Source organism: Typha angustifolia, chromosome 9 (assembly GCF_048772165.1).
Source record: "Typha angustifolia cultivar Huaian chromosome 9, ASM4877216v1, whole genome shotgun sequence".
In the NCBI taxonomy this organism is placed as follows: Eukaryota; Viridiplantae; Streptophyta; class Magnoliopsida; order Poales; family Typhaceae; genus Typha; species Typha angustifolia.
The window spans coordinates 11,707,771-11,847,826 of record NC_133247.1 but is presented as its reverse complement, the minus strand read 5'-3'; the positions used below and the strand labels follow the sequence as shown (position 1 = coordinate 11,847,826).

General features: G+C 36.4%; 17 protein-coding genes and 1 pseudogene across 31 annotated transcripts in view; 8 read left to right on the top strand and 10 right to left on the bottom strand.

The window, feature by feature from the left end:
• Positions 1 to 2,262, bottom strand: part of LOC140767816 (CBL-interacting serine/threonine-protein kinase 21) — a 5,138-nt gene extending 2,876 nt beyond the window's left edge. Inside the window, exon 1 of one of the 2 annotated variants that reach the window (XM_073107883.1) lies at positions 1 to 2,262. This exon is cut by the window's left edge and continues 173 nt beyond it. In XM_073107883.1, coding sequence (XP_072963984.1) covers positions 1 to 34 — 34 coding nt within the window. In that variant the 5' untranslated portion in view covers positions 35 to 2,262. The other variant, XM_073107884.1, reaches the window with a different exon arrangement.
• Positions 2,263 to 3,852: 1,590 nt separating this feature from the next.
• LOC140767818 (zinc finger protein CONSTANS-LIKE 4-like) lies at positions 3,853 to 5,094 on the top strand. The gene is made up of 2 exons (XM_073107886.1): positions 3,853 to 4,563; positions 4,652 to 5,094. Exons 1-2 carry the CDS (start codon positions 3,940 to 3,942, stop codon positions 4,949 to 4,951), a joined length of 924 nt encoding a protein of 307 aa, XP_072963987.1. The 5' UTR covers positions 3,853 to 3,939; the 3' UTR covers positions 4,952 to 5,094.
• Positions 4,857 to 9,870, bottom strand: LOC140767817 (BTB/POZ domain-containing protein At3g05675). The gene is made up of 2 exons (XM_073107885.1): positions 9,403 to 9,870; positions 4,857 to 8,242 (listed from the first exon to the last, which is right to left on the bottom strand). Exons 1-2 carry the CDS (start codon positions 9,472 to 9,474, stop codon positions 6,953 to 6,955), a joined length of 1,362 nt encoding a protein of 453 aa, XP_072963986.1. The 5' UTR covers positions 9,475 to 9,870; the 3' UTR covers positions 4,857 to 6,952.
• Positions 9,871 to 10,742: 872 nt separating this feature from the next.
• On the bottom strand, positions 10,743 to 12,256 carry LOC140767373 (protein GLUTAMINE DUMPER 3-like). Its single transcript, XM_073107249.1, has one exon. The coding sequence runs from the start codon at positions 12,187 to 12,189 to the stop codon at positions 11,719 to 11,721; it is 471 nt and encodes a 156-aa protein (XP_072963350.1). The 5' UTR covers positions 12,190 to 12,256; the 3' UTR covers positions 10,743 to 11,718.
• Positions 12,257 to 17,709: 5,453 nt separating this feature from the next.
• On the bottom strand, positions 17,710 to 39,293 carry LOC140766580 (probable histidine kinase 1). Of its 2 annotated transcripts, XM_073106002.1 has the most exons (14): positions 39,026 to 39,293; positions 37,206 to 38,162; positions 35,720 to 35,776; positions 34,207 to 34,434; positions 33,145 to 33,238; positions 32,843 to 33,049; positions 29,299 to 29,429; positions 28,012 to 28,061; positions 26,292 to 26,626; positions 26,112 to 26,215; positions 24,369 to 24,798; positions 24,019 to 24,299; positions 22,566 to 22,745; positions 17,710 to 18,071 (listed from the first exon to the last, which is right to left on the bottom strand). In XM_073106002.1, exons 2-14 carry the CDS (start codon positions 37,911 to 37,913, stop codon positions 17,937 to 17,939), a joined length of 2,940 nt encoding a protein of 979 aa, XP_072962103.1. In that variant the 5' UTR covers positions 37,914 to 38,162; positions 39,026 to 39,293; the 3' UTR covers positions 17,710 to 17,936. The 2 variants fall into 2 exon arrangements, with proteins under 2 accessions (XP_072962103.1, XP_072962102.1); XM_073106001.1 differs by having other exon boundaries at positions 24,019 to 24,798.
• Positions 39,294 to 46,689: 7,396 nt separating this feature from the next.
• Positions 46,690 to 56,659, top strand: LOC140767755 (ubiquitin carboxyl-terminal hydrolase 18-like). 2 transcript variants are annotated; one of them, XM_073107787.1, is made up of 12 exons: positions 47,216 to 47,272; positions 47,357 to 47,405; positions 50,339 to 50,510; positions 50,605 to 50,693; positions 50,783 to 50,868; positions 50,969 to 51,137; positions 51,284 to 51,407; positions 51,844 to 52,001; positions 53,250 to 53,334; positions 53,417 to 53,629; positions 53,708 to 53,769; positions 54,549 to 56,659. In XM_073107787.1, exons 3-12 carry the CDS (start codon positions 50,397 to 50,399, stop codon positions 56,032 to 56,034), a joined length of 2,586 nt encoding a protein of 861 aa, XP_072963888.1. In that variant the 5' UTR covers positions 47,216 to 47,272; positions 47,357 to 47,405; positions 50,339 to 50,396; the 3' UTR covers positions 56,035 to 56,659. The 2 variants fall into 2 exon arrangements, with proteins under 2 accessions (XP_072963887.1, XP_072963888.1); XM_073107786.1 differs by lacking the exon at positions 47,357 to 47,405 and having other exon boundaries at positions 46,690 to 47,272.
• Positions 56,660 to 61,852: 5,193 nt separating this feature from the next.
• Positions 61,853 to 65,924, bottom strand: LOC140767754 (protein SMAX1-like). 2 transcript variants are annotated; one of them, XM_073107785.1, is made up of 4 exons: positions 65,573 to 65,924; positions 64,356 to 65,486; positions 63,843 to 64,119; positions 61,853 to 63,752 (listed from the first exon to the last, which is right to left on the bottom strand). In XM_073107785.1, exons 2-4 carry the CDS (start codon positions 65,468 to 65,470, stop codon positions 62,127 to 62,129), a joined length of 3,018 nt encoding a protein of 1,005 aa, XP_072963886.1. In that variant the 5' UTR covers positions 65,471 to 65,486; positions 65,573 to 65,924; the 3' UTR covers positions 61,853 to 62,126. The 2 variants fall into 2 exon arrangements, with proteins under 2 accessions (XP_072963886.1, XP_072963885.1); XM_073107784.1 differs by having other exon boundaries at positions 64,356 to 65,924.
• Positions 65,925 to 75,040: 9,116 nt separating this feature from the next.
• Positions 75,041 to 78,648, top strand: LOC140766542 (probable xyloglucan glycosyltransferase 5). The gene is made up of 6 exons (XM_073105939.1): positions 75,041 to 75,153; positions 75,362 to 76,468; positions 76,626 to 76,934; positions 77,035 to 77,325; positions 77,416 to 77,529; positions 77,610 to 78,648. The coding sequence occupies exons 2-6, from the start codon at positions 75,728 to 75,730 to the stop codon at positions 78,249 to 78,251; spliced, it is 2,097 nt and encodes a 698-aa protein (XP_072962040.1). The 5' UTR covers positions 75,041 to 75,153; positions 75,362 to 75,727; the 3' UTR covers positions 78,252 to 78,648.
• An 829-nt stretch (positions 78,649 to 79,477) lies between these two features.
• Positions 79,478 to 86,652, bottom strand: LOC140766685 (cyclic nucleotide-gated ion channel 17-like). The gene is made up of 7 exons (XM_073106226.1): positions 86,236 to 86,652; positions 85,124 to 85,625; positions 83,703 to 83,915; positions 83,264 to 83,574; positions 82,890 to 83,001; positions 82,121 to 82,357; positions 79,478 to 80,702 (listed from the first exon to the last, which is right to left on the bottom strand). Exons 1-7 carry the CDS (start codon positions 86,286 to 86,288, stop codon positions 79,998 to 80,000), a joined length of 2,133 nt encoding a protein of 710 aa, XP_072962327.1. The 5' UTR covers positions 86,289 to 86,652; the 3' UTR covers positions 79,478 to 79,997.
• A 2,194-nt stretch (positions 86,653 to 88,846) lies between these two features.
• Positions 88,847 to 94,524, bottom strand: LOC140767663 (cyclic nucleotide-gated ion channel 17-like; annotated as a pseudogene).
• A 1,011-nt stretch (positions 94,525 to 95,535) lies between these two features.
• On the bottom strand, positions 95,536 to 101,235 carry LOC140766755 (serine/arginine-rich splicing factor RSZ22A-like). 4 transcript variants are annotated; one of them, XR_012105497.1, is made up of 8 exons: positions 101,089 to 101,228; positions 100,373 to 100,476; positions 99,182 to 99,270; positions 97,915 to 98,161; positions 97,089 to 97,208; positions 96,914 to 96,969; positions 96,404 to 96,670; positions 95,536 to 96,282 (listed from the first exon to the last, which is right to left on the bottom strand). XR_012105497.1 is itself a non-coding variant. In XM_073106373.1 (6 exons), the coding sequence occupies exons 2-6, from the start codon at positions 100,459 to 100,461 to the stop codon at positions 96,930 to 96,932; spliced, it is 576 nt and encodes a 191-aa protein (XP_072962474.1). In that variant the 5' UTR covers positions 100,462 to 100,476; positions 101,089 to 101,235; the 3' UTR covers positions 96,694 to 96,929. The 4 variants fall into 4 exon arrangements, 2 of the variants coding, with proteins under 2 accessions (XP_072962474.1, XP_072962472.1); XR_012105496.1 differs by having other exon boundaries at positions 95,544 to 96,282; positions 96,811 to 96,969; positions 101,089 to 101,226; XM_073106373.1 differs by lacking the exons at positions 95,536 to 96,282; positions 96,404 to 96,670 and having other exon boundaries at positions 96,694 to 96,969; positions 97,089 to 97,199; positions 101,089 to 101,235.
• An 82-nt stretch (positions 101,236 to 101,317) lies between these two features.
• LOC140766756 (protein transport protein Sec61 subunit gamma-like) lies at positions 101,318 to 104,472 on the top strand. The gene is made up of 3 exons (XM_073106374.1): positions 101,318 to 101,541; positions 101,640 to 101,755; positions 104,292 to 104,472. Exons 1-2 carry the CDS (start codon positions 101,448 to 101,450, stop codon positions 101,753 to 101,755), a joined length of 210 nt encoding a protein of 69 aa, XP_072962475.1. The 5' UTR covers positions 101,318 to 101,447; the 3' UTR covers positions 104,292 to 104,472.
• A 465-nt stretch (positions 104,473 to 104,937) lies between these two features.
• Positions 104,938 to 109,159, bottom strand: LOC140767420 (protein CYPRO4-like). Its single transcript, XM_073107320.1, has 2 exons — positions 107,358 to 109,159; positions 104,938 to 105,587 (listed from the first exon to the last, which is right to left on the bottom strand). The coding sequence occupies exons 1-2, from the start codon at positions 109,029 to 109,031 to the stop codon at positions 105,306 to 105,308; spliced, it is 1,956 nt and encodes a 651-aa protein (XP_072963421.1). The 5' UTR covers positions 109,032 to 109,159; the 3' UTR covers positions 104,938 to 105,305.
• A 3,530-nt stretch (positions 109,160 to 112,689) lies between these two features.
• On the bottom strand, positions 112,690 to 113,792 carry LOC140767123 (uncharacterized). Its single transcript, XM_073106915.1, has one exon. The coding sequence runs from the start codon at positions 113,718 to 113,720 to the stop codon at positions 112,761 to 112,763; it is 960 nt and encodes a 319-aa protein (XP_072963016.1). The 5' UTR covers positions 113,721 to 113,792; the 3' UTR covers positions 112,690 to 112,760.
• A 2,726-nt stretch (positions 113,793 to 116,518) lies between these two features.
• Positions 116,519 to 136,513, top strand: LOC140767848 (putative disease resistance protein RGA4). 3 transcript variants are annotated; one of them, XM_073107918.1, is made up of 5 exons: positions 116,519 to 119,776; positions 120,451 to 120,650; positions 120,891 to 120,998; positions 121,779 to 121,826; positions 121,949 to 122,230. In XM_073107918.1, exons 1-2 carry the CDS (start codon positions 116,572 to 116,574, stop codon positions 120,633 to 120,635), a joined length of 3,390 nt encoding a protein of 1,129 aa, XP_072964019.1. In that variant the 5' UTR covers positions 116,519 to 116,571; the 3' UTR covers positions 120,636 to 120,650; positions 120,891 to 120,998; positions 121,779 to 121,826; positions 121,949 to 122,230. The 3 variants fall into 3 exon arrangements, 2 of the variants coding, with proteins under 2 accessions (XP_072964019.1, XP_072964020.1); XM_073107919.1 differs by lacking the exons at positions 121,779 to 121,826; positions 121,949 to 122,230 and adding an exon at positions 136,384 to 136,513; XR_012105630.1 differs by lacking the exons at positions 116,519 to 119,776; positions 120,891 to 120,998; positions 121,779 to 121,826; positions 121,949 to 122,230 and adding an exon at positions 119,983 to 120,350 and having other exon boundaries at positions 120,451 to 120,592.
• On the top strand, positions 125,442 to 129,440 carry LOC140767381 (putative disease resistance protein RGA3). Of its 2 annotated transcripts, none has more exons than XM_073107261.1 (2): positions 125,442 to 128,652; positions 129,262 to 129,440. In XM_073107261.1, exons 1-2 carry the CDS (start codon positions 125,472 to 125,474, stop codon positions 129,291 to 129,293), a joined length of 3,213 nt encoding a protein of 1,070 aa, XP_072963362.1. In that variant the 5' UTR covers positions 125,442 to 125,471; the 3' UTR covers positions 129,294 to 129,440. The 2 variants fall into 2 exon arrangements, with proteins under 2 accessions (XP_072963362.1, XP_072963361.1); XM_073107260.1 differs by having other exon boundaries at positions 129,259 to 129,440.
• LOC140767662 (putative disease resistance protein RGA3) lies at positions 132,201 to 135,563 on the top strand. The gene is made up of 4 exons (XM_073107657.1): positions 132,201 to 132,206; positions 132,258 to 132,534; positions 133,351 to 134,879; positions 135,027 to 135,563. The coding sequence occupies exons 1-4, from the start codon at positions 132,201 to 132,203 to the stop codon at positions 135,561 to 135,563; spliced, it is 2,349 nt and encodes a 782-aa protein (XP_072963758.1).
• LOC140767850 (uncharacterized) lies at positions 135,551 to 139,030 on the top strand. Of its 5 annotated transcripts, none has more exons than XR_012105632.1 (3): positions 135,551 to 136,608; positions 137,369 to 137,658; positions 138,650 to 138,773. XR_012105632.1 is itself a non-coding variant. In XM_073107922.1 (3 exons), the coding sequence occupies exons 1-3, from the start codon at positions 135,762 to 135,764 to the stop codon at positions 138,940 to 138,942; spliced, it is 972 nt and encodes a 323-aa protein (XP_072964023.1). In that variant the 5' UTR covers positions 135,551 to 135,761; the 3' UTR covers positions 138,943 to 139,030. The 5 variants fall into 5 exon arrangements, 3 of the variants coding, with proteins under 3 accessions (XP_072964023.1, XP_072964022.1, XP_072964021.1); XR_012105631.1 differs by having other exon boundaries at positions 137,366 to 137,658; XM_073107922.1 differs by lacking the exon at positions 137,369 to 137,658 and adding an exon at positions 138,821 to 139,030 and having other exon boundaries at positions 135,551 to 136,514; positions 138,650 to 138,746.
• The last annotated feature ends 1,026 nt before the right edge of the window (positions 139,031 to 140,056 follow it).

Here is a 140,056-nt window from a genome sequence, read left to right as displayed (position 1 = left end):
TCACTAAACTAAGGTGGTAGTGACAATGAGACATTGGCTACGTGATCTCAGAGCCAGACGGATTGAATTGGTGCTAAATCTCATCGGAGATATCAACGCAGAGGACAACCTCTCTTTCATCTCCACCCCTCCAAGATAAGGGAGAAGATGGATGGTACTCCTCAACTGCTTCATAGAATTGGACTGAGGGATTATAAAGGAGGAAACCCATGAGAGCAAAGAGATGGGTGGTTCATGTTAAACAAGCTCAGCATTATGGAACGTGAGCAAGAAGAAAAAGAAGAGGTAAGTTGAGAACAGAGGAAATAGTGGAGGAGGAGAAAAGAGAGTTAGTTGAAAGCGGGGAGAGCTTTGAAACGTGATTTGAATGGAAGGTATCTCTACTCCTCGTTTGCTATTAGTACCCAGAAAAGTCCCCATAATTAGATAACCAAATGAATTGGGATTAACTCTATGCTTATTTAGTGCGGGTTAATCCTATCCCGGACGTCAGCTCTGAAATCGATACATTGACGAACACCCAATGGTACGCCGAATAGCTAAGCTCACACCGAACTCGGCCCATATAAATTTACTAATATTTTTACACCCTTTATGGAATGTAACTATTAATCATTAGATGAACTATGGTATAAATAGTAACATATGGCTGGAAGGTTTAATTCTATAAGATAAAAATGCCACATTTTTTTTGTTCAGAGGATGGTAGACACGTGAATTTAACCTAACACAAAGTGATTACTTCTCAACGGGAATATATATATATAAATTATTGTGGAGTGATCACTAGTAACTTAGTTTATTCTAAAATTGAGAAGAAAAGTAGTAGAAGAAGAAGAGCATAAGTAGATATAATATATATATAGTGGTACATTACACCTGTCACTAGCTTGAAACAATAATGGAAGTATGCGGTCAGCCGTATAAATCTTAGCCCCGTAAATATATACGTTGGAAAAGTACATGCATGCACGTTTAAGGCATCCAAATTAATTGATTTGCATGTTGGAATTTAGTTATTTCCATAATATTTGCTGCTATTTGACCCCCTTTTCTATAAATTAGTACAGGTATAATATTCTCTAACTCTTATGGTCCAGAGTGCTTGTGGTCTCGCTTGTGGTCTCTATTTGTAGTTGAATGGTAGTTCTCTGGATACACAATTTATATTTATGATAGTTTTAACACCGTCCAAGATATCAACTATCGGTTAGTATCACTTTCACTCTAAAAGAAAATAACGAGCTAATTAGATGGATGAAAAAGTTGACTACTAATTATTTTTCTTCTTAATTTATCGGGAAAGTTTAGCTCCAAAACAATTTATGACTCATGCATGAGTGATGTTATCCAGCTACAACCACTTCTACCTTTCACTCCCATGGTCGTAATCGTTGGTGGCGAGTTGGTACTTGAATGTTTGAAGGCAAATGAATCTTATCTCTAGTGTCACATGATCAGTATGAGCTTAATTAATCCTTATAGAACTCGTTTTATTCTTCTTAAAAATGTGGGTCGTAATCTTATAGCTCCGAACCTTCCTACTTTGTTTTGTATACTCTAAAATGACGTAAATGGCTCATTATTGCACAGCATCTGATAACTAAAGGTGAAAGTTCTATGTCCAACCCCATACAACACTCAATAATTGAGTCCATAAGATAAAATTATAGGGAGTGTATCAAAGGCAGAAGGGATAAAATCATGTTCAAATTGAAAGTTTAAAGACTATAAATATTCCTGAAGATTTTTCAAGTAAATATATAATGTGAAGGAGCAAGAGGAGAAGAGATGGTCAAATTGATTCCAAGTTTGTTGTACATAAAACACAGATTGGGTCTTCAGTTCAACCCTTTCCTTTCATGATAGTCCTTGGCATGTATTCTTCTTAGTATAAAGATTTTCTTTTCTAATTTTTCTAATTTCTAAATAACTCCTCCAAAATGAATGATTTAAATCTTAATTAATCACCTCATTTTGTTCATATATATCTTTTAAGATTTGCAAGTGTCTGTAGGCTAAGTGGGCCGGAGCTGGCTCTCCAAATTATGATGCCCAAGAGGCTAAGCCCATGAGCCCATGACCCACTTGTGCCTAGCCAGTCTTTGAGCACCAGTACTTAGGGAGTTAGGGCCTTGGGGGTGAAAGCAAGTTGGATTAAATTCAACTTGATCTGAATTTTGTTGGATATGGGTTGACATTTAATATCTGAATAAAAATATTATGCAAATAGTTACGTGGTGTACAATATTTTTTTTATATTTTTATATGAAACTCTAATTTAATTTCCATATATATATAATGATTTTTTAAAGAAAATATGTATATATATTAAGACTATAGATTTTAGTTATTACACTACAAGTTTTTATAGATTCAGATAATAAGAATAAATATATCGGATATGTTGTACTTAGTACATATATTTTTATCACTATCTGATTTGTATCTGATCTGTTTTCACCCGAAACCCCTACGCATGTAGTCATATTACATGAGAGTGAATCATCCGCATAACCTTCTTCAAATGCTACTGATGAATAGAATAATGTAAGTAATAAAGGTGAAAAAAAGTAATAGAAAAGAGGATGGTGAATATCAGAGGAAGTAAAATACTATACTAGCAAAATTGCCGGGTGCGACATTATACTCATTGATAGCATTTACCCGGATACATTTCGAAGGGAGAAGTTCTCTCTTCACAATGAACCTTGTTCTTGCCCATGGGCCATGGCTCATGGCCCATGGCTGAGTTTGGTTCGGATCTAAATCAGGGCTCACCCGACCCGCGGCGTCCTTTGCTTAGTACCAAGAGGCAAAAAGCCAACGCGCAACTCATTGCCAAAACGGTGGTCCCCACCGCACCACTTCTCGCGTCAATAGCTCCCAACTGTGCAACTCGCAGGGGGGCCCCACTCACATGGCGACTCCCGACCTCCACCTTTACGCCCTCCCTCGCAATTGCTACAATACGCATCGCTCCACACCAATCCAACCGTGAGTTCCTCCACTCACACGTTTCCAATACACGCGAGATATTGAAACGTGGCGAGGAACAAAGGCGGCGGAGGCTCGTCGAGCTCCATCTTTTAAGGGAAACGCAGTGGCCAGTGGGGGGGTGGGATGTGCTGACGGAAGCCGTGCCGTCAGACGGAGGGGATAAAATTCCCAACTCACCCCTCTACAAGGACGGATCGGAGGGACGACCGGTTGTCCTTATCCGAATGGTGCAGGGTCACGAAGGTCTCGATCGATTTGGGTCAAGATTCTCCGCGCGGGTAGAGCTCACACGCTAGGAGTCGATAAGATCACGGGCGACTTCGCTTTCCCTGAGACTAAAACCCAAAACGCGATAAGACCCTAATTAAATCCCGAAAGTTTTGCAAGAAAAGAGCACTCAAAAATTTACTTTTGCAAAGTTTTTAGGTTAAGTGGTAACGCTTAATTGGATGCCGTCAGGCATATAGATATAGAGAAAGCCGTTATTTGTCTGATCCTACTTAAACAAATTGTAGTTAAATTCTTCTGGTCGGATAAACTTAGAGACTTAGGACAACGCACGAAGGATAAATTTGTTTCATTCTGCTTACGGTTTCTTTTCCCACGCTTAAGCTTAACCATAATGTTAAAAAAAAAGTGTTACTTGGCTGCTTAGTTGGGAGGGGATCCGACGTGGGAAAAGACTATAGGACAGCCTATCCGATGGCAAATCTGCAAATTTCACTACTACGAATAATTTTCTAGCTTTCCGTGGCTGAGAACGGTCCACGTGTCCCGGCGTCTTCGTCACCAAAACCCCATTTGGTACTCCTCTCTCGTACTCAGTTCCTCTTCAATCCCCACTCGCCCACATCAGAGAAGAGAAAAGAAGAGAGAGAGAGAGAGAGAGAGAGAGAGAGAGAGAGAGAGAGAGAGAGAGAGAAGAGAGCGTGTATTGTAATGGCAAGCGAGACCATTCGTGGGAAGTATTGGGGGTTGGACGGGAGGCGGTGCGACTCGTGCCGGAGCGCACCGGCGCGCCTCTTTTGCCGGGCCGACGCCGCCTACCTCTGCGGCACGTGCGACGCACGCGTGCACGGGGCGAACAAGCTCGCGTCGCGCCACGACCGCGTGCCGCTGTGCGAGGTCTGCGAGCAAGCCCCCGCCGCCGTCACGTGCAAGGCGGACGCCGCGGCCCTCTGCACCACGTGCGACGCCGACATCCACGCGGCCAACCCCCTCGCTCGCCGCCACGAGCGGCTCCCCATCTCCCCAGTGCTCTCCGGCGGCCGAGCAGCTGACCTCCTCTTCGGCGACGACGAGGACGACGAGAAGGAGGAGAGCGAGGCGGAGGCGGCCTCCTGGCTCCTCCCGAACCCGAACCTGAACGCTAGTTGCTACAACAAGGGGATGCCGATGATGATGGAGGAGAAGTACCTGTTCCCAGAGGTGGATCCGTACCTGGATCTCGAGTACGCCTCCTCCATGGACGTCGGCGTAGTCCCACAGCCACCGCCGCAGCTCACCGCAAGCCAAATCGATCTCGAACTCGGCCGATCCAAGCCATCCTACAGCTCCTACAGCGTAAGCAATTCCCCCAAACTCTAGATCTACAATTCCTATCCCCAACTCCTCAACATCCTCACCTCATCTCGTATCACTTCTTGAGCAGATCTCGTCGTCGGAGGTCGGAGTCGTGCCGGATGCGGACGTGACGAACCCTTACGGATCCAGCGGCGTAACGAGGGCGGCGCCGGCAGCGGCGACGGATCGGGAGGCGAGGGTGATGAGGTACCGGGAGAAGAGGAAGAGCCGAAGGTTCGAGAAGACGATACGGTACGCGTCGCGGAAGGCGTACGCAGAGACGCGGCCAAGGATCAAGGGCCGGTTCGCGAAGCGGCCCGAGGCGGAGGCGGATCCGGAAGCGGATGCGGAGGTGGATCGGATCTACGGCGTCGTACCCATCTTCTGAGATCCGCTCCGCTCCGCTTGGGGAGCTCTCTTAATGTAGTACTCTCTCCCCTACCCCCTCGGCTTATGATGTATAGTAGTAGTTGCTACTTTATTAATAACCTTTTCTTTTGGGAATAAAAGGGGCATCTATCTTTTGGAATAGATTCTTGGGAATTATATATAGAGAGGATTCAAAGAGCAAGAAAACGTACAAACTAATGACAATAGGATTAGGTAATGAGCAAATTCATCCAAACCAGACAAACCCAAGAATACTAGATCATACTTAGGGTGATTTGCAAGGGATATATTAAGTAAATGCGTATTAAATCTGTTTATAGTGATATATTAAGTAAATAACTAATTATTGTAATACTAAAATAGTAATATCTTTGGGTGATTTGCTTTCTTTGGGCTTGATAGTTAAAATTGAATTTAAATGGAAATATAACTGTGTGTAGTAGTTTTATTACGGATTTCGCACTTATTGAATGCTTGTATTTTTGTTTCGCAATTTTATTTTTTATATCACAATTATTATGGTTTGTATCTTTTTATTTCTCAAAATTTTTTTACGTAAATTATATTTACAATTTTATGAAATTCACGGTTATTAAATAATCGTATTTTTGGTTTTATAGTTTTATTACGAAATTCTTCGTTATCGGTCACTAGTATATTTATAAGTTTCGTAGCTTAATTTTATAATTTGTAATTATTAAACACTTATATTTTCTATTCTGTGATTCTATAACAAAATTCGCTGCTTCATATTTACCACTTTTATCTTTTCTAGACAAATATAATATAAAAATATCAAAAAATTTAGATTGTATTAAATCAACATTATTTTCTCTTTTTTTCACCATGGGGGCAAAATTAAAAGAAAAAAAAAATTGATATGTAAAAGAAAATCAAAACAGACATGATCCATAAAAATAGAAATGCGCTGTGTTTTACTTCAAATCACTCCTTTTCTATTATTTAAGAGCTTGTAAGCTAATTGCTAGACAATTCTGTTGGCTTTCTCGGATGTAAGCCCTTGTAGGATCTCAACCATTTATGCTAATAGTTAGGCGTTGTTATAAGGTTCAGTGGCACTATAAATTTGAATGGACTTAGTTGCATTTTTTTTGGGGTGAAGCAAGCATCACCAGTACATAGAAGCCAGTTGTGTATACTATAGTTATTTGTGACAACAAGGAGATTAGATTCTTCAAAGTCCTAAGTAAACGACCACTCTTGAGCTCAATATAAGAAAGACAACATGAAGCATCTTATCTAGAACAATTTACTTTTTGTGAAGCAACAAAACATTGATATTACCAAAACATTGGCACTATCTTATCTATCATTTCCATGGTAAGAAGAAACCAAATTAGAGTTCCACAAAATTACAAAGAACACCTAAAACTTTCCAACAAAAGAACTCTAATTTCTAACTTTCCAATCCATCATGCAACTATAGTATGACTTGGTACATTAATCTCAGTCAATGTAGGGTATTCAAGCAACCTTAGAAAAATGTTACTTTCCTATGAATATTAGAGTTGGTATTCATAAGAATAGTACATAAAATTTGTTGTTATGATCTAAACTTGTCAAATCAAACTTCATTTTAACAATTTTTCTGGAGACTAGTTTTGAGTGGGATTATTACTCTTACAGATGTCATGGGCATTATAACCCTTGGAACCAGACTATATTTTCTTTTTTGGATGAAATATGGGACTTATTCAAGTTGAAGAACCCGAATCTACCCTGGGATAAAGCATACCACCAATTAGATTAGATAATTAAATGTGTATTCACTCTAGTTTAATTTTATAACAGTATATCATAATATCATTTGAAAAGGAATAGAGGTAAATTAAAGAACCTTTCCTGAGATAAGACTTGAAATGGCACTTATATGTACAAAGAACACTAATAACATATATTTACAAGGTTCTACATTACTATCATGGACAGCAGAATACAGCTACTATTAATGGAGATGATCAAGAAGGGGCTGAGGAAATTAAACAGTATTCATGCCACCTAACAATGCAAGCCTCCTTTTGGCTACCTTTGACCTATAACACCATACTTCAAATGCCTCTTTTAAGTCTGGATATCGGACGTGCTTTGATCTAAGCCATTCAGCCAAAATCTCTGCCTGACAACCCGAGGGCAATGTTAGCACAGTTGAAACAATTGCAGATTCCAGGCCCTGCCAGATCTCGCTATCTAACACAACATTTGAGGTTTCCTCAGCATCAAGATCGACTTGCTCAGCCAAATGTCTTGTTTCTTGTACAAAAGGAATCCAAATATTTACAGCACAAAGTCTCATTGCAGATGGAAGTATAACATTTCCAGATCCGATTGCCTCCAAGACCTTGGCCGTCACTTCAACCACTTTCAATCTGGTCTCGTGGTTGTCACCCAAAATCGCTTGCTCTGTAGCTCTAACAATGTTGGGAGAGGATCCCACCCAATAGTGAACAAGATCCTTCATCATTTCCATCTTATTTAAGATCTGACAAACCCATGAAATATCAGACAAAAAAGAATGAAAGTCATGCTTCATGTTCATGTCCAAAACTGTCACCGTGGATTTTCTTGATAAAGATTCTAAGAAGTTACTAAATCTAGTCAGTAGATCCGTAGCACAATTCTTCACTTCAGATTTTATGACATTGTTATCGAATGCCAAAAGTGGAGCATCATCATCCTCAGTTAGCATATACTCTAGCTGGTCCTGGGCAGAAGATTTCAGCTCTTGCATTGATGGAGGGGGAGATGATGTTGCAAAGTGAAGGGCTGAGATGAAAATTCCAATAACTGCTGTCGGATCGACTGGTTGGAGTCGAGCAAGGATATGCTCATAGTGTGACCCAAGGTGAGGGATGGTCCTCAGCATCTCTTCTTCATCTGCCTCCTCCCAGGGCACAGCCTCCAAGTATTCCACACAGTCGCAAGCCATCTGATGGCACCCTAAATGGACTGCAACCTGGAGGATACCAATTGTGTTTCTCACACCATGCCATGTGCATGGCTCTGTCACATAAAGAAGGCGGAGAGCACTGACATGAAAATTGAATTCTACTTCTTGGCAGTATACTTCCACGCAGTATCGTGAATCAAGGATCTGGCATGTCGGCCAGTCCTCAGAAAGTCGTTCTGCAAAGTACTTGCTCTTTGCAATGAGTATCTCAGAGTGACAGTAGAACCAATGGTCACGCCCTTCATGAGTTCTCAATCTGACAACTACGTCACTAGTTGTACGATCTCCCATCTTAATTAGAACCTTGGCCTTCTCTTTGACCTATAATGATAGAGAAAAGAAGACAAAAACAATGAAGTAATAAGCACATTCTGGAAGTCATTCTTAGTTCACTCGGACACAAGTATAGGATTTTAAAAAACACTTCTTGGACATGGTGATGCAATAACATAATCCAGGCAAATCTACTCTCTACATGCAACAACTATAAGCCATGTATACGACAAATGGGTGAGGTTCTGTCCTTGAGAAGATTCCCTTACTCTGAGATCACAAAATATGCTATTTCAACTGAATAGTTAGAGAAGCTTGCTGGATATGCTGATGTTCCTTATGTGTTTCAAATGGGTGATGTTTTGTCCTTGACATATCCAGCATAAAGAGCTAAAAGAAATGCATATACCATGTCAACCACCAACATCCCCATAAGCATAAAATTGGAGATCAGCGGCAGGAGGTCTTGAGGACAAGAACATTAGACAAATCTAGTTTGATTAAAAGCCTTCTTAAAACACCCACACATTTAATTTCAAGGTTGGCATTAAGGATATTGCCCATATATAAGAATCATGTAAGAATACATTAGAAGTACATACATTTACCCATACAACTTAAGATTTTGCAGGAACCACTCATCTGACCAGGTCACTGTCATTATCTTTTAAGCCCTCTCGCAGTGATATAGTCTGGCTAGAACATAGCTGTCTAAGGACACCAAACACAATAGTTCCTCATGGAATGTGAAATATATAAATTAAGTAGTCCACCACAGCATGAATACTTGTAAGCTACTTCTTCTAAGTATCTGGATATGGTTTCGATCACTTATAAGGAGATGTTGATGATTTTTTCTTTGCTGCCATTGTTCATTTGTGAATAATTTTACATGTGATAAAGAGTAGTTCATCCATTAAAATTTAAAATGGTTGGCATTACACCACTACACAATGCTACGTCCAGCTAACAATGTCAATTACATTTCACAAGTCTAGCTTTTCATGTCCGAAGAATGTTAAATTCTATTCCAACTACAATTCTCAAAGTAGTACTCCACTTAATGAAAATTGAAAAATAGATTAAGATGAATCCACAGTCATGAGGATACCCTTTGCGAAGCTTCCAAAGTTAAACTGTTTTACCATCCCAAGTTCATCAAACAACTAAAATATCGATGGTGCTAACCGAGGCGCAAGCCAAGTTACCTTATCCGCTTCGGAGGAGGAAGCAGTGGGAGAAATTGGTCGCTTCTGCTCCGACTCACCCGCATCCGCCATTGCGACGGGATAAGTTACGAAAGAGGAAGAGGAGGACAAATCCCTACTAATTTGATCAAAAGAGACATGGAGATGAAGAGGAGGAAGAGGAAATCACGCAGTGGAGAAGCCGAATAGGGATTTATCCTTACCCTAATCGGTAGATAAAATAGATTTTATTCGTCGATTTGAGAAGTCATCGGGAAGAGGGTGTGGTGAAGCTCAAGTACCTGAGAGACTGAGCAAGCGCTGCACGTGCTTTTGGAAAGTATGGGGCCCACTAGCCCAAAGCTTATTGGGCCTAATTGGGCCTACTTCTTTCTTACAAAACTTGAAGGCCACCCACCCACCCACCACCATCTAGGGGTGAAAACTATTGGATAATATTCAATATGATTCGGTCCGTCAATTTATCAACTGCTCTAAAAGTTTAAGCCGAGATTGTAACCCTGCATATTTGCGCACTGCGGGGGTTATAAACCTGCATACCTACATAATACGGAGAAATTTTTGAAATGTTATTTCCTGCCGGCTCAAGGGTATTTTCATTATTTGATTGAAAACATCACTAATTCTTAATATTTTTATATTAATTTTATATCACATCAAATATAATTATTACTTCTTATAGTAATATTAAACTAAATATTAGAATGGCTTATACTAGTATTAGCTTTCTCTTTTTGATATTAAAAATTAAAATAGATATCCCTATTTTACCCTTATTCCACAAGTAAACACAGCCTACAAAGTCTAAACTGATAGATAATGATGATTTTATTCTATTATAATAGAACACTTTATCTCTGGTTCAAAATATTTTTGAGAGGCCCAAGAAAAGAATAATAGGATTCAAAGTCAAGACCGCTATTTCTCTTCATTTTTAGGTTTGAAATATTTTAACGAGCACAACTTAAATGAGTAGAAGTTTTATATTTTTAAACGAAAGATTTGCACGGCGGGATTCTACCTCTACTATGATACCATGTTGACACTATTTATTTTAAAATTTTGAGCCGCTAAGAGATCGGTGGTTTTATATTGTGTATTCTAATGGTTCCATATCTGAGTTTGATTAGATATAGGTCAAAATTTTATCCATCTTGATATCTAAATTTGTATCGGTATCCAAATGACCTACGCAGGTACTAGTGTCAATAGTTGGCGATAATTTACTACACTATAACAGAGGTCATGAGTTTAATTCTCCTTATGAATATTAAGATTTATATTTTTAAGAAGATTTGTATCTCAGTGTTCGAATTAGTTTGACTTCTAGTAAAGGTCCTGGGTTTGCTTCTCCAGCTAATACAGATCATTTTTAAGAGTGTAATTATACTAACACTAAGGCAATGAATCCTATCTATCTACTCCATTTAGCCTATGAACTCATCCGTTTATATGCACAAAGTTATCCACTCAGTTGTTGGCGTGGATATCTAGATGTTGTATATGAGACCAATTTAACCGTCGAAAAGAATATTCATCACACAATCGAAAACTAATTAAAAAAAATATCTAAAATCAAATTTGAGTTTAATAGATCGCACTAGTTTAATAAAATCAATTCAGGGTGTTCCTATTGCTCCAGAGTAAAAATCAAAAATAACATGAGACACTATTAACACTAGTCTCAACAAAAATCCGAATATTCTCCTGCATCCCGATGTCAACTCGCCGCATCGCATGCCCGAATCTCCACCTGCCCGCCAATGAAACAGTGCCACGTGTCGAAATTATATTTTGCCTAACATTATATGACTCGTATTTACTCTATAATACTATTTTAACTTTCTCATTCGAATTTAAGAGCGATAATATTAATTTATTAAAAAAATTGGTAGACGAAACTTTACCACCGTGATGAATAAAATATCAGAATTACCCTTCTTCTTCTATTAAATTTACCCATTATATTCATCAAAACCTCATCTATTTTCTTATATATAATTACAAACCTCAAATCTTGGTTATATCTAATTATTACGGTGTGCGATTATATGATCATGGAATAAAAAATTAAAAATCAAGGTAGAAAATTTATTTTTAATTAAATAGTGAGATTATTAACATAATATAAATATTAATATTTCACATTAAGTCTAAATGGGGCAGGAAAATATAAATATAATCGTAGGGTAATTATAAATATATAACTAACTAATTCTCATTTTCAATCATCTACTAATAAAAAAAAACAATTTCCACCCAAAAAAAAAGATTAAAATTAAAAAAAAAGGGAAAGAAAGGAAGAGTTCTACACTTCTACTGCTCCTGGTTCCCTTGATCTCGGGTCTGCTCACCGTGCGGTAGCCTTGCCCCACTCTCCGCCGCTTTCTCCTCCTTGTCCTCCGCCGCGGCGGCAGCGGCGCGGCGGCAAATGGGGGTGCCGAGGAAGGTGGGCTTCTCGTCGCCGGCCATGATGACCACGATGCGCTCCTCGAACAGCGGCGGCGCCGCCGCCCCCTTGCAGCCTGAGGCCTTCCCTTCCGCGTCGCCATCCGCGGCGGAGCGCTCGTCCGCGCCCGCCTCCACGTCGGCGCCGCCGTCGTCGAGGAAGCCGGAGAGCTTCATGTAGGAGCAGGCGAGGACGAGGAGCGCGAAGGCGATGAGGCCAAGCATGGCCGCGAGCCCCCCGAAGAGGTACGGCACGGGCGAGTGCCACGTGGATTGCGGCGAAGCCGCCGCAGGCTTGTCGGCGCCGCCTATTGGACTAAAGCCGGTTCCAGGCCTCATGGGCGTCTTGGTCTCTGTCCGAATCCTCGCTGGTTGTTGTAGAACTTCTATAGAGAGGAAGGTTGAGTTGGTGTTTTTGCTTGGGAGATGGGAAAATAGGGGAGAGGTATTTATAAAGGTAGGTCTATATTGATGAAGGGCAAAATTGGTAATTTGGAAGAGCATTTAACTTTAGTTTAGGTTGATGTCTTGTTCACTATTACCATGACATTTATAGTAGATTGATTACTGATTGGCATCTCCCTTTCTTTTAATATAATTACAACACAATATATATATATATATATATATATATATATTATTCATCTTGAAAGCATTATAAATAAGTATATAAATTATAGATAGTTCTGTTGTTCTTTCTACTTTGGAATAGACCCAAGAATATTATCTCAGGTACAAGACTTAATTAATAAACAAAGTTTAAACTTAATTTATGACAACATGTAAACAAATGCATGAAGATTTTTAATATATCAAAGCACGTGAGAGAGAACTTCATTTTTGTTCTCATAGTAATTCTCATGCAGCAGCCATAGAATCTAATACTTCTAATATATATTACAATGTCTATTATTTTAATCAAAACATATATTCCCCTTTGTTCTCATCTCTTTATCTATCTATCTATCTATCTATATGTATATATAAGAAATCTACTCCATTACTCTGAAATGAGCTCCTCACCAATATAGTGCACCTAGAGAGAGAGAGAGATCTCCACAGATGTGTGTGAGTGGTGGGCTTTCAATAATTAAATAACTTGCCCTTTCTCATGTGGATTATAGTTAATAATTGGTGACAATATCTGAAGGGGATGAGTACGGCATAAACTTGACTCCATCTTCATATTATAATAATAGTCCACTAACAAAGTGTAGGGTTGGATTAATCTTCTAGAGGGCAGCATCTATTCATCTATTCACATGCATGCAGGCCACCTTTTCTCTTATCTGGTGATCATCAATTAGGGTTATTCCTCTCCTTGTTTGCTCCCTTTGGTGTCATGATGAATTAAGAGAGATATAATCCACTCTTAGTTGATCTAATTGCTTTGCTAATCACAAGCCCACAAGTCCATGGTTTTGATGCTTTCTAGGGTTTTATGTTTTTGGAGCAAGACTTGGCTATTTATTGTTGGAATTCACATGTTTCCTTCTTTAAGTTGGTTTGGTTCACATGCCACTGCTACTCTTATTTTAGGTGGTTATATGCTTTTGTCACAAAGAGGATGCTTGGTTGAGAATATATATACATAAATTAGATAGAAAATAATAATTATATATTAGATATTTATAACAAGAAAAGTAATGCTAACAATGAGTATGATATCATATGTAGCACTTAACTTGTAATTAAGAGGTTGCGTATTCAAATTCTCTTACAGTGGTTTTATATGTATGGAGGGCAGTTAATGTAGTAATTATGTAAAGCAATTAATGAGAAACTTACTCAGCATGTTATTATCATGGTGAGATAGCATCAACATAATTAATGACTTAGTAGAGAAGCCAAATTGCTCAATTCTTCTTCTTCCTTTACTATGTAGCTTAATTAGTTCCCTTCTATGTCCTCTTTTCATATTTGGATTTTAGAAAAGTGCTTATAATTAAATATGATTAGATTTATAAGTTAATTATATTTGATGTGATATAAAATAAATAAAAATATTATTTTTTATAAAATTAGGATAGATATTAAGTGTAATTAGTAATTATGTTAGTATATGATATAAGCTATAATTTTGATAAATAATGTTTGTATTCGAGAATAAAGTTATTACGATGTTTAGCTGTTATTCTAGAATATAAAAAAATAATTATTTCTAAAATGAACGGACACTAAATAATATAATTTATTAATAAATACATAGCGGCAGGGCCACGGGGCGGAGATGAAAATAAAATATATAAAGGAAAAAAGAAAAGGAAAATATTGTATGGGAGGAAACAAAGGTGACAATGACAAGCGAGAGATACTCCCGGAAAACACGGTAACCTAACCGGAACGGAGCACCTGATTCCGCTTTCCGCGACGTGACGCCACTACTACTACTCCTCCTTCGCCGTCCGCCGCCCGGTCGCCGTCGTTCCGGTGTTCCTCGAGATCCGTTGCGCTGCCACCATGCGGACAGCCGGATCCAGATCGGACGGCCGGGGATCGGCCTACGGATCTAGCCGTGCATCGATCGTGCAATCAGTCCAGCGTGGGGCCGCACTAATTTTAAAGTTTTGCCTGCCACTCAGTTAAGCGGGCCCCAGTGAATGTATGTGTATACATGCATGCATGGAGCCAAGGGCGGGTCCCATGTCGAGGGTGGGGCCCATGCTTGCGTCATAGGTTGGGGGTGGGGGTGGGGGTGGGGATGAGGACAAAACGGTCAGCTTCTCCGTAACGGAACGAGAGACAAAAGGCTTGTGTACTGGATCCTCTACGTCCCTAGCTGCATGGATTCTTATATGAGATACTATATAACCGTCTTTCTAAATAGCCCTCCTTTAATTTATTTTTACCGAAATAGACTGCTCCTCAAATTGATTACCAAATATGATCTAATTTACTGTAGCTCTAATAAAAGCACTAAACTAATTAGTATTTTATCTCTAAGTAAAAATATTAATTAGTTAAGCGTTTTTGTCTGATCCTAAAACATTGAACTGGTTACCGTTATATATATATAAATTCCTTTAATTTAATATTTCAGCAGTTAAGGAAAAAAAATTATCTGGCGACAAAAATGCTGAACTGATTAGTATTTTTAAAAATACTGATTAGTTTAACGTTTTTTATTAGAGCTATCGTGAATTAGACTCTATTTAATAATAAGTTCGACTGATAGTCTATTTCGATAAAAATAAAAATAAAAAGAGGTTAGTTTGGTCAAAAACTCTCTTTCATTTGAGTCTTAATATAATTATCATGAAATAATATTCTGAGGTACTTCTTAGTACTTATTTCTTTTATTCTCACTTAATATTTTATACCCAGACGTCATAAACTATTGTCTATTTTCACATAGATCATCTTATTTATTTTTTTATAACACTTGCAATCAATAATATCAATAAAAAATATATGACAGTCACATAACATTTTTAATTAAAAAAAATAAAATAAAAGAATAATAATAAAAAAAGTCACTTGAAAGATTTTATATATTTGAGAGAATCAATAAGCTACAATAGAATATATAAGTGAGTCTAGTTACTTGCTATCAGGCTTATTATAAAAGAACAAATGTACTACTGTATAGCATAGTCACATTAATTATTACTATAGAATTAAAGTGACATTTTATTAGGTTATTCTCTCTCTTACTTGCCCAATCATAATCCAAAACATATGGGCCCATGCACTAATTAAAGTGCTACATGATTAATAATCCTCCCAACAACCAATCCATCTTGGATGTCACATCCACCAGAATGTGCATCCAATAATTCATAAAACATTTCTCTCTCTATGTATATATATATATATATATTTGTCTTACTATCACCATCAAAGAGGATAAGTAACTAAGGAAATATACCTAGAGTTTAAGATTAAATATATATATGTATACACACACATAGAAGTTTTCCTAAAGATTAGGTGCTAACAACAAGGGATTCCATCGTGAGGAATCCACACTCATAGTGTTTAATGGCATGGCATGAGATAGAAACTATATGTTTGCATTGTGGAGAGAATCTAATGTTCTCTCCCCCCTTCCTTGTCCATGACTGTTTGGCTGCTTGCAGTTTCTTCTTTTATGTTCTTTGGAATAATTCTCCCAGTGTAGGCCACCATCACTAGTGATTCATTTAGACTGTGCTCCAACTTTAATTGCTTAGGGAGTTGCATGCATACATGCATCTTCCTAAGAATGAAAGATATTTATAGTTTATAGCATATATAAATATATATAACCCCTTGTATATATAATCTATTTCACTTTAAGGAGTACCTCAGCTTGTGATATCTAGAACAAAGGAAGAATATATATATATGTTGAGGTTAGTCTTTGAGGAATAATCCCACAAGATAGTAGGAAATAGCTAAGAAAAGCTTAAGAAATTCTGGAATAAATTTAGCTTAAATATGTGTATAAAACCATGGGCTTGAATACCATATTACCATATCCCCTCCTTGCAAAAAGTTAAGAAATAATTGAAGTGTTAGGTTGGAGATCATCATTACATGCTAGGATTTTATAACTAGAAGGAGGAATCATTAGGATTATGTTCTAATTGTGTCTATATTCTGCCCTACCTTCTGTTCTGGATAAGAACTAGCATAAAGGTTCAAGTAAACATGTCCTTATCCAAGAAAAAGCAATGCATTATCCCCTAATTGCTTTACCATTTGAGGTGATGTATATTTATTTAATTTATTCTTGAATAATTTTATGCTCACTCTCTTAGTGTTAGAATTCTCTCATGTAAACAATTGGAGTTGTTGAAAGCATTACCATTCTTCCACAAGTTGTCCAACTTTATTAATACATGGTCATGCACATATATGTAGAATATTAGGGAGACATGAACCCTAATCCAAGAGAAACATGACATGATGTGTAAACCCTTAAACCTAATGATATATATATTTTTGGAGGATATTTTATGTCACTTGTGTTTTCTTTTCTCCTTCAATGTAATCTCGAGCTCGAATCCCGCAAGATCTACTTTGTTAATTAAATAAGAAAAAAGGTATTCATCTGTTTAAGTTAAATCCACTTTCTGGGTCTATAAACAAATATCTCGAGCGCAAAATAAATATAAAATTTTTAGAACTTTTTCTCATTAATCTATGTGGGCCTAAACCTTATGCATGGAAATGAAAATGTCTTCTTCACTTTACGTGGTCATCATCAAAGCCATGTCGTCTCCTTTCAGCATGTATGATGTGATGGGGACTCTAAAGTTACATGGGATATCCATCCATCCATCCATCCCTAGGGTAAGAATGTTGATGATGTTTGAAAGAAGAAGTAAAGCAGTGATGCAACTTGGTAGTCTTTATAACTAGAAAGAGAATTCTGTTACTCAACTAGGTTTCTAACTTTCTACTCTACTACTTTTGGAGAAGAAGTAAGCATAAAGATTTGATAGTTCTAGTGACCTAATCTTTATCTCCACTTTTCTTTTTCGTCGAGAAAAGTGGAAACTTTATAGTGTCGCAGTTAAACCAATTTCGCTAGAATTTGAATACTTGAACAATATGAGTCACTTTAATCATCTTAGCCATCTTTTGGATACATCTACTTGGCATAAACCTGTGAATCAATGCATTACTTGATAAGAGTATCTCCACAAAGCTTGTAAGGTATCAACTTATTCATGAAAGATATAATAGATCACCAGAAAGAAAGTTTAGAACAGAGTGGGGGAGGGCCAGAACTTTCTAACAATTTCATCCATCAATCTTTCTCATTGAAAAAGGTATCGATTGGAGGTCGATTTCATGAAACTGTTACATATTACATCTGAAGAGAGAGTCATCAATCCAAAAACAAAAGAAGTGATAACAGTTTACTGTCCAGAAGATAAATCCTAATCATTCTGAGTTAGCTTCATGAAGTTCACAATATTCTTTGGGGAACAAAAAAAGGGACCATTCATCTCAATTCTAGATGCTGTAAATGATCCCTTATCGTTACATGAGAAAAAAAAAATCATTACGAGGGAATTTCCAAGCGAGGAGAAGACATAACCTCTACAAAATAATATTTCTCAGCTACATTCTCTTTTCAATTTACAAGGATCAGTTTATAGTGTTTGACATGGCAAATACTGCTGGAGGCATTGTTTCAAGTTTTGGAAGGTGACAGGCTTACATAGATATGAATCCATACCGTTGGCAAGGCACTCCGCAGCACTCTCTGCAAACGTGTTTGCCGTCATCTGCACAGTGCAAATAGATAATGTTCATATTTCTTTCCCCATTATAATTGCACATACATAAGACCTAAAGATGAAGAAAAGAAAATACAGAGGTGTTTGTTAAAATAAGAGACAGAAAGAGTATAACTAATTCACAAGCATCAAATGCATAAAATGAAGGTTGGGCAAAAGTTTCAAGCTAGATAGATAAGGCATGAAAACGGGCGTCCTAGCGCATAAGGCTCACGCCTATGTGAAGGTTGGGAAGATTTGATATACACAGCCTTACTCTTATTGGTGAGGGGATTGTTTCCATTAGTTGAAACCCCGACCACTTGGAAGCAAGAGACAAGCCTGACTGCTAAGTGATGCCATCGGCTAAAATAGATAAGGCATGAATATGAACATTAAAAACTTTATAACAACCAGACTAAAGGAAGTGAATGATACTTTAATATAGAAGTTTAGAAAAGTTATGGAACCTAATGGTATCCTTATAGAGGCCTAGAGGTGAATAAGAGATGAAATAACTTGATCGACTAGTGTAAATTAAAGTATGAGAAATAAAAATTATGCTGAATGAGTGGAGAAAGAATACTTCGATGCCTATATAAGAACAAAACATGTCATTGAGAAAAACTCATGAGGTCTACTAGTAAAGCTTTGGAGGGGAATATTTGACAATGTTGAGAAGTGAAGCAGGTGTATCTTAATATCAATTTGGTCTCCAAGTAAACCAAACCAAATATGGAAGCAATTTAGTTGCTAAGAGGATTGAAGGAGATTATAGTAGAGAAAAATAGCCTCACATCTGGCATTAGTGAGATAGAGAACTTGTTGTATGGTTCCAGGGAACTAACATAGTTGGTTTAAACTTTAAAGAAGTGCTTACTTGATCAAATCATGCTTTGATGTGGAGAATGGTTTATCATACAGGTATGCAGGTGTAAATTTCCTCACTCACCAAGATTTATAGTACTCTTTTTGATTGCATTGGTCATAGATGACCTCACTAAGATATTCAATTGGAATATTTATGGTGTATGTTATTGATGATTTTAGTTCAATAGATCAATTTAACACATGAACAATCAGGTAGAAGTTCAAGAAGCTTAGAATCTAAAAAGTTTCAGAACAAGGGGGCCTACAACTAAATATACGATGAAAGTAAATTTGATCATCATTGAATGATGAGGTACTGAAGATGAAGAAATTTTACGACCTATTGTCTATGTTTCATAAAGAAGAGATGATTGATGAGGACATTTGACAAATATATCTCCAGTATATTGTTTGATTTTCATAATAGGAGATTCCGTAGGACGGCTATAACTCAAACCAATATGACGTGCCTACATGAATAAGTTGTCTTAAAAAATATCTGGAAAGCCTTAAAATCATATAGAGGAGTCATTTCATTCAAGAAGATGTCTTGATAGGAGAATACTGAAACTAATGTGAGATGAAAATAGTAGGAATTTATAGCAGATATTTTGAGAAAGAATCTCCCCAAACATCATTGAATGATTGAAAAATGACAATATAGTCAACCTCATATAATTGGAACTAAATGTTTAGTTCTTCATGAATCAATTCTGTTGTGAAAGGAGACATGCTTGTACAACATTTCAGATGCACATCTTTCAGTATTCTTCAATTGGAATAAATAGTTATAAAGAAATAGAGGGGCATTTTCATTTTGGTTGTAAGGAGAAAATCATTTTTTACTTAGCTAACTCCTATAATATACAACAGTGATATTAACTACCACACAAGAAAATTATGCTTGGTTTGCTTCTGGAACAAAGAGGTTAATATTATAGGGTTAGTTGGCTGAGATAATAGTAACTGATCTTTAAAAAGGTGCACTATGTAGAAACAATGGCCGTGCCAGTGGCACACTCCTGCATGTCACTAGCATGCATTTATAATATTTATAATAAATTTTTTAGGATATTTAAAAATAATTTTGGATCTTTGATATATTAATTTTTTATTTTTGGTTTAAATATATATATATATCAAAAGTTCAAAACCTACATTTAATACTTTATCTTTAGATTATTTTTGTAAATAATATATTTTAGAAAAAAAAAATCGGAGGTTATTTGTATTCCTCGAAAACCCCCACCCACATCACCGTTCAATATTTCTTGACCTACTATTAGCTAAATTATCTAAGCACCAGGTCCAATGTGAGTAAGATTAGAGGTAGATCTTTGCTTGCTAGACAAGAGAATAGCACGTTACAAATTCTATCTCAGTAGGATATGTATTTCTATTACTATAAAATTAATAAATAAATTAATAAATGAAAATGAACTAGTTAATGCCTTAATGGTAGGGTTAACATTGTTCTTAAAGATAAAGTAACAGTTAAATAAAAAATATTGTTTAATAGACACTATGATTGAACACATTCATTAAGACTAATATTAATAATTGAACACTTTATAATATAATTGAATACTTCATAAAATAATTAAAAATAATTTAATAATTAAAACTAATATCTAGTTGAACGTAAATAACAAAGAGGATCAAAGACTTCATTTGTCAGCACAAGAATAGCATTAGAATGTTACATTAAATACTATCGATATTCTTCAAAACTCATTCATCGATAATATGCTCGTTGTACCGTCTCACATAATCTTCATACGAATAAAAATTTTATAATTCTCCTATAAAATAATATGTATATTAAACATACATGGGAATAAACGACACTAAATAGGCACAAACATATCATAAGTATATGTAGATTGTGAATATAGAGTATATTAAGGTGCTTCAACTATGGTGGATGTGATTGATATGATAATAATTATGACGAACTCATATTATTCCGTGGGTGCACCTCTCCTAAAATTTTACTACTTACAGACTCAAGTCCTTTGCAAAAACAATACCTATCTAAGAAAGTTGTGTAATAGGAATGTATGTCTCATCTTCATCATCACTATCACTAGACTGAGTCTCGTTATTATCACCATCATTATCATCATCATTCATCTCTAGTCTCATTATCATCAATTTTATCTAAGTCTTCTAAATAATCAACTAATCAGTTCATTTAATAATAATTAATAAAAATAAAAAAATTATAAAAAAGACCGCACATGGCACAATGACCGACACGCGGCCGTGTCAGACAGGCACGGGTCGACACGGCACGACCGTCCATGCTACGTAGCCACATATGCACCACATAGGCGGTGGTAGTATGTAAAGTTCCCCACATATGCATATGCACCAATAACATAGGACCCGACCTCCGACCACATATGTACATGTGGAGGGTGTCACACCTCCCTCCCGTCTTGTATGGTTGATCCACTTGAAGAGGATCAAAACCGCTCGCCATTAATAACCTCTTAAGGCTCTTAAGGCATCATTGTGCCTTCCAGCTCCAGCTAGAGGGGGAGGCGGGGTGTAAATGAGTTAAGCTTGAGCTAGTTGAGCTACGGTTAGCTCAGTTCCAGAAAGAATCTAAAAATTCCTATTCAAAATTGTAAACAAATGGAACACAATATTCAGCAACCAGCCTGAGGCATTTCTTGTGTGTGCAAGGTGGGAAATTGTCAATAAAGAATAGATATAAAAAAAGCTTGCCCTATACAAGACTTAATGCTTTTGTGCAGTGGAAAAAAGGAATATTTGCTTATGCCAAGAATCAAACCAATGACCAGCTATGCGATTACTCCTCGTAACAGGGCTTACTGGTTGGGCTAGGAAATGATTGTCAAAACTAAAAAATTGAATACTATATAGATATCATTGTTAAACCCCTGAATTTAACCAACCAAGTTTGTTTTGACCAAATTAGTCTTCCACTAGACTTAATATAAAAAGGGTCTTATTTTAGCCAACCAGATATGTCATTAATTTGATAGTAAAATACTAAATTTATTAGTATTTTATTTTTTAAATAAAATACTAATAAGTTCAACGTAGTCTTCTTATCATACCGCTGATCTTGTATGCTTGTTATATCATTATATGCAGCAAACTAATACCATATGAGATTACTCCTCGTAACAGGGCTTACTGGTTGGGCTAGGAAATGATTGTCAAAACTAAAAAATTGAATACTATATAGAAATTCCATAGGTATAAATTTTGAATTTTGAGCAAGCCAAAGCAAGCCAAGACCAGCTCAAGCTTGGTTTTTTCAGCAAACAAACTGCGCCCAAGCGGCTTACCAGCCTTCAAATTAAGGCACCCCTAGTTGAGACACTATCTGTGCCAAGAAGCTCACAAGCCTTGAAATTAATTTGATACCCCTAGTTGGAACACTAGCTGCGACAACTGACAACCAGCACAGCAACCCTTGTATGTTAGAAATAATTTATTGGGTTACTTGGGCAGTGATATAACTACAAAGTATAATCCTACTTGTAAATAACAGAGAGAGCGGATGTCACTTGAATGGTAAGGCACCATATTAAGATGATACATGCATGAATGAAGGAAGCTGTGAAATAACAAGAACAATTTGCTGAAAAACTTAACTGCAACTATTGGAATCCTCTTCCTCTTTTGTCCAGCATCTGTGCCACCAGCAGCAAAATTTGAGCAGGTGAGGACCTGCTCATCTCCACACAATACTGAAGCATCCCAGTAGCCAATCTCTTCAAAGGAGCGAATCAATCTTGTAGCTTGCATGCCATCCATTACTGGCATGTGAACATCCTGTAGACCATGAACACCTACATTTAAACTAGGAATTTAAACAATAATTTCATAGCCGCAGTGCAGTTTGTATTTAATGGGTAATCTGATCAAAAGAAAAAGGTTTTACTGTATATTATATGGGTCTGCGGCCAGCAATGCTTTAGGAATAAATATTTGTCTTGCTGATTAAAAGAAAAAGGTTTTACTGTATATTATATGGGTCCGTGGCCAGCAATGATTTAGGAATAAATATTTGTCTTGTTACTCACAAACTAATCTTCTATAAGAGTATTGAGGAAAAAAAAACCATCTTGATGCCTAATATCACTAATCCTTAAGAAACTCTGATTTTATCCCAAATCATGTCAATGGGTACACAACTTGCTTGAGTAAGATTGCTATATATACATATCTATATAAAGTAATAAACTCTCCAACTACAACATTCAGTTTATGTTTTGAATAACTACTTAGTTCTGTTGGTTCTTGTGGCACCTTTTGTGTATTCAAACAATGCAATATCAAGTTGCCCTGAAATCAAACAAAGATGCAAGACTTTATGATTCTCAACATATTAAAAAAGATTGTTATCATTTGATTAGAGAAAAGAGAAAATAATTTATTTGCACTAAAGGTTTTTGAACTTCTCTTTTCTGAACTCTAACAACTCCTATTTAGAGGGAAAGAAACATGCTGAAGAAGCAGAAGAAACTACGAGAGCTAGGGCCTGTTCTTACAATATTAAGTTGTGACTAAAGAATATATGGTAGACAAACTTTAGAGTGCTCAAAAGACGATCAGCTGTAACCCCTTTGCATTAACATCAGCATTGCAATTTGGGAGTCTACCAACAGCAGTATGAATATGCTACCATTTCTTTCTAGTGTTTTTTCAGTGATTAATAGTAGGAAGAGACATGCTAAGTAATATAGAAAGTAGACAGTTAATTGACATTGTTTTAACTACATTTCAGGTTCCAATAATGTTTCTCTATTCTGAGAACAGGGAATTGTTAAAACCCCAAAAGAAAAATACAGGTCACATGGTTGATGATTCTAACAAAATAGAGAATAATATGCCCTCCATATACAGTAAAACCTGAAGTAGCAGCAAATGTTAATGAAAATTATAATTGCAAATTCCATAGATCAATGGTTCTTTCTTGGGAAGGTTAACGTGGAAAAACTTATCCATTAAATGGCTGCTTTGTAATGAAAATAGAAGTAAAGAAACACTAAGAATTAATCTTTTCCCAGCTGCCAGATAATGAAATGAAAATATGGTATCTTACCATTAAAATAAGATCATACTGACAACGCTGGAGTGCACGAATAGCTCCTAAGCCATTATTCACAATATCTACTCTATGACCCAACTTCTTCAACATTGAATATGCCACCATAATGTTGATCTTATTATCATCGACAAGAAGAATTTTGTGGGAACTGCTAGATGGTATGTGCTGAGAGCTATTATCTATTAACTCATGCTCTAAGGCTTGACTTGTAAGCCTTGACTTTTTGCCATCAGACACACAGTCTCCTTTAGATGAAAAGGACTCGCATTGTGAACCTGAAATGATTTGGGCTTTGTTGGAGTCCAACATGAAACTGCTATGCATAACAAACCCATTTGTTGTACCTTGAAATTCATGATTTCTTTTCTTCACACTTCCAGGACAATCTGCAGCATCACAAATTGGTGAAGCACTATCAGCCAAAGCCCCTTGCCTTGATGTCAAATCATTGGAGGAAAATGAATTTGACTCCTCTGACAAACCACAAGCACCAAAGGCATCAAATTTGCTACTGTCCAGGAATTCTGCACTGCAATCAGTGAACCCACCTGAAGTTATAAGAGCACATTGCTTCTCTGGCTTAAAAGGAAAAGATCCATTGAGATCACTAGCACTTGCATCAGCTATAGTTTCAGTATCAGGAATGGCTGAGACTTCACCATGATCACTGAGGGGATCCTGCTTTAGAGGAACCTTACAAGGTAATGTAAATGTAAATCTTGACCCACAATGCTCTTGGCTAACCACAGAAAGTTTACCTCCCATCAGCTCAACCTAATTGGTATGCATTCACAAAGTTAGTGCCATAAATATGTTTTTTCTTTTCTTTTCTCAAGTAATCTTTTCAAGGCAAGGGAAAACATTCAGATGTTTTTAGAACATGCTAAACGATGTTGCAACTCGCAAATGATTTCATACATTTAGATGTTTTAAATTTTGATGTCTGAAAGTATAGAATATATGGAGACTCGCAGAACATCATGGTTACAGATCTAGGCATCTTGCATTAGCAAGATGAGTCAGATGGTTTCGTAAAACAATAATATCACTCAGACTTGCATAGATATGTAGCTATGAGCCTATGTCAATCGAATTTACAGTAAGATCCTCATAGGTAGCTGCCTTGTAACCTTTCTTTGGGTAAGATAGGAAACCTGTCTTAAAAACTTATTCTATAGGTAGCTGACCTAGAATGTAAAATATGCCCTAATTGCCTCCCCAGTGTGTGGCCCCTTCATATTGCAAATGGACAAATGATAGATAACAGAGACAACTAAAAGACAACACGGCCCCTCTGTGACTCTTCTGGACACACAATTAGGGATTAACATCTAATAAGATTCAAACAAGAGAAAATCAAAGTCTTATATGACATTTATGTTACCAAGTCATCTAAAAGCTAATCCTAATTGGAATTTAACCGATAAATGTTAATAAGATTAAAAGTTGAGTTCAAAAATAAATGAACTTGTTCTAGCTTAATCCACAGGAACTCGTGCAGAAGCATTAACATTAATAAGGCAAAATTATTGGCCTCTTGGCCACACTGCTTAACATGCCATAAAGTTCTATTGCTGCTGTGTTGCATTATGTGTTTGGTGTAATGGTAAGGCTTGTGCATTACATCCAAGAGGTCATAGGTTCAAATCTCATAAACAACCTCCTTAGAACTAAGAGTAAGAATACATACATCTCCCTTCTCCACACCCTGCATAGGCTAGGGTCATGTGTATTAGGATGACTTCTTTTATGAAATCTTTCATGAGCGTGCATAAACATTTATTTCCTAGTTATCCTGAGGTCTTATCAGTAGCCAGAATATCCGTATCCTATTCAACAATAATCTCCGCTAAAATCTCATAGTTACCTACTGATATTGGAGTTGCACAGAACATTCAATAATAATAGAATTTGCAATCGATGATACACAAAACAACAACGGGCGTAAACCATGATCAAGCATGAAGAGAAGTACTGACTCAGTTGTGCTACAAGTTAAATCCTTCTTTCCAAGAAAATGCTATAGTGGGAACAAGCTTAGGACTCTGTAAGGTGAAATATATAGGAAAATTCTTATTTTGTCTTACCAATTGTTTGCAAATTGCAAGACCAAGCCCTGTTCCACCATATTTCCGTGCATGATCATCACTTGCTTGCATATACTCTTTAAACAGCAAGGGTAAAGCCTTTTCTGTTACATCAAAAAGAGACATGTCAGGAACCGTTAGAGTAGGTTTCACAGGGTATGCACAAAGAACTAACTCAACCTGGTATTCCAATCCCAGTGTCATATACGCTACAGCACAGCCACACAATTGTCTGATGCTGCTTATGATGCTTCTCAATACCTTCATCAGGCAAACATTCCTTCCCAATAGTACTCTTTTGCTCAAGATCTTCTTCACATTGTGGACAATATGAAGTGTCCCTGTCACTAGAACTTTGAGTTGTTGAACTTTTGAATAATAATCTTGTGGATGGAAAATCAGAAATTTCAACTGTAAGTTTTTCATGGAATTCCGTTTGACATCCAGGACACTGTTCAGATACCACGTGAAGATTTATCCCAACTTTTCCTTTATGTGTGAATTTAACCGCATTGCTGCAAAGTTAGTTCCCACATAAATTTTGCTATTCACTTGCTAATATTATCAAATCGAAATTTGAATATCCAGAAGAAAGATTCATTACAAATTCCACCCATCAACAAACATACTGTGATTGTTGGTGTAGGATTACATATCAGTCCTTGTGCAAGGAAAGAACAATCCATCCTGTTGTTGTATATTTGCATTTCTCAATTAAATATTTGCTGAATAACCATCTTGTTTAAAGAAATGTCAGTTAACTCAGACAAGATATAACATTTTTTTTTAGGTAATCACACTATAACAGTTCTCCAAGAAGAATTACATAAATCAAGAATAAACAAGAAATCTACATTCACCATGACCAAAATCACTGGCATCCATATTGGCTTCCTTATAGAATGTAGAAAGAGATGAGCAAAAGACTTCTTACTGATTTGTTTAGTTCCAAATTCATAGAAATATATCTCTTAATTCAGATAGGACATTATTTTTACTTCAAATATGTTTACCAAACGTTCCACATAAAATATTTTTATTCCTCTAGAAAGCTAGAACTTCATCTTCCCTAGTCCTAAAAACAGGTCAGCAGCTTGGGCTTCAAATTCTTAACTTATTTGAAGTTTTGAACTGCAAATGATGTTAGGCAATAACTGTGCAAGTACTACTGGTTAATGGTTATATTGTCATATATTTCATTTGTAAATTTTTAAGAGGCTATCTTCTCACATATTTCATTTGAAGTTTTCCTAAAATCTTCACGATGTACTATATATGTGTTTTTGAATGTATGAACTTATACAAACAAACTCAATGTCACACAAATGCTTTCCACAGGTTTGAATTATCATCCATCACTAATGAAAACTAGGAAGAATTAAGCTTAAGCTTAAGATATGAATTGAACACTTAAATATGACTTTCAGATGAATCAATCCTACAAGTTCAATTTGATTCCAAGAACAATGGAAAATTCAAAGAGCAACAAATGTACAGAATGATGACAATAAGTCTAGAAATATAAGCAAATCCATCAAAACTAGACAAACCCAAGAATACTAGATCATATTGGGGCTCAGAGAGTAATTTTAAAAAAGTGGGAACTTTCTGGGTTTTCATATGATATACTAAATTTCAATTTTAATTTAACTGAAACACCCATATGAACAATTCCTTTTATCATTGGAGTGAATATAGATGAACCATGGGGTTCCTAATTGCAGAGTTATGTGCAAACATCTTCCAATGATAAACAACCAAACCAGGTCTCATTAGGAAGCATTAGTTCAGCGGCAAGATTATATCATTATATAACAGAATTATCTTGAAGAATACATTTCTTCATGCATAACAAATACCAAGAAGGTAAGATTAGTTACATGTCTTGCTTAACTCTTACCTGATCAAGTTGGTCAGAATCTGCCGAATCCTTAGGACATCGCCTACGACCTATAAGAAAGTTAAATAATTACAACAGTTACTCAATATAACAGATTAATGCTAGAAATATGAATTAAGTCATTGCTATTTTCTCTATATAGCAAGCATCAGCTCCTAGAAGTTAGTTGTGTGTACTGTGTAGTTATTAGTGACAACGACGAGATTCTTCAAGGTCCTAAACAAACAGCTTCTCTTGAACTTAACATAAAGCAGACAACAGGAAGTACCTTATCTAGGCACATATACAGCATTAAAGTCAGTCAATGGCATCCAAGAAAGTCTTCTTTTATACATTAAAGCAAGATAACCTGTATCATTACTGAGACAACTAAAGGACAATCAGAAGTCATACCATTAAACAAACTCAGTTCTTGTAATCAGCCTAACACAGATACCTTATCTACAAAAGATTTCCACCATTTGTGTTTCCGCAGACCACAGTAGGATGTACGCACCAATGTAATGAAGAGAGCTTTCTTAGAGCAGGAGGAAGTTTATTACAAGAATACAAGTAATATAAGCTCTAATCTTCCAGATAGTAGAGATCACCATAGATTGGATGGATGAACCACCCCTACTGCTTGTGCATTGATGTAAAACATATCAGAGCTTGGATATGAATTGAGATCAGAAGTTCCAGCAAAGGACAAAAACATATCTTTACCAAGTTGGACTAAATAAGAGAAGGAACAAGTAACTACTGATTTACATTTCAGCAACAGAATTTTAAAAAACTGCAAGACAAACAGAATTTTAAAAAACCGCATGACTTTTGTACTAAAGTCATATAACCAAAACATTAACCCAATCTTACTATGGTAAGATTTAGTTGCCTTCAACTCTATGATTTGCAAGAAAAAGAAAAATTGGAATTCCAAAAAAAATCAAAGAACACCTAATACTTTCTAAAAAAAGAATTCTAAATTCAAATGGAAATAAAAAAAAATTTCCAGTCCATAATGCAACTAAACTAGGACTTGGCACATTAACCTTAAAACCAACAGCAGAAAATAGCTAAAAAACTACCAATAATAGTACATAAAATTTGTTGTTTTGACTCACTAGAACTCTACACTAATACACTTCCTACTATTATAGACATCTATTAAATGTGTCTATAAGGTTTGATTATTGATCCAAACGTTGGCACTTCCAAATAGGCTACTAAATGTAGGGGAAAAATGGTCATTCAACTGCTTCTAAGACATAGAAACTCTCCTGGTGTTCAGATAAGTAGATCACTTACCTCAATGGGCACATCATTGTCTACATGCCCTAACAAGGTCAATTCCTTCTTCAGTGATGCAGCAGCAGTTTGAAGTACATGTTTAACTACCTCTCTAGGTCTAAACTTCACAGCCTCCAACTTCATGGCTCCTACACAAACAAGGAAAGTACTATCAGATGAGAGTTCACACTACACCATAGTCTAAATCCTATAAGGGAAGCAGAAAAGGAGAGAAATGTGAAGAATAGTATGAATAACATTCAGCTTTTGAATTTTTTGTTCCCAAATGGTAAAATGCGTGGCCTGGTTAATGTGGTCTGCATACTCGTTAAGTTTGTGTTTTGAAATTGCAATGTTCTGAGCATAATGATTACTTACACTCATCTTGAGAAACTCCAATTTATGGATAACGAAGAAGCCATTTAAAATACATTCATGACATGAATACAACTTCATATAGTTGCAAATAAATGGATGAATTAATAAGTAGGAACTCCTCATATAATCAAGTCTGTCGCTTCTGACCACTTGGCCACTCTCCCCTTCCTGGGCCGACTTCACAAGCTGAAGCTAGTTCAAGACTCCATTTGCAAGTTTCACAGAGCCTTCCAGAAGAATTTCTTTTATTAACAAGGTGTTTTATGCTTAAATCCAATCCTTGGTATAGGGACATTCTAGCAATTTCACTTTAAGTGATGTGAAGTGCATGGAAATTCCAGCAATCAAACATAGTGATTCCTTAATATTTAATATGCCAAACTTTCACTAAATTTCCTCAAGTGGAGCTTGATCTGACCTTCATAGCGGGGATAATAGTTCATATCAACAGCATCACAGAACCAAATTCTTTCACTAGAGAGACACCCTAAAATTCTGAATCAGATCTGCATACAAGAAGTCAGGAAACTCCAATTCTCAGAATCTGACTACATTTCTTCCGCTCTTGTTTTCAGTTGTTTCCAATCTGAGGGATGAATATTTACCAGATTTATGACAAGGGATAGCCTATAGGGTTGAGTGCAACTTTAAGTTCTACAAGTACTTTTACCGACAGGAGTATTGTGGAAGGTCCAAGAAATAACACGAAAGCACAAAAAGAATTCAGATCAATGATGGTCGTACCAGTAGCACGTGCCGTGCACGCCTCGGCACACTCCATCATGCCAGTGACACATCCTTACGTGTCATTGGCATGCATTTATAATATTTTTAATAAACGTTTTAGAATATTTAACTATGTTTTGGGGTCTTCAATATATCAATCTTTGATTTTTGGTTTAAATGTATATATATTAAAAGTTTAAAACCTATGTTATAATGCTTTTTTCATATTATTTTTGTAAATAATTTATTTTATTAAAGATAAAGTAATAGTTAAATATAAATATTATTCAATACATATTATGATTGAAGATATTCATTAAAACTAATATTAATGTTTGAACATTTCATAATATAATTGAATATTCCATAATATAATGGAACACATCATATTAATTGATAATAGTTTAACAATTAAAATTCATATCGAGTTGAATGTAAAGTGACGAGGAGGATCAAAGACTTCATTTGCCGGCATAAGAATAACACGAGAATGTTATATTAAATATTGTCGATATTTTTTAAAACTCATTCACTGATAGTATTGCTTGTTGTAACGTTTCTAATAACCTTCATATAGATAGAAATTTTATAATTCTCCTATGATATGATGTAGATATTGAACATGTACGATAATGAACGGGCACCGGCACAGACATAGACACACAATAGTATATACAGATTCTGGCTCTAGTGGGTGTGATTAATATGGTGGTAATTATAATGAACTCATATCATTTTGTGAATGCACCTCTCCTGATGTCTAGCTACCTATAGACTCAAGTCCTCTATAAAAATAATACCTCTTTAAGAAGGTTGTGTAACAAAAACACATGTCTCATCTCCATCATCACCGTCACCAGACTGAGTCTCGTTACCGTCACTATCACCATCACCATCATTATCATCAAATTTATTTAAGCTTTATAAATTATCAATTGATCAGTTGGTTTGATAATGATTGTGAAAATAAGAAAATTAAAAATATATATATCTCCACATGACACAATGACCAGCATGGGTCGGCAAAGGTGTGTGCCATTGGCACACCCCGTGCCAAATGCCGTGCTAGTAAATGATCCAGATACACTGACAGGTGACTGTGTGCCCGAGAGATATGGACCATCATTATATTTATAGGAAGCAACAACTCCTAAGGAAAAATCTCCCCCTGATAGCTATTTAAAGTCAAAGAGGCTCAAGTAATTCTCTAATATGAAGATCGACATATCCTAAATTTATCAATAGAATCCCACAATGGTTTGGTGATCGAGTCTGACATCAGTAAAAACTCTCTCAACCAATAGATACTCTGGATCCTCAATGAAACAGAGCTGTGATAATGGAAATCCAGTAAAGAACTAGCATTATCCAGAGCTTAGGCTCTTATATAGTCACAGATCTGAAAGTAGGTTATCTTGATATTTGGCTAGCCAAGTGTCTTAGATTACTAAAAAACAAGCTAAAAGCAAAAGCAGCCCCAGAAAGATAGAAGGGATCAAAGGATTCTGGACAGGGGGGTTGACTTGAATGACAATTAAACAGCAAATGTTAAAATATAATACTGTGTTCCTGGAATGGAAAATATAGTGAAGATGCTACTGTATACAAAAGCGATAGGAATGCTGGCAGCATGCCTAGTGTTGTTACTAAAATTTAAAAACTCGAGCCCTTCTTTCTATATAGCTTCTTTCTGCCTCTCATTCATCTTCAGTGCTGTGAAGACCAAGCAGGAAGTTGCCATCAACAGCTCACCAACTTGTTCTGACACAGGAACTATATGTCCACTGTTAGTAACTTAAAGGACCTTTAACTTCACCTTTCTCTCGGTGGTCAGAAATTTACCAGGTTAGGTGCCCGTATATAGTTCCAAATTGACTACAATGCCAGTACGTGAAAATACATGAGGCCAGTTTCATTTCATTCACAGGGCAGGCTTAGGATCCCATCCAACAAATATAAGTCCCTTTCTTGGACTAATCTTATAGATATTAAGGGCATAAAGAAAGGCCCGGGTAAAATAATGTACTCCTGAATAAGCAACATGTTTCCTGATCTATAAGTCTCTTAGTTTGCTTGCATGGACCAACTAAATATCAAAAACTGCCTCTCTAAGAAATCAGTGCATGCAACAACGTACTCCTGAACCAGCAATAGCACTTATTTAACAAAAACTAGCGATAATCAATTAAAAGTCAACCAAATCATATGTCCTGTCAGCCAAATCATATGCTTATCCCAGTATGATCAGCATGTGCACCTAACCTGTATTCTCTACTCTAGAAAGTTAATTCGTTACCTAACTGGCCAAGTTTTAAAGTTCACCATATTTCGTCACCTTGGATGTAATGTTTAGCTGAAGCCAAAGACAATTATCCTAGCAAGAAATATGCATTAGGCATACCAAACCTTGTTGATTTCAGTACAATAGCTTTCCAAAAATCAGCATATCCAACAATACCTGACTCAACCTTGGAAAGGTCAAGTATATCGTTGATCAATTGCAAAACAAGATCTCCAGAGGATAACATAACATTCAGCAACTCATGTTGCTCTTTATCCAAATTAGTGGACGCTAAAACTTGAGCCATGCTAAGCACCCCTGAGAGAGGAGATCTGATCTCATGAGACATAGTTGCCAGCATTTGTTTTGCACGCATAGTTTCCTCTACAGGTATTGAAACAGGTGAGTATCATTAGGACCAAGGTAACCAACATATTAAAAGCACCATTACTCACACATCTTAACTGTTATTTTATAACCTTGTATATGCATTGTCTTATTGAGTTCACTTTCTTTAGCTTTCTGGACTGCTATCTCCTCCCGTAGCTTTGCCATTTTCTCCCTTTTTTCCACCTGTAGTATAGGCAAACTGGAATAAAGTTTCTCTCCACGAATCAAAAAAGATGAAATAGAGAAAGAAAGGTGGTAATGGAAAAGAGAGAAAGAGAAAAAATATTGAAGTCTCGGTCTCCTATCACTTGATATAGTGGCATACAACCTCATGTAGCATGACATATAAGTGACTAAAAAATCAACTGCTCTAGGGAGAAAAATTACAAAGAAGGAACTTAAACGTAGTAAATGATGAGTAATTATAGAAAATAAGACAACACACAGGAACTAACTAAAAACCTCACTAGGTTCCTGGGTCCCAGTATATAGAAACAAACAAGTGCACAAACGCATGATTATAGCAGCATCTTATTAATCTCTTAATTCATAAAATCTCAATATCTATAATAAGAGTTAATTCTCAACTTTATAAGGCAAATCGTAAAATAAGGATAATTATACCATTGGCAAGGAAATCCTCGTTCACTCTCACAATCAAAAGCCAAAATGGTATTAAATCAAACTGAACAAAAGTGATGTAAAACGCATATCAACTTCCGTGAAATGGAAGAAGCAGGACTTTTACTCACTCACTCTCAGGTCAAAAGGGATGTCTCAGGAAAAAAAGGACTGCTAGACCCATTAGAAAGGCAGATGTTAGGGAGATATAACTTATAAATAAAAAGACAAGGAAGTCAAATCCCATGAGAGGGAAGAATCAGACCACTTGTTTTCCATGAAATACCAGTTTTCTAGTGGTAAGTGGCGACAGCATTATTTTCAGTACAGATGAGAACAGAATAATCATTTAAAGTTCTCAACCAGGAATGAGCACTACAATTGATTATGACATAGAAAATTCAGTTTGAGAACAAGTGTAATAGAAGAATAATGGCAATTCAACTATGTCCTTTTAAATGATTTTCTCAACATATTGCAAAATAGAAGAATAAGACAGTAGAACTGTAAAAGTATAATAGCATCTATACCTGATCAGTTACATCCATTCCCATATAATTCACACCGATGGTATCTCCTGCCTTGCTAAACACCGGTTCAACATATATCAAGAAAGTCTTTGCTCCAAACAATGGGGTATCAAATGTCAATTCCCGCTTAGCAGGTAAACCTCGGTCTAGGACTTCTTTCTTGAAATCCTGAATCTCCTTTACACCAATTCCACTGAATATTTCAATATCTGTTTTACCTATAATATCCTGAAAAATCAGTTACAACTGCATCAAAATTTGAGAGAAAAAAATTTACTGTACAGAAACAGCTCTTTCACAAAAAGAATATCCCAGCTGCCCAGCATACAACAACAGCTGGATTAAACCATAGTTTTAAGTTCTCTCTTTAGGTATTAAACATGGCTGAGTCCAACTTAGCATAAACCAAACAATGTGAGCAAACATACATTATATACGAAGAACTTATTCTTGACAATCTTGTCTTCAGATATCTATAGGCATTTAAACTACAATCAGAAAATTATATGTGTAGTCACAAAATTATCCCATTCAACTTAGCTAATTGAAAACTTATATACTAAAATCTCACCATCCTCCTAATTGGCAAGTCTGAGCATGATTATTCCAATAATTCTCACTCAGCATTTATTTCTACATATTATAAGACCGAGTAACAGGCGTTTCATGGTTCAGATGTTTAAGCAATAAGAAAAACGATTCTTAGAGAATCAGAGCAGCTGCAATGAGAATGCTGAGATGGATGGGAGCATCTCTAGAAAATAGTAATATAAGGACCGTTGCATCCAAGACAGATTTGCAGCAGTGGTAAAATGGATTAGGTTCAAGAAGTATCTTCAAAGTTTGTTCAGACAGGAAATTGGCATACAACAGATGGAAAGAGTATGGAGAAGAGGAAGTCAAGTGAAAGGATATATCATCTATAAATAGTAAGATTACAGAGGAGAAAGCTGATTCAAGTGAAAGGTTCCACGAGGGGCAAAGGAAGGCCAATGGGAACTTGCTAGATCGAGAGAGAAAAAAATATGATGTCTTCTAGTTGACTGAGGTCAATGGTCATAGCCAAAGATTAAAGTTCAATAGTGCAAGAGATTCATCTAACTGTTCCTAACAAAGTGGCATATGAGGTACTAATGTTGCTTGACTTGCTTCACCATTCTGAATAATATATACATATATATATGCACACTCAGCTTCTTTCTCACTTTTCAACACAAGTTCTTTCAACTGTCATCGAAGTTGTTCTAGAAAATGTGTTCTTTACTTTCATAGTGAAAGCATTTATTCGTTGTGAGAATGGCACAATTAGATGTGTTGGCAAGGGCATTCCCAAAGATATGCAAGTTGCACAGATAGGTTAAATTTATTAGCTTCATGCATTGAGAGGTAGACGCAAGGTCATGATATATGAATATGAAGGACAGTGCACTACCTGTGTCATCATAACTTAATAATAGTGTCCATAAAATCCAGACCTACTGTAAACTCAATTAACTAAAGAGAAAATATATACCTCCTCTGCAAGTGATGGAAAGTGATTATATATGAAACGATACCGCAATTCTTTGTCCTGAAATAAAAGACCAGATTGTAAGATGGACTTGCTATACAGTGGATAAGATACCATCTATTCCTTTATTAAGAAAGTCTAAATGTGCACACTAAGCACTTCCATAAGCGCTGCAAGTCACCCAATATATATATAAATTATCAGGTACATTCCAAGATAGATAGAAGTTATTGTTGAAACCAGTAACCCAATTATATAATCCAATAAGGACATCAGTGTCAGATCATAAATATTTGGAGAAAAAAATATTTTCACACTGTTATATAATTGTCAAATATATGGAGATAAAACATCATGCTTTCATTGCCATTTAGTTTTACATGAAGCAACAGAAATAATGTGAAATTTGACTTTAAGTTTTTCTGGTAATGGTGAATCATCAAATAACCTAATATTTAATTTCTTAAGTTTACATTCCGAGAAGCAATACTAACAATGGTGATTTCTACGTAAGAAACCTTTGCTCATTCCAAAATTGAATTTACCATGAACATTCATCTTTTAAGAATGACACTTACCTTAAGCATTCTTCTTTTTTCCTCCTCTATTTAGAAAACATCTCTTAGGCTGTAAGGTTCACCATCATGCACAATGGTGGTTGATTTACCACTCAAGTAAGAAAAACCTTCACAATGGAAAAAGATTTCACCTTTCCTTCACCCATATTGCATGAGCCTCGTGCAATAGGAAACTCTTTCCTCCTTTTGTTGGATAATGGAGTGATTCATGGTTTGGTAAATTTTTTTTTATTCATGATTAGGCATAATTAATCAAAGTAATCCATTCAAAAGGAGGAATGCAAGAGAGAAACGTTAGCCAATATGAAAGCCAAAGAAAAATCTTTTTCAGTGAATAATTTTCTACACTTGACAACCAACAAAAGGGTGGCAACTTTTGACCAAACATGCCAACCCAACACAAACCCACCAACCGATAGAAGGGTTCGGGTTTAATAAAAACAAGTACATGTCTGTCATAAGAGGATATTAGTTATTAGGTGAGTTGCTTTCATGTTTGCCTATTTTGCAAAAATTAAGGAGCAAACTCTTTTGCAAAACCAAAGATGGAGTGTGCAAATATTTGCAAAATTTCAGAAAGTTTTGTTAGTGTAAATCAACTTTACTGATATGAAACTTTTGGATAATCTTCTCTCACTGATATTGATCAGGAGTGACTGAGGTTGTAATCCTACTAAATAAGAGTATCAATGTAGCTCAAATGGAGTTAGTATTACTGTACGAGAACATCCATATTTCCCTCTGCTTCTTTTCATGTTTCTCTCTCCATAAGAATCCTACTTAACAAAAGAAAAGTATAGAAAAAAAAAATCATATAACTGCACAGACACCACCATGATATCCTGCACAAGATATATGAAATCTAAAATTTATCTAACATATCTACTGCAAAACAGTTTAGCATAGGGCACCTGATGACCAATAACAATAGGTGCAGTCTGAAGAATGAAGTGCAAGAAGTTGTCAGCTCTTTTTAAGATCTGAGATAATTCTTCCACTGGTGAGGACTGCGTTTCGAGATTTTTAATTTTCTCCTCCAATTTTTGCTGTAGTGCCTCTGCTCTGTGGATACTTGACTGAAGCAATTTATCTAGTTGCAATGCCCGTTGTTTCCAGTATGTAACAGTATTATACTGTGCATCTATGTCAAGTTTTTGGTTGTACAAAAGAACATCATCCTTCCTACTAGGAAGTGCTTCCCAGATGTCACAAACTTCATCTAAAATAGAAATTTGTCGTTTCACACCAACATACTTTTCTTCCTCAAAGCGATGTTCCTCTAGGACCTGTAGTTTCTTGAGTTCAACTTCTATTCTCTGTTTGCGTAGGATGTCAAGCTCTTCACTTAGAAGGCGAGCAGCATTAGCCTGCTTATATTCCCAATGTTTTATAAGGTATGCCAACTGCGAAGAACCCTTTTCACTGTAATTAGTGAGTTCCCAGAGGCAGTCAAAATCTACAGCAGTAGACTCTTCTTTGATAATAACTTCCCCCAGCATATCTTGGTCTGTTCCAGGCTTCTCTACATTGAACTGCTTCCCAGCTTTATCCCCTATATCTTTAGGCCACATGGAAGGCAAGGCATCCAAATCTGCTTCTCCAAGATGTTCATCCCCCATTCACAAAAGATGAGAAACAGCTGATAAAATTTGCACTGAATTTCACTCTAACATCAGTAAGCAGAGCATCCAGCAGTTCAAACCTTCATGTCACAAGCATCACTGTTCGCCACTAATTTTCTGCTCAATATTCAAATAATTGCAGTATCAATAATGTACTTTTGGTGGCTAATAGAAAGAAATGATGCTTTCCAGCGGTTCAATCTTTATTCAAGTAAGAACATGGCAGCAGACCATCCAAGTTTGAAGCTGTAATAGCATGTCAAAGTGTTCAGTATTAAGGACAATGAACAGCGTGCAGTATGAAGTTCAAAGCACTGATAGTAAAATGTCACAACTTGTGATGATTACAAAGAAGAAGCAACAAAAATATAGGTGCATCGAGGTAGATATATCATGTAACAAAAGGGTAACACTAGCAGGTTGCTTAGACTAGTACAACACAAAAAAACAGGTAAAAATTTGCATTTGAAGAGAAACCAACAAGGTTCGTTACATGCACCAACTACTCTACAGACAAGAACAAAACAAAATACAATGAGAAAACCCAGATAGTATTCCGTACATGCAAGCTAATCAAGTACGGACACAGGATATATGCAAAAAGAGAGCACTATTTACACGAAGCAACTCAAAGATGGTCATGCATTAACCAAATACTTCAATAAACCGACAGACAGGTATAGTCAAGCAAACGTCTAGAGAAACCTTCAAAGGCATGTAAAGGTGCATTTAAAGAACTCATGCCATTGTGGTCTGGGTGCAATTAATAAAGACTCAGGTCTGCAAACAACGAAATGAGGCCCCTAGATGAACTAATTTCCCACAGCCCATTTGAGTAAATGCCAGAAAGACTTGAACTCTGATAACATGACACCCGGCGAACGAGGCAATGCGTCAAATCACAAAGCATTTCCATTGAACTATTTGCCCATAACCCATTGAAGTCAATGCCATAAAGACTCGAACTTTGATATTACAACACCGCAAGAAAGCACCAACGCGTCAAAGCAAAAGATCCATTTCCCAAGATCAAACCTTTCACACGAAAACACAACAAAATCCGATGCAATACAATCCACATTATAAAATTACGAACAAAAGAAACGTACCGGAACTCCCATATTTAGGGGATATTTGTAAGAATAATTCGCCAAAGCGAAATCTTGTTTCTTCTTTGCGGGGTTTGGAGCTCGCGTGAACGGATGAATCGGAGAAACGTAGAGAAAGCGAGGAAGGAATCTAAGAAAAGGAGGAGAAAAGAGGCGACCATGTGGAGGAAACAATTTAAAAATGGGAGGTGAAACCGGATTAGAATTTGGATAACAGCCCATATGCAATGCCGCGAGGAAGTGGGAGGACTGCTTTGGTGCAGTTCTTCGATCCCTCTCTGGTTTTGGTACTGGAACGAGAGCAAGAGACGATGAGAAAGTGCAAAGAAATAAAAAAATAAAAAATTAAAAAATAAAATAAAAGGCGTTTTACAAATAACCTCCTATCTTTAACATTATTGCAAATACACCCCTCCTTATATATGATATTTGCAAAAACCCTTCCTCATTTGTCAAATTTACACACATACCCCTCAAATTCAACTTACGTTAATATATAGATGGGTATGCAAATAGCCAATCCAAACTGCTAGTTTTCAATTAATTTTATCCTCAATAGAAAATCAAAGCAGACCACAATGTTCTCCACCACTTGTATGACCAAATAATTGGCACCAACCTCACGTTCTTGGCATCAAAGCAACAAAGGATTAAGATTATTTAATGAGTACACCCATAAAAAGTTAACTTTTAGATTGCGCGTATTCAACAATTCTGATTACATTCGAAGAAACTAAGTAAAAAAATATATATATATATATATATTATCGAACCACACGGGATCGGCGTGAACCAAATCCCAATCAACTAGGTTTAAACTAATCAGTTGTAAGCTAGTAGACCACTGAAACAAATATATAAATACTTCATCAAACTAAAGATCCCATGAACCTTTCAGAAGTACAAACATAGGTATAATATATAATTTTATAATCTCCAATATGGGGAGACAATTAATCACTTTATAGTTGGCATTTTATGGGAAGGAATTTGGATAACATTTGACCACTTGGTCACATGGAAATGAGGTTACCACGTCACATAGTAGTTGAGGTTTTATAACTCCTAATCATTCCTTTAAACATAGATTAATGAAAAAGATGGGGTCTAATTTAATTGGGTCTTGTCAATATTTAGTAATGCAATCCGTATTGCACTAAGTAAAGTTCTTGCTTACTCTACTTAATTGCCTTGAATGTTATATAAGGAAATAAGTTATCTTAATATGGATTTTTGTTAACTATCTTGAGAGAAATGAAGAATTTAATCATCCGTCCAAGATCCAGACATTTGTTGTTCTTCTCTCAAATAGGGCTAATTAATGTTGGGAATTGAGGTTAAATCTTCATATAAATCATAAAAGAATTATAATAAACATATAGGCTTATTCAAGTCCAAAGTTGGTTTAATCTCACAACTTTAGCAAGTTGAGGATTATATTATGGGCACATTAAAGCTGTAACTAAAAGCATCTATTAGCTGTAATCCAAGCATAATTTAACCTAAACAAGGGGCTTAATTAACATGCGCCCATAGATTAAGAGAGGCTTAATCCCAACCCCTTAATTAATTTTTATATAAGACATGAAGTACTTTTGGTGCATTAACCTGCATGGGTGCCCAATAGAGGTAGGCATGTGCATATGAAACTATTTGAAGTGTTAATTAACAACTTTGAACAAAGATATTATTTAAGTAATTATAAAGTTCAAATGTGCAACTTGGAACGTGCAAGATGGTTGTCTGCATACTATTATTAACAGGAGGCAAAGAATAATATTTGAACAAAATTAAATGAAGTTAGTATTGGAATATGATGATAATAATTTATGTTCCCATTTAATGGGAGGAGGATCTTATGGTAAGGGATTTGCATGGGTGCCAATTCTCCAAGGGTGGATTATTTTACTTCATTTAATACCATATATTATATGATCATTTTAGATTACACCAAGATTGTGGTGGTTTTCGGAAATCTAATCAAGGTAATCCTGTTTGGATCGAGAATAAGTATTAACTTTATTCTAGTATAGTAAGCGCTATACTAGTTAAGTATCCAAATATCAATTTATCTCAAAACTAGTTTAGTAATACTTACTTCTCGCTCCTCTCCTCTTACACCGATATATTATATATACCAATAAATTATAATTACCATTTTGCCCCTGAACATAAATCATTTAAAAATTTCTCCCCCTGTCATATCTTCATTCGTCCACTGTACAAAGTATGTTGGTTATTTGCCAAAATATTTTCTAAATATATTACATTTCTATATCATATCAAGTGTAATTATTACACCACTATATTAATTTACATACAAACGACATATTAGCCCTAAACTGATTTAAGCTAGCTTCTTTAAGTTTAAGAAATTAGCATAACTAAACTAATTTAGGATTTATGCCACATCCAAGCGCAGCTTAAAGAATGAGAAGATGGAGCTACTTGTGCCCAGTAGCAATCTTCAGGAGTATGCAACCAGTCTACCGGTCTCAATCTTCAAGCGTATCTGATCGGATGTCTAACAAGAAAATAAAGTAGTGAGCATTATGATACATTATAAGGAGATGAAAGAAACAAAAATGAGATAGAGATATAAATTTTATCCATATGGGACTTACAAAAAATTTATATTAACAGCCAAGTTAATTTCTTCCTAAGAAGCAATAAAATAGAAGGCCTTCATTGAGTAATCACGCCACAAATTAGTTTGTCATGTAAAATAAGAATGATACTCTGCAGTGGCACCTCAAATTATTGCTAAACTATCACATGGTGACATTCATAAATTAACTTCTATTTGAGGCTTTCGGCAATATGTTGCCCTTGGTATTTGGCCACTAACTGTTGGATATACAAGACTTTTGTGTACAAGAGTCTAGGTTAATGTACTAAAAAGCTCTTCTCAAATTGTGTTCCTTCAATTGTGCAAAAATGAATAAGCTTCACTATTATTGTATCTAGTCTCAGCAGGATTTATCCAAGTAGCTAAATTTAACAATTCCTTCATGGTAGACCAACACCAACGAGCATCCCTATATTATTCGTAGGTTTTCCTGGTGGATCACAACAGGAAGATCCCCAAAGAGACTCAAGTTATTTAAGAAAAATTGTTCACGGCCTATGAAGATTATAGGAAAGATCTAAGTATACTTCTTACTTCTTAGATGCTAAGTCACCGTCTTATGCTGGTACGATGCACAGGGATATCTTAGAGAAAAGGGCTGGCTACTCTTAAAAATTGTTGTAGAATTTGAATATGAGAATGCCTAACTTAACAAGTAGCAGCAAAAGTGTTTTAACTTCACATTGAATTAGTTTGTCGCTGATTTGATAATCAGGGACAGACTCTAATTCTAGAGAATCTCTAGTTTAACTAAACAGTCAGGACTTATCCCATACATGTGTGTACAAATTGTAAATCGAACTGTGATCAATTTAGTAATAAATAAATATTCTAAAGTCTCGGAACATATTAACAATCTATAATAGCATGTAAACAGAATTGGTTAGAGTTAGAAATATCTAAATAATGGGCAATTGCTTAATGCTTTGATATAGTTTGATTGCAAAATAGAGGCCAATACATCTTCATAAATACTGGTGGAACATGATGGATTAGTCTAGGTCAAAAATTAGTGGATTAGAAAACATAACGTCTTGAAGTTCTTAAACAATTCGCATTTAAGCTCTAAGTACTCAAGAAAAAAGTATCAAATTTGGCCCACACTTTCCTCACGCAGAAAAATGGTGACACAAGTTAGATATGCCCATCATCTTCAAGAGAATATCTCTAGAAAGGTTTGTTTAGTTTAGAAAAATGCTGGAAAGCAATGATAGATGACTCTACATGATTGACATTGGCAACAGAACAATGGATGCCTAACTTAACATTTATAATCAGAGGTGAAATGAAAGGTAAATCTAGTAGACTGTTTAAATAACACTAATTTCCTCCTTTTTCTCTTTAAATATATTTGAACAAAACTAGCAATAGAAATGATATATCATTGTCAACTAGTTTAAATAAGAAACTGGGAAGTGGAAGAGGAACACAATTAAAACTGGAGGAAAATATATATATAGTATAGTGCAGGATAAATAGATGCATGAATCAGACTCACTTGTTCAATATATGGAGTACCATTTAATGTGATAATGTCATCTACAAAATTCGAAAATATCAAGTTCTTTCCAAAAAAAATATATATAAGTTTTATTACATGAAACTGTAAGTGCATTTCAATAAAATCGGGTCCAATAAAAGCATTTCTCTACTTATGCATTCTTATGTTACGGTCGCTCCCATCCCCGAGAAAGAAAAAACGATGGTAAATCAAATAAATTTGCCAACTGAGCAAAACTTGTCTCAAGAAAACTATGGATGTGAATGCTCACAAGTCATAAACACACCCAAGTAAGGGAGAAAAAAGGATCTATGTGACTGATTCCAGTAATTGTGAATCAAGATAACTATGCCCTTGCATCTCTTTATTCGCGACAAATTCCAACACATTATGCTTCAATGTTTACAAAATGCACTATTCAGCTACTTCTACACCTCTCTTACCATCATTTGTGACCTATTACCAACTTTTCCAAGACTTTGATTCGGCATCCCACAAACAAAATCTAAAAAACCTTAGAATCAGAAGCAAGACTTCTTCGAATTTCGCAAACACAATGTACCCCACGCCAAATACTGAAATACAGCATCGGAGCTTTTTCCCACTTCATCCATTCTGTTATTCCTTAACAACTTGATAATCTCATTCAAGCTGATGCATCCACAAATTTCAAACAATAAATGTACCTAAAACTCTAGGGAAAAAGGAAATAACATCATATGACCTAAAAATCCTACCTTTAGAAGCGTAAATTCAAAGACCCAGTTCCATTCTCTATATAATACATCGATCAATATCCATGGCCAAAATCTATCAATCTAAAGTAACAGAAAAGAAATCGATACCGAGAGAGAGAGATCATTACTGGGTTTCTCAGGTTTCCCGCCGGCCCACTTGGAGCCGGCAAAGTGAACCTTCTCGCGGGAGGCGGCCTGAGGCCGAACCGGGGGCGTGAAGGCGCGGATGTTGGAGTAGATTATGCACGTCATCCCCGCGGCTCTTCGGAAACCAAATATTTTATATAATTTAAATATTATATTTTTATTTATTTTTAATCAATTAAGGAGGTTATTATTAAACTAGGCTCGAAATTAATTTCAAACTTATATCAACCTTAAATTAATTGATTTGAAGTTTGATCAAACTTCAACAAGCCGAGGTCCATCAGCTCAATTATCTTGACAACTCTAATCTCACCCAATAACTTCCAACTAAATCACTTTATTCCTCTTCATATTATTCACTATCATAATATCTTTTTACATTTTGACTCAACTATAAATACAAATATTATTAATAACTCTATTTTAATTAAATAAATATGTAATTAAAAAAAGAGAATTTGTGGGGTTTACTAATAATAAAATAAAATTTTAGTAGGAGAAACATATAATGGTAAAAATTAAAATTCACAAGCTAAAATATTTAACTCAAAAAATAAAGGGGAAAAAAATGTAGTCCAAGTACTATTGTAAGCTATCAAAAGAGAATTAAATTATCATGTTGATCCTTGCCCTAAAAATGGTAGATTAAAGGCTATAAATCAGCTTCAAATTGGAGAAATATCTCAACCATATGAAATGGATGGAAGGGGCTAATTGCATGATTTTGATCACTAAATCACAATTGATTTAGATGTTCATCAACTAACTTAACTTTCTTTGACTTAAACACATATTAAATACAAGTTGATGTAACTATGGGAGTAGCTAGATGTAGCTATTAAGCAATCACATAAACATTAATCTCAAAGATAATATCTTAATAATAAATAATTTTACTATTTATAGACTAAACAAGAGGCCCATCTTTATAAGAAAGATAAATTTTCTAATTTTCTTTTTAATTAAATGAGGAGAATCCCTCTCACTAAGCTATCAACATCTTAAAACCATCCATCAAAGTTGTACATCAAGACAAGTCAATCAAACATGCTGACTTTATGAGAGATCTTAACTTGTGGGTGATATGGTTCAGTATGAACTCAAGAAAAGAAACAGGCAGCAAGACTTAGCTGACAAGCAACTTCCTCTAGGGCATCCCATTAATAAAGATGCTCCCATTAATAAAGATGCTGATAAGAGTTAAGAGTTAACAATATCCACATCAATATGGCTTTTCTTTTAAGAAGCATGCCATGGTATTAGTAGTTCACTATTTGAGCATCTCATCCTAGGCAGGGTTTCTTTACATTTGGGCTATTTGGCAGCTCACTGTTGGTCTAGCTATACCTTTATTTCATGTACTACTTTAATTTTCTTTTTTTAAAGATTACACTTTACAACAATGCTTTTAGATAGATTCAATATGGGTAAAACATATTGGATGCGCAGTAGAAATCTTGAATTACAAGGGTTGATAGGGTCGATAGCATCCACACTCTAACAGATATAGAAGCAGGAATCGGATGGTGTTTGGTGGTAAAGTAGAAAGCAAGAAGGTGGCGGCCTGTAGAGCAACTTTGATGGCAGTGGAATACAACAAAACTCTATTATAGCAGTCACCTGGCAAGAAGATTGCTCGGTGGCTATCGCAAGAATATGAGTGGGTGAAATTGCACACAGATAGAGCATACATGGATGGTGCTTGCCAAGGTGATGCTAGAGCAATGATAAGGAACTAGTACAAGATCATTGCCACAAAAATTTCAGGCCATTCAGATGGGACTACAAATTAGGCACAATGGAGTACAAGTTGATTCTAAAATATTGATTCCCTCGATTTCCCTCGATGTAATTAGAATACTCAAAGATGAGACAATGCCCATAGTCTATGGAGGGTCAAAAATATGATGAGCTTCGCAATTTCGAATAGATTTCAATGTTTTCTAATGCAATATGTATTTAGAGAGGCAATCGGGTTGCTGACTAGGTAGCAAACTGAGGTAGGTTAGTTGCGAGAAGTTTTATTGTGACTTCTCTCTAAATCATTCCAGGGAGAGTCACCTTTACCTAAATACATCTCATTTTCTAAAAAAAAATTTATTTATATTTTAACACATCGAATCTTATAGTAATTATTTTTACCATAACAGCCTTATCCTTATAACGTGCTCGATTGATAAAAAAGTGATAATTGTCTATAAGACTTCTCTAGTTTCACATCTCATTCTATATGCCATCGTTAATTGAAATAAATTACTAATTTTTACTAAATACTCACAAATTATAGTTACTAACTAGCTTGCATTAATTTTCCCTCAATTTCTCATTAATTAAACATATTAATTAATTAGTTGCTAGAAAGTGTGGGAGAAAAAAAAGTTCTTTACCTATCAAAAATAGTTTCACTTTATTTATTTAATTTTACTTTATTACTTACTAATAAAGTGAGATACTTTATTAAACTCTACTTTTTAGGGAATAAACATATTAAACCGAAATTATCAACCAAATCCAAGATTACAATGCAAAGTTGCAAACACCATGGAAAAGAAAAAGAAGTTTAGAAGGGCTTAATTATAAAAATGTCAGGGGGTAAGATGTAAAAGTCACCGCATCAGTGTATCACCCATCAGAAAAGTGGCGTCCGAAATCTCCGTTGAGCGTTGACGAGGCCTTCGACCTCGGTTTTGCTTCCCGAAACGGAAGCGAAAACGAAAGCGAAATCGCCCCCAAAATTTTCAATTCGCTCCACCTCCTCCAAACCCCATTACTTTTATTTATCGAGAAAGAGCGAGCGAGAGCGAGAGAGAGAGATTGGCGAACGAGAGAGAGAGAGAGAGGAGGAAAGAACTCGGATATAATCATATGATCTCGATCCTTCGTTAGGTTTTTCCGGATTCGCGATCACATGAGACATCGAAAACCCTAGCCCTAGAGGGGTTTCGTTAGATGCTCGGCGCCGCCATCGACGCCCTGGATCTCTCGGCGCTGCTGCAGCTCGTGGTCGTCGCGCTACTGCTCCTCTCCGCGGCGCTGCTCGTGGTGAAGAGGGCCGCGTCTAGGTACTTCGACGTCGACACAAGCTTTGAGGCCGCTGCCGGAGCCGGCGCGGGGTACGAGGAGTTCCGGAGGCCCATGTCGATCGGCGGCGACGACGGCTCCGCCGGGGTCTGCGCCTCGTGTGGGCATTCGGGGACTAAGAAGTGCTCCGGGTGCAAGAGGGTGCGGTACTGGTAGGTTCTTTGGCCTATTACTTTTTTTTGTTAAAGAACCGATCTTTCTCTTGGTTTCTCGTGGTCACGATACAGCGTCGTTAGGTTTTGATGATAGCACAACGGAAGAAGTTCAAATTGAATTAAATTGTAGGTAATTGGCACAAAGTTTTGATCTTGCAAGTTATTTTCATACTAAATTGAATTATTTTTTCTTTCCTTTTGGAATACAAATATATCATGTGGACTAAAATTCGTTTTGTGGTTTGATGTTCTGCATTAGTTGCACGGAAAATGGTGATGAGGAGATATAGATTAAGTAAGATTTTGAGGTTTTTTTTTTTCGTATTTTCATTTGTTAGGGTTCGGTGGTTTCTAATCCAACAGTGGTTGGTGAATTTTCTGATATCAGAGGCTGATGAAAGGCAGTGATTTGATTTTTGTTTTCGGCCCTAGCGAATTGTTTCCTTTCACAGAAATTCTAAATGGACTCCGTTTTATTTCTTGAATAGTTTAACTCATAAATTCAATTAGAAGTACAAAACCATTATTGAATTTGCTGCTCTCCCTCCCTTTTCTTTCCATCTCCTTTCTCCCGATTTTGAACCTATGATTTTGTTCATCCTATTTAAGTCCCTTTCTTGTTGACCTCCTCTTTCATGTAGCAAACCCTTTAGCCACCTTCAACCTACTACATGTTTGCTATCCTTATTGCCTCAATGCCACCATATTCTCATATTTTGCCATCCATATTGATCATAGAGATCTTATTTTGCTGGCTCACTGCATCATTTTTTTTCTGATGTCTTTGCAGATACTTTTTTTAAAAAAAAAACGTATAATGTCTTGTGCTTTCTGGACATAGAGAAGTTGTTGCCAATATCAAATTCCCTTCTATTTTCACAAATTTCAGAATACAGCATGATTTCTTAACCATTCTATTTGTTACCAATATCAAATGCCTTTCCATTTTCACAAAATTCAGAATACAGCATAAATAGGAAAGGTGCATTATCACTTGGTTTGCCACATGCCTCTGAACTAAGTCAAGATTAACAAAGGAAAATTATTAATAAAGGGGACCTAAGGAGTTGGGACTAAGGCTTTGGTAATGAGTGAACCAGTTTAAACTAGAGGTGCCCTTAGGGTAGTAGTAACTGAAGAACAAAATGATGAGGAAGAACATAATGATTGTTGAACTTGGTTGGTTTGTCTTTGTATAGGGAAAATGAGGTCTCTGCACTGTACTATATGTGCAAAATGAATGAATCACAACTTGGATGCAGATATGGCTATTCTAAACATGACTTAATTATCCTTCAGGGGTCCTACATATTGTATCATAGATCATTGATGTGGCCCTAATACCAAACTAATATGGCCTAGGAATGAGAAGAAAAAAAACATGCCGATGCGAAAAAATATGAGGTACGTGGATTCATCTTTAAGGAGAAAACATAGGGTATGTGTTAATCTCTTTTTCTGCCTGTAAGTGCCATTTTCATACTAGCATAGCTAGATAGATAGGAAAGAAGATTAACCCATCCGACTTGTAGGGAAAATAGGATTAATCCTCTTGACTTGTAAGGAAAAGAAGATTAACCCTGGAGAAAGAATTTTGATTTGTAATAATCCTCCACATTCCCCAAGAACAATATTTTTCTCATTTTAGAAGCCCCATATAAAGAGTTGGGGAGATTACATTAAATCATAATTTAAACTTATCATAGTCTTATCTAATCTAATCTATTATCAAAGTAGGACTCTTAGCTTAAAGATCAACTGAATTTTAACAAAACTTTTTGCAAAACAATCTAACAAGCAATCTCCTAGATTTTTGGAGTTCTAACCAATTTGGAAACTATAAAAACAAATTAAATTCCAACAAAAGAAAATATACATCCGAAAAGAATAAAAAAAAAGAAAATTCTAATTCTCATCTTTAGCTTCCTCTGGCCAAATCTTGTCTTGAGATTATCTCTGTAGTCAGCTTCTTCAAAATTCCCTTTGTAAGATAATTCAATCAATATGCACTCAGGTCTTTGTATCTGTAAACTAACTTTTCTTCACGATTTAATTCCATGAATCATAACCTGACTTTGACACCAAATTGATGTGGCCTACAGATGAGAAAATATGTCGAAATGGAAACACATTAGGAGCACAAAGATCCTTCCTCAAGGAGTAGAGATAAGGCCTCTCTAAATCTCTATTTTAGCTTCCCAATACCTTTTTCATACTAGCATAACTAGATAGATAGGAAATATAAGACATAACCCATCAATCTGTGGGAGAAAAAAAAGATTAACCCACCAAATTGTGGGGGTAGGAAAATTAACCCATCTAGTTTGTGGGAGAAAGAAGATTAACCCACCTGACTTGTGGGAGAAGAAGAAAGCTCATCTAAATTGTGGGGGACAAAGAAAATGTGAAATCCACCATAAAAGAGAGGAGGGGGGAAATGATAACGTGGAATCCTCCGTAAGGACAATTTTTTAAAAAAAATTTCTTCTCATTTTTGGAATGCCCGTCACCTCTACATAAAGAGATGAGAAGATTACATCAAATCACAACTTAGAATTTTCATAATCTTTTCTAATTTAATCTCTAACTAAATTTCAGAATTTTTTAACTTAAGATCAACCAATACTTGAAATAACTTATCTGAAAACAAACTAACAATCAAATCTCTTAGCCTATGTTTGCTTCAGGATTATCTTTTTCCCTTTTCTAGGTTAGAAAGCAAACATCAAATTATCCCTATTTTATATTAGGAACACTACTCACATACTGTAAAAGCAAATCTAATTTGTAATGAAAAGAAACATCCGAAAATTAAAAAGATAAAAGAAAATCTAAATCTCACTAGTCCTGAACAATGTGATACTTCATCTTTCATTCTCTTCTGATTATATACTCTTCAAATATAGCAGTACTTCATTTACAGAAACTCAAAAATCTTTTTTACGACTAATAGTCTAATATTATCATCTTTCAATGCATTGATATATTTAATCGAGTGTGCTTATGTGTATTAATTAATTTCATAACTTAAGAAACCTACTCACTTTGATAACTTATATTCAGTTCACGAGCATGCCAGTCAAAGCATTGGGAAGCTGATCACAGGTTAAAATGCAAGCAAATGAGGTTGTCAGAAAAGGCAGAATTTATTTCGCTTGGAAATAGCACACACAATGAAAAACCATCTGGATTTGGTCCAATTTCATTGGTGCCTGCTAATAAAAGAGGGAATAAGGTGACTGGCATACTCTTTTCTTGGTAACTACATCTGCTATATTTGGCATGGACTGCATCACCATAAAATCACTAAAATTTTTATCTGTACTTAGGTGCTCTTTTCTTATGACGAATTCTTAAAGCTATTCAACTGGGACAATCCAGGATTTCCACCTTGTGGGCTTCTGAATTGCGGTAACAGGTGCATAAATGTTTATAGATCTTTCCCCCTTTCATTAACTTATAATTTATCTTGAGCATCTGCTAAACTAATGCTCAACTTCTCTGCAGTTGCTTTGCTAATGTGGTTCTGCAATGTCTGGCATGCACCAGACCACTTGTTGCCTATTTATTGGAAAAGGACCATAACAGAGGATGTGGGTGGCTGAGTTACAATTTTTATAGGATATTCTCTTATAATTGGTTGAAACCTTTTCCTTATATTTCACCAAGATTGTTCTTGACTTCTTTCTGTAGGTGTCAGGAAGCAAGAAGATTGGTGCTTTTTGTGTGAGCTTCAAGTTCATGTTCAAAGAGCTAGCAAAAGTTTGCATCCTTTTTCACCAATTAATATTCTTTCTCGGTTACCTAATATTGGTGGCAACCTTGGCTATGGTAGACAGGAGGATGCTCATGAATTTATGAGGTGCTTCATTTGCTTATTTGATTGAAAATTTACAGATAGTTCAAATTTTAATTTCTTTGCACTGGCAGCATCTTTGATCGTTTAATGCAGCTGATGCCTTGATTTTATTATGAAGCTATAATTAACTGAAGTGAATACCTACGTAGGTTTGCAATTGAAAAAATGCAATCAGCTTGCCTTGATGAATTTGGGGGTGAAAAATCATTGGATCCTAGCACCCAAGAGACGACTCTTATTCAGCATATATTTGGCGGTCATCTCCAATCTCAGGTTAGTAAAGCTGTCCTTGGGATATGAGACACCAAATCATTTAATTGGCAATCATATCATCTTGTGATAATGAGAATACTTTTGTCTATCTATCTCTTATAAACAAGGCCTCATTTATAGCGAGTTGTGTCACTTGAATGATGGACATTAAACTACAGACTTGCTGAAACAATGCTACTTCTTTTAGTTCATGATAGTTCCGTGATGCTCATTTATGTCCTTCTGGTCAGCCACCACTTTTATTTTGATACGCCGTTTCCATCAGTTTCCTTTTGTTTTTCCTTGAGGGGTTAGTCTGGGATAATATGATGAATTATCTTTCTGACACACGTGAAAATTTATTACTGGGAGTTTGGGTCCTTTTATATTACCTCTAGCAATATGTTGATTTTTATCTATTGCAACATAACATTGTGCTCACTTTATCTAAATCTAGGTGAAATGTACAAAATGCAAAATGATCTCAAACCGTTATGAGAATATGATGGACTTGACGGTTGAAATTCAAGGGAATGCTGAATCTCTAGAAGAGTGCTTAGATCAATTTACTGCTGGAGAGTGGCTTGATGGGGAGAACAAGTATAAATGTGATGGGTAAGCATGCTTCATATTATATTGTGAGTTTATTTGTGTACAATTTCAGGTAGAACTGTTATATTATTTTCTACTATTTTATGTGTTGAAGTTAACTTTAATGTATGAGATTATGTGCTTTCTCGTATATTACAGCAGTAATCTAATACCAATTCTACCAATTTTTTTGACATATCTAGAGAACATGCCTGATGTAGATTGAGTGTGCATTTGTAAATTATGGCCATAATGATCTTATTCCATGAAGTTACACCACTATCTATTCTGCTATTTATTGTAGGTCCTTTGAGAATGTAGATTCATGCATAATTGCTGTCAAAAGATGGTGCTATCTGATACTATGCACATAATCTTCATATTGCTGATGGAACAACCAGATTTTTTAAACACATGCAAATACATGAACACAACTTGCTGTTGGAGTTTTTAAAAACAACTTCCTTGTCTTCTTTCATTTAGAAGAGGTCATTTTCATTATCTTCTTGCTCAACTGAATTTGACATGTGATTTTCATGGATCTTTATTGTTCATACTGACATTCTATCTACATTTGCTACTATAGGTATTGAACAGCCAGGTACAACATCTCTGTGATTTATTTATGTTACTTGGTGGTTGTGTCGACAATTTTACCGCACCATAATTGTGGTTGCCAAACTGATTCCACCATTATATTGTTGCCAAAATCATCTCCCAACCAACTTCTTCCTTCCATAGGCAGACTGTATTGCCTTTCCTTCACATTATCTCGCACGGATTTTATGGATGGGCCAAAGATTTCTTTACTGTTGCATATCTTATCAAACAGAAACGAGAAAATAGGTCTAAACATTAGTTTGATTTGTGTTTTACAAATGTGCGATGAATAGTTGGATGTGCTTTTGAGAATGCTGTAATAGAATTGTATGTAATTTACTTTCAATTTTCAAGACTAGTTGGCCCTTGGGTACTTATCAGTTTCTATATCAGTTATCTAGATGCCTATGCATTTGCTCTATGATATCTGCTTCTATATCAGTTATCTAGATGCCTATGCATTTGCTCTATGACTTCTGCAATTTCTACTGTCCTATCCTTCATTTTAGCGGTTGTTTATATGATTTCTGAATTTTGATAACGTATACTTGCTTTTATTATCATAATGATGATGTCCGTAGATGACTTTATTTCAGTAATCATTTAGGTATGCAACATCAGTTTTTCTTCTTCTGAGTTAAAGATTGAATTTTCTCCATGGCTTTTTTTCAGATGTAATGACTATGTCAAAGCATTGAAACGCCTTACAGTTCATCAGGCTCCCAATTTACTCACAATTGCCCTTAAGAGATTCCAGGTTAGAACATGCTGATATGTCCTCAATTTATTACTTTGTAGGAATCTATTGCTTAATTGTATTTAATTGCTTCTTTTTGCAGAGTGGTAGGTTCGGGAAATTAAATAAGAGAGTAACTTTTCCTGAGAACTTGGATCTTACTCCATATATGAGTGGCAATGGAGATGGCAATGACTTGTATACACTGTATGCTGTTGTTGTTCATGTGGACATGCTTAATGCTTCATTTTTTGGCCACTATATTTGTTATACAAAAGATTATCATGGACGCTGGTACAGGATTGATGACTGTAAGGTAATTAAGTGCCAGTTTATCCATGATGTGTAGGATACAATGCATTTGTTAATTCACGGCCCTCTCACAAAATTACAGGTCATGTTAGTCGAAGTGGAGGAAGTACTTGCTCAAGGTGCTTATATGCTCTTGTATAGCAGGTAATCTTATATTTTATTGTTTGTCATCTAGAGAGGACATTTCTGAATTCTCTGTCTCTCTCTCTCTCTCTCTCTCATTCCTACTCCTTTGTATACATGTATGTAAATATGTATATGTATACTCATAACAAGGCACATGTTGTTTCCCTATGTCTATATTCCTGGAAGAAGTTGTAAGGAAAAGAATCCTAAGAGTATACATAAAATAAGAATACATGTTAAATGGTTTTCATCTTCTAAAAGAAAGAAGGTGACTATATTATCCCAGTATCAATAGTAAGTTGGTATGGGCTAGATATGCTTAGGATTAGGTAAAACCAACGTTATTTGGGATAGGTAAACTATTGAGAATTTGTCAGTTCCTTGAGGTCGTGTTTTTAGATGAAAATAACTTTATGCTGTCCTAGTTAAAAGTTAAAAGTCAAACTCAGTCAGGAACACTCAGGTTCAGTCAACATATACACCCTCTAACCATTTTCAGACGAGCATCACTTTCAGGTTTAAGTTGAAAGATATTACATAAAAGAAAAGACTAGCAATTGTCAATCTCGATTGTGATTATACACAAAATATTAAGAAAGCAAGTGTCAGATGAGGAAATAGCTTTTCAAATAAATCATTGTATCTATTGCATCTAAAGCACCAGTCATTATGTGGTATTTGTTTTATTCTCTCAATGTCATGTTCTCTATATGCAAACTTTTCTGTCAAATGTCTTGTGGATATGACGGGTATATAAAAATGTTAAGCAGGGGTCTAATATGAGTTGTTACATACAGGAAAACTGCTCGTGAAAGGCCTCTTATCATGCCAAGTGAACCTCTGAAGAAGCAAAAGTCAGATGATGTGGTTCTATCATCAAGCACTCCCAGGGTAACAAGCCCCATGAAAGATTCCTCTCTTCCTTTGAATATCGAGAGACAGTCAAATTTTGTTGAAGACCCCATGCTGATGGATACTGGACCTGAGAGAAAGTCACTAATCAATGGTGATGTCATCAAGGTCAAAGAGACGAACGAAATGGATTTAGATATGCCTATAAAGGTAGAGCCATTAACGATGCCTAAAGATTTGGAAAATGATAATGTAGATGATCCCTTAGTTTCAAGGCCAAAGGACCATGAAGAAGAAGGGGATGCTATTGCAAATTCTATGCATTGGAGTTCTCTTCCAGAAGAATTATCCTCAGTCAGCACCAGTACAATGCAATGCCAAGAACCTTCTGTTAGCTCTGATTCAAATGGCTATGTAGAAGTAGGTAAGCAATCAAGTAGGTTAACAGAGGCACCGAATTTGCCACAACATAGGCGGGATCAGTCAGTCATTGGTCAGCAAATTGTTCAGTCATCTTTAGTTGCTCCTCCAGCAACCTCATATCTAGTGCTTAGACCTTCAGATGATCTACAACCTGAGTTAGAGCAGTCAGTAAGTGCATGCTGCCCATCATACTCTGCCAATGAAGTGAACATGCCAGTACCTGGCTCTCTTGAAAATATAGGAAGTAAGGGACCATCATTAGGCATAAAGAATGGTTTAGCAGGAAAATCAACTGAATTTTTGCCTCGTGGTTTCCTTGATAAGCCATCTAAAATGAAGTCTTTAAATGGTGAAAGAACTCAGTTTAGGAGTTATCAAGGTGCTCTTTCACCTAAGGCAAATGGTCTCTGCAATGGGCATTCTTACAGTAGTGTGATGGAGCAAGAAATTTGTAATGATTCTGCTAGCAGCTCTTCGTCCTTTGCTTCTAGGAGCAAAAATGCTACTATGCTTTCAACCTCTGCTGTTGGTACTTCATCCTCTGGGAACTGCCACGACACCACTATTTTGGGTCCATCCTCTGAAAATGGTGAAAATGGCCGCGAAATTCTTCAGGGAGATCTGTCATTCATCTCTCGTGGTTTCTTGACAAAGTCCTATGGAGAATCATTACACAAGGACAAGAGTAGGAGCAGAGTGCATAATTGCAAACCAAATGGCAATGAATCTGCAAAGAAGACACCTGATTATCCTAAATTAGTTGAAGATTGGAGACTGGAAACACCACACTTAAACTGCAGGTCTACTGATACCAATTATAAGGAGTTCATTTCGGACAATGGAAGAGGCAATGGTTATCATGCAAAAGATGATCCTGTAATGATGGTCTTTGAGAACAGCAGCAGTTCTGGAAAAGATGATCACCTGAAGTCAGTCTCTTGTTCTCCTATTGAGCACAGCGGGCTACGGCATAGATCCATTAGTTCCTCATTCGCTGATCATGACTGAAATTGAAGTCCATCAAACTTTATCAAAGGTTAACAAGTTTGTCTTCCATTTACAATGACAAAGTGCACGCAGACCATGATTGGAATGTGAACAGGCTGAAGTCCTGCTACGCATGGAACTAAAAATCATATGATTGAGGTGTTAACCATTCATTATTCAACATGTACGCTACAAGATGAAGGCAGCATCCTTTCCCTCTTATTTGGTATGACATCATTTTTGCTTGCATGGAACCACCAGTTCAACGAGTGGAGGAGGGTCTCTGGGCTTCCACACAATTTGCAGAACCTCAGATGCCCCCCTGGTGCCATGCTATTGCATCGGGTATACTCTATTGTATAACCTTTGTTCCATTCCTATTGTTCATAACTAAAAGAACCTCCTCAGTAGGGATCTTTTTCTCTGTTCTTTTTCTTGCTGGTTAGCTTGTTGATAATCCAACTTGCAGACAGCAGGGTAATATTTGATAGGTTATTGATCACAGAAACATTTCACCAGATGTTAATCCCATTGTTTTGTAATGCCTTTCTTGTACTCTTTTTCCTTCCAACGAAATGAGGCTGTGGTGTCATGAAATGCTAACGCAACGGGAAAATACAGCGTAACTGACATGTTTCAATTTTAAGTTCTTTGAATCTTTGATCTCAAGGTCATATTAACATGTGATATGGCTTGTATATTTTCACCATAGGATGTAGGAGTCTACTATCCAAAAGTCTGTTGCTTCAGGTGCCCATATAGTAGAGGATGGAATTGGTGTGATTCTCACTCGTGCATTATGATCTTTTGTTGCCATATAGCGAAATTTCTTTGATTGAACTCCATATTTAGAAGTAGATATGTAGAGCAATGTGACCTAAAGTTCTGTAATGTTCATAATATTGTGGTAGAAAATAAATCCATGAATAGCCATAGATGGTCTTCTCCTTCAGTGGACATGAAACGTGGCCTCTCACAAATTCTGGTTCAATGCTTTAATCAGTAATGAAACTTTGAGAGACCATTTGGTAGAATAGTTCAGTAATAGTGGGTTATTTTGTGATCTCTTGCCTTGTTACCAGAAAGAGTATGCCAAGTTTTAGGCTAATTATTTACTGAAACCTGTAGTTATGGTTAAGTTAAAATTAGACTGTCGAAAATTTTGTAGTAAATGTCATGCACCTACCAACTAGGATCAAGAAATGAACTTTAGAAGAGCATTCCTTTATTGCTTAATGTAAGCAAATTTCAGTTGTGTGATTGTTTGCAGAATTTAAGAACTAGTGTACAACGTAAGAAGAGAAGAAGAAATAAAAGAATTTACAAGACCCACGGTATGACATAGCGATTGGAACAGGTTAATAGAGGATGGGAAAGGAACTTATTACAGAGGAAAGGAGTTGTTGAAAGTTTTGTTTTCATTGAAAGGAGGCAAAGGAAAGTAAGAATTGACTTGTGGAAAGTGGAAAGCTGGTATCTGAAGTGCTTTTGGAAGCATCTCACTAAATGACACCTTGCCTTTTTGGGTTTGGCATAAAAGCTTGTCTTCACCTTCTTCCTTTAGATGCCTACCAAAAGAGACCTCTGCCGGTGGTCTAATTCTAGAAGTCTAGGGTTCTAGAATCTTGAACTTTGAGAGCATCCTTTCCTGGTTTCATGGCTTGTGTGGTCAAATCTACCAAAATTTTTGCTACCATTTAAGGCTGAAATGGAAGACTAGATTTCTTTCTTTTCTGATAAAAAGAAAAGAAAATGTGAACTTTTGTAATCCAAGTATTGCTATTAGGAAGACTTCTGAGTTGTGGCAAAACAATATGGATGCTTGAGTGACACAAAGATAATTAAGATTGACTTGATTTGTACATTTGCATTAGCTTTTGTCTGTCATATGTAATATAGGGTTTAGAGAAGTATATAATGTGAAATGTGCTGGTAAATTTAAGTATATAATGAATATGGTAAGATTAGCTAGAAGTTTATTTGTAAAATTTTAGCAGTGGAAGTGCTCTTTTCTTTTTTACCATTAGCATGGTGTCCTTTTCAAAGGGCATGTTTTATGAGAGGATGTCATGTTTTAGTTAACTCATACAATTATGCATTATTTTCTTATTACAATCTCTTGAGGTAAGGTCATAATTCAGACTATCCTCTCTACTTTATCTTCTTATCTTCTATTCTGCCAACAAAAGTAGGCGATAGAAAGCAACCACACATATCTGTCAAGATTGTTTCTTCCTGGTCGTCCATCCTTGAAGTCAATTGTTAATCAGTGATGTTCATTCACATTTATGTTCATGCACATTGATATTCATGCAACCAATATTTGATTGGTCATGCATTGTCTATTCTCCATCTCTTCTAGTTTGTGTTGATAAAATTAGGCTCACGTCTTTATAAATGTTTTATACTTAATAATTCTGTTTAATTTTTGACCATCTTCAGGTCTAGTTTTGTTATCTTTATAAGCTTTTCAGTTATGCAAGTTGCTAAAAATAATAGTTAATTGAAATCTTCTTCCTTTTAAAGGAAGAACTGCTCCTTTTTCTTTCTTCATTTGTAAAAAGTACTCAATTAGACTTGTTTTTGTTTCTTTCTTGTTTGTTCAGCAAGTCAGAATTATACCTAACACTACCTTAGTTCACCTCATATGCCTATTCACTCTAACTTTTCATGTTAATTTTCATTCACTATTTCAATGTTCTTATTTATAGAATATGCTTTTCTTTTACTCATGTAGTATGTATTCAAGAATTACATATTTTGCAGTTTTAATATTTTGAATGCTTGAGTTGATTTTATTCTACTGATAATCATTGTTTTAGAGACTTGAATTGGTTCCATGGTTAAGTTATATCTGTCTATTAAATGGTAGTGTTTGGTTTAATATATATATGTATATTTTTTTTAGCAAACAAGAGACTCTAGAAAGACAGGGCATTATATGTAATATAGTTACAATTTAGGTGTTATTTAGGTCATGGTACTATTAGGCAGGAAAATGAAGTATAGCTGTAAAAAAGAGGGAAAGTTAAATGGAGGTGGGGGGTTTGTTGTGGGGGAAAAGGCAATGAATGGAAGCACATGATGTACAGTAGTTTGGATGGATTCTTCTCCCCTCCTTTTTGGTTTGATAAAGTCTTTGAACACCTTGTCTTGTACTCCTTGTTTGAATTCCAATCAAACCTTTTCTAGACTGCTGCTTTACAACTACACCTGATGCATTTTATTAATGAGTGGTGAGAGAGGAGAGAGATGTAAGGTTGAAGAGTCCAGCATGCAAATTGGTACTACTTCCTTATAAGTTTGGCCCCACAAGTTATAGTCTAGGCATGAATCAAGTCATTTTAGGGCAACAACCATCTACACATCCATGCACTTGTCTTGTGGCTCTTAGATAATCCCTGTCCTTTCTCTAGTTTTTAAATTATATTCTGCATTTTAATCTTTAAGCTATTTATAATTTAATTCCATAATAACCAAATACCCTTGACAAAAGAATAATTATTCTTGGAGGAGCTTGGGTTTTGTAATGGTACTTTAGATCAGGGTAGTTTAGAAGTCAAAAGTGAAAGAAAAAGATAAATTTGTAGGCATCCATTACAAAATTAAATTATGTATTAATTAAAATTTTCTCTTTCCCTCTCAAATTTCATCATTAAAAAAAGAAGAAAAGAACAGAAGACCTCTGAATTAATTATGTATCCATCATCCCTAGTGTGTGGATGGGGTTGCATTTACTTTGGGCATGCAAACATTGAATGAAATAAAAGAGCAATAATTAAGTGTGACACTCCTGCATATAAACAGCAAATCTAGATTAGATTTTTTAAGGGAAGTTTTAGGTCAGCAAGATTTCCTGGCTAGAAATAGCTAATTGAAGTCACAACTACTACCAGCATTTGAGACTTTTACCATTTCTTATTTATACTCTAAACAGTCCTCTCTTGCCCCCCTCTTCCTCCCAAACTCTGCTGCCATAATTCCATATCATTTTTCTTTAATCCGATAACAGAGTTCATGAGTTCGATTCATCGCATATTAGGGTTAATATTTTGTAAATCTTTTATTAAACCACTGTATGCACATGATCTATAATTTTTTGTTGTTGCTAATATATGTATTTATCATTCAACCCTTGTATTTTGCTTTTATTATCTTCAAAATATCTACGGCTAGACCGTCTAATTTAGAGTTACCATAGAGACTGTTTATTTTAACTATACATGTTCAATGACTTAAATAGCTTTAAGATCAAAAGAGAGAAGTACAAATTAAGTTACAAGTCGAAACTGGTGTTAAGGTCAAATGAGATGTAAGTCGAGTATTTAGGTTTTTTTTAAAAATCTTTAAAATAGATGAAATATTCTCTATTCTATCAGGTTAAATTAAATTTAATGTATTTATAAGATTATAAAAGTAAAATAATGATAATTAAAGAAGAAGTTAGAGCCTAAATTATTTTAGCTATGTTATAGAAATAAAAGCAATAATCTTCCTCACTTCATTTTCAAATAATTCAGTGGGTAGATTATATGCTTTTATTTTTTAGGATATAATGTGACATGGAATCATAATTTTTTATTTTATTGATAGTGAATCTATAGTCATAGTCATAGTCATAGGTTAATTATAATCTAGAGGGCCAATCCTCCCAAGAAATGGATTACAAATGAGCCAAACTAAGGGTCACAACAGGCTAAAGTAAGAAGAAATTTATGTTTATATGGATGGAGTCATAATTCAAGAGGGCCAGAGATTTTTATTTTTATTTTTATTTTTCAAAAAAAAAGAATGTATAATCCCATGCAAGATGCAATCAAAGAGGGACAGCAAAACATAGTGCTTCTTGGTTTCTACTATTTCATCATGGTCCTTTTATATATATATATATATATATATATATATATATATATATAATTAGATCAGGCTTTGAGACACCAAATGAAGACAAGATTCAGCAATGAAGTTCCATTTTGAATACTTTCCCCCTCCTTTACCTCCCTTTTGAGAAGCAGCTGAGTAGGAAACCAGTTGGGGGAAGTGCAAAGGTATAGATAGATACATCTTTTGACTCAAAATAAATGCTGCTTCAAATCTCACATAAGTGGGTTACATGTGGTAGAGGTAAAATAATAAATTTAGCTGCTGCTGTTCTTTTTCTTTGTGACAAGAGAAAGCTCATTGTTCTTAATACAAGCAAGCTCGTGTTTTACTGCTTGTCAGCGTACTACTGGCAATTGACATAACTGGAGCAAAAAAGATAAAAATAAATATGAATTTGGGTCTCTTACCAAACTCTATAGCTTACAAATAAGTGGATCTGGGTCAGATGCTAATTGAACTCTTATCAATGATTCTCCATTTACATTTTTAATGCTAATAAAGTACAAATGATTGAATTTGATTATGACATAAAGTTGATGATGCTATTAGCTAGCTTGAAATATTTTTTAAAGCTTCAAGTAGCAGCATGCTACATTCTCTGGCAGCCCATGAGGTACACTGACAGTAGCAAAATTCCATGCTAACAAATCTCTAATCAACAAATGGCATATCTTTCTAACAAAGTATCTTAACAACATCAAAACCAGCAAAGGATTCAATAGAGCCCGCTTGGGTTGTTAAATTCCATACGGTATTCTTAATTAGCTATCTGAGATTGGAATGTTTCCAAGTTATTGAGTGTACGTTTTGGCATCACAAATATCTAGAGGACAACAGTTTTGAGAGCTTGCAGGATAATAAAGTTACTCCTAACAACATAACTAGACTGTACAGATGAACAATTTAAGGAGAAAAAAAACCATCCAAGTTCAAACTAAATTAAGGCTTCAAGAAGTTTGATGCTGAGAAATTGGTTGGAGACTTTTTTAGACTTTGAAAACAAGAGAGAAATCATATTGCAGGTTGTAACAAAAATAATGTGGATGAATATATACATAGATCTTCAGAGATAAGAACCATAAGGAGTGTTGAATCTCTCTGCCTCAGGGTTACTGGCAAACTAAGATTCTAATCCTCAACATTAACCTCCCAATTAGGTAAGAAGATGAGGGTTCTCCTGTATTTACATATGTACCTCATGAAAGTATTTACTTGTGTCTTCTATACAGCTAATTGATGGCGATCGTCACCATTGTCGGTAGCAAATCTCTGCTTCCAGCACTCCTTCGAGCATTGTCGTCTTTAACCTTAACTGCAGATAGACGCGCAGCTGCCCAGCCGTCGTCATCTTTCAAGTTGCCCTTCAGCTGCTGAATACTGGGAAGTGACAACTTCTCAGCCCATTCTTCCAATGTGGCTCCAGTGAGCCATATACCGCAGACCATTCGATCGAGAACATCATCATCGACCTTTATCATACATTGATTGCCGATTGTTGGCTTGAATTTTGCCAATATGCAGTCTAAGACTTCCTTCTTCAGTGGCCTGAAATCAACTGGCTGAAATACAATTGCATCATCCACCAATTCCATTAGCTCACAGGCTGGCGATAACGATGAACACTTTGTTGTAACTTGTTTCTCATGCTCCTGCTCAACTGTAAGATCACTTGAGCTCACCGAACCCTGCCTAGATTCCTCCTCTGACTCCACTGCCAAATTCAAGTCGAGCGAAAGGCTCAAGCCGTCTGAAGATTCCTTCCTTAGCTTCGTCGGCCGATCATTGTTGCAGAGCCAATCTGCTCGATGTTTGTTAAGCTTATCTTCCATAGAGAGCTCTAGTTGCCAACCGCAATCAGCTGAATTCAGTATCTTTTCCTCGCACTGATATAGGGAATCAATGGAACCATTGAGCTCCTGAGGCCACCAGTCGGCAGTCAGGATGAAGATGACACTATTGAGGCTAACCTCCCGCCCTCGGGAGTCTGGGAGACGGCCCCTATCCATCGCACGCTTGATGCTACCTTGCACAAGCACATTCGCTTGATCAATGTCTTCCAACAGAATTACTGAGAATGGATTCTGACGGATAGCCTCCACAACTCTGTCCAGAGAGGTCTTGCCCCGGAAATTTGTATTCGACTCTCCGTCGCTGACATCTGATCGAGAGATACTGCCAAAGCTGACAGTAATCGGCCCAGTGCCAAAGACCAATTCGGAGAGGGCAGTCACCATTTTCCTCTTCCCAACCCTATCAGGTCCAATAAAGAGAAGCCAAGTATCACTTTTGGTCCTGATACCTTGCCGTTTTCCACCACCTGACTTGCATTGCATTACGACAGTGGCTATGGCTGAAGCAGCATTAGGCTGCCAACTTACCTTCTCAGTGAGTCCTTTGAAGAGCCTCTTGAAAGATTCTATATCAGAAATTCCAGCAGTTTTAGCTCTCTGCAGATCAAGGAACGCATCCTGCTTGCACCCGGTATCATCTGTTAGACGATCTTTATGACTATTCTCCCAGGAAGAATCAGAAACCTTCGGGCGCCCAAGCACCAAGTCAGTCTTCACGCCACTTCCTGGAGGGCTCTTGGGCTGCTCCATCGATAAGCTTACCGCAGTTTTCTCCTGACAATTGCTCATTTGAAGGGAAGTGATGCTTTCACTGAGTTTCAAATTGTGTTTGAATGGTGGACAAGGAGCAGACATGGATGGAGGCATTGACACTGATGGAATCAGAGGCTTTGCGGAGCCTATGAACCCCAAATGGAAGCTAGGATGCAGGCGGCCGCAAGCATCACGCCATTTCTTCTGCAGCTCCTCAGTTCTCTGCTTCCACAGGAGTTCCTTTTCCTTGGGCTACAGATGAATACAAATCTCGTCTCAAACACTTGGATCTACATCAAAACACAATTTGGGACTAACATATGAATTTAACTGAATGCAGACCTGAAGCTGATCAGTGGCGGAGTTGTCAGTGTCACCATTGCCAAGCTTTGCAAGCTTAAGCCATTGAGGCAGTGGTTGTTGGGCTTCCGGCTTTGAAGGCGACTTCGTAGACTCCTCAGCTGCGAGCTTGGCCAATTCGCGCTCATAGCTCCCTGTGCAAAGCTGGCACATGGTCATCTTAACAGAGTCGTCGGCACCATTAACCGGCCACCTCAAGGGTGTCGGCATGGTGGCCATGGCCAAGTTGCTAAGAATTCCATTGCCATTGCCTCCAGGCCTGCAGTTAGATCCAAAACAAACAACACTTCAAGATTAACAGGATTCCCCATCATAAATTCCAATAGTATTACAACCCAACTAAATGTCGCTACATCAGAACAAGAAATTCTATCAGTGTTTCAGGATTCAAATAATGTCATAAGAGCAGCAACAGGCGCAAACAACAATTAAATCAAAGGTTCAAACAAATTGGATCCAATTCAAAAGAATCAAGAGAGATCAACAAGAGGGCACCTTGGGAAGACACCGGGGAGCGGCGACCTAGCTGTGATCGGCACGGCCTGGAGATCCCAATCGCCTTCCATTGCCGGATAGTACACCTGGCATCGGAGGTATGTCGCGCACGTCGCTATCCCTACGAACCACAACCTTCCTCCGCCGCCAAACCTCCTGATTATCCTTCCCATCTCTGCGACCGCCGCGCGCCCGACCTCCGACACCACCGGTAGCGCCGCCTGAGCTGGGCCTTCAACGAGCCATTTTAGGTCTCCAAGATCGATTACAACGCTATTATTGCCAATCCATCCCTCAATGGAGCTACCCAATTCTGTAATCCTCGCAGGAATTTCCGATCTTTCTACAAGTGATTTCTCCAAGGAGACGACTTTAGCGGCTCCAAGCACCGCCGGGGCAACCCCGGACTCGATCCTCCTCACCACCTCCTTCATCACGGCTCTGACATCGGCGTCGCCGACGAGCACCGGGTTCCGCTTCTTTGATCTGAGCATTACGTCAAACACCTTCCTTACCTCGTCCTCCTCCTTTTCCGGCAAAGTTTGCGGTAATCGCGGATTGAGGTAAATGTTTACAGAAGTCGATTTCTCGATGGCGGATTTCACGGCGGTGGAGGAGAAAGACGCCTCACGCATGACGCGGCTAACGGAAGGGTCGTCGAGAATGGAGAGCACGAGCTGCTCGAGCTCGACTTTAATGGCGAGGAGCGGCGGCGCCGTCGCTTCCGCCCCCCCGCGGCGCTGCTGGGCCTGCGCGCGCTTGAGCGCGGCCATGAGCGCATTCGAGAGCGGCGGCTCCGAGACGCCGCGTTCGGAGGAGGAGTCGGGAAGTGGGTCTTGGCTGGAATTGGGATTGGAGTTGCAGGGCAGGCGGTCGAGAGCGATGGAGAAGCAGAGCTCGAGCGCCCGGCAATGGAGGGGGTGGGAGGAGTTGGGATGAGACACGGAGCAAGCCCGGCGAAGGAGGCCCGAGGGGGAGGAGAGTAGCGCCGCCGCCACGTGGAGGGGCGTGGTCTGACCATGGCGGCGCCGCGCCGCATCGGAGATTGATTGGATCAGCACCGCCGCCGCCGCCGGGGTCAACGTTTGCTGGATTGTGCTCAACCCAGACCTCATCGTCCTCTTCTTGCTACTATTAACCGGCAAAGATCTCAGCTTTTGAAGCTTAGAATCATTGGAACAGAGCTAATCACTCCTTCGGTGACTAAAAGATCTCACCTTTTAAAGAATAAAGAGTTGGAACGAATCTAAAGCGTGACCTTTTCCTTTTTTTTCCAAGGATTGAAGGATTACAATCCAAAGATACTAGCTTTTCTTCAGAGGTAGAAGAGATGAGAATTAAGGATAGATTCTTGTAAGCAGAAGTTGAAGAGGATGGTGTGTTAATTATAAGTTCACAAGCAACTGATGAAGATAGAGAGAGAGAGAGAGAGAGAGAGAGAGAGAGAGGATGAAATAAACCTCCTTCTCTTCCCTTTATAGATAGTTTTTCTCAAGGAGAGAGGGGGAGAAGAAGAAGAAGAAGAAAAAGAAAAAGAAAGAAGAATATGGATGGGAGATGGAGAGGACTTTTGGGAGGTAGGTTTCTCTCTCTACAAACTCCTCTATTTTCTCTTACTGATATTTATTTTTTGATTAAATAAAAAATATTTTACCTCCTTCCTTCTTTCTTCTAATATATATTACTCCTCACTTAACTCCTTTATTAAATAATTTTATACTCCTCTAGTTTGAACCAAAATAATTATTTTACCCATTAATTTTATTTTATGTCACTACACCTTCCTATACTTTTAACTAATTATAAATGACATTAAGAAAAAATAATAATTTAATATAAAATAAAGTTTAAGGAAGTAAAGTAAAATTGAGTACAAATTATAGAGAGTAAAATATCTTTAACCTTTATTTTTTATTATTAAGTATTTATTTATTTTTATTTCTACTATTAATTTTTTGTTATCTATTTATCTCTGTTAATGAATTCAATAGTTACAATTCAATTAAAAGTTTTTAGAAGGGGTAATAAAAAAGATGTTAGGAGTATAGTGATTTGTAGGGTAAGATGCACTTAACTTTTTTTTTCTTATTATTTTCTCTTCAAAATTATAATTATTATTTTTAAAGTTTAAGTTTTGGAAGTATGGCATATTTAATTGAGCCAATTATTTTACTATATTTAAAATGGTGCTCTAACTAAATTTATATAAAAGATAAATTATTAAATAATTTAATAATTTTATTCTTAATAAAATGCTGAATAATTCAGTGGTTCATATATAGAATACTCAACGCTCAACGGATAGAGTACTCAGCATACTATCTGAAAAAATTAAGTAAATTTTTTAATAAAATATTAAATTGTTCAGCGTTTTATAAATAGTTTAACAGTTTATTCTTCTATTTAAACTGTAAAGAATTTATTTGATAATAAATTTGGTGCATAAATCAAAACAGTAACAAAATTAAAACCTCCTTTTGAACACACAAGAAAACACCAAACCTCACGGATTTCATCTTTTTCTCACATCCAAGTTCTCTTTCCAATTATATACAAGACACTCGTCATCATTATTGTGGGTCTCCAATTTAAACCAAATCCTACTGTTGATATGTGTAGGTTTTAAATTAAGGTTAAATATATTTTATCTGGCTCAAAATTATTTTAGAGGATTAATATTTAAATTAATTTTTTTATGGCAACTCAATATGTGCATGATTTGTTAATTTGGGCTTATTGGGACAATTTTCTTGGAACAGTTGTTACAAATATCTAATCTATATATTGGAAATGCCAACATTTTAATATCATGATAGACGGGATGTTAATTAGAAAATAAATAAAAAGGAGGTAGTTACTTGAAAATTTATCTTAAATAGGTGACGGATATCTACTAGTATATCTATGAGCCTTTTATAAGTCATTAATTCAGTATATATTTTGGGTGCAAAGCTATAAATTAATTTAGGAGAATTTATATATAACATCCTGCTTACACTCTATATGCACAGTATATATGTAGAAAATACTCTGAGTTAGATTTAAACTAACACTATCAGAATATTCTATTAAGTAGAGATATTTTATTTTTAAAATAACTAAAATATTCTCGGTATGACTTGTTTGATGATATTTTTATAATTCTTTTAATTTGGTTAATTTAACTCAGAGATTTATTTAGTTATTTTCTGCATATATTTAGTGAATTATATAGCTAAATTTATAAATAATAAAAATATAGAGTGTAAATTATAATCAAATTTCTCATTTATTAAAGACGAGCTCTTACGCTTCCTTTTCCGGTCATTAAAGTCGGCGAACGTTGGGATGTCGTCGCCATCATTACTCGGAGTCTAATTCTCAGTCTCAGTCTCAGTCTCCGACTCCGACTCCGACTCCGACCCACCACGCACGCACGTTCTCTTTTTTTAAACAAACCTTCGCTTTTACGCGTTTCTCGAGGCAGCAGCTTCGTGCTGGAACTGGAACCAAAGAGAAGCACCGGGAATTTCTCAATTTCTTCCCCCTCTTTCTTTATTATTACTTTATTTTGCACACGACCCCCATCCCCAAAAGCTTTTCATGCTCATATAGGAAAAGCCTCTAAAAGACCCCTCGTTCAATAGGATAATTACATTTAAACCCCTAAACTGTTGCCTTTTTTTTTCTTTCTATTTATTTATTTTCAGAGAAAATTAGTTTTTTTTTAATTTACAAAATTGCAGTTTATACCCTATATTTTTACTATTTATAAAGTAAGTCCTATGATTTAGCAAATATATATAAAAAAATGCTCTAGGTTAGATTTGAACTAATACTTATTTTTTTTCTAAAATGACAAAAGTACCCTTAGTATGACCTGATTAAAGATATTTTCGTAATCTTTTAGTATAATTAATTTAATTGAGATTTTTAGTTAAATTTCATAGGGTGTAATATAAAAAATCTCCCATATACTTGTACTAAGTATGAAAAGACTTAATTACCCCTATATTTAATATAGTAGTTTTAATCTATTTAGTACTTATTAGTTAAAAACGAGCCAAAAATCATGAAGGGCAAACTGTAATTTGCCCTAATTACTTGATTAACAAGATAAGTTCCTCATTGTGAGACTTGATAGTAATCAGAAAAATATTAGGTAGAGCTCACCGAGATTTAATTATTATGATTACATGAATCATTGTTAGCTAATTAATTAAGATGTGGACCTTTAACCTCATCACTGTTGCTGAATAGCAGCAGATATTATTGATGTACAGGCACAAAGTACAACTATTTTAACAATTTAAAACATTATTTAAATACTTAGTCATAAAAATTAATAATCCCCCCTTAAACCCTTTTATTTATTTATTTTTTTGCTGCTAAAAACTATGACTTCTTACTACATTTTAAGACTTAAAATTAATTTAGTTTGGGAAAAGATGAATAAAATTAAGTTGGAAAGATTATGAAAGCATGAAGGTTACCATAGATAAGTTGCTTCTAAAATAATTATGTGATCATCTAACACTCCTAATTAGAAAGTAATAATAGTAGTAGTAGTTGGTTGTTGAAGTTATAATATTCCAAATGCATATGTCTAAAGCTGTAAAGCATTATAATGATATCATCTCTGCAACTTCCACTCCTTTTATGGACTAATTAATACAATTAATTATAGTACTTCTTGCATTTATTATAGTTAACATCTCATTATTGTTATTATTATGAATATATATTTCGACCTTATTTTTTACTTTTATTATCTCAAAAACATCTTGTCCGTAGTATATTTAACGGACAATTACTACGTAGATGAGTTAAATTAACCATATAATTGATGTTAGGTAAAACAAATATACTTTACTATCTTGAACTAAAGTTGGACCGTTAATTTTTCTGTTCAATTTAACTGAGCATCATAGCGCATTATCTCAAAAACTCGAATGTTTTGTTTAGTAAATTATTCAGTTAAATTTAACATAAAAAAATTAAAATATTATTTTAAAGTACACAATGGTAAAGTAATTTTCTATTTAACCCTAGAATCACATAAAGAAAAACATGAAATAAAATAAGAATAGAAAATATCTACTTTTCTTCTCCTTCTTTTCCTTGTGATGTTTGATATCATGGTGTTGGCATGTAGGCCATGGTTCAAAGAACAAGCACAACCTCACTTTGAAGGAAGATAAAGTAAGTTAGAAAGGAGTTCCATAACCTTTTTTTGCACCTAAAGGAAGTGAATGCTTGCACTTTTGAAGTTAAAGTTGTGTGTGTGTGTGTGTGAGAGTGTGCATGCTTTTGTAGATATCTTTGGCATCTTGAAACACCAATCAAGGTGAAGAAGACCAAATCACTCCTTTTGAAATAATGACCTAATTCCTTAAAAGAATAGTGAGAGAGAGAGAGAGAGAGAGAGAGAGAGAGAGAGAGAGAGATGTGCATGCTTTCCAAAAGCAAAAGGCCTGTTTTGTTTGTATAAAGGCCCTATCTCCCCCACCTTTCTAGTGGATTAATTCCTTAAAACTTGCCAACAATAGAAAGATACTATTCCACTTCAAAGGACAAGAGGAGGACTTGCTTTTGCTCAAAGTGCTGGCTTTTCCTTTAACAGTGAGTGAAAACCAAATCATTTGAAATTAAAGAATTAAAAAGAAAGTTTAATTATACATACATTGTATGTTTCTTCTTATACTATGACCTAATATCATATTACACCCCTCTACTTCCCAGGCTCGAGCGAGGGAGTTCATCAACCTATGACAGAGATCATGAGTTCAAATTCTTTTTTAATTTGGATGATATTAGAGTTGATAACTGATTAAATTTTTTTTAACAAGACTAGTATGTGCGTATAATTTAGTCCCGTTTTGATCTAGTTGTTCATGTTACATATCAGGGTTAACAAGCTCTCTTCTCAAGCATACAATTAGTCTGGAGGGTTACGATTTATATAAAAAAAAAACTAATTCCTTTTAGTTGAAGAGAGTGATATAATAGTGTATATCCAAATGAAAATTGCATTTGTTAGTGGTAAACTCTTGCGGAAGAAATACTAAAAAATTCTTAAAAATACATTAAGAGTGGAGCAGATATCATTACTATCAATATTATTATTATTATTTAAATTCACGAGTCATATACATACTATAGGTTGAACAATACGACCAAATAGGTCCGACTCTGGTGCACTCCACATGTACTTGACCCCCGAACTTTTGGTTTGAACTAATGATTTTAGTCCTAAATAATGAATGTTGTATAGGAAAAGTAATTATAAGAGCAAACTTAGGTATTTAATTTTTATATTTAAAATTCAATACATAAAAAAAGAAGGAAAAGAAAGCTACATGGAGGAGTACCAAATCATGCAACCCAAATAATTAATGAGCAACTTGGGAGCTTTTTCCGGACAAAATGGGCCAGAATGGGCCGGGCTTTTGTACATCACGTGCAGTACGGGTTGTGGGCCTTTTGGTCCCACACATTATTAGGGTTAATATGAGAAATTAAAAAGTATTTTAGGGTGCTATTGATGCCAAAATAATAATAATAATAATAATAATAATAATAATAATAATAATAATAATAATAATAATAATAATAATAATAATAATAATAATAATAATAATAATAATAATAATAATATCAGTCAAAAGGAGTATTTATTTAATATTAAAAGAAATGATGAAAGTTTTGAAAGACACTTTAAATTTTGGTGCTTTGATATTTAATATTTTATATTAATAGTACAGCCCATTAAGGCAGTTGTGCATAAATAATTTTGGTATTTTATTCTTTTATATTAAAAGTAACATCCTTAAATTAATATCATAAGGGAGTCAAATAATATAAATGAAAGTTTAGAGAGATAGGCATAGGGGTTAAAAAGTTATTCTAGCTGATGTAAGGGCCCAAATAAGAATTCTCATGTTGGCCATCTTTTACCACCAACAACAACCCAAACTAGAGGAATTATTATTCTTTTTAACGAAATATGTATAAAATATTATGTTGTTAGATCTGTTAGTTAAATTTAATTAAATTTTAAAAAAATTATAAAAATATATTTACTTAACGAAATATTCTCACAGTGTTAATTCAAGTCTAACCCAGGATATATTTTGTACATATTTATTAAATCACGGAGCATGATTTATAAATAGCGAAAATATAGGGTGTAACCACAATTTAGTTAAAATGCAGAGTATAATATGTAAATTTCCCTATTCATTTATGACAATCTTATCCTTAATTTTTCTTCTCATCTCTAAGATTTATCACACAATTATTTTCAAGAAAAAAAAATAAAAAATGCAAGTAAAAGATTATGCATTTTTGCAGGGTTTAAATAGTTAAAAGGCCAAAATACTAGAAAAAAGTATTTAAGTATATGTAAAAAATAGGCAATAATTCATGGATGTAAATATAACTATCTCTTATAATTAAGCTAGGTATTATCTTAAAAACTTAATAACCTAATCCAAGCATTTAATTAAAATTTTATAAAGATCTTAGGCCATAAACTAATTAATTGGTCCTTTGCACTGTTGATCCTTAAATAGTCTTTTATACAATTTGTCTGCTAACCTCCAGACCAAGTCTTCTTCTACTGTTAGGCTAAAGTTAGGACACATATATATATATTTATATTTATTTATAGAGCAAAGAAAAAAAGAGATAATTAAACAAAGAGATAATTATATCTAAACTCTTTCAATTGTTTCTTAATTTTATATAGATGATTTTTTTTTGTTAAAATATAACACGTGAATATTATGTAATCAGAAGACAGTCTTATTATTATTTAGACAAGAAAAAAGAGAGAAATTAACGGTAGAATAATCGTTGAGTAGATTAAAATGTCATAAAAAATAATTAGCAATTGATTAATTGATGATTCTATGAATAAATTATTAATTATGCTTAAGAGTTTTATAAGTTCATGCCAAAGATTATGGATTCAAATTCATTCTAGATATTAGGGTTGATATTTAATAGATTTTACATAGTGCGTTACATGATTATCTAATTTATATCTTAAAGATAGATAATTATTTTATATAGCATAATTCAAGAGGCATGGTAGTAAAATCTAATGCATGCCTACAATTGGATTTATAAAATAAATTATAAAAAAAATTCCAAACATCTGTGTTTCAGAAGTTACTACAGCCTGCATTGTAGGAAATCCAATGCAATTACTAGTGTCGGTGGAAAATCTAATTCAAAATCCATTGTAAAGAAAGCTAGGGTTTCCTTTTGCTCCTCATGTTAATAAATAGGAGAAGTACTAATTTCACTTTCTAAAAGCAACCCACACCTTTTTGTAGTCGGTGAAGATGGCAACTTGTAATGAGTTAGTCAACCGTCAAGAGATATATTATTTTTTATCTGTTCACGTGCAGTATATAAAAAGCCGTAAGAATAATTTATAATTATTTTTAAATTTTTGATGTAAAAAAAAAAGGGTCACTTGAAGATATAATTATTAATAAAACTAACGAGTATAAGACATCGGTATATTTTAGGTGAACTAAAGAGTATTATAAGACTAATATGATACACAAAATTGATGATTAATTTTAGCATCATTGGTTTATAGCATCATTGTCAATTTAATTCATGAATAGTGTGATGGAGTTTTGTGTAGGACAATAAGTTCTTAGTAATAATTGTTAGAATGTAAAATATAAAGAGTTGATTATATTTAGACCGTCAAATTATCATCATCTTTTCTTTTACTTTTTCTAAATATCTTTTACGATAAAAATACATCCTTTGTACTCGAAACTACTGGAAATTTCTTGAACACCCTTTCTGTCAGATCTTCATTACTTTTAGCGTCCATAAATTATCACGTGCAACCAATGTAAGCAAGTTAGATGGCGTGTTTACCTTTATTATGAAAGAAAGAAGAGGGAGTAATTTTAATTTATCAAAATACCCTTACCTTCTTAGCGGGTATTTTAGTCTTTTTATCTTTTTTATTTACAAAGTTAGGGGAGTTAATATTGTATTAAAGTAGAAGTTTTGAGTTTGAATCCTCCCAAACTTACTTTTTATTTAAAATATAAAATCTCTCTAAAAAACTTATAAAAAATATTAGAATATAAAATATAAAAATTTTTAGAGTGATTTGGTGTGTTAATAGTAATTGCATGATAAAACTAGAATTCTTGGACCATTAGGACTATAATATTGAGATTGAGATTACTTTTATCTTTTCTAGAGATGCTCTAATTTATTAATGATAAAAACACTTGCTTAAAGACAAACCATCACAAGACTATGATTTGGCAAAGTACAACATTGATCTTTCAATGATGTCATTATTAGGGCACCAACTACCTTAAACAGTCTCTAATTCCTTTTTAATATAGGAAAGAGCTTCATGAGTACACTATTATAAGGAAAGAAAACTATATATATATATATATAACACATTCTATACTATGTTTTAAACCCCTGCATTTTTAATAAACTATCAAACAACAACTTAATCCACCCTCATATTTGGCATTAGATTTTCAAAAAGTAAACTTAAATAAAGACATAATATAGAGTGTGAAGTGAAAGAAAAATGCCTCCCAATTTAAAGAAAGAAAAATCTGCTGTGGTCCAATTCATTAGTTGCAGTCAGTATCATTGACTGCACTTAATGACTGCTTAACAATCAATAGTTGGATCTGATTGTGAAGTGTTCAGTTGAATTGTTCATATGATACACCAACTCTGCTGGATGCCAATATTTTTTTTATTTAGAGATACATGCTAATGACAAATGTAATTAGATTAATTATACTTGGCCCCTATTTTTTTTCACCACCATAGATTCTCTGAACCAAGGGATTTGTGTAGATATTTTCTTTTTTTAATTCAAGATATGCATGAGAAAAATGTTGATTGTTTAAAAAAGTTAAATGTAGTTATCCCTAATTTTTTTATTGACAGTTCTCACAACCTTTGGACCATGCAATATGATAATGGATATCAATTACCAAGTCATGGAATATCCTTTCCAATGAACCAGTCAAGTCATTGCTTTTTAAAGTGGAGTTTTTGACCTAACTAGTTATGTTTTAAATTTTTATTTCATCGAAATAGATCACTCTCATAAATTTTATTTTACGGAACTGGGTCTAATTTATGGTAGCCCTAATAAAATAATACTAGATTAGTTAATATTTTTTTTTCCATAAACAATAATATTGATCACTTTAGTATTTTTGTTTAGTCCTAAAACATTGAACCGATTAATATTATATATATATATATATTTATTTAATTTAGTCTTTTAGTAGTTAAGATAAAAAAATATTTGACGATAAAAATATTGAACTGATCAACATTTTGAAAAACGCCGACCAATTCAACGTTTTTATTAGGATTACAGTAAGTTAGATTTTATTTACTAATAAGTTTGAGTCGCAATCTATTTAACTCTTTTTAAAGTTTATAAGACTTGATTGATGATATAGGATGGAGGACAGTAATTCTTTAACTCAAAAAGTAAAGATAAAAAGGAAAGGAAAAGGAATGCTGAATCTAATCCTTTGCTTGCTGTTGCTAAAAGCCTTACAAATTCCAAAACCACTGACTATTTTTACTTCTTTTTTTATTACTGTACATACTTGTTAGTCTTATTTTAGAACTAATTGCCTTCTTCTCCTTCTCTCTCTCTGTATTTATATAAATGAAAGGGAGCAGCTCAAAGCTTAAAGCAGTGGAGTGTCGTCCTCTGGCATTTGTATTTTTCCTTGGATCACAAGCAAAATAATCATCTTGGTGTCTGCATTGCCCTGCAAAGGTACCTCCTTTTACTCATCTCTGTCTTCGATTTGCTCCTGCAGTTTCCATTTATTTTGGTTTACTTTCTTAGCTCATATCCTCTGAACTTATTTTAAGATGGATCATAAGAGAATAGCATCACTCACCATTTTCTTGAGACTTGTAAGGATTTAACTTTTATTGATTTTGATAGTGTTCTATACATTTGTTTGGTTGTCTGAGGACAGGAAAGGGAAGAAAGGCAAAAGAAATGAGAATATAAGAATCAGATATAGATATAGTTCATGGTAAGATCTGCAAAAGTTAATGTAAAAAGTTGGAGCTTTAGTTGCCCTAGACCTATTGCTATCTACATTCCCCGGAGCTTTACAACTGCAGATGCCTTTGCTTGCAATGGTATCTAATAGTTCGTTTTGCTCCTTCACTATTCTTGAGATGCTGCATTGGGTCTCGAAGCTTTAGACTCAAATGGGTCAATAAAGATTCGATTTTGGTGTGGGGACTGGAGGAATTCCTAAAATTGGGATTTGGGTTGTCAAGTGTTTTCTTTTTTGGTTGTTGGATCCTCTCTTTTTTAAAAAACATAGAGTGAAATGACTCCAAGGTTAGATCTTTCTGAATGGTTGGGGAAGGACAGTAGAACGGGCACACCAGTTGTTGTCACGATGGAGAACTCCAGTTACTCTCTTGTTGAGATCGATGGCTCTGAGATCCCTTCATTCCAATCTATGGATAAAACCCGAGGGAAAAATGCCAAGCAATTCACTTGGGTGTTACTCCTTAAGGCTCACAGAGCAGTTGGATGCGTTGCTTGGTTAGCAGCTGGTACCTGGGCTCTACTTGGAGCTATCAAGAAGCGATTCATATGCTGGAAGGAATCTTCTCAAGAAGGTGAAAATTTTGGCAAGAGCAAGCTACTGTTTAGGTTCCTTAGGGGACTATTGGTGCTTTCTCTAGTAACACTTGCATTTGAGATGATCGCCTACTGGAATAAATGGCATTTTCAGAGACCAAATTTGAATGTTGCGGAGAATCTGCACATACCTGAGGTGACAGAGATCCGCGGGTTGATGCATACTGCCTATATTACGTGGCTTTCTTTCAGAGCCGACTACATTGCTTACCTAATTCAAGCTTTGTCAAACTTCTGCGTTGTTCTTTTCATGATTCAGTCACTAGACAGGATGATCTTGTGCTTTGGATGCTTTTGGATCAAGTTCAAGAAGATCAAACCTAGGATAGAAGGTAATCCATTCAAATCAGACGATTTGGAGGGTTCAGGATATGAGTATCCTATGGTTCTGATCCAGATTCCAATGTGCAACGAGAGGGAGGTAAATTATTCTTACATTTGAACACTCAATTGTTGCTTTTAGATCTCATGTTCATTACAAGGAGTTCAAGAAACATTACCTGGTCATAAAGTTTGCAATAGAGTGTCGTGTCTGATGTTAATCATTTTCATTAACATCAATTTTGCTTATGCTTCAGGTGTACGAGCAATCTATCTCTGCCATCTGCCAAATTGATTGGCCAAAAGATCGTCTGCTAATTCAAGTCCTGGATGATTCAGATGATGAGAATATCATGCTTTTAATTAAGGCGGAGGTCTCCAAGTGGATCCAACGGGGTATCAAAATTGTCTATCGCCATCGCCTGGTCCGAACTGGTTATAAAGCTGGAAATCTCAACTCTGCTATGAGCTGTGATTACATCAAGGACTACGAGTTTGTTGCTATATTTGATGCCGACTTCCAGCCAAATCCTGACTTCCTTAAACAAACAGTGCCTCATTTTAAGGTAGCAATGTTATGTCTAAATTTCATAAGACCTACTCAAATTTTACCTAGTGGAATAAATGTTCCTCATCGTACTAATTAATATTTATTTTCTAATCCAGGGAAATCCTGAACTCGGACTAGTTCAGACACGATGGAGCTTTGTAAATAAGGATGAGAACTTATTAACTCGTCTCCAAAATATTAACCTCTGCTTTCACTTTGAAGTGGAGCAGCAAGTCAATGGTGTTTTCTTGAATTTCTTTGGTTTTAATGGAACTGCTGGTGTTTGGAGAATCAAGGCATTGGAGAATTCTGGTGGCTGGCTTGAGAGAACAACAGTAGAGGACATGGATATCGCTGTCCGTGCTCACCTCAATGGTTGGAAGTTCATCTTCCTAAATGATGTCAAGGTGCCGTCTTTAATTCATCTCGCACTAACAGTATTTCCACTGTGACATTTCCTTGTATATTCAACTGATGAACTGAGTCCTTTTTATTAGGTACTATGTGAAGTTCCTGAATCTTACGAGGCATATCGGAAACAGCAGCACAGATGGCATTCTGGCCCGATGCATCTATTCCGTATATGTCTTCCAGACATTATAACTTCCAAGGTTTGATATCTCCCAGAAGTTATTATGTTGCTCCTTTCTTGCCGTATAAGTTTCTAAAATTTTGATCTCTTGAATTACAGATATCCATCTGGAAGAAGGCAAATTTAGTGCTACTCTTTTTCCTCTTGCGAAAGCTTATCCTTCCATTCTATTCTTTCACCTTATTCTGTGTGATTCTCCCTCTAACTATGTTTGTGCCTGAGGCTGAACTACCTGCTTGGGTGATCTGCTACATCCCTGTTCTTATGTCCTTCCTCAACATTTTACCGGCTCCAAAATCGTTCCCTTTTATTGTGCCATATTTGCTATTTGAGAACACCATGTCAGTTACTAAATTCAACGCAATGGTCTCTGGTCTCTTCAAGTTGGGTAGTTCCTACGAATGGGTTGTAACTAAAAAGGCAGGGCGGTCTTCGGAATCTGATCTGCTTGCAGCAGCAGAAAGAGATTCAAAACCTTTAAGTCATCCTCAGCTCCTTAGAGGAGTTTCTGAGAGTGAGCTCATGGAGCTGAATAAGTTGAAGGAACTACAACCAGCAGCCCCTAATATCAAAAAGGCCAATAAGATTTACAAGAAAGAGCTGGCTCTCGCCCTTCTCCTCCTAACAGCTGCAGTTCGAAGTCTTCTATCTGCACAAGGAATTCATTTCTACTTCCTCCTCTTCCAAGGTGTAACCTTTCTTGTTGTCGGGCTTGATCTTATTGGCGAGCAAATTAGTTAATCAGATGACAGAACCACAGGCAGAATTTGCATTTGGTTTTGGTCACTGAAGAAGTCCTTCCTCCAGAAACTATACTTGCATTGCTATGATATTAGTTGAGGTAATCCATGATAACTTTATTCTTCATCTTTGCTAGTGGGAGGGGCAATCTCAGCTCCCACACAAATAAGGAGTTACTCTTATTGAAGCATGGATTGGATTCTACAGTACTCTTTTTCTCCTTTTGTTATGTATATTGTTACAAAAATATTTTTCTCTGAAATTAATGTTGTGAAGTATAGGAAGTAGTCTTCTTCTTCTTGCTCGAGTTTGGTGTGTTATCCATGCTCAGCACTATGTACTTGTACAAGAACAAACCAGAATCAAATAATATCGATATTGTGTAACAAGTCTGTATATTTTTAAATTCTTCAGTTTACTTCAAAAGTATAAAGAAAGACTTGCTTAATTGTCATCTCATTTATTTGCTTTTGCCTTTACATTCTCTACAACCTTTACCCTTCGTTCCGCTTTAATTGATAATAGGCAAGTTTTAGACTTACAGATGGAAGGTGCAAGATGAAGTATCTATCTCTTTGAGCCGAAGAATAGAGAGAAGTCCTTGAGGTATAAAATCATATCTGCAGCTTATTAACTCCTATTGGTGGATTCTCCTTCCTCTGCAAAGGTTGGGGAATAAAATCATGCCTGCGACTTACTGGCTCTAAACTTAATCTAATATATTCATTTGTTTTGGCCCCTGCATAGTTCTAAGATCCTAATATATTATATAATAATGCAATGTCAATCAAATCTAGATAAGCAGATGGAGATTGAAGTGCTTCCATTTTCTTTCTATTGTTCTTTTTCTCTCTTTGATATTTGTCAATTGCATGACTTATCAATCCACTATAGTAGCTAGACTTTCTGCAAATTTGTTGCTCACATTTAAAAAGGAAACAAATGAGTTGTTTATTATACATGCAGATATTGTATTATAATATGCCAATAGAGTGTGCGTCTATGCAATCAAACTGTATTTAACAATGTCAGGCAGAGATGGTGGCTAGCATTGATAGATAATGCCTAAAACCTTTTAAATTTGTGGTTCAAATGGGGCCATCAACCACATGATTTATAATACTTCATATACGATCTAATCCTTCCAGAATGTGAATCACATCAATGAACTTCATTAATGGCTGATAACTGTCTCTCCTGAGATGAGTTTCTCTAGCAATATGTGATTTCCTTGAATTTGCACTAGTTTTACTTAGTATAAACAGTCTGTTGACATATTTTACACATTGAGTTGAAGCTGTGACAAAGGTTACAGATAAATGTTAATAGTATACAACATACAACTCATGTTTTGAAGCTTCAAACCTCATCTACACCAAAATAGAAAAGAAATACTGGACCAACATATGAACAACAGCAGTTGTTTGCCAGAAAAGTAGGCCTTTCACAAAACTAGGGTAGAATTGGTGAAGTGCCCTCTTGTAGAAGATGACACATTGGCCTTCAGCAGTCCTTTTTCTTTGATTGGAATCCAGCAGTCATTTTAATGTCAAACCACTCTTAACTATGCAGTATTTGCCTATATGGCACAGGTACATTTGATTGTTTGGATGAAGAGCTAACATTCATGAATAACATAGGAATAACTTCTCCTAAGCACACTTGTGTCTGTATCTCTGAATCATGTTGTGTGGGGCTAGAATTGGAACTGCAGTCACAACTATCTAATGACATGAATGCAATATACTAATCAAAATGATCCTCAGAGAAATCTGGTTCATCTGGCTTTTGTAACCTGGCTATATTTGTATCACTAGCCAGAAATCTTCTTGAAACTGATCCAATGTTTGGTATGGGAACTATGGACCCATCAATTATAAAGCTCGAACTGGCTCCTGCATTTTCTTGTGATGGCTTATGGGCCACTTGTTCATCTGACCACGGCAAAGAGGATTCATACCTACTTAGACTGTCAGACATTTTTCTTTTTTGATACTGACGCCATGCTGCCTGGATGAAGCAAGCGCCCCATGTTCTCCAGTGATGGGAGTAGAAGCGGAATGTGTGCTGCAGCTTCCTGCTGTGAAGCCTTCTGAATTGATTGGCGACAAATTTGAGGTCCTCAGCACGTAATGCAAAGGCTTCCACTTCGGTGAGAGCTCTTACTGTCCTAGTAGAAGTGGGCAAATTAACCACTGTTTTAGGAAGCAATGCCCATGTGAGAAGCTCTTCACCACAAAAGTCACCAGGCCTTAAAATTATAGAGTTGAAGAAATTGGTTCTGCCACCATTGGTGGTACAGCTTTCCAATTTCCCACGAATTATAAAAAGCATTTCGTTCACAGGGTCTCCCTCACGAGCAATGTATGAATTCTCAGTGCACAAGGAGGAAACCAGCCGATCACAAATGGCGTCAAGTAGTTGATTATCCATCTCTGAGAAGAAAGGGACCTAAAGTATGGAAAATAAGTTGTTGGTAAGTGATAACTAGGAGCTTCAAGGACCTGAAGCTTTATATATGTGTGTGTGTGTGGAAAATTCATATCAATGAACATGATGTAAACTGATCTAAAAAGCGGTAAAATGAAAAACATCAGTATAGAGTACAGACTATAAAGCCCAAACCTAATAGGTAAAATGAAAATCCCATGGAAGAGAAGCAAATGAAACACTTTCATAAAAGTTCTCGTAGAATCAAGAATGACGTTTTCATTTTGTATTTGCCAGATCATGAATTAGTAACAGCACCTAATCTCCGAAAAAAGTCCCAATTGTTTCAAACTTTTGATTTTTAAATGAGACATTCACGGAATCCCAATGAATAAGATCAAACCTTATTCCATGATATTCCCATAAGAATCCTCTTTCTTATTCTTATGCAAGCCCCCAGAGGGCTTAGTTGATCATGATTTATGTTTTATCTTTCATTTCCTTTTTGTTTATTTTGATAAAGATATCGTCCGATTCTTTTCCTATTGATTCTTTTCCGGTCTCGCATTGAAATGTATGGATCCATGGATCTATGTGTCAGCTTAGGCTCGCCATAGTTATCCACAATTTTTTAAGGAAGTACAGCTTCAAATATTCTGCATTCAGAGTTCCATATTACTATAAGCTATTTGTCTAATGTCCTTATGCATGTGCCTTGATAATAATTGCAGTCTCTACTCTCAGAAGTATTAGTGGATATATTTGGTTACAACTTACGAGCATTTATATTGATTAACACATTCCTAATATCTGCAAGCAAGAGACCTATTGCATTCGGGGAAGATGACTCTGGTTTGATAAGTAAAAATGCGTGCTGGTACATTCTAACAAAGATAAGACAACTTTTCATAAACATTAAAGGCCTAAAGCAACCGCACACACACACACACAAGAGAGAGAATTAGAACTTAATGTTTTGAGGAAAGAATAGATTGAGTTCGTTATCATGGTTGAAGCAATACACAAGGATATAACCAATTTTCACATACTACTACTTAAGTCTATGATACATAGATAAAGAATACCAAACATAGATATAGAGAAGAAATGAATATGCTCATCTGTCAAGATCCAAACTGTGAGTTTCATTTTCGTTAGTAATCAAAAGTGCAAGTTTCAATTTTCATCTATCATCAATTTGATGTGCAATGGATGACGATATCATACTGAAAAATGAAAATTCAATATTCAATTGATTGTCTTTTCACTTAGGGGGTTCAAATGGTACAAACCTATGCCCCTTTGTTACCTTTTTATATATTCCTTTACTGGTTCATAGCTTATATAGTCAATTAACAAGATGATTGCTCCAAGTATTTATGTCTACTATTGTTGCTTAAGGACTAACATGGAAGACTGCCACCGAGATACCAACTTACACGTCGAACCAGGTCCAAGCATAAGTGACGTTGTACATCTCGACGTATGTCAGCGGGCAAAGTTTGCAAAATAGTTTCTTCATCAACCCCTCGTGTTGCTAGCCATTTTACTTGAACAAACCGTCTGACTCGTTCTTGCAGATGATCAGGGAGTTGGTGATGTCTCATCCACTCTTCAGTGTCTCTTTCCCTTAGCCGCCACTCTTCAAGCCTTTTACTGATTGACTGCAGATAAGTCTACAAGAAATCCAATTGTTTCAGTGTGAAGCCAATACAATAGCACATTTGACTAAGGAAATAAAAAATAAATGCAGGATAATCAGATATGAGTGAGAAAAAGCACCGCCTGGAATTCTAAGGGGACCACTATAAAATTTTCTTTTTTATATGTCATGGAATTAACTTAGGGGAAGATAATCTAATTAAGTGACATGATCACTCCAACTAGGACTCTAAATTTACCAAGAGAAATCTTTAGATTCTCTATAATATAATATGTAAGTGTGTGTGTGTATATATATATACCATTGGTAGAGCCAAATGCAAACTATGACATGATATAAGAAGATAGCCCATTCTCTCTTTTTACTCTTTTTTTTTTCTTCTGAGATCTGAGGTTGACAGAAAAGATTGAGGTAAGTTAACCTATAAACTGGGAAAAGAAGGCCAAAAAGATATCCTACATCCTGATAACATATTAAAAAAACTTCAAGAATAACAAGAAAGAAACTTTTTGCAGTTGAAAGTAAATTATGAACTTTGAGGTCACCTGCATTTTACCAATAAGTTGAGCAAATAATATGAGACTAACTGCACCAATTGCTATTGCAAATATATTTTCCACCATGAAAGTGCTTGTCACCAGGGGATTCCCACTAGAACTGAGAAAGAAACAATCGGTGCCTCATGAGTCTTCAATGGAATGCTAGCATCTCTCGTCCTATCAGCTAATACTAAAAGGAGGTCAAATTATCAAAACATGATATTATGCTGTTAAGACCAGTGTTTTTCATGTATAACAATATCCCTGGTGTTTGTTAAGGATGGAATAACATGACAAATCCAAGATAACTTGCCAATACTACAGGAAGAGTAACCTGTAGAGGCACTATTGGCAACCATATATGAAGCATCCAGTCATACCTTAACTGTTGCAAACCCCACCACAGACAGTAGAAGTACTTTTCATGGAATGACGTTGATAGAGCACCATTGGACAATGAGCTATTAAATATCCCATAGTTGAAGGAAATACTGTAATTTCTAGCATTGCAGTTCGAAAATACATTGGTTCTAGCGGTCCAATTCTGGAAAGCAGTATAACCAGTGAAGTCACAATTTAGAAATCTAAGATCACAAGGCGTGTTCGGGGAGTCATTTTCCCTCACGCATTCCGAGTTCCAACATGTTATTTGCCGTTCAACTGAAAGAAGATAATATACTGCTCCTGTAATCTGCAGTCATAAGTCATTAGTTCCAGAGAGAAACTGTAATATAACGAAATAATAAAAGAACCAGTTTATTTTATTTCTAATTCTAAAAGAATCATCTTGACTGCGGAAAGGCAAGTAAAGCATCATACATGGCTAGCCAACATGTACAATAGTAGATTATATGCAGCTCCACCCCAAGCAGTCTTCGCAACAACTCCAGCAGCTTTAATAATTTGATTGCTTAATGGAACTATCAGATACATTCTAATGATGTATTGAATCAAAATAACAAGAGCAAATGTGGTATTTTTGACATTGTAGTTTGAGCTGCTTATTGAAGGCACCACTAACCAGAAGGCAATCTGCATAAAAGGAAAACAGAAATCAACAAATATTTGGAACTGAATTACTTACTATTCAAAATGACATATAAGATTTTCAACAGCTTTTCATTTTCTTTTTTCTTTTTCCAATTTGTTATTTTTCATGGCAAGCTTGAGGTTTCTAGTATTATACAATACATGATATCAATTCAATCATCCAAGATTACATTAGAAGATTCAAAACAAGAAAAAGGGCAAAAAGGTAAAAGAAGAGCTGGTACTTTGTCCTATGCAAGAGGTTCGCAATAAGAATAATGTTAGTACAAATGGAAAATTTGAGAATTAACTTACCTTTCTCAGATTTTTGAAATTATGTTGCTGTATTGTTAAAAAAAGCAAGATATTGGTAGTGATGAAACAGAATTAAACAGAAACTTCACATCACAAGATCATCCACCACAAATTCTAGAGTTTATTTGCATTTCAAAATCAAATTAATTTCAAATAAATGTCTTCATTTTACCCCTAATTATTATGTTCCTAATTTGTCTAACAGTTTTACAATTCTTGAGACAAGTAAGCTTTGTCTAGGAAATAGATATAAGCCTTATGCTTTATACTTCTGGCAGCAAACTGATCAGGTTATGCCATCCTGGATCATTACCAATTAAAGAGTAACTTGATCCATTAGGAATTGATCAATTAGATGAATCCTTGATCAATAAAATGTGACCTGATTGAACCTAAAATGGAACCGTATGACTATATCCTACAACTTCCAGTCTAAACTTGATGAAATATGTAACTCCCATAGGCAGATCAAAATAAGAGAAAAGTTATGTTTTCCCTTTTGCACCTCAATCTTTCTTGGATTTTAGAAGCAAAGATTCTCATCAAACTTTACACGTAAGTGATCTTCTATTCACAATTGATTATCACTACCATGTAGGTGTTAGTTAAGTTTAAATGCATTAGGTTGTCCATATTTCATAATACCCAATGTCATTTATTGTTATTGCTTCCTTGCATAAATGTTCATGTTACAGTACTTTAACCTAATGTTAGACATGTTTATAACTTTATATTGCTTTATAATCTAAGTATTAGCTAATATATCTACGTTGGTGCTTTTATTGTTCATGTTATAAGCACAAATTTGGAGAAAGAACAATAAAACAAAGAATGCAATTATGCAAGTGATCTCCAATGACAACACAATCATGAGGTCAATGTTGGATACTGTGTACCTGTGGAAGAGGCAATGCTGCTGCTACATCTATAAAGAGTTCAGATTTGATATATCTCCTTCGGATCTCTTTAGGGTCTGTGACAAGCTCTCCCTTCCCAAGCACTCTTGTGCTTGGAGCTACATATGCAGTGAAAAACTTTATAACAATATTCAACAGATAGAATAAGTCAGCAAGTGACCGTAAGACAGTAACAGTAATGCTCAATCTCCGGTCCATTCTGACACATGAAGAAGCACTATCAACCCTAACCAAGGGTAAGTAGTAGTAAAAAGGGTCAATAAACAGCGCAAACAGGCACGAGATGAGGTAAACGCGGTTCCATGTCAATATGATATTACTCGCAGGATCTAGTACGAATCTGTTCCATTGTTCCTGACCCTCGTCCAACACCTTAGGATTGCCAAGATTTCTTTCATCTGCTCTATTAACGCCTAGTCTATCAGCTCTTGTGACCTGATAACCGCGTTTAGCTTGGCCTTGGCGGTCGTCAGGAAATATCCTACATATGTAAAAGAAGCAGCGAAAAAAAAAATTCAGGTATTAGCAAAAAAGAATTTTCTAGGAGTAAGAAATAATTAAGACCAACAGCAATTTGCTGGATAATTTCTTGAACATGTCAATCGAATTGAGCAATTTCAATTGCATAAAAAGGGGCCAGTATCTTACAGGAGACTATACATTGCTAAGCTCTTTGGATTAGGGACAGTTCCCTTTCTACTAGTCCAAGGATTCACACTAGTTTGTCTGCTTATGCTGGAAAGGTTTGTCCTTTTTAGGTTCGGTTAAGACAAAGGACAAAATTAGAGTATATTCTATCTTCAGATGATCAAACATTGCAAGACATCTCAAAGGAATTTTCCTCTAAAGTTGGATGTACATGGGAATCAAATGACACATAAACCCAGATTAGAATAATCTTTCAGGGGGAAAAATATTGGAATTTGCTCATAATCTAAATCCAAAAGAACGCAACAAAACGTGGGTCTTTCCAATCATGGATCCCTGACAACAAATCTAGCATCAAAATCAAATCTTTTCCCCTGTTTACTTCTCTACAGGACTACATCACAAACAGAAAGAGGAAAAGGGGAACTTTTTTCCCGACTCACCTCGCGGTTCTCCTCTGCATCTCCACCCCATCTTGGACTTTGGATGCGAACATCTCCCCAAAATCGAGCCAAATCTAACTCCCAAGATAACCACCGTAGAAACCGAAGCGAGATCTCGATTCTCGACCCACCACGAAGATGCCCAAAAGGAAGGCTCGGATCAAAAAGGAGGCAGCTTTAAGCTTATAACCTCTCCGTAATCCTCCTCACGACAAACCCAGAGCTTCCCAAGTCAAACCAAGGAGGGGATAACCATTAGCTAATAGCTCGCCGACCCAATTCCATTTCCGTTCCCGGAGGCACAAGAAGAGATGCCATGGCTTCGAGGTGGACTAATTCTTCTTGGGTATTCGTCTTTGCACGTTAGTTTTCTATGACTAGGTAACAAATGAGAGAGAGAGAGAGAGAGAGAGAGAGAGAGAGAGAGGGGGAGGTAAAGATCATGTCTATTTTATATGCCAGTGGAACTTTCCGGGACGGCGACCACAATACTTCGGACTTCGGAGTAGACTTTCTTGTCGTAATAGTGGATCGCCTGTTAACATGGTTGTCGGAATTTGGTACATTGGGCATTGGTACCTAATCACTGCGTGCCAAGTACCCAACTGCAGCAAAAATCTGGCCAGGTAGTGACCCCTCAGTTCATTATGATCCATTTATAGTAGATTTTTTTTCTTCTATATGTTACATAATGGCCATAATTGACAAAAACAAAAATTCAAAATATACGGCTACTTTGTTGGAAATATCATTACCAACTCACAATTTAGAAAAAAAAAATTCAAAAAAAAAACTCACAATTTAGAAAAGATCATTTTAATTCATATAAGACAAAAATTATTGATAAGTATTTCATATTAATCTTCAAATAAAGAAAGATATTTTAGTCACTTATCTGATATGCTTTGCGGCCCAAGTATCTTTATATTAAAGGTCTAATCTATCTAGGAAGATCATGGGTTCGACTCTAACCATAAATAATATTATAGGAAAAATTATTTTGTAGTTTGACGGCTTAGCTTAATAGCTCAGCAATGTCGTATACACTATATTGGCTTCAAAACTTGGTAGAACCTAAGTGTTTCCGTATCTAGAGGACTAACCTTTTGTCCCCCTATTGTCAGGCCTAAGTTCACTTCACTTACCACCTTCCTCATCTAGATTAAGTGCAATTATTATTGAGAAAGAATTAGATAAATTTTCTAATGCATTCAATAATTATAGCAATCGAATTTTAAATAATAAAGATACGATAAATATATTAATCATCTGAGATCTGATCGACATTATTTTAAATACGTTAGAAAACTTATCCGATCCTCTACGATACTATTTTTCTAAAGAGTATCTTCAAATTTGATCTGCGGCATGATCAAATATATAAAATAAAAAAGTAACAGTTTTTTACTTTGGATAAAAAACAAAACAAATAAAATTAAAAAAAATATAGACATTGTCTTTATACAATAGTATAGTAAAGAAACAAACATAGGAGTACCATCCATATGTACTTGCATTTTGGCCAGTGTGGCCGACAAATAGCATCATAGTTCCTTAAAGTTTGGGCCTCCCAAAAGGTATATTTGAGGACTGTCCACTGGGCTCTTTGATCAAAAAGATCCCATTCAGATGTGACAAGATTTTATGTTGATATGCGACAAGATTTTATGATTAAAAAAAGAAAAAGTATCTCCACCTGCTTGGAAAGCTGTGAGCCATTTGAATGGCAAAGAACAGGCCAATTTGTATGAAAAAAAATACCTGCCCATTAGTTCTTTTGCTCTTTACTTTTGGAATAGAAAATTTTGTGGGTTTTTTGCACTTATTTAGTCCTTATTAAAAGGGGATTTAGATTAATACCTTGGCAAATTAATACTTACATGCCATTTTTTATTAGATTTGAATGTGTATCTTATCAAAATTAAAAATGTACTTTTTGTATAGTTTTATATATATATATATGTTTAATTAAAAAGAAATTTTGATCTGGGTAGATCAAAACATATGCATGTGCAAAGGATCAAATATATACCTTGAAGAACTTATTTTATATATATATATATAGGATAGTTTAGCTTGATATTATCTCTTTGGTCTAGACTAGATAATATCATATTGACAGGCAATACAGTGCATAAGAAAAGTTTGCATAGAATTTGTTGGACATATAAGCAAGATTAATGACAAAGATCTATACATAATTCATGCCTTTTCTTTTGGATTTTTTCTTTAAATAATAAAAGAGTGCTGTGACATCAGTATGAATGACCTCCTAAATATTGGGAAAAAGATATTGAAGAGAATGAATACTTTTACAACCTTTCGAAAATTATCATAAGATATAGCCAAAGTTTTCAAGTGCTCTAATTTCTGGTAGGAGCCAGTCACCTTGATGTTCTCCAATCTGAAGTATATATGGATTAAGAAGTTGCAAGATCTGAACTTTTAATCTTCAATTCTGTGGTATATAAATCAGCGCGAACTTTTAACAGTCCAAACCTGGCTTGCTTCCATAGTAAATGACATACTCCTGTCTTTCATGTAAGAAAAATATGATCTGGAGCATAGAATAGGCACTAACTGTGTGATATATGAGCTCGTCAGGCACTGATCAACTACTGTTGGCAGAGAAGCCAGGCTCCTCTGGCTTCCGGGAACGAGGTTTCCTAAAGATTGAAGCAATCTTCGTCACCGGAAGTGAGGCCTCATCACTGATAGAACTTGAACTACGGCTTCCATCTACTTCCTCTTCTACCAATGAGAAGAATGGCTCCCATCGGCTGCTTTGATCTCTCTTCATTCTCTTTATACTATGCCGACGCCATGCAGCTTGGATGAAGCAAGCTGCCCATGTCCTCCACTGACAGCCTTTTGCTGTGCAGCCTTCTGAACTGGGCAGCGACAAACTTGAGATCCTCAGCTCGTAATGCAAAGGCCTCCACTGCAGCAAGAGTTCTCACAGTCCTTGTAGAGGAGGGATAGTTGGTGCTGGAATTTGCAAGTAATGCCCATGTAAGCAGCTCCTCGCCGCAGAAATCACCAGGCCTTAGAATTATGGAGTTGAAGAAATCTGTTCTGCCACCATCAGTGGTAGAGCTCTCTAATTTCCCCCGAATGATAAAGAGCATTTCAGTTACAGGGTCACCCTCACGGATGATATATGTCCCATCGATGCACAGGAAGGGTTTCATATATTCACATAAGGCACCAAGTAGCTGATCATCCATCTCTGGCAAGAAAGGAACCTGCAAATGGTAAAGTAAAAGAAATAACAATAATATATATATATATATATATATATATATATATATATATATATATTGTTGCAGCTTGTAATGGTGAATCTTTGATGCACTAATCCTGAAAAACCACCAGACTTTACAAATCAGAAGTTAAGCTTCCAGAGGTAATTGTTGCATCTCTAAAGCAAGGCCATATAAACACACAGACTTCCACAATATAAGAGGCACCCTTCTGTCTCATATGGTTGTGGTACCCTCTGCATTGGACATGGTGATGCTGTGCCAGACGGCACAAAACCATGCCACCCTGAGATTTTGATGGATTCCTATAGGAGAGGCCACAGATAGAATTGAAAGATTTGATGCAAGTTCTATATTAATGGATATTAGAGAAGAAAAAAGGATGATGCGCTGTGAATGTAGGGAACACCATGAGTGTTCACTGTTGCATCAGGCAGATTCAAAATTCTGGGATTTGCTGTTAGTTATTTCTTAACTAGGGAAGGAACTCTATTACTCCTTTCTTCATGATTTCTGTTAGTATGCTAGAAAAAAGAATCTAACTAGAGAGAATTTGATTTAACAAAAAATTTGGTGACTTCCTATGTGTGACAAACCATTGGATAACTAGTTTATTACTAGCAAATTCAGTACATAAGTATGGGTCTGGATGTAAGGATGTGTATGTTTAAATGAAGGATGGCAATGTTAGATCTTGGTAGTTAGATTGGAAGTGCAAGAAAATAAAACAAAAATAATTCAAGCTTGATACTCTGCCGTGAGCATGATAAAATTATTGAAGAGAGATATGTCCCAATATTTTCTTATACTAATTTACTTATGGTACCAGGGATCACAATGTTTTGCAACAATTTGATTAGAGATGAAATCAGAAATTTCTTAGGATTGTAGTTATTTTTGCAAATGAGTTGTTTCTTAATTTGAAGCTCATCTTTCAGCATCAATTGTGTATTGGCATGTCCTAGCTCTGAAAATGTTATCACTACTAACTCAAATATTAGGACAATATAAAAAAGCCACTTACACGACGAACAAGGTCTAGACATAAGTGATGTTGTATATCTCGACGAAGGTCTGCAGGTAAATCTTTCAAGATAGATTCTTCATCCACTCCTTGGGTTGCAATCCATTTGTATTGGAGAAACTGGCCAACACGTTCTTGCAACTCATGAGGAAGTTGGTGATCTTTCATCCATTCGTCATTGTCTCTTTGCTTCAGCCTCCACTCTTCACGCTTTGCGCTAATAGATCGGATGTAGATCCGCAAGCAATTCAATATTCCATTAGAACACTAAAAGATTTTATCTAGAGTACTGTATGAACAATGAAACAAGGGTAAGGAATAGAAAACTTTGAAATCTAACAGACATGGAAATTCGTCCACTGAAATTTCAGTACGAGTACTATTAAGAAATAATTTTACTGATGATGGAAAACTGCACAAATGCAAGCATAACAAGTAGAAGAAATATGCTGCCAAAAAAGTATTTACATATCAAAATCAATCTTATGCTAAATACATGTTGAAATATAAGAAGCATGTGATGCATCTTACTTTTGACAAGCTACAATCAATTATACTACTATTTGTGTGTTCACCATGAATGTACCATTAAATAAAAGATATAACATATGCTTTGATTAAATGAATGGCAGCACATTTTACAAGCTTAGCGAACAGAAACTGAACTCAAGTAGTGCAGACTCAGGAGGCCTAATTAACTAGACATCCAACTTAGATCTTAAGTGACTCAAAAAGAAGGATTGAAAGGATAGCCTGCAAGTTTACAGAAAAATAGAGTCTTAAACTCCCCAAGAATCAATTCAAGAACAAATGAAAGAAAAAGAATGGAAACAAAAGTGTAAAGAAACCTTAAAGGAAAAGGACTAAATTTCTAGTACCTGTATGCTACCAATCAACTGAGCAAACAAACCAAGACTCAGAGTAGTAAGGCCTATGGCAAATAAATTTTCACCAATGCAAGAACTTGCCATCAGAGGGTTCCCGTACGTACTGGAAAAAAGAAAAAGAGATGCATCACAAGTGTATTAAAGGAGAGGTTCATTGACGCAGATAAGATTTTTAAGGGATATGCAATGCCATCTTAAATCTATCAAATTTCGCATGTAATAACTTACTTGTTAGTCTTAATAAAAGAATATGGATATAATATTAGCCTAGTAAAGTTGTTTAAGTACTGAAAGAAAGCAAACATGAAAACTTTTTCTTCACATCAACAGGATACACTTATATAATGTCATACCTCAACTGCTGAAACCCCCACCATAAACAATAGAAGTACTTTTCTGATAATGATGCGGAAACAACACCATATTGCAATGCAAAACTATATATGCCGTAGTTGAAAGGGATACCATTGTTATTAGCATCGCAGTTTGTGAAAATACTTGTGCTATTTGCCCAAGTTTGGCCATCGCTCCATCTCAAAAAGTCACAATCAAGATACTCAAATTCACAAGGCGTCATATCAGGGGAGCCATTTTCCAACAAGCATTGTGATTGCCAGCATGTTGTCTGTCGTTCGATTGTAAGTAGATAGTATATTGCCCCTATAACCTGCAAAGAAAGACTGTCAATCAATAGTGATTTTCTTATAATGCAGTTTAAAAGATAATTTAAGAGTGTTCTAGCCCTTTTCCCACATCATAAAATGGTAACCAATGGTAAAGCAAGAAGACTAACATGGCTTGCCAACATATACAGCAGTAGATTGTACACGGTTCCTCCCCAAGCAGTCTTTGCAAGAAATCCAGCAACTTTAATTATTCGGTTGCTCAAAGGAATTACAAAATATAACCTTATGGCAAACTGAATCAGAATAACAAGGAGAAAAGGAGTATCAGTACGATCAAAACCAATTGTTGGCGTTACCATCCAGATGAAAATCTGCAGAAAGAAGACGAAATGCATCAATAGACAGTCCGCTCTCTCTTGAGAGAAAGTAGATATTTGTTTTGGTTTTCTATTCCTACTCTTTACGTCTTGTATCTAACAAGCTTGAGGATTGATAGAATGGAGGATTTTACACAGACATACTGGTAATGCGAGAGCTGAAACAGAAACATAACATCAAAATTATGTAGTTTGTCACAGGTAGTTCTATAAGAGATGCTATATATAGTTAAATCACATATGCCAGTGTTTCTATAATTTAAGCTCTACCTCCTTTTTCTAGAAAAGTGGGGATTATAACCCACTTAGAATTTGGATAAATTTAAGCTTTACCTTCTCTTTCTCATTAAATTATTACATCTATGATCAAAGATCATTTGTGAAATGTATCTCCAGATTGTAGGTCTTTCATGAACTTGATGTTTAGGCCTCTTCTATAGAGATAGATGCCAGCTACATATAGATTACTGATGGAGCTATATTTTATGATTTGGAAGTCTAGTCAGTATATTAACGTCAGACCAAGAGAATATAGCAAGCCAGAAGTTGTCCATAAAAAATTCTACTGGTAAAAGAGCATATAGCTGCATGTAGGCCAAAGCAGCTGAAATCACAATCCTCACACACTTCTGTTTCCTTGATGTCACGGCAAATATTCTTCTCTTATATATAAAGTAATTCATGTATATCTTTGTTGCAAATGTCCTTGGCATGGTCATATACCTCCTTCACATACAAGAAACTATTCAGGAAAAGGAACACATTTGGTGGCAACTTTCCAAAACTTTTTCAAGAAAAGAATTCACATCACAGCATTTAACATAGAGAGCGACCTTGACAGTGTCTCATCTTATATAATTGATTGGAGAGTTTCAATTCAAAAAGCAAAGAAGAAAAGTACAAGTATAGGTTATCTCAAACAAAATGAAGACAAACTATACAAAAATCATTGATTCCAAATAGTCAACTTTGGAAACTGACAAGAACCTGTGGGAAAGGCAATGCTCCAACAAGGTCTATGAGGAAACCTGATCTGATATATCTCCTTCTGATCTTTCTATGATCCATCACAAGCTCTCCCTTCCCAAGAACTCTGGAGCTAGGAGCTACATATGCGGTGTGGAACTTTATAATGATGTGCATCATATAAAATACATCGATAAGAGACCGCAGAAAAGTAAGGACAGTGCTCAAATTCTGGTCACTTCTAACACACGAATAATTGCCATAGTTTTCAACTAGTGGTAGGAAGAAGAATAGAGGATCTATACATATAGAAGCTAAACATGAAACCAGGAAAACCCAGTTCAACATCAACGCAACATTACTCCCTGGATCCAGTATCCATTTAGTTCGCGGCTTACGGTCCTCAGGGCATCCTCTGGTCCTCCCAGGACATCTTCGGCCAACTCTTTTAGCAGAAAGATTTCCAGCTCTTGGAACTTGGTTCTTTTTATTAGGATGTTCTTGCTTCTCCTCAGGATCAAACCTATACAGAGGAACAAGGTGTGCTACAAAAGTTTTCAAAGATTTAATTAAGTGCCAGCAAATAGAGCCAAAGTAAAGAACATATCATCTCATGTTGATCACCTGTTGCAAAAGACTACAATCTCGTTTCCTAGTAATTCAATCATTACCAGAAAGGGATTTCTTCTTTAGAGAAATAAACAAGGGTCGGTTCCAACTCACCTTGCGGCTTTCCTCTCATTCTCCTCCTCAACTGCGACGTTCCATCCAAACATTGCTCCAAAACCAGAAGCCAAGCTCAAAGTAATCCTACTCCCACTTCACAAGTTCGCACAACAACCGCAACCCATTTCATAACTCAACGAAAGGAGAGAAGCTTCCACTATTAAGAGCAGAAGTTGATCATCTTACTACTTGTTTAACAAATCTTACCATTTCTTAAAGATTAGCACATTATCTCGATTCACGCCGAAGTCAAATTAGTTTATATTAAGAGTTGAGATCAATTGTTTACATATTAATCTCTCTTCTCCGAGTTTAGTGCTTATATCATGCACATGAGACAAAGATCATTCCTTTCGGCATCTTATCATTTCTAGTACTGTCGACATGATGATGCGAGTAAGATGCTAAATTGCAAGAAAGCATCAAACAAACTTTCGAATTCTTGACTTTTATTCGTCATCTTCGTTGACCAATTGTTTGTTTGATAGCATTACGGTATCTTTTTTTGGGATCGAAACAAATGCTACTAAAAACGTGAGAATTTTATTTTTATTTTTATAAAGAAACCAACCACTCAGTGTTGTGTTGAATATATCCGTTGAATTTTTCTAGAAAACATATAAAGAATTCTCGGATCCCTAATTGTTTAATTAGATCATATGAACTTATGATATCAGAAAATAAATATCAGCTGTAGACAAGTTTTCCAACAGAATTTACTCATGAATCCGACCCATTTAAAATAGCACTCAGAGAAAGTGACATTGATTGTTATCTACTGAAAGAAGGAACTGAAAAGAAGAAGTCAAATGTAAATACTAAAAAACTCTTAATCTAAACAAAATAGTACTAAATTAAATCCTCAAGCTCCCACAGTTTCTCTCTTAAAGAAAAGGAAATAATTACGCCTACACGTCTCAAGTATGGCCCAATTTTTTTAGAGACTCTTTATTTATTTATTTATTTTTAGCACATTGTAATAAGTGTCATAAAAAATAAATAAGGGATGATGTAAAAATGGGGGCAAAAAAACCTCTTCAAATTTAACTAAAAGTGAAAAAACACTACATTTCTGTAATAAAATACACATAATTTACAAACAAAATATGCACAAAAGCCTAATCTTAAAACTGGTGCAGTGTAATTAACTACAGAAACAAAAAATTGGCCCACACTTTGTTTTGTTTTGTTTTCACAGAAATTATGGCCCTCGGATAGGGAAAGAATACAAAAGCAAATGGTAGCTCATCACTTGGTTAAGAATGCAAAGTCAATTAGCAAACACTAAGTCAATCCTTTCGTACTTCTCTTGCAATTTCATGGCATATTGCATGTTAAACCTGGCTTTCTTATACAGTAGAATCAGTAAAAACAGAATCATCACATAACCTGTATCTTAAACTTCATAAGAAATTGCTGATTAGAGGTACTAGACAAATATTCCAGCAAAGTGACAGTGAAACTTCAGACATTGCATGACATGCGAGCTCCATCAATGAGATGGTAAAAGCATACATGAACAAATTATCAACTCTCAAGAGACTTTGCCTCCATATGCGAGGACAAATTGCAAAGCATAAAATTAGAAGAATTCAGTGCAACCAACTTTTCCTCTTATCAAGCATCACTGTTGCTGATTCAAGAGCTTCCAAAATAGTTCAAAAGATGTTTGGAGGTGCAATTCCAAGAATTATATGGAGTTTACAGGGAAGGAATAGATCTGCTAGTTCTAATGACTACTAAAGTTATCAATAAATTTTTGAAGACTAAAAACACTTGAAAACAAATCTATGGAGAGGGTTCCTTCTGCAACCGAGAATATAGGGGAGATAGCACTAATGTCGACTTCATGACTAGAATTTCTTCTTCTTAACCGATTGAGATGAAAGTAATATACAACAGAACAAATAATCAGGCATACTAGCACCAATTGACTGCGTTCTCTCCACAACCCATGGAAGCATATCGGTCCAGTAATGGAGCTAGACATCAATCTCTTGTCAACGGTGTCACAACCTCCCTTATAATTCCTTCTCAATGATAAATTGGAAGACTGACACGAGGAATAAATAAAACGATGCATATCATGAGCACTTCAAACCGATATCTCATTGACAAATCCATAGAAAGATATAGCTCCCATAACGCAAGTGAAGCGGAAGCCAGATGACACTTGAACTGAGAAAGAGAGAGAGGGTTTACAATGGCTAATCAAATGACAGAGCCCTAAAAACAGTTACATCCAGGAAGTAAGAAAGCTATACCCCTTAATTGCTTTTAAAAACAAAAAGGCGCATACCTGACCCAATGGAAGCACAAGCAGCAGCAAGAGCAGCAGTTCATCATTCCCCTCTACAAGCGCTAGATCCGTGACAGGTTTTAAGAGGTGCACCATCACATCCATAGAGTATAACAAGGGGAAGTGGACACGACGATTAGCAAAGAAGATACTCAGAAATGATTTGAAGAGCAGATGCGAGCGAGTGCAAAACACCACGAAAGTAGAAGCAATAAGCCAGTGTATGCCAAAAGCAGCAGAGTTGCCTAGCGACTCGTGAAAGCATACCTCAACAAACAAAAAGTTACCAATTCAGTGGTATTCTAAAAGTACATTGATAAATTAAGTTCTATTTCCACAAGCCACTAAACAACAGCTGCAAAATGTATGAAGATCACAAAGCAAATCAAGGTAAAAGAGATTCATACAACGTTTAACCAGTTTAGGCAAGAGCATATACTCTGACATAACAAAGTTCAGAAGATCCAACAAAGCCAAAATCTAAGAGACAACAGGGATCTTGTTCCACACCATGCCAAGATTTCTCTCAACTCCTGCTTCGGCGCCTCTCTCTAGCAGCAGATTTTCTGATCAAAACATTGACTGTGAGTCACATATATCATGGAATCTGAAGGGTTATATTGAGCAGTAATCAAACTTGCATAATTAATTGACACACTAGAGAGAAGGAATGAGGCATGCATACCCGTTAGCATCTGGTGATTCATCACGGCCACGGTGATGAGGTGGTGACTTGCTGTAACTTCTTCTGCGAGCTGGTGATGCACTGCGGCGCCTTGGAGAATGATCGCGGGGGCTATAGCTCCTGCAGAAAGCAATTAGTACCAATACAAGGTCGGAGAAAAAAAAAGATGCAGATCTAAGTAAACATGTAGATTAAGTCTAATTGAAATTGATGACGACACCATCTTATCTGTTCATGCTATACTGCCTTATATGCAAAAATCCCATAACAAAAGAGAATGAAGACAGAAAAAGCATAACTCAGTGTATTGCATGGTCCTATTAATAGTAAGTTGAGTATAAAATATTCGCGAGGATATAAAGTTTCGAAGTAGGAGTATTAAGGAAGAAAGCAAGAGAACTGAAAATATAAAATCCATCTGGTAACTGACTAAATTACTAGACTTAGGATAATTCATCCCCTAAAGGAAGGATGTCTATCCACTAATATGTAGATAACAGAACCAATTACTTAACTATAGATAACACCAAGATTGACTACATAATGCCATATTCATCTATCATTGGGCATGAAGACATGTACGTGCCTTATGTTCCTACGCGATTATGTTTTATACTTGCATATATCTGCGCTGGTGGAGTCTGTGTGAATATATATATACACACACACACATGCAGATGCAATAATACAGTACCGCATGTAAATGCAAGTTGATGTGAAAATTCCATTGATTATTATTATACAATAAAAAGTAGTAGTATTGAATTATTTAACCAGCACATGGAATTTCAGGACATGAAACTAGCTGGTAATATAGAAAATTAACCTTCTGCCATAGCTAGGACTTTTGCGGTATCTAGGACTTGGGCTACGACGTCGTCCACTGCCTAAACCTCCAGAACCAACGCGCAAACGACACTCACGAGCAAAATGTCCGGCCTCACCACATTCATAACACTTCATATCAGATCCACTAGAGCGGTCACGACCTCGACCGCCACCGCCACCACCACCACGACCGCCGCCACCTCCCCTAGTGTTATGAGAAAGCTCAACTCTCCATCCATTTTTACCTACAAACAAACATCCAAAAATGATAGCCATCTTGAGTTAAGTAAACTAATTATCAACGTATTGACAAATTTCATCCAATTAGTTAGCAGTAGTAAGAACAAAGGCAAAATATTGCTCAACACAGTCGACCAAGAATATATGTAAAAAATGCACTACACAGTAGATGCTTTCTGTGCCTATTTATGCAGTGAAAATGATAAGTTGTTATATAGATATCTATGCTAAATTGCTATTATTAGAAAGACAAGGTGGGAGTTTTAAGTTTTTTTCCCTTTTTTGGTTAAATAGAACTTTTAAGTAATTAACACTCTTGGACATTGCTTATGACTGTAAAACCATGTGTTATCTGATGAGTACACAATTTCCACACAACTTCCCCTTCCCCATCCTAACTACTTTTTACCACGTATAACAATTTCAGATTAAGTCATTCTACATGATACTGAGGACAAGCATGCAAGAAATTAATTGACCAAAATCTCACTCTATTACTACTTAATGGGCCATCATATACATAGTAATTGACCAAAATCTCACTCTAAATAGTAAATGTTTCTACTTAATGGGCCATCATATACATGAGATGCTAATGTCAAATTTTCAGTGAAAGAGGAGCAATCAATGTGGACATTGAAGCCCCCTAATCATAGGCCCACCCCTAAAATGAACCTTTATGATGCAAAAAAGGAGAAATTTCATGTTAAGAAAAGGGAAATGGGTTTAATTTTTAATTCATAAGCTGAACTCTGCGGAGTGCAAACCGTAAGTATGATAGAAAAGGCAGTCAAACAATATAAAGTATGCAAACGCCACATGAAAGTACTTATGAAAAGAAATTAAATCATAACACAGTACTCTTAGATAGTTGTATCTCACAAGTTCCGGATATTGATGCTTAATAGCATTAACAGACCTTCATACTGCTATGTGTATGATTCAGATTTCCAACAAAGAATGGTTTAATAACTTTCAGTTTAGAAGAACAAAAGCAGTGAATTTTTTTCAACAAATCCACGTACCATCCAGTTCATGAATAGCATCTTGAGCATCTCTTCGGTCAGAAAAGTCAACAAAAGCATAGCCTGGTGGCTTCCTAGCAACCCACACACTGCATGCAGAAATGGTAAATGAGAAAAGAAACGCTAAATGAACAAATATAACCAGCTCGGCAGCTCCTTGTTTAAAGATTGCTTCCTATATTTCAAAATTCAAAGCAGAACACCACTATACCACTGTGCTTCATTGGAAGAACAGTCACCTCGACCACACAGCATTTGGAATGATCAATTTTACATCTCGTTTATTGATGCACATGATCTTTTCACAGAGAGTAGAGTATGCTTCTAGACTCTAGAGTCTCATCACACAAAACTGATGAGAACAAATGTTCTCAACAGGTCATAATCACAGAATATATTCAATAGATCGATAATAGGCAGCAAAACATCTCTTTATTGACTAAAGACCCTTATAAATTTGAAACCAATTTATTTGCAGAACTGCATACCTAAATCAACCTTGAAAACAGAAACAAAATATACGAGTCTACTAGAGGTACAGAATAAAATCTAGTCTTGGGAATTCATAACTTTTCAGGGACTGGTAACCTCAATGAGTGGCAGCTAGAAGAGGAAATGAGGAGAGGATTGATAGAATAAATAGGTAGTATGGGAGTGGAAAATAACAAGGGAAGATCTAAACACTTTGGCTAAAAACGAGAGTAAAGAGACCGGAGAAGAATGGGAGTGACAGAAAGAGGGAAGAAAACAATCACCCGAGTGCAAAGATAGATGAGAAGATGAATGGAGGACAGTGAGATGAGAAAGAAAGGCAAAAGTAGACACACCAACCCTAGCTACAAGGAGGGAAAGGAGCAAGATTTGGGATATCATAATATCATCCCAACAGTTGAGAAGAATATATCCGTGGAGTTGCCTTACACAGAAATTAATTCCAAAATGCTTCTCCTCTTTAGAGTTCACCAGCTATTAGTCAGACTCCTTATAACCCAAATTTGGTCAGGCATTGATCAAAATTACCTTACCAATTTCAAGTTTTCTATCTTATCCCAATTGTTGGTAGTATAGAGTGGTCAGCTAGTTTCAATGGGTGATTAAGAGCTTTTGCATGTTCTTTACAACGATGTTCGTAACAGTAGAACCTGATCAGTAATACATACTTCTCAAAAAAGAGAAAAAAGAACACTTTACCTTTGTATAACTCCAAAAGTTCGAAACTCATCCTCAAGTGCACGTTCCGTGACTCGCGAGTCCAGGTTGCCCACATAGACACGAGACATCTTTGACGAAGAAATCTAGAAGAAGAAGAAGAAAAAAAGAAAAAGAAATCAAAACAACAGTTTTCCACTGAAAAGCTATGAACAAGATGTAGTCATAAAAATAAAGAAAAAGAAGGATCACTTAATTGTTCCACATAAAACTATAACCAAAAAATGGCATTAAAGATAACAAAGAACACATAGAATCTTCTCATAAGTTTGGAAATTAACACGCAAGAAAACCTCATATTCTTCTAGATCCGGAGCCCCAAATCTAAAACTAACATCGTAGGGTTTCGGATGGATCATTTAAAGAAGAAACTAGTGTAACAAACAAGTAGAAATTAATGTAATAAACAAATAGAAATTTAAAGCATCTCAAATATACTGATGAAGAAACTGTTGAAACAAACTAGTGTTAACTTCTTGATCAATCGACGACGCTTTCCTTTTGCAAATAATGGAAGCAGTCAAGAAGCAAAATCTTAGTAGGAATCCAGCGAGAAAACTATGAAAAATCATACAGAAAGATCTGCAAAAGGATTTCTAGGGTTTACGGCAACGAAGCAGCATCAGATCCGAAATCGCAAGAGTCACAGTAACAAGATATAGAAAGATCGAAAGTGAGAGCGAGAGATCGCTTCTTACCTAAAAGCTTCTCGATTCAACGGGCGGCGATGAGATAGAGGAGCAAATGCTCGACTTCGAAGTCGGAAAGGTTAGGTTAGGGACTTTTCTTTTGCAAAATAAGTCCTGTCTCCCAAAAGGAATTACAGAAACAGGTGACTTTATTGCCTTCCCACGCGCTTAGTCTAATAAGTACTTTTGTAGCTCAGGTATTTTTCGAATTAGTTAAAAAAAAAACCTAGTTTAGAAAGAAGACGAAGTCCATCGCCGAATCAGTCCCTCCCATATATTTACTTTCGTCTTCTTTGTTCTCCTCGATCTCGATTTTTAGGGTTTTAATCGCAATCTCATTCCTCTCCCTCTCTCTGTGTGCGATTGAGATGGACGCTATGGACTCCGTCGTCGATCCGTTGCGAGATTTCGCCAAGGATAGCATCCGCCTCGTTAAGAGGTGCCACAAGCCCGATCGAAAAGGTTTGCCCACCGATCTATTTCTCACTCCCTTCGCCTCTCGATCTGTCGTGATCTAAAATTCTTTTGGTCGATTCTAATGGGAATCTGATGTTGGATAGAGTTCACGAAGGTGGCGTTCCGCACGGCGATCGGGTTCGTGGTGATGGGATTCGTCGGGTTCTTCGTGAAGCTGATCTTTATCCCGATCAACAACATCATTGTTGGATCTGGTTAGGTAACGAGATCTGGATCCCTAATTAATGTCGCTATGGTTGCTGATCTCGTTAGATTTGTTGGAGAAAATTCGGTTTTACATTAATTGATTTGTACTATAAACTCCTAAGCTATTGAAAGTTGTGATGAGTTGTAATGGAAATTGCAAGGATATTTTGGCCGATTGGAAGTTATTGCTAGGTTTTTGCCCTTGTTTGAACGGTAGATGGGTTGAGAGGGTTAAAACTTAAAATATTATCTAACTCCCTATCTCCTAAAATGATGCTTTTTGTGTCATAAATGTCGATGCATCAACAGTTCTTTACTTATTGGCACTCTACATGAGAGTAAACACACAAATACTTTATTTCTCACTCGTCCATGAATCCACAAGTGCATTAGTTTTGTTTCACATATAGGAATGCAGGATAATTATACTTTGACCCCTTCACTATAGATGGTTTTCATTTTCACCTCCTCATCTTTTTTTTTCTTCCTCTACAACTTGACCCCATCAACTATCAACAATTATTAGAACTCCTAACATTGTTAACGGAAGTTATAAAATAACTATTATGCCCCTAAAATATTTGTGTAATAGGGGAGTATTGTTAATTTGTTATGCTTAGGGTTAGCATTTGAGAGAAAGAGGAAAAGGTTAACAGGTTGAATAAGAAATAAAGTATTAGGATTTAGGGTCTATATCATGGGTTTTACAAGTGTTGTTGGCGGCGATCACGGTGGTGGTGGGATTTATATCTAAGGTTATGGTTTGGGAGAAAGTGAAAAAGGATTGGAGGGGTTGGTGATGGTAGTGAGATTTATATTTAGGATTGAGGTCTGGGAGAAAGAGGAAGAGAAATAAAAGGGTTGGTGATGATGATTGTGGAAGTGAGATTTATTTTTAGGGTTGGAATTTTAGAGAAACATGAGAAAGAAGAGGAGAAAGAGGAAAACAAGAGGTTGAAGATGAGGACATGGTCAATAATGACATCATGTGTCAAACATGTGATAGATTTCAGTTAGATAACAGAAATCCTAATGGTAAAATAACTAATGGACCTATTTCATAATTTAAAATGGTTGAGGGGACAAGTTGTAGAAATAAAAAGATGAGGTGAAAGTGGAAATCACCTATAATTGAGGGGTTCAAAATGTAACTAATCCTAGGATTAACTAATTATAGTGAATATATGTACCTCATCCTGAGTATCAGATAGCTATAAAATGGTATCTTTTATTTGTTTAGTAAGGAAGAGATTCTATAGCAGAAGCTCACCTTAGGAGGTTCGATACTTCAATTCTTTCTTACTTGTATTTTTATAATTTGCTCTTGTTCACATGCCAAATCTGATGGTGTGACAATGAGATGTGGTAAAATATCAAAGGTTGACTGTGACAGAGTTTCCCAATTGTAATCATATCTAATGAAACTTTTTTTTTTTTGCTTGGTTTATTGACTGTGACTTTCATCTGATAACAGACTGCAGCTAGAGAACATCTTGTGGCCCCTCAATACTCAGTTCTGATATAGCTTTTTTGAACTTTTTTAATTTTGGCCTCCCAAGGTTCCACCATTCCTGAATTAACACAGCCATGCCAGTAAGAGTTTAAGGAATATCACTCCTGATAAAAATATTTCTTGGTAGACCATAGCCAGATGGGATGTAGGAAACGTTTAAAAGTGAAAGAAAACTGAAAATGGACTCTGACATGGTTGCTTGGTCGACTATACCGACAGTTGTGTACTCCTTTAAAGGAGTCAAGGCTCATTACATCTGTGGGATTTTGGGATAGTATCTTCTGCATGGGAATTTGCTTGGAAACCTTGTCATTATGACAAAATTAGAGGAACCTAAATGATCTTTGCTATGTGACTTTGTCCTTGCATGATTTTGGATGAAGCAGATATTTTAGCTTGTTATGATACATTTAGTGGTTGGTCACTTGTTTGCAATAAAATAGTTGTCCAAATTGTAGTTAAGTTTTGCCAATAAACTTATGGGTTCTTGGAAATATGATTCTGGTGTGATTGTTTCATGGTAATGCTGTCATGGCTTACTGGCTTTTTGCTAGGCTCATACAAAGTTCTCCTATGTTGTCACTCAATCAGGTTCTAGATACAAATATATAAAGATTAACTTCATTTCATGGCCCTCTAACTGTCTTCTGTCATTTTTGACAAGCAACATGAAATGTGTGACACTGGAATCTTTCTCTCTCTAAGATGTGAAATGGTTTATTAATCTAATATTTTCACTTTTGTTTGATATTTCAACTAACTAGTTGTCTTTTCCTGATGAGATGAGATCAGCATAAACAACAGATATGACAGACTACATTATTTTGAAGTAAACTATAAGATCCTCCCTTCTTATTTAGAATGTTGATTTGTGATTGTTTAAGCTATCTATTCTTGTTCAATGCTTGTCATTATGACTTAGGTGGCCTTTTTTGAACTTTTGAGTGCAATCTTACTTTGACTGTATCTACAGTGTAGATTTTCCTTACAATCAGTTAATCTCCACAAATTATTTTGCTTTTGTTGCATAATGCAGGCTAAACAGAGGAGACGAAGGGATAGCCACATCATCTTTTCTCATTCATAGTGGACATTGGTCTTATCCTAAAAGTTTTCATTTAAGATGCTCTATTTTGTTTCTGTGCTTCCAAATTGTACTCATAAACTTAAAAACAGTGTAGTTGAATTCTGCAATGGAATTGATAAATTGTCAGGTATCTGCAAATTATACAAGTTGTCATCTATGAAAACATAGAAAGTTATTCCTTGGGTTTTATTCTGAAAGTTCTTTCTGTTAGACTAACCACTGAAGGATAATATATAATTTCCCATTCTTTTGCCAAAATAAGTGATTCGTTTTTAGCCCTTATAAAAATACTGCTTTGAATGCAGTTTTTAGTTTAAGTCCTACTCGCAATATATTTATAGTACTTTTGGATGTATTGGTTTGAACAACACTACTACTACTAACAAAATTTCACCAAAATATGTAACTCAACTCGCCAGATTACCTGAAATCACTTTTGCCCCTTTTGGAGATAATGAATACCCTTTTTCACCCAAAAGAAAAGCAAAAAAAACTAATTCATATTCTATATATATATATATATATATATATAAGGAAAAACGGAATTTGGAATTTCCATGTGCAACATCAAAGACCATTTCAGTAAAAGCAACAATACTAGCACTACTACTAACAGTAGCTTTAAATCATCATACAACAGCACAATACACCCAGTCGTGACTGCTTATCAAGTTCAAATGTCTGGCACATTAATAATACACTATGTCAACAGGGTAGAAGAGCACGACTTTCAAAACGAACGAAAGAAAGAAAGAAAGAAAGAGAACGATTAGTGGTTCATGGTGACAAACCAAGCAGCAGAGACCATCTTATCTTCCACTTCCTTGGCCGTAGAGTTACACGACCAGATGGTGTCAGCAGATCAGTAGATAACATTCTATAAGACACATGACAACAAAATCCAACAGTCTCAATAGATGAGCTGCCTTAAGAAAGTTCAAAGAGGAGAGGTTAGGCGCAAAGCTAGCGCCTACTGGATATACTAAAGGAGCTGACTTTCATTGGTGTTGCTACCACCAAGGGAGCCTCGGGGGAATCTGTCACGGCAAATTTGTCATGCATGAAACGGCTGTCCACGATTGACTCCTCTTTCGGGACGATCTTGTAGCAATAGCAACTCTTCAGTCCAACCTGGTTCTGGTAGCACTCATGGGAACTGTTCTTCACTTGCTGGAAGTTCCAGATGATGCTAAATTTACCGACAGTTGCAACAAGATGCCTCTCCTGCTTACCATTCTCTGTAACCTGCAGATTTGAACCACGAGAAGCAATCAATGGCAAAACCAAAAGGTGAGCGTTGCATGCACAAAATTTCCATAATAACTCATACCACTGTACTACTCATCTTTATGCAGCAGGAGATTTCTGGCATTAAAAAATCTCCACGGTGCCAAATTTACAGAAAATTTTAATATAAGTCCAAATAGTAACTAGGAAATCTCTTGGCTATGTAAAAACTACAATAATTACAGGCTACTAACAAAAAGAATCTTGCTGCTTGAGGGTCCCTCCATTGTGAGATCTGTGGAGGAAGAGATGCATGCCGGATAGGCTCATCATACTTTCTAGAAGTCCATGACACCATAGTGCAGTATCAGAAGCCTTACTGGCACACTTATAAATGCTCTCTAACAATGAAGGATAGTAATAACAGTATATATGTAGAATTGTCAATGTTAGTATCGATGCAATAAAATTATACAATAGTTATGTTTGCATGACAACCCTTTGTCTTTAGAAATAGCAGCAAATATTACGTCAACAAACAACTTATATCTGTCTATAACTTCGCAAAGCACCTAGAATAATTGGATGAGCTAGATAATAATCTCAAACCTCCTTATGTAATGCAACAACTTCTGGTTCCGATCTAAGTGCCACTGGATCAAACACCCCTTCTAGAAGAAAAGAAGAGAAAACCTTCTATCCACTTTGAGGATGTACTTACCCAGGAAAAAAATTATTGTACTAAAGAACCAGCCACCAAGATATCCATCCACAGAGTTAGACTATGGAAATTGAGTAACTTATCTTTAGGAATACAAATAGAAGAATCTTCCAAGTAGAGACAAGCTAGATGCATAAACTCAAATCAACCATCTGTGGCAACTGCGAAGTGATGCATGCTACTTAGAAAAGAAGTTCTGTGCCAGGAATGATACTGGAGGGCTAGCTAGTTTCAAATCATCCAATATCTTCCAAAGAGAAATCTCACAGTGCAAATTAAAACCCATGAGATGATATTCATAAAAGTTGAGAAAATTTGCAAATTTGAAGTAAAACAACCAAACAAATGCAGTCGACAATTTTCAACATACATGCAAATCAAGGCAGCAGTCATGTCCGCAATGAAGGGCATGAGGTCAAAGGTCGTGACCAAGTTTGAACAATAGGATCCAGTATTATTTACTAGATCAAGTATACCTAGTAGATAATTACATTAGTTAAACTTGAGCAAAACAAATATTCAACCTATTTGTGGCATGATCACTTAAGGCTCCTAAGAGTTGATCCACCAAGACTTGGTATATTCTTAACCACACACTAGGGCTTAACGTCAATACCTTATATTGACAGTCAATTATGACAAATTGAAGCACATGAGGGGCTTACCAAGGTAAAATGGCCTTAATAAACAATGTTTTACCTGAATAATAAAAAATGCTAATGAAAAGCTAATGATCACGGAGTATTTCACAAGTGAATCATAACAGAACAACAGAGAAAACCTGATCTACAAGAAGTTAACAAGGACCAACCGAATACTGATTTCCATCTACTGACCAAAATTTAAATACTAAAGTGAGTACACATTACCTTATATGCATAAACCATAATTAAGCAACATTTCCACACATAATTAAAATATCCTCCAACAAACTTTCTATTTACTGACAAGTAAATACAAAAAAGGGAACTGCATCTTATCTAGTAAAGTTTAAGCAAAATGTCCAGCATGATCGAGTGTCCAATCAAAAAATGTAATCTGAAATTTAACTAACATGCAATACTTACCCATGAGAATTGTCCCCCACGGAAGTTATTGTTCACTCCTGCAAGATGTGAATCAACAGGAGTAAGCTTTAGCAACCTAGGAGCAGCGATCCTGTTCCCCATCCTACCACTGAAGCCAGTCTTCTCCTTCCCATCCTTATCCTTAAAAATGGTGCATATCAGGACCAAATATGTGTCTGTTGTGCCCAAAATCCATTTCCCATCAAAAGTTACATCCACATGGGTAATTGGAGACCCTAGCCCTGGGAAGGCAGTCTTTGCCATCCTCATTGAATTCTTTGAGTATAATCGAATCTTCCCATCTAAGGACCCAATCACAATAGATCCATCACCAGTGGATGCAAAGCACTGAAAGTTAGTCCCTCTGGAGAACTGGTGCCCTTGGGTCCACTGCAATACTGGTGACTCCATGGAATTAGCAAGGTTTTGAACCATCCCTCTTCGATCCCTCATATCCCAACGGCACAACCTATTATCGTCCAAACCTAGAAAGGTGGACTCTGAGGGATCCAACTGTGCTCCCTTGCTGTCATTTGTGATGTCTCTCATAGTAATGTCTGTTCCATCCTTCTCAAACTTCCACTCTGTTACCATCTTCCCAGTCTCAATGTCAAGCTGATGCACACCGGTGGAATGTGGCTTCCCCCCATCCGCAGGGCTCATCAGCAGCATGTTGGTCTCAGCCCTCATCAAAAGTGCCTTCTTTGGAGTCGAAAACTCACTTACTCTGCTCCCATTACCAGGGAACCTCACTGAAACACCCTTTCCATGGATCCCATGGCTAAAATTCTTGACCACCTGAATGCCAGAATTGCTCACCAAGAAGCTGTTTTCTAGTGCCCCCAATGCCAAGCTCTGGATCCCTCCCTCGCTCGCAGCCTCCTCAAACTCCTCCAGAAGGTCCTGCCTTTCCAGAATTGGTGTTGTAACTTTCCTCGGGCTTGGGCTGAGGCTCTCCTCTGCGTCCTCCCAGATAGAGTCATCCGCTGCCTCTGCTTGCGCCCAGCCCAAAAACTCCTTTCCGTACACCTTCAAACGGTTTCCCTCTGTCGCCTCGAGATTATAAGTGTTCTCGAAGAGGCAGCCCTGGTACTGCTCGCAGAATCTCCGGTATCCTTCGGGGTTTAGGAATTTGAGAGCCCAGACGCCATCAGCGACGAAATCAACACGCCGCTGGTCCGGGAAGGGCTTCAACTGCAGCGCCGGACCAACTCGAGCTCGTATCCTGGAGCCAACAAACAAGAACCAGGGGGCGGCGCCGGTGCCGGGGGCGGGCGAATCGTCGTCGGAGCCGGATCCGCTGCCGGAGGAACGGCGGAAGGAGAAGGAGGTGAGCTTCTCAGAGGTGATCCAGCGAGCAGAGGGGGAATTACCTCCAATATGGAGATAAAGCTTCGCCGCGTCGATGGAATTAGGGTTAACGTTAGGGCTAGGGCTTGAAGAGGGGGAGAGAGAAGAGGGTTTGGAATACTTGAGGTGGAGGGATTGGAGCCTACGGTCGATGGCATCGACGGAGGAAGGGGTTTTGGGATTTCGAGCTAAGGTTTCGGCAGAGGACTTGTCGTCTTCCTCGCCACCGTACTCTTGGGAGGATTCTTCTTCCTCTTCTTCCTGGTCGGATTCGGCATCGGAGTCGGAGAGCTCCAAACCCTCGCGGCTGTGAGATCCCCCCATGGCTACGAGATCGGGGAGGAGAGGGATCGAAGAGGGAGAGGAGATCACAGTTAGGGTTAGGGTTTCGAGACGAGAGAGTAATGGGATTGGTGGGAAGAGAAGAAGTTTAAATTTTGAAAACGAAGGGAGAAGAGGCGGTGACGGGATCTGGGCGAGTAGCGTAAGTTTAACGAGGGGTAAAATGGGAAGAAACCGTGTTCGCTTTGGGACGAAGGAATGTGCGAACGTTATGGTCACCGACACGTAAAGACGTAAAGTTGTATATATTTTTCTGTTTTAAAAAAAATAGAATAGGAAACTTATACTTTGCACCCTACATTACAGTATATTTATGATTCACATCCTACCACTTCAATATTTACATTTTGAGCCCTATCTTTGACTTTATTATCGAAAAACAGCCTCTACTAATAAATTTAATAAAAACGTCTAAAAAAAACCCCTAATTTATTAATTAGGAATCCTTAATCCTTATTCAAAGTTTATAGTTAAATTAACCTATTGTATGATCCTATTCTAACTTGGAGTTAAAAAAGAAAAAATAAGACTTAAACCATATTTAAAGTAAATATAAATATTTATCAAAATATGATACGATTCGATTCATATTGACTTCACGCAAGACATTGTGTTTATAGGAATGAGCCTATTTATCTAGTTGAGTAAGTAGAATCAATAAAATTTATTTTTGCGAGGGTGCGTTCGAACGCAAAAACTGCGTTCGAACAAGGCCGTTTGAACGCCTGCATCACGTTCGCATCGATAGAGAACGAAATTGGCACGTTCGAACGGAAACGGGCGCGTTCGAACGCCTGCATCACGTTCGCATTGACAGAGAACGATTCGAACGCACCGCAACGAAAGTATGGGTTAAGTTAGGGATGTTAGGGTTGTTTTGGGGTGTTTTTATGTTAATTATGGAGTTCTTAGGGTGAGCCTCTATTTATATGTGGAGGAAATCCTAATTGAGATTTTTTTTTTTTATTTGGATTGGAATTGGCTTTAGCCTCATCTTCTTCTCTCTTGACTCTAGCCATTGGCGCCCTCTCTCACCTCCTTTCTTCCACCGTCTAAGTCTTTGGTCGGCCTCTTCCAGCCTCTAACCTCTCTCTTCCATAAGAACTTCTTCCCCTTCACACCAAGAACTAGCCATTGAAGGGCTATCAAGCTAGGATCTAAGTTTCGAAACCGTTGCGGATCGGATTAAGCTAATTCATAATAATATATGCCTCTTTTAAAAGCATAAAAGTGTATTTTTTTTTAATATTTGCCCTTAGTTAACAATCAAATAACTCTTTAGTATTTTAACCAAACACACAAAAGAAAAATTAACTATCTAACTATTTGACTTTAATTCTTTATTATTCATTTAAAACACTTCATAACATTCCCAATTCACAAGGGAAAAAATCTATGTTATTTAAAAAATTTCCCAATCATTTTGTTTGCTAATTTTGTAATTAAGTGCTAATTAATCCTCTATTTTATATTCTAAATCAGTCGAATCCTAATAATATTATTCTCAGAGTTTAAATTAATTATACATGTCATCTATTTATAATATTAGCCTACTAGAAATATGGAATGCAACTCTCAATATCAAATTGATTATCAATTATTTAGTAATCTTATTGTATAATGTAGTAACTATTTGTTACGAACCGGCATAATCCGATCTGCAATGGTTCTGAAACTTAGATCCTAGCTTGATAACCCTCTAATGGCTATATGGATGTTATGGTTAGTTCGTGGTGTGAAGGGGGAGAAGTTATTATAGAAGAAGGGGGTTAGAGGCTGGAAGAAGTCGACTAAAGACTTAGGCGGTGGAAGAAGGGAGGTGGGAGAAGGCACCAATAGCTAGAGACAAAGAGAGGAAGAGATAAGGCTAAAGCCAATTTCAATAATAAGATGATATCCAACTAGGATTTCCTCCAATATAGAGGCTCACCCTAAGAATTCCTTAGTTATAAAAACACTTTAAACAACCTTAACATCCCTAACAAATTAACTAATCCAGTTTTCCTTATCTTCTCGGATTAAACTTTCATTTCTTCATAGATAAGTTCCAAATCTGGAGAAGTCATAAATATCAAAGTTGTAGATCTGGAGGTAGGCGACCTTATCCAATTAGTTTGATATTATTCAGATATCTATAGAATATTCTGCGAATATTTTCCCAAAACGCGTAGAGTTAAATTTAGCTAATTAAATAAAATCCTAACCTACTAAGACTCTAACTAAACCAAATAACTAAATAAGATAATTAGACTCAATTCATTGAGCCCAATCTCTCTTTGATATGATCCGATCTAACCTGATTCGCATCACTATTACGCAAACTATTATAAAATACCCTTTATTTCTTTCAAGACAGTAGAATCTTGCTACTGACTATTTATTTTAGAAACAATGTATTAAAGAAAAAAAAAAATCAAGATCCACTGTTATTGACAAAGCTAATGCAATGCAAAAAACTATAAAAGTAATATAATGTTGCACATTAATTATGTACATGACATATTGAATAAAAAAATTGGAATGACTTCAGCACTCCAACTAATTTTGAAAACAAATAAAAATAATTTATTATCAAATATAAAATTAATTCTAAATGTCATATATATTTGAGTAGAATATATAAGAGTAGGAAACAATGAGGTATTTTTCAAAAAGAAATGTTTCTTGGTACTAGAAGACAATAAGAGAATATAAATCTTAATTCTAGATTATGTAAACACATTAACCATATATATTATTATTTGATCTAATTGATCATCATAAGCCAGGAATTAAAGATAGATGGTGCACAAATCCATACAACAAATATATTTTATTTGATACAAGTCAAGATCAATATGGTAGAGATATACAAGATTGTTGTCATATTAGATTTGAATGAGTCAAAAAAAATTCTAATAGCTTCTGAGAAATAACCAGTTAACTTAGGTAATACTATTCAATATATTACATTTGGACCTATATGTTTATAGTTTTGAGAAACCTTGACTATAACTCAGTGTTGAATTTGGATAAGGTAGACTAAAATATAAAATTTAGATGACCAAGTATTTATCTTGAAGCATTCAAGGCCAAAGAAAAATTTGAGGTTTTGATAAAATATTTAAAGAATACAAGGAACAAGACAAAGTAAATGTGCAGATGATTTGGTTCAATCTCAATCCAGACAAGTGTGTCATTTGTCATTTGTATGGGGTCTTGGTCAAGAATTTGATAATCCAAACAAGCATTGCATCATATTAAATCAGACATTAATATTTAAGTAGGTTTATGAGAAAAATTCCAGCAGGAAATTTCTTTTTGTTTCCAATGCAAGCAAAAATTAACAAATATTAATGTCTTTATAGAGTTGTTTGGAAGTGATCAATGTTTTTTGTCCATAGTTGGAGAATTTCCAACTTATACTCCACTAGGTTAACATATTGTGATCAATAATAACTTTTGCCAAGTCAAATTAAAATTTTTGTTTCTATCTTTTTTCTTCTTTCCCAAATAAGAACAAGGAATTGGTAATGATAAGGGTCCGATATACAATTAAGAATTAAGCTATTTTTATAGTTTAATATTGCCAATTAACATTATTGAGAAATTTATAACAAGTTATATTTGTTGGTAAGAGATAATTTGGTACAAAATTAAATGATACAAAGTTATGGAGCCTTACATATATATAACAAGCTTATGTATTACAGCAAGACATGAACCATAAAACTAAGGTAACTCTTTATCAACATGAGCCTCAGAAAGAGACAAGCTACTATATACAAAGCCATCTTCATGGCTCTTCTTGCACTCAGAGTAGAAGACTGTCATTATTGCCAAGATGAACAAGTCCTGTGTCTTTGCTACAAGAGCATAAAATATCACAGACAGCAATAGTATGACTTCTTTAGAGCTAGGAGCAGGAGTCAAAGTAAACTTTGCAATGGCTTGGGTGGCAATTTCAAAGGCAGTAATGAGAAGAAGAAGAAGAAACCCTTGCTTCTTCCTTCCTTTGATTAGTTCCGTCGATCGGCGAATCGCCTTCGGTCCATAACAGCCGATCTCTGCAACCGAGACTACTATGCCCAATGACCACACAAAAGAGTAGTATAGAAAGAAGCAGACAGCCAAGAGTAGTATAAGGAATAGCAAGGTGGAGAAAATTATAGAATTCTTTAAGATGAGCGGCACAACAGGAAAGATGGAGAGCAGTATGAAGAGAACAAAACAAGCTGAATACAAGAAGGTGACAAAGAGTTGCGTTAATATAGGTCCTTTGATGGTGTTCTTCGCCATGATGAGAACTTCAACGAGCGATAAGAGCTTCCCACGGTAAGTTGTTACGGTTGCGTACAGTGTTAAAATCATAAGGAGGGAATTGATGATAAACGAGAGGAGGAGCTCGACGGATTCATCTACTATGAGATGCGTGACATCTTTCTTGATGGCAGCGAGCAGGAGGGCGAACTCGGGGCTCGAGCGATCTGCGATGTGAGTTAATTCGTTGGCCTTTTGGGTTAGATCAGTGAGGAGAGGGAGGATGACGATGAGGTTGGAGAAGAGGAGGATGGAGGAGGAGAGGAAGGTGATGAGGAAGAGGGGGAGGAAGAGTTTTAAGTTCTTGAAGGGGAGAACAAGGGCATTCCAAAGGATTTCCAAGGTTGAGAGGGAGTTGCCTGAATTAGCCATGTATGCAGATGGAATGAGGAGGAATTTGTAATGGTTTGAGATAGGAGGCGAATCGAAGGGTGGATTTCTATAGGAAGTGGTGATCTATTTATAGAGTGAGATGTGCTGCATTACAAACACTTAGGAAAAGTCTACCACTCATAATAGTCAGCCTAGCCTGGCCGACTATTGCGAATAATTGATGCATGCACTGTTTTTATGCAGAAGACTTGGAAAAAAAATAGGATGGTTGGGTGATTAGATTGAGAATTCTTTTGGGGATTGAGAAGATAATATGAAAGTTGAGTTTGTGGCCATTTTCAATTTTCTTTTCCTTCTGGTCACTGCAATTCTGGACAAATACCTTGCGAACAGCTTGTGAACGCCCTCTAGAATATTTATTTTTATTTTTATTTTCTTTGTCAATCTTCACAATAGTTATATTTGACTATGATCGGCCAATGAATCGGATCTGGATCGGAATCGATTGATTCAACATACCTTAGTTAATATCCGGTTGACAATAATAATATTTTTAGTTAATACCACTACTTTTAAATGCTAGAATTCTTAAATATATTGATATTTATAAAATGCCAGTAAAATTTAAAATAATAGATGCGGATTTATGTTAGATGGATATAAGTCAACTGAACGGAGGAACTGCCCTAGTTCAAGAGATTAGTGCTTAAGAAGGTTTGCCTGGCCTTCCACACATATCTCTAGTACCGGTCAACTAGTGATTGAAAAAACAAAATCGAATTGAATTGAACTTGAACGAATTTAGTTATTTTGAATGAGTAATTTATATAAAAAATATCATGGTACAAAATTAAATGATACAAAGTTATGGATGAGATGATTCATTAGCACCTAACATATAACAAGCTTATGTACTACAATAAGACGTCAACCATAAAAACTAAGATAACTCTATTGGAAATATGATATATTTGATATGAATATTTTATTAACTTTGAGTTTAAATTTAAGTGGAACCTACACATTCTTAATGATAGATTAATGGTGGAATTAAAAGAGCTCAAAGAGTACCTTAATATTATGATGTGATTCGGACTAGATTGGATCATCTCGAAAAATATTAGGCTCAATGGATTGAGTCTAGTTATCTTATTTGATTATTTGGTTTAGTTAGAGTCTTAGTAGGTTAGAATTTTATTTAATTAGCTAAATCTAGCTCTGTGCAGTTTTAGAAAAATATTCACATAATATTCTACAAACGTCTGAATAATATTAAACCAGTTGGATAAGATCGTCCGAATAATATCAAACCAGTTAGATAAGATCGCCAATCTCAAGATCTACAATTTTGGTATTTACGACTTCTCTAGATTCGAAATCTATCTACGGCGAAATAAAGAGTTAATTCGAGAATAAAAGAAAGATTAGTTTAGTTAAATTTGTTTAAGACCTTTTAATTTAATATCTATAAATAGAGTTTTATGGCTTGTAACTTAGGCAAGCTTGAAATGAAAGATTAATTGGCTTTTGCCCTACCATCTCTCTCAACTAAACCATCGGTCTCTACATCTCCCTCCTCCTTTACTAACCAACGCAACTTTTTTCATCGGCATGGTCTTATCTAGCTTCTAATTTCTCTTCCGCGGATCCACCTAGTCCCGCAGGGCAGGCCTAGTTCCCCCCATTCGTCTCTTTATCTTAACCGTCTTTACGTCTCGTACGATTTTTATCACAGTTGTAAGCTAATCATAGCCTTCAACTATCTATCGCATCTGCATTTGTAAACCACCACCACCATCATCTATTGTTGAACCATCTCCATCAACTACTTAGTCTCTATCCTATACTTAGGAATCCATGCCTCCATCCAATGATCTCAAATCCCGTGCAAGCCTGAATCTCAACTGCTATGAATTGGATCAAGCCAGTTTTTAATATATTATATATTCACTTATTCAAATCTATGGATAGAATTGCATAAAAAATTATTTTAAAATAATTATCTTGATAATAAAAAGTAAATAAAAATAAGTTCAGCATCATATTTAATATTTAAGAAATATTAATATGTTATATAAGTGCTAAACTTGTTATGAACTTTAAGCCCCAAAACCGATAGATATAAAATAATATTTACTTAAGTTCTTAGAAGGGGGCTTTTCATAGGATTTCCAAGGTTGAGAGGGAGTCGTATTTTCTTCTCGTTTTCTCCTAAAGAAGACTCGGAATAGTCTGGCCGAGTCTTGCAAATAATTAATGCATGCACTGTTTTTTATGTACAAGTCTTGCAAATAATAAAATGAACTAGGAAAGGACACTTTCGTTTCTTGGAGCTACGGAGAAGACTGGAGTGAATTTGGTGAGAGTGTCGGATAAGGAGAATAGATAAGCACCCAAAGCTAAAGCACATTAAGATAATTAATAATTATATCAGCTAATCACGAATAAGATCTTTAATGCCCGTCAACGTTTTCACTGTTTTCAGTTTAACTATAATTTCTTTCATAAACGTTGCTAACGAAGTGACGTTTAGGCTCACAAGGAAAACTTTTTCTTATATAAACTTTTGGGTGCTTATTATCTTACAGCCTATTGGGTTAAGTTGGGTCATAAATTTGGTGTGAAACCTTCTATGATACCCCGGTCTACAGGGTAAACAAATTGACTGTTCTGGCAATGCTGTATTTTCTTTGATGCGCGTCTGCATCTTATTGGGTTCAGTTAAGTTGGGTCATAAGCCTGTCTTGGTGTCCACCACTTTTTGGAGGTTGAAACTTTTTGGCGGTTGAAGCTTTTTGGAGGTTCAAGTTCTGGGCAATGTTGTTCCCAGGTTGAGACAAGTCTCTGAAACTTGAGAGAAGTTAGTGATCTCTTTTGGAGAAGAGAAGTAATGGCTACCATCCTCCATGCTTTTGTTTCCACTTGTGCCAATAGGCTTGCCACTCTGGTTGAGGAGCGAGTAGTCCTTGTACTCGGCGTGAAGGATGAGCTTAAGAGGCTGCAGAGAAGGATAGAGATGATCAGAGGTGTACTCGAGGATGCGGAGAGGCGGAGGATCCAAGATTCGGCCATAGACACTTGGCTGAATGAGCTGAAGAATGTCATGCACGAAGCGGATGACATTATCGACATCTGCAGGTATAAGGGTGGGAACCTGTTGGAGGATCAACCATCATCGTCATCAAACCCGCCGGTACGCTGCCTACCCCCCCTGCTCTCTTGTGTTACCACTGTTCGAATGCGTCATGATATTGGAGGTAGAATTAAAAGACTGAATAATAGACTGGAGGAGATCCACAAGGACAAAGTAATGTTTAGCCTTAAGGATGGTGGATCCAATGACCCTCATATGACAAGGGCGAGTGCTCGTATGACATCTCCACTTCTTGATGCCGATGTTGTGGGGGATGAGATCGAAGCTGCTGCTGCGGAGCTGGTGAAGAGAATAGTTAGCAGCAAGGAAGGAAAACAACATCAAGTTGTTGCCATTGTCGGTATGGCGGGCATAGGCAAGACCACACTGGCTCAGAGAGTATATAATGATCCTAAACTGAAAAACTACTTCTCTGTCATGGTATGGACGTGTGTCTCTCGAAGCTACTCAGAGATTGAATTGCTAAAGAAGATCATTAGGAGCAGTGGAGGAGACTATGGACGAGCTGAAAGCATGGAAGAACTCCAGCAAGTTCTAAGAGTTGTTGTCGCTGGGAAGCGACTCTTTCTTGTGCTGGACGATGTTTGGCAATCAGATGTATGGACTAATTTACTTCGAGTTCCCCTTCAAAGCGAACAAGGCAACGGAAGGATCTTGATAACAACTAGAGACCAAAATGTTGCAAAGGGAATGGGAGCAGTACACATCCATGAGGTGGCCCAATTGTCTACTAATTCTGGTTGGGAACTACTACGCAAGAGAGCTTATCTAGATAGGGAAGATGATGTGCTCAGCTTGAGAGATGTTGGGATTCAGATTGTAAGGAAATGTGGGGGTCTTCCTCTGGCAATCAAGACTGTTGCTGGCATCTTAGCCACAAAGGAACCAAACAAAAGAGAATGGGAAAAACTACTTGGAAGCAATGCTTGGTCCATGAAAGAGCTTCCAGAAGAACTCAGAGGAGCATTATATTTAAGTTACGAGGATCTATCCCCAGAGCTAAAACAGTGCTTCCTCTACTGCTCCCTCTATCCCGAGGATGCACTAATGAGGCGTGAACATCTTAATATTTTTTGGGTGGCCGAAGGATTTGTTAAAGTAAGAGGAGGTGACCAAACTATGGAAGATACAGCAGAAGAATATTATAATGAGTTAATTAGAAGAAGTCTTTTACAACTAGATCCTAATTATACTGATGGTGGAGGATGCAGAATGCACGATCTTTTACGATCTCTTGCCCAATATCTATCTCGAGGCGAAAGTTTTTATGGAGACCCACAATTGTTAGATCCCATTGCATTGTCTAAGATTCATCGCCTATCAATTGCAAAGGATGGAGAGACTGTTGTTATCCCTCCTGGCATAGAAACAAAACGTCTATGCTTGAGGACTTTATTGCTTTTTAAGAGTCCTCCGATAGTTGAGAATGATTTGTTTAGAAGGCTTGCATATCTCCGTGCTTTGGTTCTTAATGGAGAAGGGATTGAGAGCATTCCGAATTCCTTGGGAGATCTAATACATTTGAGGATGCTAGATCTTGCTGCTACTAGAATATCCAAGATACCAGATTCTCTTGGTTGCCTAACAAATCTACAGAGTTTGAATTTAATGCATTGTAAGCATCTGCATGCCCTTCCAATGAGTCTTACTCGGTTGTGTAATTTAAGGCATCTTGGCATGGGTGGTACGCCGATAAATAATGTACCAAAAGGGATAGGAAGGTTACAGTTAATTAATGCCTTAGCTGGATTTGTAGTGGCCAGTGGCAGTGGCAGTGGCAGTGGCAAGATGCAAGACGGTTGGGAGTTGAAAGAGGTAGAGCTTCTTAACCAGCTAAGATGGTTGCAAATAGTTAAGTTGGAGAAGGCAACATATGGGCTTAGTCTTGAAAGGAAGCATCACCTTAGGACATTACAATTACGTTGTACGTTGCAAAAAGAGCAAGCTAGTCAGCAGCCATACTCTGTGATGGAGACAGATAGGATTGAGGAAATCTTTGAGAAATTAATTCCTCCCCTATGCTTAGAAAATCTCATAGTTATTGGTTTCTTTGGTTGTCGATATCCCACCTACATGGGATCTTCTCTTTCTAGTCTAACATCATTGCAACTTTTGCATTGCATATCTTGTCCCCACCTTCCACCACTAGGCCAACTGCCACATTTAAAGTATCTTAAAATTGAAGGGGCATTAGCAGTGGTAACCATCGGCCTAGAATTGCTCGGAAATGGGGTAAGGATAGGCTCAGCTTTGGCAACAGCCTTTCCGAAGCTTGAGTTCCTATTTCTAGAGAAAATGCCAAATTGGGAAAAGTGGTCTTTAGGTGAAGAAAATGAGGAGGAAGCTGCTCCCACCAAAAGAGAGATCCCACCATCCTCTTCTCTATCTTTGCTGCCTCGTCTACAGCATTTGACTCTTATAGACTGTCCAAAGTTGAGAGCTCTTCCGGAACAGTTGAAGCATGCGACAATGCTGCAAAGATTCCACATAGAAGGAGCTAACAGCCTGAGGGCAGTAGAGAACCTCCCTTCCCTAACTCAGTGGCTTCAGATCATGGAAAGTAGCAGTATACAAAAGGTCTCAAATCTTCCTCAGCTAAGGCATCTCACAGTGGCTCGATCACCTACTCTTCTGAGTTGCGTCCAGAATTTGGATGCACTGCAATCCCTGTATCTAAAAGATGAATCAATGGACTGCCTTCCTGAGTGGGTGTCTGGACTACTCCAGCAACGACGACAATACCTCCATGGCGACGACCTGGAATTTGAAATGGAGTGCAATATTCGTGTGCTCGAGAGATGCCAAATGGGACGCCAGGATTGGCCCATCATCCAACAGTTCTCTAGGGTCCATGCCTACACAATTGATGGAATCGCTTATCTGGAGTACACCAAACTACCCTTCACCTGCAACACCAACATACCAGAGCTTGCAGGCAGAGGTCTATCTACTCCCCCTCTATTCTCTTTCTTTTCCCATTTAGCTGCTACACGTCTACACTTTGACATTCTTTTATCTAGTATTTTATCTGAGCTATTTTAAGTACGTAGTATCTTAGGACTCTTTCTGAGAAGGCTCTCAGCGATCACAAATATCGATGTTTGATAGTAATATCAGCAGTAATACAATTAGTAGCCTAATTGATTGCTCTCTGTCTATATATATATATGAATAATTTTATAAATTTGAAAATTATGAGTTAGATTTAAAATATCGCCATTTCTATGTAAGAGAGTCAACCGTCTGAGAAGGTTGACTAGTACCATTGATGATGTTAACCAGCAACAGGGAATCTGAATCTATCCACTAGTTTGAAATTTCTTTGTTGTATATATGCACAATAGAGCTTCTCTTAAGGCCATAGCTCTAACAAATTTGCTCTCAAAATATCCCCAAATCCCCAAACCCCCAACATTCTTCTGGGCCTTGATCAACTGAGAGATCGAGATCAAGAGAGAGTGAGAAGAAAAGAAGGGCTACACCATTGATTTCTTGCCGTCTGCTGGTTTAGCCTCGTAATTTTTTTTAATTAATTTTTTTTTTCGTTTTTATTGCTGAAGGTCATCTTTCTTTGTTCCTTTTGTTCTTGGAAATTAATCTTGGTTAATTCTGAAGGTTGCCGGATCGGAAGAGATGGGGAGAGGGAAGATTGCGATCGGGAGGATCGGCGTAACGACAAGCAGGCAGGCGATGTTCTCGAAGCGGCGCAGCTGTCCACTGAAGAAGGCCCCGGACCTCGCAATCCTCTGCGATCCCGAGGTCAGCGCAATCATCTTCTCCAGCACCGGCCGCCACTATGATTTCGCCAGATCTAGGTCAGCGTCGTCTCCTTTCGATTTCTTCTGTATGTTCCAACGAATTAGTTTGATTCATTGGGTTCCTCATAACTCCTGTGCAGTTTCTTACGAATTTTGCATTGAGAGATTTGTTTTGGACCTCGTGGGGACTTGTAATTAATTAATATTAACGAAAAGAATAGATATGGATGATTGGAATTGTTAATCCTTCATTGGATTTAATTTAATTCTTTTGCTCACTGTTTCTACTACTTTCAGGTGCTTGAGCAATTGAGTCGATACACTGTGAAGTCTTTTATCATCAGGAGTAATGAGACGATTGCAAGCTAAGTTACTGTCAGGGAAGACAAGGCAATGTAAACTGAGGTAATTGAGCACTGCTCAATACATGCATTGTTTGTAACATTCATATATTCTCTCTAATGCTCAATTTGATAGAATCTTGGCAACTCAAGGTCTAAGTTGTTAAAGATCTTCTTTGTATTGCTACAAAAAACAAATTAAGCAACAAATAAGGTACATAGTTCTCATGATATCTTTTGCTAGAAAATTGTAACTTATATATATCCGTTACATTTTTTTTATGTTAGGCAAGATCTTTATTCTTTGTTTCTTTCATCTGCAATAGTAAATTTCAGTAAGTTTATAAGAATAATTATTATTTATTCTTGTCATGTGTTCTATACGTAACATTAAAGACTCGTTTGGTGCAACAACTACTTCAATATATACTTTCTAAATTTCTTGTTCTAGCTTCTTCTCTTTAACTATAATGTTGAGAGATATTCACTATAAAACAATATATATGCCACTCATCAATGAGGTCTTTGAATTGATATTAAAACAATTTCTTTACTATCCTATATATAAATAATTTATATTATTATTACACATGAATAATAAAAAGTCAACAACTTAAACATGAATATATATCGAGTGATATTATTAATGAGTTATACTTTTTCTACTTTAATTAAGGCTTTTTTTTTGTAGATTTAGATATCTTTCGATACTTATTACTTATTGTTTGTTTATGTCACGAATATTTTATCTTATATTTATGTGGTGATACTTGTATGTTTTCATTTTCTTCATACAGCAAGATTGCTGTTCAATTAAATTATGTAAATTTTTTAATTTTGATAGGTACTTCCTAGTAAGAAGGTTAAAAAAGACCGTGAAACATCAAACAAGGTAAATCTGTGAACTTTGTGTTAAAACTTCTTGACTTTATACCCTTCAAGTATAATAATAATATAATCATGTACAGGCCATGAAGAAGTTGTTTTAATATCAATTTTATTCAATTTTTTCAGGTCAAAGCAGGTTACAAGTGAAACAAACAAGAGCAACATCTCAACTTTTGGATGCCTTTGGGGTTATTTCATCTTTAGTATTACAAAATTTGGAATGTCTTAAAAGTACTTATTTTGGTATATAATCACTTTGTGTGGTTGTAGATCTTATATCATGTCTAATTATATGATTGTAAAACATTTGCCATGTACTTATAACTTTTGGATGGTTGTGGATATTTGTATACTCTACAGACATTTGTATTTTCCTATGAAAAGTTTATGAAATATATTATTTAATAACTTATTGGTTGTGGATGTTTGTATACTCTATACAAATTTATATTTTCCTTTGAAAAGTTTATGAAGTACATTATACCAAAGAACTTTAGCTACAGGGTCTTACTCGGATTCTACTGACAAATTCGTCTATTCCTTCATCTTGGAAGGGAATCAAAGATTTAAAATTATTAGACTAACTAGTCAAGACAAGAAATCACAGTCACCAGTATCATGTAAACCAATTGTCATAAAGCTTATCCTGATAGGACTAACTATCCACTTCTCTCATAGTCCAATTTGATCCAAACAAACTGCAACCTTGAGTCCACTTTTATAAGTTGATTATATCTAGTTGTCTAACAACAATATTAATTTATCATTAACATGTTCTTAAAAAAGTTTAAATCTTTCAAATGACGATCTACTAGAGTTTCTACCAATGGAAGATCCATTCTTACTACCAATGAATTAAGGAAGGACCACACGTCAACAATAAAATGTTGATCTCACATTATAATACCAATTACAGAAGTTCACTCTTGATTAATTTGCATTGACTACTCTTCACAATTTTAGTTAGTGTCTAGTAAGAATAAATTTGAAATGCATATTATGTCATTACTATACTCATCTTTAGGTGATTCAAACTTCTATATATGTATTCCAATTGCTACATTATGGCAACTCCTAGTTGGTCACTAGCTAGTATCTCTTAAATACAAAATTACTAAAGGATGGTTAGCTCTTCTCCGGAAGACATTCTAAGTTATATTTAATCATTTTATACGTATAACCTTGTTATCATATTCCCGTACAGTTTCAAATACTAGGCAATATCCACCCCCATAATCACGTTGCAAAACAAAGAAGAAATAGTACATTTTAATAATCTTGACACGTCTTCAAAAAGACAATAGTATAACACTACTTATTCTCATCATCACAAACATTATTGCCTAATAACAAGAAAACTCAAGCATGGAATACTCAACTTACTGAGTTGTTCTAGAAATTTAGCTATCTCCAAGACTAACAATTCATAACTTGTAGGAAACACCATTATTGCAAAGCTTACCCTAGGCTCACGTTGGGCCGTGCTTAACCTGACCCAGCTTTCGGGCTGGCTGCACCCATCCCGACCACCTCCTCCTTCCTCGCCTTAATCGAAAGGAGGGAGGAAGGTTGGCTACCGGCTAACACGGCCGACTGCATCGACACACTCCCCTCGGCAAGCAGAAGCCAGCTTAGAGGAAGTGGAGCTGCCAGAGGCAGCCGGCAGCGAGCACCCACCTCTGACGACACTTGCCATGAGGGCGCTGAAGGAAGCCACCGGGGGGATCCTTACGAAAAGGGAAGCTCCTCGGACTGGTGTGTCAAAGCACGAAGCTGCTGGCTGGCCGGATCACGGCGAGCCCAAGAGGGAAATGTTTTGGAGAAAAACTCAAAAATAAATAAATAATTAATTATAGATCTAACTTACCGGGAGGGTGAGGCAGCTCTAACGCTTTGATCCACAAGGTTGGCGATTCCGGCAGGAGGAAGAAGAATAAAGGAGAGTGAGTTGGCGGGAGGAGAAGGAAGAAAGAAAAAAAGGAAGGAAGGAGAATAAGAAAAGAGAGAGGGAAAGAAAAGGGGAAAGGGGCGCATGTGCCCCATACATGTGCACCCTTAAGTCAGTGCACGTGTTGAGCACGTGCGTGCTCATTTTTTTTTCTGGTTGTTATAGTTAAGGTGAGGAGGAAAGAGGCTCATCAGTGTTGGCTGCTCAGTGGTGGTGGCGACAATGTTCCATGTTTGCCGGTAGTCCGAGAGATAAAAAGAGAGGTTAAAGAGGTAGAGGAGAAAAATGAGAGAGAGGATTTTGAGGAAGAGGGAGAGAGAGCGGTAGGGTGTCAACGTGTTCACTGCGCCATCACAACATGGCACGAGGCTAACCACAATGTGGCCAACTATGTTTGCCATGCAAAACTATTATTTTTAGTGTTTGGTTGTTACATTACTTCTCTCTCCTCATGGTGCAATTTAATTAAGGGGTATTTGGTTGCCCGAATTGAATTGAATTTGACCGAATTTAGTTATCTTAATGAGTAATTTATATAAAAAGTATAATGGTACAAAATTAAATGATACAAAGTTATGGGGCTGATGATTCATTAGTGCGTAACACATAACACGCTTATGTATTACAATAAGACGTGAACCATAAAACTAAGGTAACTCTATTAGGAATATGATATATTTGACATGAATATTTTTATTAACTTTAAAAGTTCAAATTTAAATGGAGTCTATACATTCTAAATGGTAACGTAATGATAGAATTAAAAGTGCTCATAGAGTATTTTAATATTATATGTTCACTTATTCAAATCTATGATGAGAATTGCATAAAAATTTATTTTAAAATAATTATTATGATAATAAAAAATAAAGAGAAATAAGTTCACTATCATATTTGATATTTAAAAAATATTAGTATGTTATATATATATATATAATATTTACTCAAGTTATTGAATAGGACGACTAAGGGCTTTTCATAGGATTTCCAAGTTACTTGAGTTCTTTTCTTCTCGTTTTCTCCTAAAGATGACTATTCCTGGCCGGGTCTTGCAAATAATTAATGCATGCACTGTTTTTTATGTACAAGTCTTGCAAATAATAAAATGAACTAGAAAAGGACATTTATCGTTTCTTGGAGCTACAGTAAAGACTGGAGTGAATTAGGTGAGAGTGTTGGATAAGGAGAATAGATAAGCACCCAAAGCTAAAGCACATTAAGATAATTAATAATTATACCAGCTAATCACGAGTAAGATCTTTAATGACCATCAATGTTTTAACTGTTTTCAGTTTAACTATAATTTCTTTCACAGACGTTGCTAACGAAGTGACGTTTAGGCTCACAAGGAAAACTTTTTCTTGTATAAACTTTTGGGTGCTTATTATCTTACAGCCTATTGGGTTAAGTTGGGTCATAAATTTGGGGTGGAACCTTGTATGATACCCCAGTCTACAGGGTAAACAAACTGACTGTTGTGGCGATGCTCTATTTTCTTTTGATGCGCGTCTGCATCTTATTGGGTTCAGTTAAGTTGGGTCATAAGCCTGTCTTGGTGTCCACGACTTTTTGGAGGTTGAAACTTTTTGGAGGTTGAAGCTTTTTGGAGGTTCAAGTTCTGGGCAATGTTGCTCCCAGGTTGAGACAAGTCTCTGAAACTTGAGAGAAGAAGTTAGTGAGCTCTTTTGGAGAAGAGAAGTAATGGCAACCATCCTCCATGCTTTCGTTTCCACTTGTGCCAATAGGCTTGCCACTCTGGTTGAGGAGCAAGTAGTCCTTATACTTGACGTGAAGGATGAGCTTAAGAGGCTGCAGAGAAGGATAGAGATGATCATAGGTGTACTCGAGGATGCGGAGAGGCGGAGGATCCAAGATTCGGCCATCGACACTTGGCTGAATGAGCTGAAGAATGTCATGTACGAAGCTGATGACATTATCGACATCTGCAGGTATAAGGGTGGGAACCTATTGGAGGATCAACCATCATCTTCATCAAACCCACCGGTACGCTGCCTATCCCCCCTGCTCTCTTGTGTTACTACTGTCCGAATGCGTCATGATATTGGAGGTAGAATTAAAAGATTGAATAATAGACTAGAGGAGATCCACAAGGACAAAGTAATGTTTAGCCTTAAGGATGGTGGATCCAATGACCCTCGTATGACAAGGGCGAGTGCTCGTTTGACATCTCCACTTCTTGATGCCGATGTTGTGGGGGATGAGATCGAAGCTGCTGCTGCGGAGCTGGTGAGGAGGACAGTTAGCAGCAAGGAAGGACAACAACATCAAGTTGTTGCCATTGTCGGTATGGCAGGCATTGGCAAGACCACACTGGCTCAGAGAGTATACAATGATCCTAAACTGAAAAACTACTTCTCTGTCATGGTATGGACGTGTGTCTCTCGAAGCTACTCAGCGATTGAATTGGTAAAGAAGATCATTAGGAGCAGTGGAGGTGACTATGGACGAGCTGAAAGCATGGAAGAACTCCAGCAAGTTCTAAGAGTTGTTGTCGCTGGGAAGCGACTCTTTCTTGTGCTGGACGATGTTTGGCAATCAGATGTATGGACTAATTTACTCCGAGTTCCCCTTCAAAGTGAACTAGGCAGCGGAAGGATCTTGATAACAACTAGAGACCGAAATGTTGCAAAGGGAATGGGAGCAGTACACATCCATGAGGTGACACAGTTGTCTATTAATTCTGGTTGGGAACTACTACGCAAGAGAGCTTATCTAGATAGGGAAGAAGATGTGCTCTGCTTGAGAGGTGTAGGGATTCAGATTGTAAAGAAATGTGGGGGTCTTCCTCTGGCAATCAAGGCGATTGCGGGCATCTTAGCCACAAAGGAACCAAATAAAAGAGAATGGGAAAAACTACTTGGAAGTGATGCTTGGTCTATGAAAGAGCTTCCCGAAGAACTTAGAGGAGCTCTATATTTGAGTTACGAGGATCTATCCCCTGAACTTAAACAGTGCTTCCTCTACTGTTCTCTTTATCCTGAGGATGCACTAATGAGACGTGAACATCTTAATGTTTTTTGGGTGGCCGAAGGATTTGTTAAAGCAAGAGGAGGTGACCAAGTTTTAGAAGATACAGCAGAAGAATATTACAATGAGTTAGTTAAAAGAAGTCTGCTACAACTCGATCCTAACTATACTGATGGAGGAGCATGCAGAATGCACGATCTTTTACGGTCTCTTGCCCAATATTTGTCACGAAGTGAAAGTTTTTATGGCGACCCACAATTGTTAGATCCCAATGCATTGTCTAAGATTTATCGCTTATCAATTGCAAATGATGGAGCGCCTGTTGTTATCCCTCCTAGCATAGACAGAAAACGACTATGTTTGAGGACTTTGCTACTTTTTAAGAGTCCTTCTAGAGTTAAGAATGATTTATTTATAAGACTTACATGTCTCCGTGTCTTGGTTCTTAACGGAGAAGGAGTTGAGAGCATTCCAGAATCCTTGGGAGATCTAATACATTTGAGGATGCTTGATCTTGCTGATACTAGGATATCTAAGCTACCAAATTCACTTGGTTGCCTCACAAATCTACACAGTTTGAACGTAATGAATTGTAAACATCTACATGCTCTTCCAATGAGTTTTACTCGGTTGTGTAATCTAAGGCATCTTGGCATTAATTACACACCTCTAAATGATGTGCCAAAAGGGATAGAAAGATTGCAATTACTTACTGCCTTGGTAGGATTTGTAGTGGCTAGTAAATATGGCAGTGGCAAAATGCAAGACGGTTGGGAATTGAAAGAGATAGAGTTTCTCGACCAGCTAAAATGGCTGCATATAGTTAAGTTGGAGAGGGCAACATATGGATTTAGTCTTGAAAGGAAGCATTGCCTCAGAATATTAGAATTACGCTGCACGTTACAAGAAGAACGAGCTTGTCAACGGCCATACTCTGTGATGGAGACAAACAAAATTGAAGAAATCTTTGAGAAATTATCTCCACCCCTATGCTTAGAAAATCTCATCATTATTGGTTTCTTTGGTCGTAGATATCCCACCTATATGGGAACTTCTCTTTCTAGTCTAACATCATTGCAACTTTGGCATTGCATATCTTGTCCACACCTTCCCCCACTAGGCCAGTTGCCACATTTAAGAAATCTCCGAATTGAAGGGGCATTAGCAGTGGTAACCATCAGCCGAGAATTCCTTGGCAAGGGGGTAAGAACAGGCTTAGCTATGGCAACGGCCTTTCCCAAGCTTGAGTTCCTATTTTTAAAGAAAATGCCAAACTGGGAAGAGTGGCACTTATGTGAAGAAATTGAGGAGAGAGCTACTTCCACCGGAAGAAAGATCGCACCATCCTCTTTTCTATCATTGATGCCTTGTCTAAAACATTTGACTCTTATAGACTGTCCAAAGCTAAGAGGTCTTCCAGAACGGTTGAAGCATGCCACAATGTTGCAAAGATTCCACATAGAAGGAGCTCACAGCCTCAGAGCAGTAGAGAACCTCCCTTCCCTAACTCAGTGGCTTCAGATCATTGAAAGCAGTAGCATACAAAGGGTCTCAAATCTTCCCCAACTAAGACATCTCACAGTGATTCGATCACCTTCTTTGAGTTGCGTCCAGAATTTGGATGCACTACAATCCTTGTATCTAAAAGATGAGTCAATGGAGTGCCTTCCCGAGTGGGTGTCCGGACTGCTCCAGCAGCGACGCCACCTTCACGGCGACGACCTCGAATTTGAAATGGAGTGCAACATCCGTGTGCTCGAGAGATGCCAAATGGGACACCAAGATTGGCCGGTCATCCAACAGTTCTCCAACGTCCACGTCTACACAAATTATGTAGAGTACGTCAAACTACCTTTCAACAGCTACATCAACCTAACGGAGCTTAGAGGCAGAGGTAACTGCTCTCTCTCTCTCTCTCTCTCTCTCTCTCTCTGTATATATATATATATATATGCATTGTTTTGTATAGTAGAAGTTAGTACTGTCTACTTATGTTGTAATTTTTTAATTTTAACTTTATTTACTTCTTGGTGTAAACCGTCTACGTATGTTAATTGCCATCTTTTATGCCAGTATTTATAGATCCCATAAGCCAGAAATTCAGACTGAATACTGTCGATGTATGTGAATGCAATCACAATCTGTTTTGAGATATAGTTTTGACAAGTTTTTTGCTTATCTTATCAATATTCTTGGAAAGTTATTGATAGCTGTTGATCTTCCTTGTTATTGATTTCTCTGCACTTTAAGTACAGAGTCTGCCATCATGTGTTAAGAGTATAATCCAGAGTGCTAGATTCTTTGCTTAGTTTCAGATTGCATACTTCTTATCAAAGAGTAGACCTTAGTTTGGGTGATAAAAAGTAAGTGCAAGTGACCTAAAGTTGGATGACATTGTGTGCTATATGTAACTAAATAGCTACTAATCTTTTAGATTAACCAATAATGTTTATTAACTATAGATAAGAGTTGCGTAACTAACTTTTACTTGGCTCGGAAGCAGAAGAAGAAACGGAAGAAGGAATTGAAGAATAAAAGAAGAAGAAGAAGGAACTAAAGAAGGAATAGGAGGAGGAGCCGACACAAGAAGATTGCTTAGTTCTCTCTTCATACTTACTAAATTCATCTCGAGGAATTCTATCATTTTCTCCGTCTTGTTAAAATTATATTAATACATTGTTACTGGAGATTAAATGTTATCTAAATTTGATGAATCACTACTATTTTATGAAATTTACTTCATATGTATATGATTTGATCACATATACGATTATTGCTTAATTTTAGAAATGACATAAATATTCATGATATTTTTGAGGCATCTAAAGTAAACTGCAAAAGTTAAATATCCATATGATAAGGGTTTTTGTTGATAAATTTTCTTAAACTAAGTTACTTTAATGTACAAGTGATGTTACTATTTTTATGATGATTTGCATGAAAAGCAAAAAGAAATATTATTGGTATTGTGTTAAGTGACCAAATTACTCCCTCTGAAGACTTTTCATAATGGCCGTTAGAACTTTATTTTCTATGTAACAATCATTATTAAGAATATGATTAGCTTAAAGAAGCTAACCATTCAATTACACTTCTCTCCATCTAAGCTTGTTGCTTTTGATCCATGGCCTCTTTTGCACTCATAGTAGAACAAAGTGTAAGCATTGCAAGAAATATAGTGCACCAAAAGAAGAACTAAACCATGCCATCTCAAAGGTACTGCTTGCTCCACTAGTGTCATAGCAACCACAAGAAAGAACCCTTGTGTCTTTCTCCCCTTAGTGATCTCCTCAGCCCTCTCGAGTGCACCTAACCCTTCATAGCCCTCTCGAGTGCACCTAACCCTTCATAACCGTCTTCCATGATTGAAATCACCATGCTGTTCTTGCATGCAATGTCGGAGTACGCAAACAAGATTGACCACAAACGCCATTGAGCCTAAAACCATGAAAATTGCCATGATCACACTATCGGTTAATCCTAGTAATCCTTTAAGCATCGACAAGAGGGAGGAGAATGCTATTGCATATATCTCCACATATATTAAAGTAGTAATTAGCTCTTTCCATGTACATCAAATCCTTGAGATCATCTCCACGAAAATTGCCATCTCAAAGGTACTGCTTGCTCCACTATTAAAGTAGTAATTAGCTCTTTCCATGTACAGGGTAAAATTGTAATTTATGATAATTTCCTACGGTAGGGTTTGCTGAGGATCCGCTCTCTAGTAGACTATTAAGCTGAACAAAAACTAACTCTAAAACCTTTATGAAGAATAGAGTGACAATTCCAATTGGTCAAACTAACAGTGTTTAACAAACAGGCAAAAACAAATAGCAAGCGGGTGCATTACTATGAATGTCAAGAGTTTGGCTATATTGCAAATGAATGTGCTAATCGTCTAAAATGCAAAGGTAAAGTTATAACAACTACTTGGGATGATTCTAATGATATGGATGATGATGGTTTTGAAAAAAAAAATATTATTGCTTTTATAGCATCTATTTTATCGTCTAATTATGATCTTGAGTCCTTAATGTAACACTCTAAAAAAAACATGCAATGCACATGCCGCCCCCATGCATGCCTGACTAAAGGGAAGCCCCTTTGTCAGACAGAGGGGGAGGGAGGGGTGGCAAGCCTAGAAGCCCCTCCGCACGCTACCGACGGCGTGTAGGGTGGACAACCCCTCAGGGAGAGGGTTGTATGTCTAGACTAAAGGACAACATCCATTATCCACTGTAGTACTATTGATTAATTAAAGTTAGTCTTAATAATATTAAAGAAAAATCTTGCCAGTTTTTACCTTTCTTCTCTATTTTAGTGTTAAGAGTAACCTTCGGAATTTTTGTTTTAACTAAATTATAGGACATTGTAAAATTGGATTAATCTTTATTTGCCTCTTTAGTTTACTTAATTGCAGCTTAGAGATGAAGATGTGATGACACTAACACAACAAGGCCATGCTCACTTTCAATTCAATCTTCTCTCATATTTACTAACTTACATCAATAAAAGCTCAAACCACGGTAGCCTATGGGATTTTACTCTGACGGCCAAATATTTTCCTCGAGTTACGTTCTGAGAAGCCAAACCTAGCAGTAACTCATCTTGGACCTGGTGATCGATACTGAATTTCATAGATGTGTTTAGGAGGTGTGTTCGCTAGGAAGTTGGTAATGGCACATCCATTTCCATCACCAAGGAGCCTTGGTTGCCCTCTCTCAACCTATCCAATCTGAGCTTGCCGAGAATTCTAGCCTTGGTAAAGGATTTACTCTTTTCAGATGGTACATAGGATAGAAGCTTGATAGAGTCAGCTTTTCCCCTCAAAGTAGCTAGTGCTATCTGCAAGGTTTTCATCAGTCTTGAGGCCCTCAGCAAACAAGATAAACTAAACTCATCTGGATAGCCTCCAAGTTGGGAACTTTCTTGGCCTCATCACCCACAAGAGCCTTTGCAAAGGGAATATGGGGGCTTCAAGCTGAAACCCTAAAGTCTCTCGGGTTTGGAAGATTATTTGGTGCTGTAATCTTGTTCTCACTCGGGTCAAGACCTTCCTTTGGCGTTACATGGCGTGCGCTTTACTAGTCAGAGCCACCCTCCACAATAGAATTCCCCCCTTGGACCCCTTGTGGCCAATTGGAAACGAACATCAAGAAACGGTGGAGCATCTTCTATCTATTGTCACGTAACTAGGGTTGTATGGTTTGCGGGATCGCTCGGGCTTAGGGTGGCATACTCTTGCCTCCCTCTAGAAACCTGGCTTCTCAAATGGAGCAAGGAGGTAAGCTTGAATTAGCTTGCTTATGCTTTCTCCACCGCCCGGGCTATCTGGAAAGCTAGGTGTGATCTCATCTTCAAAATTCCAATCCAAACCCCATTGAAATCGTCAAGCATGTAGAGGGCCTTTTGCCTCGCCCTGACGACACGCTTAGCAACATGGAGGTGTGCCTCCATGCCTTTTTGGCTAGCACTTTGGATTGTTTTATCTGCTAGGTGGACGCCTCATGGAAGGGAGGCTCCCTAGGCGGAGTCGGCATTGTTGTCAGACAGGCTGCTAAAGATCTTCATGTTAAGAAGATAATATTCCTTGATAGCTATGAGAATGCCCTGAAAGATGAAGCGCTCGCCATGCTCAAGAGGCTTAAGGAACTCCTGCAATGGAGTGATAATGAGAGATGCTTTCTTTTCGATGACTTCCAAACTGTGGTCAAGACCATCAATGATCCCAGCCACAGTATAGAATGGGTTATTGCACCAGTTATTAGAGAATGTATTAGATGGATAACAATGTTCTCTTTGGTCCAAATTTTGTTTATGACGGAACCAACAATAGTGAAGCTCAGCCAGTCTAGCTCTCAAAAGCATCTCTTTTGCTCATACTGATCCACCCTTATAATTCAGTGTTTTAAGAAGAAATGAAGTGATTTACGTACTTTTATAAATAAATAAATCAATAAAAGCTGACTCATCTAGAATTCCATAATTTCCAGATATTGCACTTTGTAATTTTGACATTTTATAAGACTACTATAGTTCCTGTGCTTCATTTATCAAACATCTGCAATAAATTCTTTTCCAGTCTAGGATAACAAATCCTTCCATCACAAGACATACTTCCGGAATTCACACAGAATAGTGTCAAGAAAAATTAAATAAGGTTGGTCCTTCCTCTAGTCCACCCCCACCAAATATAGAATCTCTTCCTAAATCTAATCACTCTACAATAGGGTGTTGTATAAAAAAGATAGAGTAAAAAGAAGGTTCTAATTATAAATATTTTAAAGACAAAGTTTTCTAATAATATAACGTGGTATATGAAAAATAAAATTAGTAGAAAAGTATACAATTGTACCGGTCGGTGACCATCAAAGGACCAATATTAATGCCTCTTTGAATCCAGCTTGTTTAGTTCTCTTCAAACTGATATCCATCTTTGCTACTAAGTTCATCTCAAGGAATTCTATAATTTTCTCCATCTTGTTGTCAGCTGAGATGTTAAAATGTTATATAAATATGATGAATCACAATTTGAACGTTCATCGTGGACTCCAAATACTTAATCTGAACATGCACTGTGGACGCACAGCTTTCTCTTTCCTTGTTCCATTTTCACGGTTGTTTCCTGGATCGAGAAAGTTGCTAAGAGCTCTTTGGAGAAGGGAAGAAATGGCTACGATCCTCCGTGCTTTTGTTTCGACCTGCGCCAATAAGCTTGCTACTCTGATTAAGGAGAGAGTAGTCCTGGTACTCGGGGTAAAGGATGAGCTTAAGAGGCTGCAGAGAAGGATGGAGATAATCGAAGGAGTCCTCGAGGATGCGGAGAGGCAGAGGATCCAAGATTCGGCCATCGACGCTTGGCTGAATGAGCTGAAGGATGTCATGTACGACGCTGATGACATCATCGACATATGCAGGTATAAGGGTGGGAACCTGTTGGAGGATCAACCATCCTCTTCATCAAACCCACTGGTACGCTGCCTATTCCCACTACTCTCTTGCTTTAGCACTATTCGAGTGCGTCATGAGATCGGAGGCAGAATCAAAAGCCTCAATAATAGATTGGAGGAGATCCACAAGGACAAAGTAATGTTTAGCCTTAAGGATGGTGGAACCAATGACCCTCGTGTGGCAAGGGCTAGTGCTATTATGACATCTCCACTTCTTGATGTCGATGTTGTGGGAACTGAGATCGAAGCTGCTGCTGCAGAGCTGGTGAAGAGGATAATTAGCAAGGAAGGAAAACAACATCAAATTATTGCTATCGTCGGTATGGGGGGTGTAGGTAAGACCACACTTTCTCAGAAAGTATACAATGATCCTACAATGAAAAACCACTTCTCTGTCATAGTATGGACATGTGTCTCTCGAAGCTACTCAGAGATCGAATTGTTAAAGGAGATCATTAGGAGCAGTGGAGGTGACTACGGACGGGCTGAAAGTATTGCAGAACTCCATCAAAAACTAAGAGCTGTTGTCAGTGGGAAGCGATTCTTTCTTGTGCTGGATGATGTTTGGCAATCAGATGTATGGACTAATTTATTTCGAGTTCCACTTCAAAGCGGAGATGGCAATGGAAGGATCTTGATAACGACTAGAGACCAAAATGTTGCAAAAGGAATGGGGGCAGTACACATCCATGAGGTGAAACAATTGTCTATTAAGTTCGGTTGGCAATTACTATGCAAGAGAGCTTATCTAGAAAGGGAAGAAGATGTGCTGAGCTTGAGAGATGTAGGGATTCAGATTGTAAAGAAATGTGGGGGTCTTCCTCTTGCAATCAAAACCGTTGCTGGCATCTTAGCCACAAAGGAACCAAATAAACGAGAGTGGGAAAAACTACTTGGAAGCGATGCTTGGTCCATGAAAAAGTTTCCTGAAGATCTCACGGGAGCTTTGTATTTGAGTTATGAGGACCTATCCCCTGAGCTTAAGCAATGTTTCCTCTACTGCTCCTTTTATCCGGAGGGTGAACTATTGGTGCGTGAAAATCTCAATAGGTTTTGGATAGCCGAAGGATTTATTAAAGTAAAAAGAGGAGGTGACCAAATTATGGAAGATACAGCAGAAGAATATTATAATGAGTTAGTTAGAAGGAGTCTTCTGCAACTAGATCCTGTTTATATTAATGGGAACGGATGCAGAATGCATGATCTTTTACGGTCTCTTGCTCAATATTTATCACAAAGCGAAAGTTTTTATGGAGACCCATAATATTTAGATCCCACCACTTTGTCTAAGATTCGTTGTTTGTCGATTGCAAAGGAAGGACAGACTGTTGTTATCCCTCGTGGCTTAGAAACAAAACATCTATGCTTGAGGACTTTGCTGCTTTTTAAGAGTCCTCCTAGAGTTGAGAATGATTGGTTTACAAGATTTGCATATCTCCGAGTCTTGGTTCTCACTGGAGAAGGGATCGAGAGCATTCCAGATTCCTTGGGAGATCTAATACATCTGAGGATGCTAGATCTTGCTGATACTAGAATATCCAAGCTACCAGATTCACTTGGTCACCTAACAAATCTACAGATTTTGAACCTATTAAATTGTGAGCATTTGAATGCCCTTCCGATTGGTCTCACTCGATTGTGTAATCTAAGATATCTTGGCGTTGCTAATTCGTCTTTAAATGACGTGCCAAGAGGGATAGGGAGATTGCAATTCCTTAATGACTTGCAAGGATTTATAGCTGTCGGCGAATATGGAAGTGGAGAAATGCAAGAAGGATGGGAGTTGAATGAGATAGAGTCTCTCAGCCAACTAAGATGGCTACAAATTGAAAAACTGGAGAGGGCAAAATAAGGGGTTGAACTTGAAAGGAAACATCACCTTAGAATACTAGATCTAAAATGCACGCTACAAGTAGAGCGTGCTAGTCAGCAGCCATACTCTGAAGAGGAGATAAACAAGATTGAAGAAATTTTTGAGAAATTATCCCCTCCCCCCTGCTTAGAAAATCTCAGATTTGATGGTTTCTTTGGTCGCCAATATCCCACCTACATGGCAACTCTTTCTAGCCTCCGACATTTGATCCTTCTTGATTGCATATCTTGTCCGCACCTTCCGCCACTAGGCCAGTTGCCACATTTAAGATATCTTGATATTGATGGGGCATTAGCAGTGGTAACCATTGGCTTGGAATTCCTCGGCAACGGGGTAACAGCCTTTCCAAAGCTTGAATTTCTATACTTTAACAATATGCCGAATTTGGAAGAGTGGTCTATGGGTGAAGAAATTGAGGATGAAGGAGGAGCTGCTTCCACCGTAAGAGACATCACATTGCCGTTTTACGTATCATTGTTGCCTTGCCTGACGACAATGCATCTTATAGACTGTCCAAAACTGCTAGCTCTTCCAGAACAGTTGAAGCATGCGACGATGTTGCAAACATTATATATAGAAGGAGCTCACAGCCTGAGAGCAGTAGAGAATCTCCCTTCCCTAACTCAGTGGCTTCAGATCAGCAAAAGCGACAGTATACTAAGGGTCTCAAATCTTCCCCAACTAAGAATGCTCGTCCTTATTCACTTACCTGCTTTGAGTTGCGTCCAGAATTTGGATGCGTTGCAATTCTTGTATGTAGAAGATTTATTGATGGACTGTCTTCCCGACTGGGTGTCAGGACTGCTACATCAGCGACAACACCACCTTCACGATAACGACCTCGAATTTCAAATGATGTGCAATATCCATGTCCTCGAGAGATGCCAATTGGGACACCAAGATTGGCCCATCATCCAGCAGTTTCCCAAGGTCCGTGCCCACACAATCTTTGGTTTCGTTTATCTGGAGTACACCAAACTACCCTTCACCTATAACACCAACTTACCAGAGCTCAGTGGCAGAGGTCTGTTTACTCCTCTGTGTTAAACTCTTTCTTTTTCCGTTCTCTGCATGGGCATGTCTCATGCCTGTCCAAATTTCAGGCTTAACTGGATTTAGCTACTTATACATATATACATTTTTAACATTCTTTTTTCATTGTTTTGTCCTAGCTATCTCGTCTAAATTTAAGTACTTCGTATCTTTTATGCTGATTTTTAAAGATCAGAGTTAGCCAAAAGTTTAAACTGAACACTGTTGAAATATGTGTACGCAGTCGTGCGCACTACAACTAAAATCTGTTTTGAGTAGTAGTTTTGAGAAGTTTGTTGTGCTTGTCAATATTCTGAGAAAGTTACTGATAGCTGTTGATCTTTGTTTGTAAACAGATAGCTGTTGATCTTCCTTGTTATTGATTTCCACGCACTTAATTAACAAAGAAAGCTTTGAAAATGAAATACAGAGTCTGCCATGATATGTTAAAAGACTAAAACCCAGAGTTCTATATTATTTGCTTAGTTTGAGATTGTACAATTCTTATCGAAGAGTAGACATTAATTAGGGTGATAAAATATTAAGTACAAATGACACAAATTTGGATGACAATGTGTGTTATATGTAACTGAATATAGCTACTAATCTGTTGGATTAACCAACAATATTTATTAACCATAGATGACTACAGATAGAACATGAGTATTTCCACAATAGTCATCCTTTTGATTTCATTTGACCAACACATATAGTTATTTTGATCCATAACTATTTTTTGCATGGGTAAGAAGAAGAAGAAGAAGAAATAGGGATCAATGCAAGAAGAATCATGAAAGAAATGGCAGGAGTGGAATAAGTGGAGAAGGCTCAAAAGAGGAGGATAGGAAACAATTGGAACAATTCATGGAGTAAAATTATTCCCTCGCCCAGAAGGATGGAAGTATGAAAAGTGGAATCCTGCATCTCATATCACAACAAGTCAATCGTCCTTGTCTTTACTCAAATAATTGACTCACTTTGATATATCCAGAGGCAATTGCTCTTTCTTCCAGATCTTCTGTTCACATTGAACATACTCAAGGTTGAAGCATCATAATCCTTCCTTTTATTACTAGTGGCATGTATCTTGTAACCGTTGGCGGTAACAATCTGATTCCAAAGAGTCACAAAAAATTTAATCAAAATAAATTAAATAAACTTACAGATTACAAAATATAAAATTCTGAATAGTCGAGTCTAGTGTTGGACATTATCTCCTTAAGACCAATTCGCCCTCCACCGATTGCTTCTGGAACAGTAGACGTCGGTCTCCCAAGATACAACAACTGTCTTGCACTAGAAAGGAAGCAGTTTTCTAATGCCTTGATTGAACTTAAACCGTGCTTTACTCTCTTTCAAATACAGACTCAAACTTTAAAGACTCGACTTTAGAAGGAATAAACAAGTTTTCTATATAAAATTATGCAGACTGACAGCCTATTTATAGAATTAAACAGGCTTGACGAAAAGATGCAAAAGGTCACCGAATGGATACCATTTTGGGTCTGAAACTAGTCGGGTTCAACCAACTAACTAACTGATTAACTGTTTATCGAAGGGACACACTACTTCGATCCCGAATCAAACCAGATTTGAACCCGTATTAGGCAAAAAATTAAAATTGGATTTGACCCGTGCGTGCGAACCGAGTCGGGCAGCGCGCGTGTGTGTGAGTTAAATTGCATAGTAACCTTTACCCACAAAATAGGTATCTCTTTTGGGGCCCAAAGCCCATAAGAAGTTTATTACTTATATACCATACTAACATTTCTCAAATATTCAATATGATACTGAACTTACTTTCTCATTACCATAATACCTACTTTAGAGCCAATTTTCATTCACTTCTCTTCATGGATTTGACTAAGTGAATATTTGACAATAAAGTACACTTTGAGTTAAATTAATTTCACCATTAAACCATCATTAATAATGTGTGGGTCCCACTTAAAACTTAGCTTAAAATTAATAAAAAATTCATATCAAATATATGAAATTACCAACAGTAACATTGTCTATTATCTTTGTTCCAGACCGAAGGCAATTCAAATCGAAGGAAGGAAGAAGTAAGGATTTCTACTTTTTCTTCTCATTGCTGCCTTTGGATTTGCCATCCAAGCCATTCAAAAGGTTTGCTTTGACTCACGCTCCTAGCTCTAAAGAAGTAATACTAGTGCTATCTGCGATCCTTTCTGCTCTTGTAGCAAAGATACTGGAGTTGTTCACCTTGGTAATAACGACTGCCTTCTACTCCGAGAGCAAGAAGACCCATGGAGATGTTCATGTTTACCTTAGTTTTTTTGGTTCACTTCTTGTCTTGTTGTAATACATGAGCTTGTTATATGACAATGGTCACAAGAATGTGTTATGCTAATAAGTGGAGGCTTTTGTAACTAAGAAAAAATTACTATGAATACCTTTTGATTTGATATTAAATAGGTCGGTGAGATAGATATCAATGATAAATTAGTAATTGGGTTAATGTGCGGTATATTTGATGAATAGTGTTTGAATTTAGAATGAGGTTATTATGATATTTAGCTGTTATTTTAAAATAAAAAATTATATTTTAAAATAAAATAAAAATTATTTCTGAAGTGAACAAGGGCTAAATTAATACCCAATCTTCTTAGCAATATATATTACACTTTTATCCTTATCAATTCCTTGTTCTTATTAGGAAAATGAGAGAGGTCGAAATAAAATTTTTAGTTTGACTTAGGTAAAATTTATATATCACTTTATGTTTACCTATTGGAATATAAGTTGAAAAATCTCCAACTATGGACAAAATAAGAGATTTTTTAGCAAACTAGCCCTCCACTGAACTTTATATACCGAATTAGATTACACCCTAAACTTAATTCCAAAAGGGATCTACTTTTATCGGGTTAGCATCCATATCAGTAAAACACTAAATTGATCGGTGTTTTATTTGAAAAATAAATTTGCTGATTATTTTAGCGTCTTCCTTATAGGTTACCTTAATAATCTTATCAATATTTTTATTGTCGTAAGTTGACACATCTGAAAAGAATTACTAAGACACAGATTCAATATACTTAAATCAAGTACCTAAAACAGGAAAAAAAAATATTTTAGAATTTTATTTGTTATAAAATATTTGGACTTATCAGTGATTCATCTTATAAATAAAATGCTGATTAATTCGACATTTTACTGTGGAGTTGATGACATGAATATTGACCTAGCAAAAGTTTGGGTGTGAATAAAGTTTGAGGGAGGGTAGTTAGTCAAAAACTCGACAAAACAATCACTTCCAAACAACCCATTAATATTTGTCAAAAAATTTCTTGCATGAGAAGCCGCCAGAGAAATTTCCTTTGTGGAACTTTGCTTATAAACCTACTTAAATATTAATGCCTAATTTGATTCGATATAATGCTTATTTGGATTAGAAACTCAAATTGGATATAGGA

Excerpts from the sequence above, each read along its gene's own strand:
- LOC140767818 (XM_073107886.1), top strand. The coding sequence starts at position 3,940 with ATGGCAAGCGAGACCATTCGTGGGAAGTATTGGGGGTTGGACGGGAGG. Across the intron at positions 4,564-4,651 it reads CATCCTACAGCTCCTACAGC|ATCTCGTCGTCGGAGGTCGG; the intron begins GTAAGCAATTCC and ends CTTCTTGAGCAG.
- LOC140767817 (XM_073107885.1), bottom strand. The coding sequence starts at position 9,474 with ATGGCGGATGCGGGTGAGTCGGAGCAGAAGCGACCAATTTCTCCCACT. Across the intron at positions 8,243-9,402 it reads CCTCCTCCGAAGCGGATAAG|GTCAAAGAGAAGGCCAAGGT; the intron begins GTAACTTGGCTT and ends CTATCATTATAG.
- LOC140767373 (XM_073107249.1), bottom strand. The coding sequence starts at position 12,189 with ATGAGGCCTGGAACCGGCTTTAGTCCAATAGGCGGCGCCGACAAGCCT.
- LOC140766580 (XM_073106001.1), bottom strand. The coding sequence starts at position 37,913 with ATGGGGGATGAACATCTTGGAGAAGCAGATTTGGATGCCTTGCCTTCC. Across the intron at positions 35,777-37,205 it reads CTATTGTTATTGGTCATCAG|GACAAAGAATTGCGGTATCG; the intron begins GTGCCCTATGCT and ends CTTTTATTTCAG. Across the intron at positions 33,050-33,144 it reads TAAGACAATGCATATACAAG|AGGAAACTATGCGTGCAAAA; the intron begins GTTATAAAATAA and ends CAATACCTGTAG.
- LOC140767755 (XM_073107786.1), top strand. The coding sequence starts at position 46,989 with ATGCTCGGCGCCGCCATCGACGCCCTGGATCTCTCGGCGCTGCTGCAG. Across the intron at positions 50,869-50,968 it reads AAAGGACCATAACAGAGGAT|GTGTCAGGAAGCAAGAAGAT; the intron begins GTGGGTGGCTGA and ends TTCTTTCTGTAG. Across the intron at positions 51,408-51,843 it reads GCGGTCATCTCCAATCTCAG|GTGAAATGTACAAAATGCAA; the intron begins GTTAGTAAAGCT and ends ATCTAAATCTAG.
- LOC140767754 (XM_073107784.1), bottom strand. The coding sequence starts at position 65,470 with ATGAGGTCTGGGTTGAGCACAATCCAGCAAACGTTGACCCCGGCGGCG. Across the intron at positions 64,120-64,355 it reads CTCCCCGGTGTCTTCCCAAG|GCCTGGAGGCAATGGCAATG; the intron begins GTGCCCTCTTGT and ends ATCTAACTGCAG. Across the intron at positions 63,753-63,842 it reads CCGCCACTGATCAGCTTCAG|CCCAAGGAAAAGGAACTCCT; the intron begins GTCTGCATTCAG and ends ATTCATCTGTAG.
- LOC140766542 (XM_073105939.1), top strand. The coding sequence starts at position 75,728 with ATGACTCCAAGGTTAGATCTTTCTGAATGGTTGGGGAAGGACAGTAGA. Across the intron at positions 76,469-76,625 it reads CAATGTGCAACGAGAGGGAG|GTGTACGAGCAATCTATCTC; the intron begins GTAAATTATTCT and ends CTTATGCTTCAG. Across the intron at positions 77,530-77,609 it reads CAGACATTATAACTTCCAAG|ATATCCATCTGGAAGAAGGC; the intron begins GTTTGATATCTC and ends CTTGAATTACAG.
- LOC140766685 (XM_073106226.1), bottom strand. The coding sequence starts at position 86,288 with ATGTTCGCATCCAAAGTCCAAGATGGGGTGGAGATGCAGAGGAGAACC. Across the intron at positions 83,575-83,702 it reads TGTACATGTTGGCTAGCCAT|ATTACAGGAGCAGTATATTA; the intron begins GTATGATGCTTT and ends TTATGACTGCAG. Across the intron at positions 82,358-82,889 it reads AACTTATTGGTAAAATGCAG|ACTTATCTGCAGTCAATCAG; the intron begins GTGACCTCAAAG and ends GATTTCTTGTAG.
- LOC140766755 (XM_073106371.1), bottom strand. The coding sequence starts at position 100,461 with ATGTCTCGTGTCTATGTGGGCAACCTGGACTCGCGAGTCACGGAACGT. Across the intron at positions 98,162-99,181 it reads TGCTATTCATGAACTGGATG|GTAAAAATGGATGGAGAGTT; the intron begins GTACGTGGATTT and ends GTTTGTTTGTAG. Across the intron at positions 96,970-97,088 it reads GAATCACCAGATGCTAACGG|AAAATCTGCTGCTAGAGAGA; the intron begins GTATGCATGCCT and ends TGTTTTGATCAG.
- LOC140766756 (XM_073106374.1), top strand. The coding sequence starts at position 101,448 with ATGGACGCTATGGACTCCGTCGTCGATCCGTTGCGAGATTTCGCCAAG. Across the intron at positions 101,542-101,639 it reads CCACAAGCCCGATCGAAAAG|AGTTCACGAAGGTGGCGTTC; the intron begins GTTTGCCCACCG and ends GATGTTGGATAG.
- LOC140767420 (XM_073107320.1), bottom strand. The coding sequence starts at position 109,031 with ATGGGGGGATCTCACAGCCGCGAGGGTTTGGAGCTCTCCGACTCCGAT. Across the intron at positions 105,588-107,357 it reads GTGGGGGACAATTCTCATGG|GTTACAGAGAATGGTAAGCA; the intron begins GTAAGTATTGCA and ends TCAAATCTGCAG.
- LOC140767123 (XM_073106915.1), bottom strand. The coding sequence starts at position 113,720 with ATGGCTAATTCAGGCAACTCCCTCTCAACCTTGGAAATCCTTTGGAAT.
- LOC140767848 (XM_073107919.1), top strand. The coding sequence starts at position 116,572 with ATGGCTACCATCCTCCATGCTTTTGTTTCCACTTGTGCCAATAGGCTT. Across the intron at positions 119,777-120,450 it reads ACCAGAGCTTGCAGGCAGAG|GTTGCCGGATCGGAAGAGAT; the intron begins GTCTATCTACTC and ends TTAATTCTGAAG.
- LOC140767381 (XM_073107260.1), top strand. The coding sequence starts at position 125,472 with ATGGCAACCATCCTCCATGCTTTCGTTTCCACTTGTGCCAATAGGCTT. Across the intron at positions 128,653-129,258 it reads AACGGAGCTTAGAGGCAGAG|CAGAAGAAGAAACGGAAGAA; the intron begins GTAACTGCTCTC and ends TTGGCTCGGAAG.
- LOC140767662 (XM_073107657.1), top strand. Across the intron at positions 132,535-133,350 it reads TGCACCAGTTATTAGAGAAT|CTTTCTCTTTCCTTGTTCCA; the intron begins GTATTAGATGGA and ends GTGGACGCACAG. Across the intron at positions 134,880-135,026 it reads GTCTTCTGCAACTAGATCCT|GAAGGACAGACTGTTGTTAT; the intron begins GTTTATATTAAT and ends TCGATTGCAAAG.
- LOC140767850 (XM_073107920.1), top strand. The coding sequence starts at position 135,762 with ATGGCAACTCTTTCTAGCCTCCGACATTTGATCCTTCTTGATTGCATA. Across the intron at positions 136,609-138,649 it reads ACCAGAGCTCAGTGGCAGAG|ACCGAAGGCAATTCAAATCG; the intron begins GTCTGTTTACTC and ends TCTTTGTTCCAG.